Source organism: Bubalus kerabau, chromosome 7, assembly GCF_029407905.1.
Source record: "Bubalus kerabau isolate K-KA32 ecotype Philippines breed swamp buffalo chromosome 7, PCC_UOA_SB_1v2, whole genome shotgun sequence".
Taxonomy (NCBI): Eukaryota; Metazoa; Chordata; class Mammalia; order Artiodactyla; family Bovidae; genus Bubalus; species Bubalus kerabau.
Window position 1 is genome coordinate 89,104,037 of NC_073630.1, and position 126,257 is coordinate 89,230,293.

Consider the following 126,257-nt stretch of genomic DNA (forward strand, 5'->3'; position numbering starts at 1 on the left):
ACTGGTCTTAGACTTGGACTCCTTATCAACCTGCCTTAGTTAACTTTCTTAGTATCTACAATCTGGGGTTGGTTCTTCTATCTCTGTGCCTCCAGAGATTTTAGAAGCTGGTCACTCAACTCACTTTTCCTTTCTTAATGAGAAACTCATTATAGCTGCGAAGCTCTCTCTTGGTGCTGAGTAATGCTGACTTGGAAGGGCAATCATGCAAGTAAAATGAAGCTGTCTTCATTCTGTTCCTAAGTGCTTATTCTCAAGCTCTTTTGTTGTTGTTCTTGTTCCACAGTGTTGCTAAAATTCCTTAAGTGGACTTTAGAGCTCTCCTGGAGATGTTTTTATTTATGGATAGTGACTAATTGTTGATCTCTGTCAGGTGACAGGGAGGCTGGGTCTTCTCTGTCTCCATTTGGATCTCACTGTCTCACTCTCCTTACTTCACCAATTTTCTCTAATTTTTCAATTAAAATATACCAAAATAGGATGTTTTTAATTAACAAGTAAAATGATTCCATTTTTACTTTATTTTTTTCTTTTTTTAAATTAGCACAACTAAATATCTGAAATAATGCTTCTTTACTGAGAGTTGGTTATAGCTACCTGTGGAGAATGAAGTGATTTTTCTTTACTATTTCTCTATGCTTTTGCTATATTGTCTAAAGCAGAGGCCACAGAACTGGAAAAGGTCAATTTTCATTCCAATCCCAAAGAAAGGCAATGTCAAAGAATTTTCAAACTACAGGATGACTGCACTCATCTCACATGCTAGCAAAGTAATGCTCAAAATTCTCCAAGTCAGGCTTCAGCAATATGTGAACCATGAACTTCCAGATGTTCATGATGATGACAGGGAGGCCTGGCATGATTCATGGGGTCGCAAAGAGACACGGCTGAGCAACTGAACTGAACTGAACTAAGACATAAATAGGAAGCAAACAATCTTTAGCAAAGTATCTTGTGTTCTCTAAAAGATCATTTTATCTCCTCCTTATTTGTGGAAAAATTAAGCTGACATCTTTTTCAAGAGTAAAATTAAATATCTCAATGGATTGCAAATTGTTTGGGCTATCTATGGTAATTTTCACACTCTCCAAAGGCTGAAATAAGATTAGCAAAAATTCTGTGCTATCTAATCCTATACTTTGAAAATTTTCATCATTCTCATTTCAGGAAAGTGATGGTGTTAGTAGGAGAGGTTTGGAGAAAAGAGAGAATGACAAGGAAAAATGGATAGTAGCATAATCATAATAATTTGTAACTATAATAGTAGTAGCTATTTTTATTACATTGCAAAACAAGATCTGAATCCAAGTCAGTGGTGTGAAGATTTCATTATGTAAAGAAACCACTGTTTCAAACCATTAACTTTTCCATTAATTATTAGGTTCTCAGAAAATTTCAGTACTTTTTAAAGCATTAAGACATTTGACAAAATATGTCAGTATTTTTATATCGACTTCCCATTCAATATGTGATTTGCAAACTTGTCTCCCAATCTGTTGGTTGTGTTTTCATCTTGTTGAAGGCTTCTTTTGCTGTGCAGAAGCTCTAAAGTTTGATGTAGTCTTACTGTTGATGTTTCCCTTGTTGTGATTTTGGCGTTATAGTTAAGAAAATTGTTTTCAAGACAAATGTCAAGTAGCTTTTTCCCTTTTTTTTTTTTTTTTAAAGAGTGTTATCGTATCTATCTTATGTTTAAGTCTTTGATACATTTTGAATTAATTTTTGTGAAAGGTCTAAAATATGGGTCTTCACAATTTTTTTTCTTGTGTTTATCTAGTTTTCTTAGAAGAGAAAAAAACAGATGAATATTTCCCCATTGGTTGTTCTTGCCTTCATTGTCAGTTATTGACTTTAAATGCAAAGTTTTAATTCTGGACCCTGCATAGTCTTCTGCTATTCTATTTATTCATATTTAAGCCAATACCATATTGCTTTAAATATCACAACTTTGAAGTATAATTTGAAATTGGGAGGTGTGATGCTTTTGCTTTTGTTAGTGTGGATATTTTAGCAGTATTAATTCTTGTGATCCGTGAAAACAGGATATTTTCCCATTCATTTGTGTTTTCTTCTATTTCCTTCAACAAAGTTTTGCAGTTATAATATGCCAATTTTTCACTTCATTGGTTAAATTTATTTCTATTATTTTCTTACTTTTTATGCAATCATAAATGAATTTTTTTCAGATGTTTTATTATTAGTATAGTGAAATTCAACTCATTTCTGTATGTTGATTTTGGCATGGCATACATATATGCCTGGTGCTCAGTCACTCAGTTGTGTCCAACTCTTTGCAATCCCACAGACTGTATACCATGAGGATCCTCTGTCCATAGGATTTTCCAGGCAAGAATACTGGAGTGGGTTGCCATTTCCTACTCCAGGGGATCTTCCTGACCCAAGGTGCATCTCCTAAATCTTCTGCATTGGTAGGCAGATTCTTTACCACTGAGCCACCTGGGAAGCATGTTGATTTTATATCTTACTGAATTTACTTTACTTCATCAGGTTTGGGGTTGAATCTCTGGGATTTTGTTGTTGTTGCTCAGTCACTAAGTTGTGTCCGACTCTTTATGACCTCGTGAATTGCAGCGCACCAAGATCCTCTGTCTTTCACTATTTCTTGGAGTTTGTTCAAATTCATGCCCATTGAGTCGGTGATCAGATCAGATCAGATCAAATCAGATCAGTCCCTCAGTCGTGTCTGACTCTTTGCGACCCCATGAATCACAGCACGCCAGGCCTCCCTGTCCATCACCAACTCCCAGAGTTCACTCAGACTCACATCCATCGAGTCAGTGATGCCATCCAGCCATCTCATCCTCTGTCATCCCCTTCTATTCTTACCCCCAATCCATCCCAGCATCGGAGTCTTTTCCAATGAGTCAAGTCTTCGCATGAGGTGGCCAAAGGACTGGAGTTTCAGCTTTAGCATCATTCCTTCCAAAGAAATCCCAGGGCTGATCTCCTTCAGAATGGACTGGTTGGATCTCCTTGCAGTCCAAGGGACTCTCAAGAGTCTTCTCCAACACCACAGTTCAAAAGTATCAATTCTTCAGCGCTCAGCTTTCTTCACAGTCCAACTCTCACATCCATACATGACCACTGGAAAAACCATAGCCTTGACTAGACGGACCTTTGTTGGCAAAGTAATGTCTCTGCTACTATATAATTATTTCATCCTCTGCCACTCCCTTCTCCTTTGCCTTCAATCTTTACCAGCATCAGTGTCTTTTCCAATGAGTCAACTCTTCAGATCAGGTGGCCAAAGTATTGGAGCTTCAGCTTCAGCATCAGTCCTTTGAATAAATATTCAAGGTTGCACAAAAAATCATGTCATCTGCAAAAAAATGACAATTTTATTTCTTTCTTTCTGATTTGAAAGCCTTTTCTTTGTCTTGCCTAGTTGGTCTATCTAGGACATCTAGTACTATGTTGAAATGAATGTGAGAGTGAACATCCTTGTCTTTTTCTTGTTCTCAGAGAAAAAACTTTCAAATTTTTACTATTGAGCATTTTAAATTTGGATTTGTCATATATAATCTTTATTGTGCTGGAGTATGTTCCTTCTATATGCAATGTGTACAGGATTTTTATCAGGAAAGGATGTAACATCTTGTCAAATGTTATTCTACAACTATTGATTTGATCATGTTATTTTGTCTTTCATTCTATCAAAAGCCTACCTACCTAAATGGAGAAATGATATTTGCTCAGTCATGTCTGACTCTTTGTTACTACATGGATAGCAGTCCACCAGGCTCCTCTGACCATGGAATTCTCCAGGCAAGAACACTGGAGTAGGTAGCCATTCCCTTTTCCAGGGGATCTTCCCATTCCAGAGACTGAATCTGGGTCTCCTACATTGCAGGTGGATTCTTTACTGTCTTAGCTGCCAGGTAAACCAATGCACTGCATTTATTGATTTGGGTATGTTGCATCTCAAGGATAAATTCCACTTGGTCATTGTGTATAATTCTTTTAGCATGTTCTTGAATATGGCTTCTTGATATTTGGATGAGAATGTTTGCATCTATATTTATTCCGAATATTGGCTTATAGCTTTCTTTACTTTAGAGTGTCACTATCTATTTTGTGTCAAAGTAATATTGGTCTTGTAAATTGAGCTTGGAAGTGTTCCCTCTCTCCTCTTTAACTTTTTTGGAATTATGAAGGACTTGCATTAATTATTTTTAAATATTTCATAAAACTCATTAGTGAAGGCATCTAATCCTAGGGTTTTCTGTGTTGGCAAAATTTTGATTACTGAGTCAATCTCTGTACTCATTATGACTGTTCAGATTTCCTATTCCTCCTGATTCAGTTTGTTAGGTTGTGTGTTTCTTGGAATTTTTCCTTTTCTTCTTGGTGTGTAATTTGTTGGCATATAATTCTATACAGTAGTTTATTATGACACTATGTATTTCTATTCTATCAGTTGTAATGTCTCCTCTTTCATTTCTGATTTTATTTATATAAGTCCTCTTCTTTCCTTTGTTAGTCTAGCTATAGATTGCCATTTTTGTTTATCTTTGTGAAAAGAGAGAGAAACACAAATACTTATGATATTGTTTGTATGTGGAACCTAAAAAAGTCAGACTTGCAAAAATAAGAAGTAATATGGTAGTGACCAGAATCTGAGGACTGGGAGAATAAATGAGGTTTCTAAGGATACAAACTTGCATATCATTGTGATGAAATCGTAGAGAACTAAGGTATAATAAAATAGTGAGTATAGACAACAATATTATATTATAATTATCAAGGGTGCTATCAAACTAAATCTTGATTGTTCCATCCACAAAAAAAGAAATGATAATTATGTGACAGAATAGAGGTGAAAACTATCATTAAAATGGAAGGGCTTCCCTGGTGGTTCAGATGGTAAAGAATCTGCCTGCAATGCAGGGCACCTGGGTTTGATCCCTGGGTTGGGAAGATTCTTTGAAGAAGGGCATGGTAACCCATTCCAGTATTCTTGCCTATAGAATTCCATGGACAGGCCATGGGGTCACAAACAGTCAGACATGACTGAGAGACTAAACCAGCAAGAGCAACTACAATATTTAAATGTATCAAATCAATCCATTATACCACTTAAATAATGTTTTATGTCAAACATATATCATCCTTCAAAAAAAGTATATGAATTTTAAACTGAGAAGATCCCTAGATAGAGTATATCTTATTTTGTTTTTATAATTTTTCATACTTTGCATACTTTGTTGCCATGAGCTCAAATTATTTTCATAAAGATGTCAGTGAATGAGAATAACCAATCTATATCAGTGATTTTTTTAAACCTTTCTGTGGTGTATGAATAATTTTTTATCAGAAGATAATTGTTTTATAATGTTGTGTTTATTTCTGCCATACAACCAGTGTGAATCAGCCATAAGTATGCATATATTTCCTCTCCCTTGAACCTTTCTCCCCCCTCATCCCACCCCTCTAGGTCCTCACAGAGCACTAGGCTGAGCTCCCTGTGTTATACAGAAACTTCCCACTAGCTATCTATTTTATACATGTACTTGGTGCTCAGTCACTCAGTTGTGTTCAACTTTTTGCAACCCCATGGACTATATAGCCCACCAGGCTCCTCTGTTCATAGGATATTCCAGGAAAGAATACCAGAGTGAATTGCTGCCAGGAGCCACCACGGGAGATCCCACCCATGACAAAGGTCATGCGGAGAGAACCTGACAGGCAAAGGCAGATCAGGCCTCAAGGGATTCCCTGGATCTGCTCGAGCATGTACCCCCAAACCAGAATCTGTCTGTCTTACTATTTTGTGCCTTTCACCAACTCTTCTGACATTAACAGGGGGCTATCCCTGACCACCTTTCTCTGGAAAAAGTCAACTTACAGCTTTAGTTAATAAGTATCCTGGGCATGATAGGAGTGTTTCAATTCAAACCCCTCTGATGGCTTTCTAGCTTGCCTGACAGGTTTATCCAGACTCTTGCTTGCAGCTACGCATGTGATTGTTCACAGCCTCCCAACCGTGAGAGACATGGGAAGCCTAAAACATTCTAAAAATATAGAGCCTTTCTAAGAGTTAAAAACTATTAGAGTAGTGCTGGTGTAAGATTTCATTGTTGAGCCAATGCTTGCTGCCAAGTTCCCATATCCCTTATCCATTGTGCACCTGGGAGTGCAGTAGTAAATGTAGTTGGAATGTAAGAAAAACAAGTAGTAGCCTTGAAATTAACCACATCAGACCTTTGAGCTAATTGGTTCTTTCTTTGTTGTAACTCTCTGCACCTTTGCTCCATGAGAATGTAACTCTGTTTAGTACTTTCTGAGGCTGACATAGATTAGAAATATAAAGAAAAAACACTTTAAGGGAAAATAAGTTTTCTGGTTTAGTAGCCTTTATCAAAAAAGGGTCATAAAATGTCCACAGGCCTCCAAGGCCAGAAGATAATATACACAACATTGTTTTGGGGAAAGGTATGCAGAAAAAATCCTGGTTTTGATAAAGACAAAACAGATGTAATGTTTGTGCTGACTCTGTATGACTTTGCATCTTTCATTTCCCTCTATGTACAAGTCAAGGTATAAAAGTTCCTTTTGAAAATAAAGTTATGGGCCTTGCTCACCAAAGCTTGGTCTCCCCGTGTCATTCTTTTTTTCCTTTTCTCTTTTTCTCTCTCTGTTCTTCTTTCAGGATGACTCCTTGGGGCACAGGGGCTCTCTGAATTCACTTTTTTTCCTGGGCTTCTAAGACCCGATTGGGAAGGCGCCCTGCATCTTCACCAGGGAGGGGGCGTCCTGCGTCCTCACCCCACTGAGAGGGCACCTGCAGCCTCCGTGAACAGAGCAAGTTCCGTGCCAGGAGCTTTATTGGCTTTCTGTGTAAACCAAGGAAGATCAAGCCTCTTTCTCTCCCCTTTTTTTACTTTCCTTATCGCTGATGCCGTCATCCTGAGGATACCCCTGGATCCTGCTGTGGCTGGACCCCAGCAAATCGCCATTTCCTACTTCAGTAGGTCTTCCCAACCCAGGGATTGAACCCACATCTCCTGCGTCTCCTACACTGGCAGGTGGATTCTTTACTATTGCCACCTGGGAAGCCTATTTTACACATGGTAAGCTTATCTTTCCTTGCTACTCTCTCAATTCATCTTACCCTCTCTTTCCCCTGTATGTCCAAAATTTTTAAAGAAAGGATGTATTATCATAATATGATAAGGACGTGTCTTCCACAGTAGAGATGAAGTAGGTTTGAATAGCAAAATGATGAGACAAAATACTGAAGATAAGTAACTTTAAATGCTGCTACAGGTAACTGGAAATACATACAATATCTGGATGTACTATGTGAGTCATAGGAAAGTTCAGTAAATTTAATACTGAGATTGATATCATCAGGGTGAAATTATACTTTGAAGAATATGCTATATTGTGTAGTCTGCAAGGTTAAAATTTGAGAAAATTCCTCTTTTATTTTTTCTGTTAAAAAAAAAGTCCTCAAGATAGTTTCATGACAATAAGTAGGATCAGAAAAGTATACATTTTATGATGGAAGAGCAGGGTTATTATTTTCCAGAGAGAAAAGAATAATATATTTAAAACAAAAAAGAAATTTAAAAGGTAAGAACATAGTTTTGACTAGATAATCAGAAAAAATTTTCCTCTTTATTATTATTATTATTTTGGTAATAGAGTACACTGAGCAATGTTGAATTGTTATAGTTGTTGAATTAGTATGTTATTTAATTAATATTATAGTATGTTAAATTATTATAGTGTAATTATTATAATGTAACAAAAATGTTACATTAGAAAATGTGAAGGACTACAAGACACAATAATTCTGAAACAATCACTGGAAAACTATTTTTTGTAGGGGATTAAATTGAGCAATGTGGGCTTATTCTACTCTAGGAAGCAATAAAATTATTTTTAATTGGCAAGGATCTGGGACTACTGGATAGAATAATTCTGAAATAGTTTCAGGCAAACACAGCTTCACCAGGAGCTCTGATAAATTTGAAGTGAACTGCACGAAAGGTGACCAGATCCCTGCTGCAGAAAGCCCTGGGGCACCGCTCCCACTGTGGGGCAGGTGCTGTCTGGGAAACTCAGTGAGGTGATGATGATGGTTCCTCACAGCAGTTATAACACATATAACATCTTACTGTGAAATCAGTTATACAATATGAGGATAGGGCAAAGGGTGTCATATTTAAATAAACTCAATAATATGGTCATCACTGACTCAATGAACATGAGTTTGAGCAAATTCTGGGAGACAGTGAAGGACAGGGAAGCCTAGCATGCTGCAGTCCATGGGGTCAAAAAGAGTCAGACCTTACTGAAGTGAAGTAGCATGCATGCATACATTAAGAACAAAGTTAAAGTAGGAAACCACGAACCCTATGAACACTCATCTGCACACTTACAACTTTCTTTCAGTGTGTGAACTCCTCAAATGTTTTAAATTCTTTCTAAGTTGATTTATTTTTAGTAAGTCACCATGAAAAAAATCCATCTCAAATACTCATTACATTTAAAACTTCCCAAATTTTCTGTGCTAATATTTTAATCCAATTAGTGATAAAAATTAAACATCTAGAATTTTCTTATTTACCCAATTACAACTATGTAGATAATACTTACTAAGAATGTAGGGTACATTCTTAGTTCTTTAGGTGGTGCTTCTTTTTGTCTTATTTGGAAGAATTGTAAAATCAGAAAGTAATTTGAGTAGCATAGATATAAACCTAGAGATTGTCATACTAAGTAAAGCCAGACAGAGAAAGATGAATTTCATATGACATTGCTTATATGTGAGGTCTAAAAATAGAATATAAACGAGTTTATTTACAAAACAGAAATAGAGTAACAGATGTTATAGATGTACAAAGCAAACTTATAGTTATCAGGCAGTAGGGCGAGGAAGGATAAATTGGAAGATTGAGATTGACATATACACATCATTATATATAAAATAAATAACTAATAAGGACATACTGTATAGCACAGGGAAGTCTACTCAATATTCTTATACTCTTATAATAGATTATATGGAAAAGAATCTAAAAAAGAGTGAAAATATGTACATGTGATAACTGATTCGCTTTGCTCTACATCTGAAGCTAACACAGAATTCTTAAATCAACTACACTCCAACAAGTGCTTTTTTTTTTAAAGCAATTGACTTGAAGAGACATGTTGGGATATTCCTATACAAATGCTAAATTTTATGAAGCCAGAAACATTTTTTTCCAAATCACTTCATGATTTTATTTATTAATACTATTACTATGAATCAAGGCAAATTGGAAGTGGTCAAACAAGAGATGGCAAACTGAAATGGACTGAAATGGGTGAATTTAACTCAGATGACCATTATATCTACTACTGTGGGCAGGAATCCCTCAGAAGAAATGGAGTGGCCATCATGGTCAACAAAAGAGTCCAAAATGCAGTAATTGGATGCAATCTCAAAAACAACAGAATGATCTCTGTTCATTTCCAAGGCAAACCATTCAATATCACAGTAATCCAAGTCTATGTCCCAACCAGTAACGCTGAAGAAGCTGAAGTTGAACGGTTCTATGAAGACCTACAAGACCTTTTAGAACTAACACCAAAAAAGATGTGCTTTTCATTAGAGGGGACTGGAATGCAAAAGTAGGAAGTCAAGAAACACCTGGAGTAACAGGCAAATTTGGCCTTGGAATACGGAATGAAGCAGGGCAAAGACTAATAAAGTTTTGCCAAGAAAATGCACTGGTCATAACAAACAGCCTCTTCCAACAACACAAGAGAAGACTCTATACATGGACATCACCAGATGGTCAACACCGAAATCAGATTGATTATATTCTTTGCAGCCAGAGATGGAGAAGCTCTATACAGTCAGCAAAAACAAGACCAGGAGCTGACTGTGGCACAGACCATGAACTCCTTATTGCCAAATTCAGACTGAAATTGAAGAAAGTAGGGAAAACCACTAGACCATTCAGGTATGACCTAAATCAAATCCCTTATGATTATACAGTGGAAGTGAGAAATAGATTTAAGAGCCTAGATCTGATAGATAGAGTGCCTGATGAACTATGGAATGAGGTTCGTGACATTGTACAGGAGAAAGGGATCAAGACGATTCCCATAGAAAAGAAAAGCAAAATGGCTGTCTGGGGAGGCCTTACAAATAGCTGTGAAAAGAAGAGAAGCGAAAACCAAAGGAGAAAAGGAAAGATATAAGCTTCTGAATGCAGAGTTCCAAAGAATAGCAAGAAGAGATAAGAAAGCCTTCTTCAGTGATCAATGCAAAGAAATAGAGGAAAACAACAGAATGGGAAAGACTAGGGATCTCTTCAAGAAAATCAGAGATACCAAAGGAACATTTCATGCAAAGATGAGCTTGATAAAGGACAGAAATGGTATGGACCTAACAGAAGCAGAAGATATTAAGAAGAGATGGCAAGAATACACAGAAGAACTGTACAAAAAATATCTTCATGACCCAGATAATCACGATGGTGTGATCACTGACCTAGAGCCAGACATCCTGGAATGTGAAGTCAAGTGGGCCTTAGAAAGCATCACTACGAACAAAGCTAGTGGAGGTGATGGAATTCCAGTTGAGCTATTCCAAATCCTGAAAGATGATGCTGTGAAAGTGCTGCACTCAATATGCCAGCACATTTGGAAAACTCAGCAGTGGCCACAGGACTGGAAAAGGTCAGTTTTCATTCCAATCCCAAAGAAAGCCAATGCCAAAGAATGCTCAAACTACCGCACAATTGCACTCGTCTCACATGCTAGTAAAGTAATGCTCAAAATTCTCCAAGCCAGGCTTCAGCAATATGTGAACCATGAACTTCCAGATGTTCAAGCTGGTTTTAGAAAAGGCAGAGGAACCAGAGATCAAATTGCCAACATCCGCTGGATCATGGAAAAAGCAAGAGAGTTCCAGAAAAACATCTATTTCTGCTTTATTGACTATGCCAAAGCCTTTGATGTTTGGATCACAATAAACTGTGGAAAATTCTTCAAGAGATGGGAATACCAGACCACCTGATCTGCCTCTTGAGAAATTTGTATGCAGGTCAGGAAGCAACAGTTAGAACTGGATGTGGAACAACAGACTGGTTCCAAATAGGAATAGTAGTTTGTCAAGGCTGTATATTGTCACCCTGCTTATTTAACTTATATGCAGAGTACATCATGAGAAATGCTGGACTGGAAGAAACACAAGCTGGAATCAAGATTGCTGGGAGAAATATCAATAACCTCAGATATGCAGATGACACCACCCTTATGGCAGAAAGTGAAGAGGAACTCAAAAGCCTCTTGATGAAAGTGAAAGTGGAGAGTGAAAAAGTTGGCTTAAAGCTCAACATTCAGAAAACGAAGATCATGGCATCCGGTCCCACCACTTCATGGGAAATAGATAGTGAAACAGTGGAAACAGTGTCAGACTTTATTTTTCTGGGCTCCAAAATCACTACAGATGGTGACTGCAGCCATGAAATTAAAAGCCGCTTACTCCTTGGAAGGAAAGTTATGACCAACCTAGATAGCATATTCAAAAGCAGAGACATTACTTTGCCAACAAAGGTCCATCTAGTCAAGGCTATGGTTTTTCCTGTGGTCATGTATGTCTGTGAGAGTTGGACTGTGAAGAAGGCTGAGCGCCGAAGAGTCGATGCTTTTGAACTGTGGTGTTGGAGAAGACTCTTGAGAGTCCCTTGGACTGCAAGGAGATCCAACCAGTCCATTCTGAAGGAGATCAGCCCTGGGATTTCTTTGGAAGGAATGATGCTAAAGCTGAAACTCCAGTACTTTGGCCACCTCATACGAAGAGTTGACTCATTGGATAAGACTCTGATCCTGGGAGGGATTGGGGGCAGGAGGAGAAGGGGACGACAGAGGATGAGATGGCTGGATGGCATCACTGACTCGATGGACGTGAGTCTCAGTGAATTCTGGGAGTTAGTGATGGACAGGGAGGCCTGGCGTGTTGTGATTCATGGGGTCGCAAAGAGTCGGACACTACTGAGTGACTGGTCTGATCTGATTACTTTAAAGTAATAACTATTACTGTTTAATTAATTAGTTTCATTACTACTATTAGTGTTTGACTACACCAAAGCCTTTGATTGTGTGGATCACTATAAACTGTGGGAAATTCTTAAAGAGATGGGAATACCAGACCACTTGACCTGCCTCCTGAAAAATTTGTATGCAGGTCAACAAGCAACAGTTAGAACTGGGCATGGAACAATGGGCTGCTTCCAAATTGGGAAAAGTGTAGGTCAGGGCTGTATATTGTCACCCTGTTTATTTAACTTCTATGCAGAGTATATCATGTGAAATGTCAGGCTGGATGAAGCACATGCTGGAATCAAGAATGCCAGGAGAAATATCAATAACCTCAATTACATAGATGACACCAACCTAATGGTAGAAAGTGAAGAAGAATTAAAGAGTCCCTCGATGAAAGTGAAAGAAGAGAGTGAAAAAAATTGGCTTAAGACTCAACATTCAAAAAATGAAGATCATTGCATCCGGACCCATCACTTCATGGCAAATAGATAGGGAAACAATGGAAACAGTGACAGATTTTCTTTTCTTGAATTCCAAAATCACTACAGATGTTGACTGCAGCCAGGAAATTAAAAGATGTTTGCTTCTTGGAAGAAAAACTATGACCAGCTTAGACAGCATGTTAAAAAGCAGAGACATTAGTTTTCCAACAAAGATTCTTCTAGTCGAAGATATGGTTTTTCCAGTAGTCATGTATGGATGTGAGAGTTGGACCATAGAGAAAGCTGAGCATTGAAGAACTGATGTTTTTGAACTGTGGTGTTGGAGAAGACTCTTGAGAGTCCCTTGGACTGCAAGGAGATCCAACCAGTCCATCCTAAAGGAAATCAGTCCTGATTATTCATTGGAAGGACTGATGCTGATGCTGAAACTCCAATACATTGGATACCTGATGTGAAGGACTGACTCATTGGAAAAGCCCTTGATGCTGGGAAATATTGAAGGTAGGAGGAGAAGGGGACAACAGAGGTTGAAATGGTTGGATGGCATCACCGACTCAATGGACATGAATTTGAGCAAACTCTAGGAGTTGGTGATCGACAACCTGGTGATAGATAAGCTTGGCGTGCTGCAGTCTGTGAGGTTGCTATGTCAGACACAACTCACTGACTGAACTGATACTGTTAAGGGCTTCACTAGTGTTCCAGATAGTCAATAATCTGTCTGCAATGCAGGAGGCATGGATTACTAATAATATCATAGCTATGATGTATATATTTTCCCCCTTTTGTTTCATAATGACTTTGGAAAGAAAACATCTTGAAAATATATTGGTAATAATAGCATAGTCCCCATAAGTGGTTTTAAAAGTGGTGTTTTTAAATTTGCACAAATTTTACAGTAAATGAACACCATAAGAAGAATATTTTCTTACTTTTTAAACAAAATATGTTTCACTTGGTAGTTTTATATAAAAGTACATTTCTCTAATATCCTTTTATATTTTTTTAAATTTTTAATAATCTAAAGCTGATGCTGGGAAACATTGAAAGCAGGAGGAGAAGGGGATGACAGAGGATGAGGTTGGATGGCATCACGGACTCAATGGACATGAGTTTGAGCAGGCTTTGGGAATTGGTGACGGACAGGGAAGGCTTGTATGCTGCAGTCCATGGAGTTGCAGAGTTGAGCACAACTTAGCAACTGAACTGAACTAACTGAAAGCTGGTGTTAAAAAATGAAGATAAATTTTCCCAAAGCAATCTATAGATTCAATACAATCCTATCAAACTACCAATGGTATTTTTCCAGAGCTATAACAAGTAATTTCACAGTTTGTATGGAAATACAAAAAACCTCGAATAGCCAAAGCAATCTTGAGAAAGAAGAATGGAACTGGAGGAATCAACCTGCCTGACTTCAGGCTCTACTACAAAGCCACAGTCATCAAGACAGTATGGTACTGGCACAAAGACAGAAATATAGATCAATGGAACAAAATAGAAAGCCCAGAGATGAATCCACACACCTATGGACACCTTGTCTTTGACAAAGGAGGCAAGAATATACAATGGAGAAAAGACAATCTCTTTAACAAGTGGTGCTGGGAAAACTGGTCAACCACTTGTAAAAGAATGAAATTAGAACACTTTCTAACACCATACACAAAAATAAACTCAACATGAATTAAAGATCTAAACGTAACACCAGAAACTATAAAACTCCTATAGGAGAACATAGACAAAACACTTTCCAACATAAATCACAGCAGGATCCTCTATGACCCACCTCTAAGAATATTGGAAATAAAAGTAAAAATAAACAAATGGGACCCAATTAAACTTAAAAGCTTCTGCACAACAAAGGAAACTATAAGCAAGGTGAAAAGACAGCCTTCAGAATGGGAGAAAATATTAGCAAATGATTCAAATGACAAAGAATTAATCTCAAAAATATACAAGCAACTCCTGCACCTATATTCCAGTAAAATAAACGACCCAATCAAAAAGTGGGCCAAAGAACTAAACAGACCTTTCTCCAAAGAAGACATACAAATGGCTAACAAACACATGAAAAGATGCTCAACATCACTCATTATCAGAGAAATGCAAATCAAAACCACAATGAGGTACCATTTCATGTCTGTCAGAATGGCTGTGATCCAAAAGTCTACAAGCAATAAATGCTGGAGAGGGTGTGGAGAAAAGGGAACCCTTTTGCACTGTTGGTGGGGATGCAAACTAGTACAGCCACTATGGAGAACAGTGTGGAGATTCCTTAAAAAACTGGAAATAGAACTGCCATATGACCCAGCAATCCCACTGCTGGGCATACACACTGAGGAAACCAGAAGGGAAAGAGACACGTGTACCCCAATGTTCATCGCACCACTGTTTATAATAGCCAGGTCATGGAAGCAACCTAGATGTCCATCAGCAGATGAATAGATAAGAAAGCAGTGGTACATATACACAATGGAGTATTACTCAGCCATTAAAAAGAATACATTTGAATCAGTTCAAATGAGGTAGATGAAACTGGAGCTTATTATACAGAGTGAAGTAAGCCAGAAAGAAAAACACCAATACAGTATACTAATGCATATATATGGAATTTAGAAAGATGGTAACGATAACCCTGTATGCGAGACAGCAAAAGAGACACAGATGTATAGTACAGTCTTTTGGACTCTGTAGGAGAGGGCGAGGGTGGGTGATTTGGGAGAATGGCATTGAAACATGTATAATATCATATGTGAAACGAATCGCCAGTCCAGGTTTGATGCATGATACAGGATGCTCGGGGCTGGTGCCCTGGGATGACCCAGAAGGATGGTATGGGGTGGGAGGTTGGAGCGGGTTTCAGGATGGGGAACACATGTACACCCATGGTGGATTCATGTTGATGAATGGCAAAACCAATACAATATTGTAAAGTAATTAGTCTCCAATTAAAATAAATAAATTTATATTAAAAAAAGAAAAGGGAATTTGAACACAAAAAAGAGAAACCATAGATGTATGCACACAGAGAAAGGCCTATATGAGGATATAGCAAAGAGGTGGCCATCTGTAAGCCACAGAGAGAGGCCTCAGAAGAAATCAAATGATCTAACACCTTAATATTGGACTTCTAGCCTCCAGAACTGTAAGACAATTAATTTCCATTGTTTAAGCCATCCAGTCTGTGATATTTTTTATAGCAACTCTAGCAAACTATACAAGTGGAAATTAATATGAAAAGATAAAAATAAATCACATTATATGAAAATAGTCATATTTTATCTGAATTTATAATTACAATAAAATGTAGTGTGAATTGCAAAAAAAAAATGAAGATAAATTTTAAGTTAATACATATTGAATATTTGGGCTTCCCAGATCGTGCTAGCCATAAAGAACCCACCTGCCACTGCAGGCAACATAAGAAACATTTGGTTGATCCCTGGTTCAGGAAGATTCCCTAGAGGAGGGTATGGCAACCCATTTTTTACAGAACAGGAAAGTTACCTCCTTTGTTATCACTACAGTGTAACATTACTACACTTTTGTGAATCAGAATCCATGAATTATACATCTTTATTTATCTTCCTCTTGTCTGTTAGTCCATAATCATTTGGAAAGTAAAAACAGATGTAACTCCAAAGCCTGCAAGTGAAATTTTGAGTGCACTCTGTATTCTAATATGACTAACAAGAAAAACAATAACAATATATGGAAACATTTACCAATATATACTAGGAATGCATCTAAGAATCAATATATTATCCCTCTAGATAGTCATATAAGATACTATTGCTATACATTTCATTTAACAATGAAAATCTGAGGAAGGGAAAATAAAAAAGCAGGCAGCAAGATAAGTATCAGATTCAGGATTCAAACCAATGCAATTCACTTCCACACTTTAATCACTGCTTTGTCACCACAAAAATGATTTTTGTTTTTGTTGTTGCAGAAAATTTGCTAAAAATAGAAAGAAAGGGAATACAGAGTAACTGTATCTGGGTCCTGAAGCAGGTGTGGTCCATAGATGGAATTCTTCCAGTTTATTCCAATAGGAAGGAGTTATGTTAAGGCTTCCATCCTCCTGTGATAAAGCGATTTTTCAGAGTTTAGTGCCTCAGAACAAAATATGCTTTCAAGGAATATTCTAGCTGCCTAAGAGTTAGAAATATCTCATGCCAAGAGGAAAACCAGTGAAAATTAAATAAAGGTTATATGGATATACATACGTGTGTGTGTGTGTGTGTGTGCGCGTGTCTGATAGACAGAGTGCCCGAAAAGTTATGGATGGATATTCTTAACATTGTACAAGAGGTGGTGATCAAAACCATCCCTAAGAAAAAGAAATGCAAGAAAGTGAAATGGTTGTCTCAGGAGGCTGTAAAATAGCTGAGAAAAGAAGCAAAAGGCAAAGGAGAAAAGGAAAGATATACCCATCTGAATAGAGAGTTCCAAAGAAGAGCAAGGAAAAATAAGAAACCTTTCTTAAGTGAACAATGCAGAGAAACAGAGAAAAACAATAGAATGGAAAAGACTAGAGATGTCTTCAAGAAAATAAGAGATACCAAGGGAACATTTCATGTAAAGATGGGCACAATTGAGGACAGAAATTGTATAGACCTAATAGAAGCAGCAGATACTAAGAAGACATGGCAAGAATACACAGAAGAGCTGTAGTAAAAAAAAGGCCTAAAGACCCGGATAACCACAATGGTATGTTCACTTAGAGCCAGACATCCTAGAATGCAAAGACAAGTGGGCCTTAGGGAGCACTACCAGGAATAAAGGTAGTGGAAGTGATGGAATTTCAGCTGAGCTATTTCAAATCCTAAGAGATGACTCTTCTAAAGTGCTTCAGTAAATATGCCAGCAAATCTTGAAAGCTCAGCAGTGGCCACAGGACTGGAACAGGTCAGTTTTCATTCCAATCCCAAAGAAGGGCAATACCAAAGAATGTTCAAACTACCACACAGTTGCAATCATCTCACACAGTAGCAAAATAATACTCAAAATCCTTAAGGCAGGTTTCAACTGTATGTGAACCAAGAAATTTTAGATATACAAACTAGATTTAGAAAAGGCAGAGGAACCAGAGATCAAATTGCTAACATCTGTTGGGTCATAGAAAAAACACAAGAGAATTCCAGAAAAACATCTACTTCTACTTCATTGCTACACTAGAGCCTTTGACTGTGGATTAGAACAAACTGGAAAATTCTTAAAGAGATGGACATACCAGACCACCTTACCTGCCTCTGGAGAAATCTTTATGCAAGTCAAGAAGCAACAGTTAGAGCTAGACATGGAACAATGAGTTGGTTCAAAATTGAGAAAGGAGTATGTCAAGGCTATATATTGCCACCCTGCTTACTTTAACTTATATGCAGAGGACATATCATGTTGGATGAACGTGATGAATAGGCTGGATGAACACAAGCTGAAATCAAGTTTGTATGAGAAATATGAGTAACCTCAGATACGCAGATGACACCACCTTTATGGCGCAAAGTGAAAAGGAACTAAGGAGCCTCTTGATGAAAGTGAAAGAGGAGAGTGAAAAAGCTGACCTGAAAATCAACATCCAAAACACTAAGATCATGGCATCCAGTCCCATCACTTCACGGCAAATAGATGGGGAAACATTGGAAACAGTGGCAGATTTTCTTTTCTTGGGCTCCAGAATCACTGCAAATGGTGACTGCAGCCATGAAATTAAAAAATGCTTGCTCCTTAGAAGAAAAGCTGGGACAAACCTAGACAGTGTGTTAAAAAGCAGAGACATTACTTTGCCAATAAATGTCCATCTAGTAAAAATTATGGTTTTTCCAGTAGTCATGTATAGATGTGAAAGTTGGACCATTAAGAAAGCTGAGCACTGAAGAATTGATGCTGTAGTGTTGGAGAAGACTCTTGAGAATCCCTTGGACTGCAAATAAATCAACCAGTCCATCCTAAAGAAAACCAGTCCTAAATATTTATTGAAAGGACTGAAGCTGAAGCTGAAACTCCAATACTTTGGCCACCTGATGCAAAAAGCCAACTCATTGAAAAAGACCCTGATGCTGGGAAAGATTGAAGGTAGGGGCCGAAGGGGAGGACAAAGGATGAGATGGTTGGATGGCACCACCGAATCAATGGACATGAGTTTGAGCAAACTTAAAGAGATAGTGAAGGACAGGGAAGGGTGGTGTGCTGTGGTCCATGAGGTCTCAAAGAGTCAGGCATGACTGAGTGTCTGAACAACAGCAAATGTATAGCCTGCTTATTTCTCTGGCAGCTGACTGAGTGCTTACTAGAGACCAGATTGAGACATTGTGACATTGCATTGTGAACAATGCAAATTATTTATGTGGCATGTCCATATTTAATGTGAAAGATCATTATAATCTTTGGAAAACTATTTCTTATTCAACTCTTCACATAAACCATCAGGCATTTCTTCATTCTCCATGAGCAACAAAGTGGATTCTGAACTGGACACATTTTGTGTATGAAGCCCTTTCACCTGAGTCTTTCCTAGAGGGTGAGGTTCATCAATTAGTAAAGAAATAACATATTAAAAAGCCATAAATTGGAGTAAATATGTCAAAAATATCATAAAAGAGATACAAACCTAATAATATGAAGATGGAAAAAGAGAAAATGACCATTTAGAATGTAATATTCATCATATAATTAATCAATTATACAGAAATATTGGCCTAGAAATGTATGTTACTTTGAGTTTGTAATACGTGAAAAATGTGTTCATCTAATGAATAGCTGATGGTTGAGTGACTGCAGAGTAAGGTTATCTTAGTAGATAGGTAACCCTTGCACATACCTGGCTTTTTAATCTTTGGTTTTTTTGCATGTTTACTTAAATTTTAAAACTACTTGAATGTTTTGAACATCTTGAACTCCAGAATCCTGAAGCTTTATTTTCATATCCTCTGGAAAAATCTGTATACAGTGAATAATATTCATACAGTTACAAATTTTCTTTTTCTATTTTATTTTTCTGGAATATACACTACACAATGTGAGTTGATGGGGAAAGCTAGAATGTACCTGATAAGAAGCTATCAAAATTATGAATTTCCTCACTTATTCTTACCAACCTAAGATAATTTCATGACCCTGGTAGATTCATTGTAAAAGTAAATCAGCTTAACACTTGACCTGTATTAACTCCCACTTATCCTTTTGCACTAGAGTGGTGCTTGGTGTCTCCAGAGATTAATGCCAGTTCAAAATAATTTTAATTCCCAGGTGGCACCAGTGGTAGAGAATCTGCCTGGTAATGCATCAGATATAAGAGACCTGGGTTTGAGCCCTGGGTTGGGAAAAATCCCTTGGAGAGGGAAATGTCAACGTACTCCAGTATTCTTGCCTGGAAAAATCCCATGGACAGAGGAGCCTGGCATGCTACAGTCCATAGGGTTGCAAAGAGTTGGACACGACTGAGCACTTATCAGCAGAAGATATCTAAATACTTCATTCTGGATTATTTACACAATGGTAAATATATTCTGTGTAATTTACTCCAATAATGAGATCTTATTTGGAATTGCAATTGGAATCAATTTCTGATTTGTGGGAAAAGATTGCTTCAACACAAAGTGACTAATTAGAGAGGGATGTCCTAAGAAATGCTCATAGGAAGAACATGGAACAGCAGGTCAGATTGCATCATATTTTCCAGTAAGAAGAAAAAAAAATGAATATCATTTCATATAAAATTATGGTATGGACACAGAAATGATGGGTGTATCCATGAACAAGTTTGCATTCATGATTCTGAAATGAGCATAATCGGGTAATGGAGCCATTTCTTTGTAATAAACATTGGCAGATACTATTCTCCCATATATGAATTTCTAAGTATTTAAGAGTAAAAATTGTGGAAGAGCATTGTCTTTGTAAGTATGTAAAAATAAAGTGTGAATTAATATTTCTATTTTAGGATTCTCCAGAGAAATGGCATTTTGTTTTGTGAAGCCTGAAATGGAAGCTAGACACAATTGACAAAGTAATGGACAAGGAGTAATAGTAATGGAAGTGATTTCTTCTATCTCTCACACAGGTGATATGGTACCATTATGACACCTAGACAGTGAATCCTCCCGCAGTTACTAATAATTATTGATAAGATAGCAGCTTTATATTAGTAAAGGAAGGAAGATCTAGTGTGTGTTCCAAACTCTCCATGAGTTTGAAGATCATCCCTAACACTACCTACATGATGAGATTTTATGTCTAGGAGTCCTGGAAAGTAGACAAGATCTAAAATGAAGTATGTTAATCAGGCAAAAGATCTAAGATGTGAGTAAGATTCCCTCCATGGAAGAATCATAATTTACCAACTGACAATTGCTTTAAAGTGTGAAAGGTAGATGCCTGCATTGCATGGTGTCATACTGACTGCTGACATCATATATGAGGGGATTACATCTGAGGATATAAAAAGATCATCTCTGGGAATAATTATGGAGGAACTGAGAGTGAAACATTAAGATCTCCACATCTCTGGCCACATTTACAGCCAGAATCTAGAACCATGGCAAAATTGGGATGAGATTCAGAATCAAAGAACTGTGGAGGAAATGAAACTGAGAAGCAAAAAGTCAGTAGATATTCAAAGTGCATTGCAGAACTGAAGATTTTCTACTCCATAGGCAGCAGACTCTTCTAAGTCCCAACTGTATTGCTATTCAAAATATCACAGTTAATATTACCATAAATTTAAGGAGTATGGTAGATCTGAATCTGCAGGTGAAATCATTATTTTTAGTAAAGCAGGTAGAACATTACAGAAAAAAATATTTCCTTCACATAAAAAGGAAGCAAGTTTAAAAATAAAATCATGAAACCATACGAATCACTTTTTATTTATAATATATAGAACTTGACTTTATGTTCATACATATGTGCACGTGAGTGAGTGAAGTCTCTCAGTCGTGTCTGACTCTTTGCGACCCCATGGACTATAGCCCCCCAGGCCTCTGTCCATGGGATTCTCCAGGCAAGAATACTGGAGTGGGTTGCCATTTCCTCGTCCACATATGTGCATGTACACATGTATAAAAATACTTGTACCTACCTATTATTATTTTCAAATAAGTCATGATACAGGAAAAAAAAACTGAGCAGAATTTCCTAACATAGCCACATATAAATTATAAGTATTCATAGTTTCAAAAATAAGATATTTTTATACATACTGTTTTAAACTGACTAGGAAAGCCAGAGGCCATCAAACTCCAGAAAAAAGTTCTTCTTATTAAAACTTCAAGTGGAAAAATATAACATGTTACAAAGGTTTAGCCTTTGCATACCTAAAATTATTATCAGATTATGTATAGATTAGTTTGCCAACAAAGGTCTGTATAGACAAAGCTATGGTTTTTCCAGTAGTTGTGTATAGATGGATGTGAGAATTGGACTATAAAGAGAGCTGAGCACCAAAGAATTGATGCTTTTGAACTGTGGTGTTGGAGAAGACACTTGAGGGTCCCTTGGACTGCAAGGAGATCCAAGCAGTCCATCCTAAAGGAAATCAGTTCTGAGAATTCATTGGAAGGACTGATTTTGAAGCTGAAACTCCAATACTCTGGCCATCTGATGCGAAGAACTGACTCATTAGAAAAGACCCTGATGCTGGGAAAGATTGAAGGCAAAAGGCAAAGAGGGCAGACAGGATGTTATTTAGATAGCATCACTGACTCAGTGGACATGAACTTGAGCAAACTCTTGGAAACAGTGAAGGACAGGGAAGCCTGGCATGCTGCAGTCCATGGGATCGCAGAGTTAGACAGGACTTACCAACTGAATAGCAAAGATTATGACATCAAAAGACATTATCTTATTGCCAGAATAAATCATTTAACAGTATGGTAAGTCATCACTTTGATTACATGAATCAGATTTTAAGACAAAAGGCATTAGTGCTTTCATTTTTTACATTTTATATCTTAAAGTATAATAACTACTTAACTATTTCAAATTTCACAAAATTAATTTTTTTCTGCTAGATTTCTTTGTAATTAACATCTCATCTAAGGAAAAAATGTATATTTACCTTGTACTTACTTGTGCCACTACTCCTGCTTAAAAAAAAAAAAAAAATGCCCAAATGACTTACATTTGTCCTAAGATAGTTTTATATTTTTTCTAAAATAATTATATTTTTGATAGATTTATATTTGCTCTATGAAAGTAATTTTAGGTCTATCTTGCCTGAGTTATAAACATCAAAGTTCATAGTAAATTATTACTGACTTTGGTTAATATTGGAGAAGGGAATGGCAATCCACTCCAGTATTCTTGCCTGGAGACCTCATGGACAGAGGGGTTTGGCAGGCCACAGTCCATGGGGTTGCAAAGAGCTGGACATGACTGAGCAACTAACACTTTGTTAATATATATTACATTGAATAATTTTTTACCTAATTAGCAAATTATTGGCTAGCATACTGAAGATAGTCTTTTTGGAAATGAAAGAAAGATAATTTTTTTAATGGAGAATTTGGTGGAATTTCAAAACAAAAATCATTGTCAGACTCCCTAAAATTGACCTTGTATGGTAAGAGACGAAGGACTTAGATGCTTTTTTTTTTTTTTAAGATATATATTTTTATTAAAATTTAACATGTCTCTTCATGTTTACTGCAGATGTCAGAATGACACTAGTTAATAAGAAGCCTAGTACTTGTGCCTGGTATAAGGATCACAGCGCAGTTTATGAGAAGACCAGGGAAAGTGATGGGATTAAAGAAAAGGAAGAAATGTAAAATCATTTCTGATTAGATTGTATTTCTGATTAGACAGAGAAATTATTCCTATGGCAAATAGTATTTCAAAGAAACGCATTTTCCTCCAAAGAATCTGCAGTGTGGCTCTAAGAAATTTGCTTATTTCTGAATGTGTTTATTGTAAGCAAAATTAATGTAGAGCAGATTTTTTTAATTAAGCTGTTTTAAAAGAGTAGTTATTAAATTCCAGTCATTTACTTTTGCTTCATCATGGCATCAACCATGCTAACATAAGAGAGTCAACTAGTTCTCAGAAAACATGAAGTTTTGCAATACAGATTAAGTACTATCATTCAGTTCAGTCGCTCAGTCATGTCCGTCTCTTTGCAACCCCATGAATCACAACACGCCAGGCCTCCCTGTCCATCATCAACTCTCGGAGTTCACTCAGACTCACGTCCATTGAGTTAGTGATGCCATCCAGCCATCTCATCCTCTGTCGTCCCCTTCTCCTCCTGCCCCTAATCCCTCCAAGCATCAGAGTCTTTTCCAATCAATCAACTCTTCGCATGAGGTGGCCAAAGTACTGGAGTTTCAGCTTTAGCATCATTCCTTCCAAAGAAATCCCAGGGCTGATCTCCTTCAGAATGGACTGGTTGGATCTTCTTGCAGTCCAAGGGACTCTCAAGAGTCTTCTCCAACACCACAGTTCAAAAGCATCAATTCTTTGGTGCTCAGCCTTCTTCACAGTCCAACTCTCACATCCATACATGACCACAGGAAAAACCATAGCCTTGACTAGATGGACCTTTGTTGGCAAAGTAATGTCTCTGCTTTTCAATATGCTATCTAGGTTAGTCATAACTTTCCTTCCAAGGAGTAAGCGGCTTTTAATTTCATGGCTGCAATCACCATCTGCAGTGATTTTGGAGCCCAAAATAATAAAGTCTGACACTGTTTCCACTATTTACCCATCTATTTCCCATGAAGTGGTGGGACTGGATGCCATGATCTTTGTTTTCTGAATGTTGAGCTTTAAGCCAACTATTTCACTCTCCACTTTCACTTTTATCAAGAGGCTTTTGAGTTCTTCTTCACTTTCTGCCATAAGGGTGGTGTCATCTGCATATCTGAGGTTATTGATATTTCTCCCAGCAATCTTGATTCCAGCTTGTGTTTCTTCCAGTCCAGCGTTTCTCATGATGTACTCTGCATATAATTTAAATAAGCAGGGTGACAATATACAGCCTTGACGTACTCCTTTTCCTATTTGGAACCAGTCTGTTGTTCCATGTCCGGTTCTAACTGTTGCTTCCTGACCTGCATTCAGATTTCACAAGAGGCAGGTCAGGTGGTCTGGTATTCCTACCTCTTTCACACTTTTCCACAGTTTATTGTGATCCAAACAGTCAAAGGCTTTGGCATAGTCAATAAAGCAGAAATAGATGTTTTTCTGGAACTCTCTTGCTTTTTCCATGATCCAGCTGATGTTGGCAATTTGATCTCTGGTTCCTCTGCCTTTTCTAAAACCAGCTTGAACATCAGGAAGTTCACAGTTTACATATTGCTGAAGCCTGGCTTGGATAATTTTGAGCATTACTTTATTAGCGTGTGAGATGAGTGCAATTGTGCAGTAGTTTGAGCATTCTTTGACATTGCCTTTCTTTGGGATTGGAATGAAAACTGACTTTTTCCAGTCCTGTGGCCACTGCTGAGTTTTCCAAATGTGCTGGCATATTGAGTGCAGCACTTTCACAGCATCATCTTTCAGGATTTGAAATAGCTCAACTGGAATTCCATCACCTCTACTAGCTTTGTTCTTAGTGATGCTTTCTAAGGCCCACTTGACTTCACATTCCAGGATGTCTGGCTCTAGGTCAGTGATCACACCATCGTGATTATCTGGGTCATGAAGATATTTTTTGTACAGTTTTTCTGAGTATTCTTGCCATCTCTTCTTAATATCTTCTGCTTCTGTTAGGTCCATACCATTTCTGTCCTTTATCGAGCCCATTTTTGCATGAAATGTTCGCTTGGTATCTCTAATTTTCTTGAAGAGATCTCTAGTCTTTCCCATTCTGTTGTTTTCCTCTATTTCTTTGCATTGATTGCTGAAGAAGGCTTTCTTATCTCTTCTTGCTATTCTTTGGAACTCTGCATTCAGAAGCTTATATCTTTCGTTTTCCCTTTTGCTTTTCGCTTCTCTTCTTTTCACAGCTATTTGTAAGGCCTCCCCAGACAGCCATTTTGCTTTTTTGCATTTCTTTTCCATGGGGATGGTCTTGATCCCTGTCTCTTGTACAATGTCATGAATTTCATTCCATAGTTCTTCAGGCACTCTGTCTATCAGATCTAGACCCTTAAATCTTTTTCTCACTTCCACTGTATAATCATAAGGGATTTGATTTAGGTTATACCTGAATGGTCTAGTGGTTTTCCCTACTTTCTTCAATTTAAGTCTGAATTTGGCAATAAGGAGTTCATGACCTGAGCCACAGTCAGCTTCTGGTCTTGTTTTTGCTGACTGTATAGAGCTTCTCCATTAGTATCTAAATGAAAGGCAAATTTTAAATCAAAGACAAAAATTAGTGTTTTGTATTACAAGAGGGACAAAGTTTGATGTGTCATATTAAAAGAAATTGATAGTGAAAAATACGCTTTATGGCATCTGTGGCTCAGATGGTAAAGAATCTGCCTGCAACGCAGGAGACCCAGGTTTGATCCCTGGGTAGAGATGACCCTTGAGTAGGGAATGGCAACCCACTCCAGTAATCTTGCCTGGAGAATTCCATGAACTTGGCAGGCTATAGTCCATGTGGTCACAAAGAGTTAGACATGACTGAGCCACTAAACAAACCCAGAAACCCTAACAGTATCCTAATATTCTTGATTCAAAGGGAAGCTCTGACTAGAGTGCTCTGCACAACTCCTTATGTAGTTCCTTTAGAGAATAAGAAATAATGATTACCTACTGGACCCAAAATCATGTGAGATATTTAGGAAATATGCAATATGATTAGTACTGAAAATAGAGTTAATCACTATGTTCCCAAAGCCTCAAAAGGCCTCTCAAATCATTGAACTGAAAACAATGAATGAAAGTAAATGAAGTAAATGAATGAAGTAAAACAGTGTCTTTAATGATTACAACTTCCATGCATTTGTTTATCCTCTCTTTGTAAATTCATTATTTGAAATCTTAATTGTAAATCATGTGTCACATATTTGAGTGAAGCCTTTGATCTTTGACGTGATAAGTTAAGGAATGAATAAGAACCCAGGAGAGAAAGAAAGGGATAGATTCAAAACAGTGGCTGAATTAATTCAGATGAACCCTATCAGGGTTTCCCACTCAATTGTTAAAAAAAAAAAAAGACTACTCTCTTTCTACTTTGCAGTTTTACCAAACTTCCAGCAACAAAACAGGCAACATTTAGTGACCAGAAATATAATAGTTGCCACACATGCTAACAGGAAGACAATCGCATCCAAACAATGGTGCTGGTGCCAGGTGGGGTCATGGAACGCTGGCTGAAGGTGTTTGGCTCCTTTGTGATGCTTGATAAACTTAATCCAGAAGATTGCTCATTCCAAGGGCTTCATAGGCTAATCGTGGTGAATTCTTGATAACATCATAGCGTTTTCTTTATAGCTAAGGAATGAAAAATTTTCAAAATTTCAAGTGATTTGAAAAATCACTTGAAAAATTTCTTAAGAACACAATATATCCAAATATATATTTAGATATATCTAAATATATTATATATTTAGGTAGACATATCTAAAATTGTTGTATATTATTAAAAGTACATTACATAGTTCTTAATACATTATGTCATAAAAAATCATCAAGGATTGTGTGCTCAGGCATGTCTGACTCTTTGCAACCCCATGGACTGTAACCCACCAGATTCTTCTGTCCATGGTTTGCCAGGCAAGAATACTGGAGTGGGTTTCCATTTCCTTCTCCAGTGAATCTTCTGGACCCAGAGTTCAAACCCCTGCCTCCTGCATCTTTTGCATTGGCAGTCAGATTCTTTTACCCACTGTGCCACCTGGGAAGCCCAGAATGCAGAATGCATTTGAGAGTTTCTTTCCTCGTGAGGCATTTTAGATGTCATGGTCTATCAACTAGAATTTGTTGGATGTTTCATAGTCTTACTAATGATTGGAGGTAAGGGAGAAAATAATAATTTTTAAACAGAAATAGTATCTTGATAGTTCAGAAACAGGAATGTAGAATATGTAGTTTGAAAATACAGAACTTTGATCTTGTTCGCTGACGGTGGCATTGGGAACATGAGAGTAGCAGGAAGCCACATCAAGGGCAGGTCTATGAGAAAGAAATCTTTCCCCCTGCCACTCCATCCTTCTCTAGGTTCCATCTGGAGTGTTAGTGTTAAGAAGAAGCAAATCTTTAACAGTATCAGGAAATGGTTTCAGTCTGTGATCTTTGTAGCCCTGAATGCCAGATACTAAAAAACACCCTATGGGCAAGAAGTAGGGCCTGAGAGTGAGGTAGATGCTGGAATCTTGGCTTCAAGCAAGCAAGAGCTACAAGTGCAATGATGAGATGGAACAATGGTGAGAACACTAACCGGTTTAACTTTTGTCAAGAAACAGAAGACCAGAAGTTTGGGTTCAGGTTTTTTAATGGCTGACTTAGACAAACTATTTCCTTGGATCTGTGCAGGAGATGAAGAAGGGAAGCTATTCTCCCACACTGAAGTGCAGTCACTATTGATGGAGATTATAGAACATTAAAGTATAAAATATAGTGGAACAGCATGTAGAAAGTTCTGAGAATGAGACTTTTGAACCAAAAGAAAAATTATACAGAGTCCTGTTGCCCTTTGAACTGTGTTTTTGAACTGTGGTGTTGAAGAATACTCTTGAGAGTCCCTTGAACTTCAAGGAGTTCAAACCAGTCCATCCTAAAGGAAATCAGTCCTGAATATTCATTGGAAGGACTGATGCTGAAGCTGAAACTTTAATACTTTGGCCACCTGATGTGAAGAACAGACCCACTGGAAAAGACCCTGATGCTGGGAAAGATTGAAGGCAGGTGAAGAAGGTGACAACAGAGGATGAGATGGTGGGATGGCATCACCAACTTGATGGACATGAATTTGAGCAACCTCCAGGAGTTGGTGATGGATAGGGAAGCCTGGCATGCTGCAGCCCATGGGGTCTCAAAGACTCAGACACAACTGAGCAACTGAACTGAACTGTTGCCCTTTGATTTAAAAAAATATACATACAGACAAACCTTTCTTAATTCACAAGAATTTAAGGAATAAGTAACTTTGATATATCTCAGGAAAACAAGGAAACAACAGCAACAAAAGTTCCAAGACAAAGAAGCAAAATATTTGTCAGATTAAAAAGTAATAAAAACAGAATTTTTCAAGAATAGAAAGATACAAATTAATAAAAAAACATAAATTTCATCATTATAACCATATAAATACTAAACTAATGCTAATCAATATTAAATATGTGGTCATGGACAAGATGTGCATGTTGTAAACATTGATAATGTTGTATTGATAATATAGCTTGCAGAAATTAATATGTGGTGTTTAAGAAATACAAACTGGAAGTTGAGAATTGACCTCAAGTAAAAAGTCATTCTATACTGACCAAACTTTGGAAGCATTTGCAAGATAATTATTCTAATCCCTATTGTCAAAATTTGTTCATAGATTTATACTAAATTTTGAGTAATAATTTATCTGATATTCAAAAAATATTCTTCCAAAGCCTGTAAATTCTTTTAATTTTAATGTTTTCCCCACAGAATTTATTTATTTGATTTTTTGAAAAAGAATAACATAATAAATATAATTATTCATAGTTAAATTCCTAATTTATTTACTCACTTATGATCACAGCTAAACTTCTTGTTGTACAAAGTGCCCCACAAGTTATTCATTGAAGCAAGTTTCAATTTATTGAAAATTTGTAATTTCATCTAATATCTCTTCACCTGTCCAACTCCTAGTTTCTAGTAACCACCACACTAGTGTTTCTGTGTGTTAGACTTTTATACACAAATATAGTGATATCTTACAATATTTTTTCTTCTTTGATTTATTTCATTTAGCATGATGCCATGTGTTCACAAATGGTGAGACTTCCTATTTTTTTTGTTGCTAATAATATCCTTTTATGTACATAAACCACATATCCTTTATCCTTTTATTCACTGACAGATATTTAGGTTGTTTTCATATCCTGGCTATTGTGAACAATGTTCATGAACACAGGAGTGTGAATATCCCTTTCATATCTTTTTTGTTTCCTTTAGATAAAAATAGGCTTCCCAGGTGGTGCAGGGGTAAAGAATCCATCTTCCAGTGCAGGAGATGCAAGAGATGTGGGTTCAATCTCTGGGTCGGTAAGAGCCTCTGGAGTAGGAAATGGCAACCCATTCCAGTATTCTAGCATGGAAAATTCCATGGATGAGAAGCCTGGTGGGCTACAGTCCATGGGATTGTAAAGAGTCAGACATGAATAAGCATGCATCCTGGCTGGCTGGCTTAGACATATAGGCAGAAGTAGGCTTCCTGGATAGTATAGTAGTTCTGTTTTTAAGCAGAAGTTCTATTTTTAATTTTTGAGGAGAATCCATACTGTTTTCCATAGTCTACTGTGTTCCAATCAAGAATGAACTAGAGTTCCCCTTTCCTCACATTCTTATCAACACTTGTTCTATTTTGTCTTTTGATGCCAGCCATTCTAACAGGTGTGAGTCCATGCCTTATTAGAAACTTGATCTGCATTTCCTGATGCAACAACACAAGAGAAGACTCTACATATGGACATCACCAGATTGTCAATACTGAAAACAGATTGATCATATCCTTTGCAGCCAAAGATGGAGAAGCTCAAAACATCATCAAAAACAAGATTGGGAGCTGACTGTGGCTCAGATCATGAACTCCTTATTGCCAAATTCAGACTTAAATTGAAGAAAGTAGTGAAAACCACTAGACCATTTAGGTATGATCTAAACCAAATCCCTTGCGATTATACAGTGGAAGTAACAAATAGATTCAAGGGATTAGATCTGATAGACAGAGTACCTGAAGAACTATGGATGCAGGCTTGTGACACTGTACAGGAGGCAGTGATCAAGACCATCCCCATGGGGTGGCGGGGAGGCAAAAAGGCAAATTGGTTGTCTGAGGAGTCCTTACAAATAGCTATGAAAAGAAGAGAAGCAAAAGGCAAAGGACAAAAGGAAAGGACAAAAAAATATACCCATTTGAATGCCGAATTCCAAAGAATAGCAAGGAGAGATAAGAAAGCCTTCCTCAGGGATCAATGCAAGGAAATAGAGGAAAACAATAGAATGGGGAAGACTGGAGATCTCTTCAAGAAAATTAGAGATACTAAGAGAAATTTTCATGCAAAGATGGGCACAATGAAGGACAGAAATGGTATGGACCTAACAGAAACAAGATATTAAGAAGAGGTGGCAAGAATACACCAAAGACTAATCAAAAAAGATCTTCAGGACCTAGATAACCATGATGATGTGATCACTCATCTAGAGCCAGGCATCCTGGAATGTGAAGTCAAGTGGGCCTTAGAAAGCATCACTACAAACAAAGCTAGTGGAGGTGATGGAATTCCAGTTGAACTATTTCAAATCCTGAAAGATGATGCTGTGAAAGTACTGCACTCAATATGCCAGCAAATTTGAAAAAATCTGCCATGGCTATAGGACTGGAGAAGATCAGTTTTCGTTCCAATCCCAAAAAAGGCAATGCCAAAGAATGCTCAAACTACCACAAAATTGCACTCATCTCACACGCTAGCAAAGTAATGCTTGAAATTCTCCAAACTAGGTTTCAACAGTATGTGAACTGTGAACTTCCAGATGTTCAAACTGGATTTAGAAAAGTCAGAGGAACCAGAGATCAAATTGTAAACATCCATTGGATCATCAGAAAAGCAAGAGAGTTCCAGAAAAACATTCACTTCTGCTTTATTGACTATGCCAAAGCCTTTGACTGTGTGGATCACCACAAACTGTGGAAAATTCTTCAAGAAATGGGGATACCAGCCCACCTGACTTGCCTACTGAGAAATCTGCATGCAGGTCAGGGAGCAACAGTTAAAACTAGACATGGAACAACAGACCAGTTCCAAATTGGGAAAGGAGTATGTCAAGGCTGTATATTGTCACCCTGCTTATTTAACTTATATACATCATGAGAAATGCTGTACTGGATGAAGCACAAGCTGGAATCAAGATTTCTGGGAGAAATATCAATAACCTCAGATGCACAGATGACACCGCCCTTATGGCAGAAAGTGAAGAAGAACTAAAAAGCCTCTTGATGAAAGTGAAAGAGGAGAGAAAAAAGTTGGCTTAAAGCTCAACATTCAGAAAACTAAGATCATGGCATCCAGTCCCATCATTTGATGGCAAATAGATGGGGAAACAATGGAAACAGTGACAGGTGTTATTTTGGGGGGCTCCAAAATCACTGCAGATGGTGACTGCAGCCATGAAATTGAAAGATGCTTGTTCCTTGGAAGAAAAGTTATGACCAACATAGACAGCATATTAGAAAGCAGAGACATTACTTTGCCAACAAGGGTCCATCTAGTCAAGGCTATGGTTTTTCCTGTGGTCATGTATGGATGTGAGAGTTGGACTGTGAAGAAGGCTGAGCACCAAAGAATTGATGCTTTTGAACTGTGGTGTTGGAGAAGACTCTTGAGAGTCCCTTGGACTGCAAGGAGATCCAACCAGTCCATTCTGAAGGAGATCTGCCCTGGGATTTTTTTGGAAGGAATTATGCTACAGCTGAAACTCCAGTACTTTGGCCACCTCATGCGAAGAGTTGATTGATTGGAAAAGACTCTGATGCTGGGAAGGATTGGGGGCAGGAGGAGAAGGGGACGACAGAGAATGAGATGGCTGGATGGCATCACTGACTCGATGGACGTGAGTCTGAGTGAACTCCGGGAGTTGGTGATGGACAGGGAGGCCTGGCGTGCTACGATTCATGGGGTTGCAAAGAGTCGGACACGACTGAGCGACTGAACTGAACTAAATTGATGTGAGGGTTTATTTCTGTGCTCTCGTTCCTCTCCATTGGTAGATGTGTCTGTTTTTATGCTAGTACCATACTTTTGGAATCACTATAGCTTTGTAGAATAATTTGAAATAGGAAGTGAGATGCCTTCAGCTTCATTCTTCTTCCTCAGGACTTCTTTGGCTATTTGAGATCTTTTGTGGGTGTGTAACAATTTAAGTTTGTTTGTTTGTTTGTTTGTTTTCTATTTCTGTATCCCAAATGGCTTTAGAAGCTAGTCACTCAACTTACTCCTCCTTTCCCATAAGGAACTCTTTCTAGCTGGGAAGTTATCTTTTGGAGGTGAACAATCATGGCCTTGGAGAGGATCATGCAGGCATAATAAAGCTGTATTCATTGTTCCCCTGTGATTATTCTCAGGTCTTTCTGTTTGTTTGCTTGTTTCACCATGTTGCTCAAATTTCTTACATAGACTTTAGAGCTCTCACAGAGATATTTTTGTTTACAAACAGTGTCTAATTGTTTATCTTTACCAGGGGACAGGGAGGCTGGTTTATCTATGCCTCCTTTTGGATCTCTCAATTTTACTTCATTGACTTTCTCTTGAAATACTTTAAATTAAAAAGTAGCACCATCACATTTTTATAAAATTATTTTTATTTTCCTATTTATAAATTAGCACAAGGAAATAATAGAGGTATTATTTCTTCTGGTAGTTGGTTATAGCTACATGAGGAGAGTTAAGTGAATTTTCATTTTTATTTCTCTGTTTCTGTCATATCACCTAAATTCTTTATAGTGATAATATCTGCAATGTTAAAGAAACAAACAATAAATACTATTAATTGAAATAAGAATATTTAGTAATAGCTTAGTTTCTTTAAATATATTTAGTATTTGTTTTTCTGTTGGAATTTATTGCCCAGTAATCTATTGCCCAGGTGAATCTAATGCATTTACAGAATCTGAGATGTATAAGATAATCATATTTTATGTTAGCCACATCCTGGAAAAAAGTAATCGATTTAGTTGAATGAAACAACTTACTCATTTTAAAATACTGATGCTTCTCAGAAAAGTATATATTCTATACTCACAAAGGGTTGTTAACTGCTTTCAAAGCATTAAGCAGATCAGAACTCATCATTCTGTGCAAGTCTAATTCAACAACTGCCCCTTTGACTTTTACACAAGCAATATTATCATGTTGATCACCAAACACGGGAATTCCCACCATAGGGACCCCGTGGTGAATAGCTTCATAGATACCATTAATTTCACAGTAAGTAATAAAAGCTCTGGTTTGGGGATGACCTAAAAAAAAAAAAAATGCATTATTCTAAGTTGTAAGAGTTTCACAAACAGAAAATTGTGACACGTTTATAAATCATTATTTCAATTAGGTAACATCTGTATAATTCTGTGCCACGAGGTCATATATAAATTTCTATAGGCTCTAAGAAAGCAGCAATTAGTTATTCCAGCAATTAAGTCATTCCAAAAAGCTCTGAAAGGTTTGTGCAGAGTTAAATGATGTAGAGTACTTACATTGGACAAGTTGTTGGGGTGAAATGACTTCAATAAACAAGACTGAGGGATATAAGAAAAAAAAAGAAAAAACTGTGGATGGGGAAGGGAGGTGATATGTTCAGGGTTTCAATGTGAGAATGCTGGCATTACAGGCTAGAAAAATAGACCCAGGAAAGACTGTGAGATTTCTGTTTAAAAAAATGGAACTCTGCCCTTTATTTTAAGTAGTATGGAGCCACTTATATTATAGCTGGTGAAATGGTTTATCAGATTTTTTTTCAAATAATTGTAGTTAGGGGAAGAGAAGAGAGGTGGAAAAAATACATGCAGAGAGTCAGGAGGGTGCTGAAATATTTTATGCAAAAGTTAATAAGAGCCTGATCTAAAGGTACTTTCCCTGACTCTGATTCTGAAGGAGAGATTGTGTCATAAAAAGGAAAATTATAGATTCCATATTTATGTTATATTTTCACAAAGATTCTATCCTTGACCAAAGTCTAGTTAAGCTCCTCTAAAATCTTTCTCAACTAGGAGCTGATTAGAGGGTTTCTTTATTTCTGCATTGCCCAATTTTACCAAGCACCATATTAAGTAAGTTTAGCTAGACTCTTCCAACCTTGATATTTGATCACACTATGTAGCTGTTGCCTCCTACTTCATCATCCCTCATATGATGTCTGATGAACCTAGCCTACCTTTAGCAAGAATCCAATTAAGTCAGTTTGTCAGGGTTCTTCCATGCCCCTGATGCTTCCTCTTAGTAACTTTCCATTTACTATCTCCTCCCCCAGCCCCCACCCTGCACTCAGCAGTTCGGTTATAGATTTCCCACATTTCCTCTTTGCATTCACAGTTTAGCCCAATCTCTCTGTATTACTGTAAAAGTCCATTGCAGTAGTAACTATATTTATCATGATGGTCTTGAATAAAGTGTGCCTTATAATCTTATCAAGTGTCATGAATAATTTTCTCTTTAACAAGCTCCAGAAGAAATGTAAAGAGTAAATCAAGGTTTTTTTTTTGTTTGTTTGTTTGTTTTGAACTTACTTTGAATACAAATTTGTTGAATTTATTTGTTACTGAGTAATCCTTCAGGTTATCCCTTATTCAGTTCCACTTAATTTTGCTTCTCTGGTCTTACCAAGATCATTCTATTGAATCCATTCATACAGCCAGGTACTGGCTCCTAATGTTTCTGGTTTCTTTCCTGTGTATCTCCATAGAACCTATTAAGATTAAAAAAAAAAAAAAAAGTCACTCAGTCCTGTCCAACTCTTTGTGAACCCCTGGACTGCAGCCTGCCAGGCTCTTTTCTGTCCATCGGATTCTCCAGGCAAGAATACTGGAGTGAGTAGTCATTCCCTTCTACAAGGGATCTTCCTAACCTAGGGATCAAATCCAGGTCTCCCACATTGCAGGCAGATTTTTTACCATTTGAATCACCAGGGAAGCTCAGATAAATGCCTTTATATATTTGAAGATTTTAAAATCACATCTTGTCAGAAGGAGGCAATTGACTTGCAATTAATCTGGCTCAGTACCTCCTGGAAATACAGGGGAAAACTGAGTTTGTGAGTGATTAAGTAATTAATGTTTTAAACCATTGACACTGCAACCATATTTTCAAATGCTTGCAATAATCCCAGTCAATAGGCTATCATCTTCAGGATGATTCTCATTTAGGAGATGAAGAGAAAAAAATAGTCTGCACCAGAAACAATTTCATATTGGTGTTACTAGGCCATTCTGGCAAAGGAGATTTTTGAAACAAAGTTTTCAGAGGCAAAGGGAAGAGATACTAAGAAATTGGTGTTTCTTTGACTTTGTTATAAGCATACTTGGCAGTAACATAGAATAAAGAATTGCCTCTTTTATTATAGTAAAATATATATAATGATATTTATCACTTTGAAGTATTGCAAGTATAAAATTTGGTGGCATAACTACATCCACAGTATTGTGAAAAAATCATTGCTCTCTATACCCCAAGTGTTTTCCATACATAAACTGTATTTTTAAGCAGAAACTCCCTATTCCCTCCATTCTCTAGCCCCAGTAATGTATATTCCACTTCTGTCTTTATGAATTTGACTACTCTAGACATTTAAGTGGAATCATACTGTATTTGTCTATTTCTCTCTAGGCATTATGTCACTTAGCTTTATGTTTCCATGGTTCATACATGTTGTAACATGCCAGAATTTTCTTTCTTTTTAAGCCTGAATAATATTGCATTTTGTGTGTATATCACATTTTTTTATCCATTCATTTTGCTATTGTGTATAATGTTGCTGTGACCATTGGTGTGGAAGTATTTGTTTTAGTCCCTGATTTCAATCCCTTTGTCTACATAACTAGGATTAGAATTCCTGGGCTATATGATTGCTCCATCTTTAACTTTCAGTTCAGTTCAGTTCTACTGCTCAGTCGTGTCCAACTCTTTGTGACCCAATGGACTGCAGCACACCAGACCTCCCTGTCCATCACCAACTCTCGGAGATTACTCAAACTCATGTCCATTGAGGCGGTGATGCCATCCAACCATCTCATCCTCTATCGTCCACTTCTCCTTCCACCTTTAATCTTTCTCAGCATCAGGGTCTTTTTGAACGAGTCAGCTCTTCACATCAGGTGGCCTAAGAACTGGAGTTTCAGCTTCAGCATCAGTCCTTCCAATGAAAATTCAGGGCTGATTTCCTTTAGGATGGACTGGTTGGATCTCCTTGCAGTCCAAGGGATTCTCAAGAGTCTTCTCCAGCAGCACAGTTCAAAAGCATCAATTTTTCAGTGCTCAGCTTTCTTTATAGTCCAGGGTTGGGGGAACTGAGTGTAACAGTGCTTGCATGGGACCTTTTGAAGGCAGTCACCATTATCTTCATTATCTCCACCATAGTTTGGCCTTAGGTCAGATAATGGGAAAATACAGCCCCACCTTTCAACAGAAAATTGGATTAAAGATTTACTGAGTATGGCCCCTCCCATCAGAACAAGACTCTCCTTCCCCCTTAGTCAGTCTCTCCCATCATCAAGCTTCCATAAGCCTCTTATCCCTCTCCATCAGAGGGCAGATAGACTGAAAACCACAATCACAGGAAACTAACCAATCTGATCACATGATCCACAGCCTTGTCTAACTCAATGAAACTATGAGCCATGCCATGTAGGGCCACCCAAGATGGACAGGTCATGGTGGAGAGTTCTGACAAAACGTGGTCCACTGGAGAAGGGAATGGCAAATGACATCAGTATTCTTGTCTTGAGAACCCCATGAACAGTATGAAAAGGCAAAAAGATAGGACACTGAAAGATGAACTCCCCAGGTCAGTAGGTGCCCCATATGCTACTGAAGATAGTGGAGAACTAACTCCAGAAAGAACAAAGAGATGAAACCAAAGTAAAAACAATACCCAGTTGTGGATGTGACTGGTGATAGAAGCAAAGTCTGCTGCTGTAAATAGCAATAGAGCCTAGGAACATGAAATGTTAGGTCCATGAATCAAGGCAAATTGGATGTGGACAAATAGGAGGTGGCAAGAGTGAACATCAACATTTTAGGAATCAGCAAACTAAAATGGACTTGAATAGGTGAATTTAACTCAGATGACCATTATATCTACTACTGTGGGCAAGAATCCCTTAGAAGAATTGAAGTAGACCTCATAGTCAACAAAAGAATCTCAAATCCAGTCCTTGGATGCAATCTCAAAAATGACAGAATTATCTCTTTTTGTTTCCAAGGCAAACCATTCAATATCATAGAAATCCAAGCCTATGTCCCAACCAATAATGCTGAAGAAGCTGAAGTTGAATGGTTCTATGAAGACCTACAAGACCTTCTAGAACTAACACCCCAAAAAGATGCCCTTTTCATTTTAGGGGACTGGAATGCAAAAGTAGGAAGTCAAGAAATACCTGGAGTAACAGACAAATTTGGCCTTGGAGAACGGAATGAAACAGGGCAAAGGCTAACAGAGTTTTGCCAAGAGAACACACTGGTCATAACCTTCAGAGGAACCACAAAAAAGTTTTTCAGAGGAGATGCATAACTTTTCTCTCCTATCAGCAATGGAAGAGGTCTTCTTTCTCCATCAACATTTGTCTTTTCTTTCTTTCTTTCTTTCTTTCTTTAACAGCTGTTCTGTGTGAGGTGATATGTCTTTGTTCTTTAATTTGTATTTCTCTAATGATTAATAGGGCTTCCCTTGTGGTTCAGCTGGTAAAGAATCCCGCTGGTAATGATTAATGATGCTGAGCATCCTTTCATGTAATTTTTGACCATTCGATAATCTTCTTTGGAAAGATATGTTTTAATTACTCTCCCATTTTTCAATTGTGTTTTTGTTGCTGTTGTTGAGTTATAGATATTCTTATGTATCATGTATCTTAATTTCTTATCAGTGGTACTATTTGCAAAGATTTTCTCCCAATCTGTACATTGTATTTTATTTTCTTGGTACTATCTTTTGATGTAAAGAAGTTCTGCATTTGATGTAGTCCAATTTATTTTTAACTTTTATTGATGTGCTTTTGGTGTCATACCTATGAACAAAATTTTCTTATACAAGTGTTATAGTTTTACTTCTAAAGTTTAGGTCTCTGATCCATTTTGAGTTAATGTTTGTATATGCTGTAAGAAAAGGATCTATCTTTAGTAGTTTGCACACAGATATCAAGACTTTTCCAGCACTATTTGTTGAGAAGAGACTGTTCTTTCTCTTAGTGAATGGTATTGCATCCTTGTTGAAAATCAACTGACCATATATGTGAGGATAAATTTCTACTTTTTCTTTATTCCATTGGGTAGTATGTCTGCCTTTCCTCCAGCACCACAGTGTTAATTTCCTATAGGTTTTATAGCATATTTCTAATTACAGTATTTGAAAATATAAGTCCTTTTGTTTTGTTGTTTTTCAAATTTTTTTGTCTCTTTGTAATTCTTGCTGTCACATATGGAGTTGAGGACTGGATTTTTCATTTCTACAAAAAGGCTGTTAGAGTTTTGATAGGTATTGCATTAAACCTGTAAAATGCATTGAATATGTAAATTGCTTTGAATTGCTCTAATAATGAAAGCCATATGCTCTAGGGGAGCCCCATTTCAGGCTGCATGGGACTTTCTGTGTTTGTGTGTTGACTACCATGAGTCCTGATTCTTCTGAAAGTCACTGGCCTTCAAATCCAGTGCTCTGGAACTTGACTTCCCAGTGCAGGATCCCTGGGCTGGGCAACCCAATACTGGTCTCAAACTTTTCACATCTAGGGGACCATCTCTGCTAATTGACTCAGTTGGGATTATGAGTCTTGATTGTACCACTTCTCCATCCCTCCTATCTGTCTCACTGAGGTTCTTTTTTATTTAGGTGTAGAAAATCTTTATTGCTGTTATTCTATTTGTCCTCATCAATAGTTGCTCTGCAAATAGGAGCTATTTTGTTTTGCCTAAGGGAAAAAGCTGAGCTGAGGGTCTTTCTACAGTTCCATCTTGGCCGTACCTCCAATCATATCCTCTTATAATTTTTATCTCTGTAAGCCATTAAGTTCATTTCTGATTTAAATTATTTGCATACAATTTTTTGTTTTCCTTTTTACTAATCTAGTTAAAGCTTTGATAATTTTGCTAACCTTTTCGAAGAACTCAATTTTGGTTTTATTGATTTTCTGTTTTCTTTTTTTAATTTTATCTCTGCTCTAATCTTCATCATTTTTCTCCTTCTGCCAGCTTTTGGTTTGGTTTGTCTTCTTTTCATAGTTCTTTAAAGTATAAGATTTGGTAATTGATTTTAGATCATTCTTCTTTTTCAATGTAGGCACTTTACCAGCTGAGCCACAAGGGAAGCCCCATTACTCATTAGGGAAATGCAAATCAAAGAACAAAGACATACCACCTCACACAGGACAGCTATTATTATTTATCTGTAACCTCTGCTTTCTCTGCATCTCTTGTTTGGTCTCTCATGTTTCATTCATTTAAACAAATATTTTCAAATTACTTGTATGACTTATTCTTTGACCTATTGATTGTTAGCTTCAAACACATAAAAATTGTGCTCCTTTACAGATCCATCCAACTCTCTCTGTATTGATGACACAAATTAATATTTATACATTATGTTAATAATTACATAGATCAATAATTCATTTTTATTATTTTTATTTTAATCATTGAGAAATTTTTTAGTGGATTTACAAGCAAAAAATTGCAGTAATTGATTTTTATAATTTTTATAGCTTTTATAATTTCCTTTACTGTAATTTTGCCTTATTGCAGATCTTTATTTCTTTACATGGTTTTACTGTTTAGAAGCATTTCCTTTCAACAAGGATTACCTTTTGCTTTTTTTTTACAGGAAAGTCTAGTGTTAATGATATCCTTCAACTTGTGTTTACCTGGAAATGTCTTATTTTCTATTCATTTTTGAAGGGCATTTTGCCTGATATAAAATTCTCAGTTAACAATTTTGTCTTTCATCACTTTTAATTTATCAATCCACTGCCTTTGGCCTCCAAGGTTTCTGATGAGAAATTTGCTGATCACTTTATTGAAGATATCTTTTAAATGATGAATTTCTTACCTTATTTCTTTCGTTAGCCACTCATTATCTTTAGTTTTTCATGAGTACAGTGTGTCTTGGTGTAGGTCTCTTTGAATTTATCCTACTTGAAATTCACTAAGATACTTGGATTTGTAGATTTATGTGTTTTATTAAATTAGGGATATGTTAAGCTATTATTTCTTTAAATATTCTTTCTGCCCATTTCTCCCTTCTGGGACCTGCACAATGTGTATGCACATTTACAAGATGGTGTTTCACAAGTTTCTTAAGCTTTATTCATTTTTCTTCATTTATTTTTCTTTCTGTTCCTTGAAGTTGATAATTTCAAATACTTTCTTTAAGTTTGTTGATGCTTTTGCCTGCTCATGTCTGATTTTAAACTCCTGTGGTGAGCTTTTCATTTCAGTTACTGCAATTTTTATATCCAGAATTCTTTTTTGGTTTCTTTTAAAAATAATTCCTTTCTCATTATCCATATTTCATTTTCTTCCTACATCATTTTCTTCTCTTTACCATTGTCTTCCTTTAGTTCTTTGTGCATCTTTAAGACTGTGGTTTTAAAGGATTTTTTTTCTAGTAATTCCAAAATCCAGGCTCCCTCAGGAATGGCTTCTCTAAGTTTATTTAGTTTCTTTGACTTGACCATACTTTCATCTACCTTTGTATAGTTCATATTTGTGGACCACTGTACATATGATTTTTGTAGTGTTCTAACTTCGGAAATCATACTTGCTGCTTTGTTAACAGTTTGATTTTTGTTATTGCTATTGTTGAAGTGTTTCTCTTTGCCAGAAATCAGGCTGCGGGTAAAGCTTTGGGTCTTCTTGGATATTTTTATGAGCCACTCTCTTTCCCTGGGACATGCACATAACTTTCTAAATTTCACTATGAGTTTTTTTTTTTTTTTTTAATAGCCTGATTCATTAATGCCTGGCTCCCAAACAGAGGAAAAAGGAAAAAGAAAAAACAATAGACCTATCCTTTTAAACCTGTGCTTCTTATAGCGATCAATTCAATTCAGTTCCATCCCTCAATAATGTCCGACTCTTTGCGATCCCATGAACCACAGCATGCCAGGCCTCCCTGTCCATGTGGTTGAAACAAATGTGGTCAACTTCTATACCTACACCTCAATGATAATGGGCAGTAATCGGCAATCAGAATGCAGAACCACAGTACTTTGAGGATAAGGTCTTTATTGCCCAGCATGGTTTCACCAAATTCCATCAGAAATACAGGTATGTGGGTTGTCATAGTACAGAGTGATAAAGACTTTAAAGCTGCTGCTATTCTTAAGGGCTGAAATTGACTAAAATTAGCCATAGTTTCTACTCAGTCTTTCCACTGTGAGTTATAAGTGCTCAGTTAGATTCCAGAGTTCCAATACAGTTACTTCAGACAGTTTTTGCTAGAACAATTTTGTTTAGGTAGAGAGACAGGTCTTGGTGCTTCCTAGTGTGCCCTGATTTCACCCTTAAGCATTGTATTTTAATGCAATTGAAAATTCAGTATTTTTATGAAGATGGTATTTAGATTAAATATTTAAATGGGTACTGTTCCCACAAAACATTTTTTGAGAGTAATTTGGTTATGGTTACAATAATTATTGTAAGTATTTATAACTTAAAATTATATTTTATTCTCTATTTTAACTAAAAGTAGTGGGGGGGTATTCATGGTAGTTTAAAAATGACATGATTCAGTTATAATTTAGAAGGGTATCAGTAAAAAATTATAATTTGGGGAAACATCAGAGAGTGAACTTAAATCTTACACTGTATTATTAAAGATCTTAACTGTTTAAAATGAAGAGTCACTATTTAGAAGTACTCCAGGAATCCAAGTTGTCAGTTTCAGGCTAAACCATAGCCTGATCCAAATTCATTAACTATAAGGAAATAGAATCCAAGGTATCCTATGAATCAATGCTGTATTTTTGAATATCTATTCCCTTATGGAGACATCATGGTATTTGTAACTTGTGTATATGCCAAAAATTCAAAACAAAACACAACAAACAATAAACACCAAAAAACAAGGCTAGATTACATGGAAGCCTTAAACCCAGGCACAAAGCTGACCGTTTCTTCAATAGCAATGAATTATAATTTTTACCTCATTATTTAAAGAAAATTTTGCAATGTATTTTCCTGTAAGTGATGCCAGGCTTAAAGCAAGAAAAGAATCAAATACCCTTAATATTTTTTTCTCTACAGTTCACTTAAATTGATATTAATAGTACCAATAAATTTTCCTACATTTTTTAAGCACAATTTAAGGAGATCTTCATGAATTTTAAAATAGCTGCCCCTCAAAAAATAAAATTATCTGACCTTCTGTGGAATCTGGGCAAAGACTGATGCAACCATATTAAACTTTTCTTCTGAGAGGTTTTTGACCATTGACTCCAGAGTAAACACCATTACTCCATCTTTTCCAGAACTTTGTATAAACTCTTTGAACTCCTGTGAGGAGAAGAGTCTTTGTAATATGAAAGTTGACATTTACAAGAATAAGATAGTTGCACACTTTTCTTAATGTTTCTGAATTATTAGAACAATTATGTCTCTCCATATGTTAACCATTTCAGAGTGTAAAGTTTGACCTGAAATCATTGGTTATTAAACAAATTAAAAATTATTTAAATTGGAGGTTCCCTCTCCAATTTATAGTGTGTGTGTGTGTGTTTACCAATTACTGATTATGTGTTTTCTGCCATGTGTTGAGCTCTTTACATGTATCATTTAAATCTAAGAGAAATGTATATATTTATAGATGAGTAATCTATTTCAATAAGGTTAAATAATTTCTCTAAGTTTATATAGCTCTAGCTGACTGAGCCAAATTTCTAAGTAAGCTTGTTAATTGTAAAGACAATTATTATATTTAGTATTCTCTATTCTCTTCCAGCACCCTCTCCACAATGCTCCAAATGAAGAGTGTTTGATTCCTGCTTTAAGTTAAATAGTTTTGGTGCTTCACTTTATATTTAGCCTTGGATGCTAATACCATTTTCATTCATTTTTCTGCTGAAACAGTCAGCAAAATGACATTATTTTGGTACATTCATCTTGCTTTGTTTGTTTGTTTTAATTAGCAGTTTTCTTTTAGCTGTATTTTCTTTGTATAAGCTTCCAAGAATACATTTAGAAATGAGGTAGTCATATAAACTTCCTGACCAGATGCAGAGATGTAGAAATACCTGTGATGCATACTCTGAGGATAACAATAATATAACAGAAATATATGACTTTACATTCAAAATAGAAATAGCATATATCTAGTGACTTCACTTTCACTTTTCACTTTCATGCATTGGAGAAGGAAATGGCAACCCACCCCAGTATTCTTGCCTGGAGAATCCCAGGGACGGGGGAGCCTGATGGGCTGCCATCTATGGGGTCGCACAGAGTTGGACACGACTGAAGTGACTTAGCAGCAGCAGCAGCAGCATATATGCAGATGACACCACCCTTATGCCAGAAAGCGAAGAAGAGCTAACGAGCCTCTTGATGAAAGTGATAGAGGGGAGTGAAAAAGTTGGCTTAAAGTTCGGCATTCAAAATCTAAGATCATGGCATCCGGTCCCATCACTTCATGGGAAATAGATGGGGAAACAATGGAAACAGTAGCAGACTTTACTTTGGGGGGCTCCCAAATCACTGCAGACGGTGATTGCAGCCATGAAATTAAACCATGAAATTAAAAGACGTTTGCTCCCTGGAAGGAAAGTTATGACCAACCTAGACAGCGACTTAGAAGCAGCAGCAGCAGCAGCAGCAGCAGTCATGCTGAAGTAAAAAGAAATCTTTCTATCCTTTGTTGAACTACTAACAAAACTAATTCAATCAATTAAGAGAAGGAAGAAAATGTGCAAAACTTGAAATGGAAAGACAGGGAAGATATTTATTTCAAGGGGGTGACTCACATGACTGTGGAGGCTAGCAAATTTAATCTGCAGAACAGCCCATCACGGCAGGAGACTCAAAGAAGCGCCACTGCTGCAGTTCGGGTCTGAAGGCTGCCTACTGGCAGAATTCTTTTTTGCTTGGGGGAGTTCAGTCTTTCATTCCATTCAGGTCTTCAACTAATTGGATGAACCTCAGGCCATATAATGTAGGGCAATTTGTTACTCAAGGTCCGCATATTTAAATGTTATTGTCATCCAAAAATACCCTTACGGAAACTTCCAAAGTCATGTTTGGCTGAATACCTGGGGACCTGGCCCAGGCAAGTTGACACATAAAATTAACCATTACACTATATTTATAGATGGATTGCCAACAAAGGTCCGTCTAGTCAAGGCTATGGTTTTTCCAATGGCCATGTATGAATGTGAGAGTTGGACTGTGAAGAAAGCTGAGCGCCAAAGAATTGATGCTTTTGAACTGTTGTGTTGGAGAAGACTCTTGAGAGTCCCTTGGACTGCAAGGAGATCCAACCAGTCCTTTCTGAAGGAGATCAGCCCTGGGCTTTCTTTGGAAGGAATGATACTAAAGCTGAAACTCCAGTACTTTGGCCACCTCATGCGAAGAGTTGACTCATTGGAAAGACTGATGCTGGGAGGGATTGGGGGCAGGAGGAGAAAGGGACGACAGAGGATGAGATGGCTGGATGGCATCACTGATGTGATGGACGTGAGTCTGAGTGAACTCCGGGAGTTGGTGATGGACAGGGAGGCCTGGTGTGTTGCAAATCGTGGGGTCGCAAAGAGTCGGATAGGACTGAGCAACTGAACTGAGCTGAACTGACATAATCTGTAAATTCAGCAATGTAATATCACTTTACCTCTATGTACCTGACCTGTATTAGAAAATAGAATAATAGTCAAGGTTTAGAAAAGATCTGGAAGATGTAGTCCCCTAAGTACTCCTGATGAAAAAATAAATTTTTATAGATATCCAGTGAAGTTAAATGCACAACAAAATGAAGTATGCCTGTGACCCATGACACTACCATTTCACTATTGGATATAAATCTCAGATATATGCATAGGTTTGCGATTTTTCCTCCCAATATTCCTTGCTGTATCATAGAGATGGGGACACCTAATTGTCCTTTGTGGGGAATAAATAAAATATGGTAAATATATATATCAAGTATCTCTGCAACAGTCAGAAATAATGAAATAGATTTACAAATAGAAACTTGGATACACATGAAAAAAATTCCATAGACTAATAACGTTGAGAAAATGTGAATTATAGCTACCTTGTGGCTCAGCTGGTAAAAAATCTGCCTGCAATGTGGGAGACATGGGTTCAATCCCTGGGTTGGGAAGATCCCCTGAAGAAGGGAAAGGCTACCCACTCCAGTATTCAGGCCTGGAGAATTCCATGGACTGGATAGTCCATGGGGTCACAAAGAGTAGGACACGACTGAGGGACTTTCACTTCACTATCATTTATATAATTTAAAAATTCAAAAAATTTCTACAGATAGTTTGAGGATCCACAGTTATCTATATAAATTGCAGTGATATAAGTATTAACTACATTTGACTGGGTGCTCACTGATTGTAGGGTAATGGAAGAAAAGAAGATAAAGAACAAAATACAAGAAATGTAAATCAAAAGAGATGCCTCCCATGGGCTTAATTATGGAGTAGAATGACTTGAGAGTATGATTAATACATCCTATTGCCCTGAGAACCATGAAAAGCAAAGAAAAACAAATTCTCTAATTCCACAAACTTCTGTTTTGGCATCCAAAATCAAATTGACATCTTATATGAGGGCTTTCCTGGTGGTTCAAATGGTAAAGAATCTGCCTGCAATGCAGGAGACCTGGGTTTGATCCCTGGGTTGGGAAGATCCCCTGGAGAAGGGGATGACTACCCACTCCAATATTCTTGCCTGGAGAATCCCATGGACAGAGAAGCCTGGTGGGCTACAGTCCATGGGTGGCAAAGAGCTGGGCACAACTGAGTGACTAACACACATGATGTTGTTGTGCGAGGGATATTTTTCAGTACTCTCTCCAATCTTTCCATATGTCTTTCTTACCAGAAAGAGATGAGCTTTGCTGTGGATCCCTAGTTGGGTCACCTTCCCTAGAGGATTGTTGTAGTGCTTTAAGAACACACGTATTTGGATAAGTGTGGCTGTCCCTCTACTTCTTCAATAGATGGACCCAAAAGTTAAGAAGAAAAGATCCTGGGTCTTAGTTTATTTCTTTCTTTCTTTCTTTATTTTTTCCTTTTACTGTTTACAGAGATCTCATTAATAGCTTCCCTGCTGGCTCAATGATAAAGAATTTGCCTCCCAAGCAGGTGACGCTGGTTCAGTTGAAGAGAATGGCAACCCACTCCAGCATTCTCGCCTGGAGAATCCCAGGGACAGAGGAAACTGGTGGGGTACAGTCCATAGGTAATAAAGAGTCAGACACCACTGAGACTCTGAGCATGAAGGAGCATTAATATGACATAGCCGCCTGCCTATTGGTAAGATTTTGGCTCAAGGGAAGCGTTGTATACAGTTGAATTTAACCAAATATTCCAGGCTAATTTACCAAAGAACACTGCATAGGGATTAAGGCACAAATGTACAGACATTACTTTGCCAACAAAGGTCCATCTAGTCAAGGCTATGGTTTTTCCAGTAGTCATGTATGGGTGTGAGAGTTGGACTGTAAAGAAAGCTGAGCACCAAAGAATTGATGCATTTTAACTGTGGTGTTGGAGAAGACTCTTGAGAGTCCCTTGGACTGCAAGGAGATCCAACCAGTCCATCCTAAAGGAGATCAGTCCTGTGTTTTCACTGGAAGGACTGATATTGAAGCTGAAACTCCATTACTTTGGCCACCTGATGTGAAGAACTGACTCATTGGAAAAGACCCTGATGCTGGGAGGGATTGAAGGCAGGAGGAGAAGGGGACGACAGAGGATGAAGTGGTTGAATGGCATCACCAACTCTATCCCCCTTCTCCAGGGGATCTTCCCAACCCAGGGATCAAACCCAGGTCTCCTGCATTGCAGGCAGATTCTCTACCATATGAACCACCAACACTACGGAGTTTCGAGTAAATTCTGGGAGTTGGTGATGGACAGGGAAGCCTGGCAAGCTGCAGTCCATGGGATCGCAAAGAGTCAGACACTACTGAGTGAACTCAACTGAACTGATTCTCAGCTCAGATCAGATCAGATCAGTCGTTCAGTCATGTCCGACTCTTTGTGACCCCATGAATCGCAGCATGCCAGGCTTCCCTGTCCATCACCAACTCCCGGAGTTCACTCAGACTCATATCCATTGAGTCAGTGATGCCATCCAGCCATCTCATCCTCTGTCGTCCCCTTCTCCTCCTGCCCCCAATCCCTCCCAGAATCAGAGTCTTTTCCAATGAGTCAACTCTTCACAAGAGATGGCCAAAGTACTGGAGTTTCAGCTTTAGCATCATTCCTTCCAAAGAAATCCCAGGGCTGATCTCCTTCAGAATGGACTGGTTGGATCTCCTTGCAGTCCAAGGGACTCTCAAGAGTCTTCTCCAACACCACAGTTCAAAAGCATCGACTCTTCAGCACTCAGCCTTCTTCACAGTCCAACTCTCACATCCATACATGACCACAGGAAAAACCATAGCCTTGACTAGACGAACCTTTGTTGGCAAAGTAATGTCTCTGCTTTTGAATATGCTATCTAGGTTGGTCAGAACTTTCCTTCCAAGGAGTAAGCGTCTTTTAATTTCATGGCTGCAGTCACCATCTGCAGTGATTTTGGAGCCCCCAAAAATAAAGTCTGACACTGTTTCCACTGTTTCCCCATCTATGTGCCATGAAGTGATGGGGCCAGATGCCATGATCTTCATTTTCTGAATGTTGAGCTTTAAACCAACTTTTTCACTCTCCACTTTCACTTTCATCAAGAGGCTTTTTAGTTCCTCTTCACTTTCTGCCATAAGGGTGGTGTCATCTGCATATCTGAGGTTATTGATACTTCTCCTGGCAATCTTGATTCCAGTTTATGTTTCTTCCAGTCCTGCGTTTCTCATGATGTACTCTACATAGAAGTTAAATAAGCAGGGTGACAATCTACAGCCTTGATTCTCAGCTCATCTCCCTGATTTAAATCTTGCTCCATTCCAAATAATTCAGTAGGCCATATTTATGCAAGGGTAAGTTGTATCATCTTGCTGCTTAAAAATTATATATTGATCCTTCACTGACCTTAGATTTAAGTAAAGAATACTTAATATTGCTCATTTGATTTTTTTTATAACCTATCCTCTAATCACCTCTCCAGGCTAATTTCTCTCTGTTCAAACCCAACAAGTCATCATTACTGAATTTCTACCAGGATTTTGAGTGAACCATTGCATCTCTATTTGCTCTTTTCTATAATTATTATACTATCCCTATTATGTCCATTTTTAGACTAAGTTATGCAAAATAACTTTCAACTTCAAAATCTCAGTAGCCTAAAACAACACATTGTTTCTTTCTCATGTCATATGTCCATCTATTGAGCTGCACCTGTTGCTATATTCTTTAATCAGGACTTAGGTCGACAGAGTAGCCACTCGGGAACACACCCCTTTGACATTAGAGAGGAAAAGAGAACCCTGGGGTAAGTGCTCCTGACAACTGAGTGCTGGACCTGGAAGTGATTCATGCAACTTCAGTTCACTGTCATTGCCCAGAGAGTATTGGGCAATTCCACTAAACTCAGAGGCTAGGACCATTATTGTTGGCAAATATCTGGTATATTTGATAAGCATCAGTAAGGATTACCATGATAACATGGCAAATACTTAATTGTAGCATAATATTAATGGTCTAAGGTGGATAATTCCCATTAATTCTTGTGTCTAGTTTTTCAGTTTGAGAGTCAAAATACTAAAAATGATAGACTTGAAATCATTCCAGGAGGTAAGTACTCAGAGAAGTATAAAGAAGCACCTTTAATTTACCTTAGGCAGGGGATTTGCAGGCTTGCAATGCAGTCCTGCAACAAATTCAACATTAGGTTAGTAAGGGTATGGAAATTCACAATCCCAGTAAGTTCGAATCAACCACATTTCAGCTTTTCCCATAATCTTACATAATGTGGTAGGTTTTCCTGGACAAAATGAAAGAGAAAAAGCAGTCTCATATGTTAAGTGGGGCATGTTTTGCCAAAGACTTTTCTAAGAAAAATATTTAAAGAACCAATATTAATTCTATGCAACCCATGAGAAATCAATAAGCCTTCCCCCCTCAAGAGTACACAATACTGAGATTATGATAACTAAACATGGATTTAGGTGTGGAATAAAGCCAAAAACCTGTTTCTTTCTCTCTGCCAACAGAGTGTTTCTGTTTGAGCTAAGCCTGAGCCCAGCTGCATGCTCAGAATCAGCATGTGCTCCTAACAATGAACAAAAACTCAGCCAGAGGTCCTCAACCTACTATGGTAGTCTCCTCCTCTTCTGAAATTCTAATTTATCTCATCCTCACTGCTCCAAAAGTGGCTGATATCTTTTAAAAACAACATTTGTAATTTATACATCTTTTTTTCTGGTGTTTGGTACTGTTCTTCCATAACTAAATACATCCTATCAGGAATGAAAATCCTTTAATAAAAATTTGAAAGTAGGAGGAGGAGCCAAGATGGCGGAGGAGTAGGACGGGGAGAACACTTTCTCCCCCACAAATTCATCAAAAGAGCATTTAAACGTCGAGTAAATTCCACAAAACAACTTCTGAATGCCGGCAGAGGACATCAGGCACCCAGAAAAGCAGCCCAACTCTTCGAAAGGAGGTAGGAAAAAATATAAAAGACAAAAAAAGAGACAAAAGAGGGAGGGACGGAGCTCCGTCCCGGGAAGGGAGTCTTAAAAAGAGAGAAGTTTCCAAACACCAGGAAACCCTCTCACTGCCGAATCTGTGCTGAGCTTTGGAAGCACAGAGGGCAACATAAAAGGGAGGGGAAAAAAAATAAACAATTAAAAATCGCGGATTGTGAGCCCTACGGTAACTCCCCCAGCAGAGAAGCAGCGCAGACGCCTGCACACGGCATTAGCAAGCGGGGGCTGGGCAGGGAAGTGCAGCGCGGGCTGTGTCCCTTAGAGTAAGAATCGGGCCGAATGTCCTGAGCGCTATCTGAGCGAAATAATTTGAGCTAGCAAACCAGACTGTGGGATATCTACCACGCGAAAAGCCAGCCCTAACCTAAGACACCGCCAGGCCTGCGCACAGAACAAAGGACTGAACAGAGATAGCCGGTTGCAGACCTTCCCCCTCTGGTGACAGGCAGCCAGAGCCGGAAGGGGGCAATCGCAGCCCCAGAGAGACACTATCTATAAAACTGTAAGCAGGCTTCTTTGCTAACTAAAACTTATTGGGGGTCTGGACGGTCAACATCTGCCTGAGAAGGTGCGCCGGTTTTACACCCAGATAACCGAGTGGCGGGGAGGCGATAAGTCGCAGCATTGGCGCCCGCCAAACACCTCATCACCTGAGCTGCTCGACCTGGGAAGAACACAAAACGCAGGCCCAACCGAGTCTGCGCCTCTGAGGACTACCCGAGTGCCTGAACCTGAGCGGCTTGGACCTGGGAGCTCAGTCCAGGGCCGGCCTCTGATTGTTCCCGGCGGAACAACGTAGAGCCCAAGCAGTGTGGGCAGGGAGGCTACACGCGCCGTGAGCGGGGGCAGACCCAGTGTGGCTGAGGCACTGCGAGCGCACGCCAGTGTTATCTGTTTGCAGCATCCCTCCCTCCCTCCCCACAGCGCGGCTGAACAAGTGAGCCTAAATTAAAAAAAAAAAAAAAAAAATAGTGTCCTCCACCGTCCCCTTTGTGTCAGGGCGGGAACCAGACACTGAAGAGACCAGCAAACAGAAGAAGCTATAACAGAGGGAAACGCCTTGGAAGCTACAGGCCATAGATTAAAACCCTGTGGTTACTACGGATTACATAGGAAGGGGCCTATAGATCTTGAGAAATATAAGTCGGACTAAGGAACTGCCAAAAATGAACTGAACCCACAATACTCACAACAAAACCAGAGAAAGACCTAGATATATTTTTACTATTTTTACGATCAATCTTTCTTTCTTTCTTTTTTTTTTAATTAAAAAAAAATTTTTTTAAAGTCCTCTATTGTCCTTTAATTTTCACTTTTATAACTATTACTTTGCAAAAAAAAAAAAAAAAAGACCCTATTTTTTCTTTTCTTTTTCTTCTTCAGCAAACTTCATATATATATTTTATAATTTTTTGACCGTGGTTTTTTTGGTTTTTTTTTTTGTTTTTTTTTCTCTTTTTTCTTTTTCTTCTTTTCCTTAACATTGTATTTTTGAAATTCCAAACTCTACTCTAGATTTTTAATTTTAGCCTTTTGATATATGTTATCAATTTTGTACCTATAGTTTTTTTCATAATTGCTGTGACTTTTTTTTTCCTCTGTTTCTTTCTCTTCTTCTTTTATATAACATCGTATATCTGCAATTCCAAACTCTACTCAAGATTTTTAATTTATGCTTTTTGGTATTTGATATCAATTTTGTACCTATATTTTCTTTATAATTTTTGCGACATTGTTTTTGTTGGTTTGTTTGTTTTCTCTCTTTATTTTTCTTCTTCTTTTTTTTTTTAACGTTGTATTTTTGAAATTCCAAACTCTACTCTAGATTTTTAATTTTTGCTGTTTGGTATTAGTTATCAATTTTGTACCTGTAGTTTCTTTATTACTTTCACCACCTTGTTTGTTTTTCTTTGTTCGTTTTTTCTCTCTTTCTTTTCCTTCTCCTTTTCATTAACATCGCATTTTTGAAATTCCAAACTCTACTCTAGATTTCTAATTTTTGTTTTTATGTATTTGTTACCAATTTTGTACCTTTAAGAACCCAATCTTCAGGACCCATTTTTCACTAGTGTACGAGATTACTGGCTTGACTGCTCTCTCTCCCTTTGGACTCTCCATTTTCTCCACCAGGTCACCTGTATCTCCTCCCTAACCCCTCTCTACTCTACCCAACTCTGTGAATTTCTGTGTGTTCCAGACGGTGGAGAACACTTAAGGAACTGATTACTGGCTGGATCTGTCTCCCTCCTTTTCATTTCCCCCTTTTATCCTTCTGGCCACCTCTGTCTCCTGCCTCCTTCTTCTCTTCCCTGTATAACTCTGTGAACATCTTTGAGTGGTCCAGTTGTGGAGTGCACATAAGGAAGTGACTACTGGCTAGCCCACTCTCTCCACTATTGATTCCACCTCATCTCATTTGGGTCACCTCTAACTCCCTCCTCCCTCTTCTCTTCTCCATGTAACGCTGTGAACCTCTCTGAGTGACCCTCACAATAGAGAAACTTTTCATCTTTAACGTAGATGTTTTATCAGTGGTGCTGTATAGAAGGAGAAGTTTTGAAACTACTGTAAAATTAAGACCAATAACTGGAAGTAGGAGGCTTAAGTCCAATCCCTGACTCCAGGGAACTCCTGACTCCAAGGAACATTAATTGACAGGAGCTCATCAAACGCCTCCATACCGACACTGAAACCAAGCACCGCACAGGGGCCAACAAGTTCCAGGGAAAGACACAAGAAGCAAATTCTCCAGCAACAAAGGAACACAGCCCTGAGCTTCAAGATACAGGCTGCCCAAAGTCACCCCAAAACCATAGACATCTCATAACTCATTACTGGACATTTCATTACACTCCAGAGAGAAGAAATACAGCTCCATCCACCAGAACATCGACACAAGCTTCCCTAACCAGGAAACCTTGACAAGCCACCTGTACAAACCCACACACAGCGAGGAAACGCCACAATAAAGAGAACTCCACAAACTGCCAGAATACAGAAAGGACACCCCAAACTCAGCAATTTAAACAAGATGAAGAGACAGAGGAATAGCCAGCAGATAAAGGAACAGGATAAATGCCCACCAAACCAAACAAAAGAGGAAGAGATAGGGAATCTACCTGATAAAGAATTCCGAATAATGATAGTGAAGTTGATCCAAAATCTTGAAATTAAAATGGAATCACAGATAAATAGCCTGGAGGCAAGGATTGAGAAGATGCAAGAAAGGTTTAACAAGGACTTAGAAGAAATAAAAAAGAGTCAATATATAATGAATAATGCAGTAAGTGAAATTAAAAACACTCTGGAGGCAACAAATAGTAGAATAACAGAGGCAGAAGATAGGATTAGTGAATTAGAAGATAGAATGGTAGAAATAAATAAATCAGAGAGGATAAAAGAAAAACAAATTAAAAGAAATGAGGACAATCTCAGAGACCTCCAGGACAATATTAAACGCTACAACATTCGAATCATAGGGGTCCCAGAAGAAGAAGACAAAAAGAAAGACCATGAGAAAATACTTGAGGAGATAATAGTTGAAAACTTCCCTAAAATGGGGAAGGAAATAATCACCCAAGTCCAAGAAACCCAGAGAGTCCCAAACAGGATAAACCCAAGGCGAAACACCCCAAGACACATAGTAATCAAATTAACAAAGATCAAACACAAAGAACAAATATTAAAAGCAGCAAGGGAAAAACAACAACACACAAGGGAATTCCCATAAGGATAACAGCTGATCTTTCAATAGAAACTCTTCAAGCCAGGAGGGAATGGCAAGACATACTTAAAATGATGAAAGAAAATAACCTACAGCCCAGATTATTGTACCCAGCAAGGATCTCATTCAAGTATGAAGGAGAAATCAAAAGCTTTTCAGACAAGCAAAAGCTGAGAGAATTCTGCACCACCAAACCAGCTTTCCAACAAATACTAAAGGATATTCTCTAGACAGGAAACACAAAAATTGTGTATAAATTCGAACCCAAAACAATAAAGTAAATGGCAACGGGGTCATACTTATCAGTAATTACCTTAAACGTAAATGGGTTGAATGCCCCAACCAAAAGACAAAGACTGGCTGAATGGATACAAAAACAAGACCCCTGCATATGTTGTCTACAAGAGACCCACCTCAAAACAGGGGACACATACAGACTGAAAGTGAAGGGCTGGAAAAAGATTTTCCATGAGAATAGGGACCAAAAGAAAGCAGGAGTAGCAATACTCATATCAGATAAAATAGACTTTAAAACAAAGACTGTGAAAAGAGACAAAGATGGTCACTACATAATGATCAAAGGATCAATCCAAGAAGAAGATATAACAATTATAAATATATATGCACCCAACACGGGAGCACCGCAGTATGTAAGACAAATGCTAACAAGTATGAAAGAAGAAATTAACAATAACACAATAATAGTGGGAGACTTTAATACCCCACTCACACCTATGGATAGATCAACTAAACAGAAAATTAACAAGGAAACACAAACTTTAAATGATACAATAGACCAGTTAGACCTAATTGATATCTATAGGACATTTCATCCCAAAACAATGAATTTCACCTTCTTCTCAAGCGCACATGGAACCTTCTCCAGGATAGATCACATCCTGGGCCATAAAGCTAGCCTTGGTAAATTCAAAAAAATAGAAATCATTCCAAGCATCTTTTCTGACCACAATGCAGTAAGATTAGATCTCAATTACAGGAGAAAAACTATTAAAAAATCCAACATATGGAGGCTGAACAACACGCTGCTGAATAACCAACAAATCACAGAAGAAATCAAAAAAGAAATCAAAATTTGCATAGAAACGAATGAAAATGAAAACACAACAACCCAAAACCTGTGGGACTAGGTAAAAGCAGTCCTAAGGGGAAAGTTCATAGCAATACAGGCACACCTCAAGAAACAAGAAAAAAGTCAAATAAATAACCTAACTCTACACGTAAAGCAACTAGAAAAGGAAGAAATGAAGAACCCCAGGGTTAGTAGAAGGAAAGAAATCTTAAAAATTAGAGCAGAAATAAATGCAAAAGAAACAAAAGAGACCATAGCAAAAATCAACAAAACCAAAAGCTGCTTCTTTGAAAGGATAAATAAAATTGACAAACCATTAGCCAGACTCATCAAGAAACAAAGGGAGAAAAATCAAATCAATAAAATTAGAAATGAAAATGGAGAGATCACAACAGACAACACAGAAATACAAAGGATCATAAGAGACTACTATCAACAATTATATGCCAATAAAATGGACAACGAGGAAGAAATGGACAAATTCTTAGAAAAGTACAACTTTCCAAAACTCGATCAGGAAGAAATAGAAAATCTTAACAGACCCATCACAAGCACGGAAATTGAAACTGTAATAAAAAAATCTTCCAGCAAACAAAAGCCCAGGTCCAGACGGCTTCACAGCTGAATTCTACCAAAAATTTAGAGAAGAGCTAACACCTATCCTGCTCAAACTCTTCCAGAAAATTGCAGAGGATGGTAAACTTCCAAACTCATTCTATGAGGCCACCATCACCCTAATACCAAAACCTGACAAAGATCCCACAAAAAAAGAAAACTACAGGCCAATATCACTGATGAACATAGATGGAAAAATCCTTAACAAAATTCTAGCAATCAGAATCCAACAATACATTAAACAGATCATACACCATGACCAAGTGGGCTTTATCCCAGGGATGCAAGGATTCTTCAATATCCGCAAATCAATCAATGTAATACACCACATTAACAAATTGAAAAATAAAAACCATATGATTATCTCAATAGATGCAGAGAAAGCCTTTGACAAAATTCAACATCCATTTATGATCAAACTCTCCAGAAAGCAGGAATAGAAGGAACATACCTCAACATAATAAAAGCTATATATGACAAACCCACAGCAAACATTATCCTCAATGGTGAAAAATTGAAAGCATTTCCTCTAAAGTCAGGAACAAGACAAGGGTGCCCACTTTCACCATTACTATTCAACATAGTTTTGGAAGTTTTGGCCACAGCAATCAGAACAGAAAAAGAAATAAAAGGAATCCAAATTGGAAAAGAAGAAGTAAAGCTCTCACTGTTTGCAGATGACATGATCCTCTACATAGAAAACCCTAAAGACTCCACCAGAAAATTACTAGAACTAATCAATGACTATAGTAAAGTTGCAGGATATAAAATCAACACACAGAAATCCCTTGCATTCCTATACACTAATAATGAGAAAACAGAAACAGAAATTAAGGAAACAATTCCATTCACCATTGCAACGGAAAGAATAAAATACTTAGGAATATATCTACCTAAAGAATCTAAAGACCTATATATAGAAAACTATAAAACACTGGTGAAAGAAATCAAAGAGGACACTAACAGATGGAGAAATATACCATGTTCATGGATTGGAAGAATCAATGTAGTGAAAATGAGTATACTACCCAAAGCAATCTATAGATTCAATGCAATCCCTATCAAGCTACCAACAGCATTCTTCACAGAGCTAGAACAAATAATTTCACAATTTGTATGGAAAAACAAAAAACCTCGAATAGCCAAAGCTATCTTGAGAAAGAAGAATGGAACTGGAGGAATCAACCTACCTGACTTCAGGCTCTACTACAAAGCCACAGTTATCAAGACAGTATGGTACTGGCACAAAGACAGAAATATAGATCAATGGAACAGAATAGAAAGCCCAGAGATAAATCCACGCACATATGGACACCTTATCTTCGACAAAGGAGGCAAGAATATACAATGGATTAAAGACAATCTCTTTAACAAGTGGTGCTGGGAACTCTGGTCAACCACTTGTAAAAGAATGAAACTAGAACACTTTCTAACACCATACACAAAAATAAACTCAAAATGGATTAAAGATCTAAACGTAAGACCAGAAACTATAAAACTCCTAGAGGAGAACATAGGCAAAACACTCTCTGACATACATCACAGCAGGATCCTCTATGACCCACCTCCCAGAATATTGGAAATAAAAGCAAAAATAAACAAATGGGACCTAATTAACCTTAAAAGCTTCTGCACATCAAAGGAAACTATTAGCAAGGTGAAAAGACAGCCTTCAGAATGGGAGAAGATAATAGCAAATGAAGCAACTGACAAACAACTAATCTCGAGAATATACAAGCAACTCCTACAGCTCAACTCCAGAAAAATAAATGACCCAATCAAAAAATGGGCCAAAGAACTAAATAGACATTTCTCCAAAGAAGACATACAGATGGCTAACAAACACATGAAAAGATGCTCAACATCACTCATTATCAGAGAAATGCAAATCAAAACCACTATGAGGTACCATTTCACACCAGTCAGAATGGCTGCGATCCAAAAGTCTACAAGTAATAAATGCTGGAGAGCGTGTGGAGAAAAGGGAACCATCTTACACTGTTGGTGGGAATGCAAACTAGTACAGCCACTATGGAGAACAGTGTGGAGATTCCTTAAAAAACTGGAAATAGACATGCCTTATGATCCAGCAATCCCACTGCTGGGCATACACACTGAGAAAACCAGAAGGGAAAGAGACACGAGTACCCCAATGTTCATCGCAGCACTGTTTATAATAGCCAGGACATGGAAGCAACCTAGATGTCCATCAGCAGATGAATGGATAAGAAAGCAGTGGTACATATACACAATGGAGTATTATTCAGCCATTAAAAAGAATACATTTGAAGCAGTTCTAATGAGGTGGATGAAACTGGAGCCTATTATACAGAGTGAAGTAAGCCAGAAAGAAAAACACCAATACAGTATACTAACGCATATATATGGAATTTAGAAAGATGGTAACAATAACCCTGTGTACGAGACAGCAAAAGAGACACTGATGTATAGAACAGTCTTATGGACTCTGTGGGAGAGGGAGAGGGTGGGAAGATTTGGGAGAATGGCATTGAAACATGTAAAATATCATGTATGAAATGAGTTGCCAGTCCAGGTTCGATGCACGATACTGGATGCTTGGGGCTGGTGCACTGGGACGACCCAGAGGGATGGAATGGGGAGGGAGGAGGGAAGAGGGTTCAGGATGGGGAACACATGTATACCTGTGGCGGATTCATTTTGATATTTGGCAAATCTAATACAGTTATGTAAAGTTTAAAAATAAAATAAAATTTAAAAAAAAAAAATTTGAAAGTAAAGACCTTCTTTTCTATACATAATTATAATTCCTGTCTCACAAGACTTTGTTCTCCTTGGTGAAGATAGAGCACTGCATAATAATTTTATGGTGTAATATTTGCCATTTTGACATATTTAGCTCATAAGCATTACCAAAGGGTGACTTTTGAACTGAAGTGGAGACCAAGTGAACATGAACAGAATAAGAACTCAGATTAGTGACTCTGCATTGAGTTATCTTCCTTAGTTTGGAAACGGAGCTTTATTTCTGAATTATATTTAATTACTGTGGCATAAGAACCTTACCCCGGAGAAGGCAATGGCAAGCCACTCCAGTACTCTTGCCTGGAAAATCCCATGGACAGAGGAGCCTGGTAGGCTGCAGTCCATGTGGTTGCTAAGAGTCGGCACAACTGAGCAGCTTCACTTTCACTTTTCACTTTCATGCATTGTAGAAGGAAATGGCAACCCACTCCAGTGTTCTTGCCTGGAGAATCCCAGGGATGGGGGACCCTGGTGGGCTGCCATCTATGGGGTCACACAGAGTCGGACACAACTGAAGTGACTTAGCAGCAGCAGCAAAAACCTTACCCAGAGTTTGGTGTCCTTTTGAAATATGTGCTCCATATCACTGATAGGAGGAACCCATATCTATCTATTTTCTCACCACATGGCTTTTTGAATATTTTCTTGATGTTCTAAGTGTGATGAAGTTTTGATCAGAAAATATAAGGATTTTTTATCTGACCAGGACAATCTTTTTATGTAAAAGATCACAAACAAATCTCAGTAATTTAGGGGCTGACTCTGTTAATGACACAGGTATTAAAAATCCAGTTTCAGATCCAAGACAGACCCCATACTGGAGCCTTACTGGTGTTAACCAGGAGTATAATCTTATTCACTTTGTGTGAAGTTTCTCTCCCATGCTTTATTCTAATGACAGTTTTACTGAGATGTATTTTATATGCCATACAATTCTTCTTTTTAAATAAACAATTGAGTAGTTTTTAGTACATTTATAACATTATGAAAACATCACCACTGGCTCAGTGATAAAGAATCTGGCTGCCAATGCAAGAGACTCAAGAGATATGGGTTCCATCCCTGAGTCAGGAAGATCCCCTGGAGTAGGAAAGGGCAACCCACTCCAGTATTTTTGACTGGAAAATTCCATAGACAGAGAAGCCTTGTAGTCTAGTCCATGGGGTCACAAAGAGTGGGACATGACTGAGCACACATGTGCATGCATATACACCATTATTAAATTCAAAAGCAAATTTATTACTCGCAAAAGAAATCCTGTATCCATTGGCCATCATTCTCCATTTTTAAACCTGTAACCTATTTTTTTCTTTACTTGCCTGTTCCAAAATAATTTTATTTCCCTTAATATAAATGAATTCATACATTATTGTATCTCTTTCATTGCCTTCTTTCGCTTAGCATAATGTTTTTCAAGGTTCATCTGCATGGTAGTATATATTGGTACTTCATTACTTTTTGTTGCTGAAAGATTTTTGTTGAGATATACTTCATTTTGTTTATTCATTCATTGGTTGATGAACTTTTGGGCTTGTTTTCATGTTTGTCTATTATGAATAATGCTGATATGAGCATTCATGTATATGTTTTCTGTATACATATGTCATCATTTTTTGTGATTTTAAACCTAGTAGTAGAATTGCAGGGTCATATGACTGCTTCACTAACCTTCATATTATCAGATGACATCTTTTTCCTGTTAATTCTCCACTCCTGATTTAGTAATCTAGAGTGGTAAAGAACCCACCTGCCAATACAGGTTAGATGTTTACAGACGCGGGTTCAATCCCTGGGTCAGGAAGATCCCCTGGAGGAAAGCACTGGAAACTCACTCCAGTATTCTTGCCTGGTGAATGCCATGGACAGAGCAGCCTAGCAGGCTGCATTCCTTATGGTCCCACAGAGTCAGACACGACTGAAGCAACTTAGAATGCATGCACACACTTAATGCATCTTATTGAAATGAATCTGATATTGTAGGAGAAATAAAAAAGCAGTTTATCTGAATAAGAAGATTGTGAGACAATATCTCAAATTTGGAAAAGCATTTCCGAATTTCCAAAAGCAATGCTACATTTGATATAATGCTGGGGCATTCTGAATTTTTAATGATTAAAGAATTATTTATATCCTTTAAGAACAGCATAGGAAAGTGAGCCTATGCTTTGTTGTGTTATTTATTATTGATTTGTTGTGTACTTTTGTGTTCTGATACTGTGAAGTTAAAAACTTGAGTTATATATTTCTGAAAAAATCATCCATTAAATTATGATTCTGTTACCCTTTTAGACATTGACCATTTTTTTGTCTAACCTAACAGTTCTTTTCCTCCAAAAATGTTTATAAATATTTCCTTAATATACATTTTGACACAGATACCATTTACTCATTTCCTTGTCAATTATTTGAACATATCTATGACATGATTCAGTTTATAATTGTATAATTTATGTTATCCTTTTACAATCTGAAAAACATGCTTGAAATATATTTTATAATGAAGATCCTCAATGGATCCTGAATAGCAATCTATATGTAATAACATTTTAAAATTTATGAGAGTCAAAGAAATGTTTTTCTTCTATTGACCAAGCCTTTATTATTCTTTCTTAGATTATCGATATATTCCCCAAAAGAATATTCTAGCGTGCCAAGAGTTAGGAATAAATCAGAGACAGAGTTATAACCTATCACTATTCCTTACTATAAAAGAGTTTTCAAAACTGAGTACAAAGTTGCTGGAACCAGAAGTAAACAAATAGCTTCAGTCCAGCTGTAGATCAGTCACTGCTTGATCCGTGACTCAGAAAATGTCACCAAAATATTTTGTTTTCTTTTCTCACTTTTGCCTTTTGCAGCTTGGACTCTCACTTTGCAGCAGTTTTGTCCACATTTTTTAGGGTTGATTCTAGAGATATACAGAATGGCAACCCACTCCAGTATTCTTGCCTGGAGAATCCCATGGATGGAGGAGCTTGGTGGGCTACAGTCCACGGGTCACAAAGAGTCAGACACGACTGAAGCGACTTAGCAGCAGCAGTAGGTCATATACCTTTTGTGAATCTGTGGCATATTTCTGGGCAGCATACTTCAGTAGAAGCACTCATATGGTTTGTGAGTTGTAGAAGAAATAATTTCTCAGAGGAAATTTTGAACAGATATCTTGAGAAAAATGAAGTGGCTACATAAAACAAGAGATCAAAAGTGTAAAGAAAACTGTTAATTATTTAGGAATAAGCTTAATTTTTAGTAATGATAGGGTTTTAGAGATATTGATACTTCTGTTTAAAAAATAGCGACAAAGAAAACACTTTTAAAATTCATGTGGAACTAACTACAAGACTTCAAATAGTCAAAGCAATCATGATAAAGAAGAACAAAGATGGAGGCATCATAGTTTTTGATTTTAAGCAATACTTCAAAGCTGTACTAATCAAAATGATATGATACTGGCATAAAAGCAGACCCACTGATCAATGGAACAAACTCAAGAGCCCATAAATAAGCCCATGCATATATAGCCAACTAACATTTCACAAAACAGCCAGAAATATTCAGAGGAGGAAGACAGTCTTAAATAATTCTTGCTGAAAAAACTGGATATTTACATGCAAAAGAATGAAACTAGACCCCAATTTTACTTCACTACAAAAATTAACTTGCAATGGATTAAGAAGAATATAAATGGAAGTCCTGAAGCCATAAAATTCTTAGGAGGAAATATAGAGGAAAACCTTCTAACATGGATCTTGGCAATGATTTTTTAAATACAACAACAAAATCATAAGTGATAAAATTAAAAAGTACAGACTAATTCACATTATAAAGCTTTTGAACAGCAAAAGAAATGATTAACAAGATGAAAAAGCAACCTATGAAATGAGAGAAAATATTTGCAAACCATGTATCTCATTTGTTGTTACTATATAAAATGTCTAAGGAAGACAAAGAATTCAACAATGGAAAAACCAAATAATTCAATTAAAAAATGAACAAAGGACATGAATAGACATCTTTCCAAAGAGAATACTCAAATAATCAACAACTACATGAAAATGTTCTCAACATCACTAATTACCAGAGAAATGTAGCTCAAAACCACAATGAGATATCAACTTTCACCTATTAGGATAGCTATCATTGAAAAGAGAACAGATAAAAAATACTGCTGGGGATGTGGAGAAAAAAGAACCCTTGTGCTCTGTTAGTGGGAATGTAAATTGGTAAAGCTACAATGGAAAACAGTGTGGTTGTTCCTCAAAAACTTCTAAATAAAACAACTACGGCACTCCTATGTCAGTTGCATCATTATTGACAATACCCATAACATGGAAACAATCTGTTTTTCAGTGAGTGAATGGACAAAGAAAATATGGTTATATATATAAAAAAAAAAGAATATTATTAAGTCATGAGAAAAAGAAACAATCTGCCACTTGCTTAAACAAGAATGGAACTTGAAAGAAATATGGTAAGTGAAGTAACTCAGAGAAAGACAAATATTGTTTGATATTATTTAAATATGAAATCTAAAAAGAAAGTGAAACAAAAAAGAAAACAAAGTCACAGAGAACAGACTGGTGGTTTCCATATCCTAGGGATAAAGGATAGACACAAAGGTGAAGGTGGACAAAAGATAAGCAAGTTCTGGGGATCTGATGTACAGTTTGGTGACTATAGTTAATAATTGTGGTTGTTTTTTTAATCACTAAGTACTGTCTGACTCTTTTGCCACCCATGGAGTGTATCCTGTTAGTCTCCTCTCTTTATGGGATTTTCTAGGCAAGAATACTGAAGTGGGTTGCCATTTCCTTTTCCAGAGGATCTTTCTGACCTAGGGATCAAATGTACTGGCAGGTAGATTCTTTACTACTGAGCCAACAGGGAAGCCCATCGTTGTTAATACTGTATTGTATATTTGAAACGTGCTAAGAGAATAAGTCTAAAGTTCTCGTCTCAAAGGAGAAGAGAATTTTAACTATGTGTGGTGATGAATGTTAACTAAAGTTACCTTAGTGATCGTTTCACAATATGTACAAATATAAAATCATCATGTTGTATACCTGTGATGAAACAATATGGTTTTAAATCAGGACAAGAAAAATTTAACATAACAAGTTCTCTGCCATTTGAGCCAACACCCTGCTTCCCTTTAATATACATTTTTCATCTCCATTGTACATTATCAAGATCTCCTTAGAAGATACAGGAATGTCTACTCACAATGAAACAAAAACAAACAAAAATTACGATTTCCTCCTGGCACCAGCAAAGTAACTCCTTAGGAGATAACATTCCTTACTTAATCTTTCAAGAGGTCACAGTGACCCACCACTTGCTTTATTGGCCTCTATAAACTTTCAGTATATTACTCTGATGTAAAACCCTTTATCTCAAAAACGTATAAACTGTTCTTTGACTTCTAATTGGTGAAATATTCTCCAGAGCTTTCTGAAAGACTCTCTCCTGGGTTATAATCCTCACATTGGCTCAAATAAAATTTTCCACTTCTTTCTTAGGCTAACTATTGGCTAATTTCTTCATCCACACCTGAAACTAATACAATATTATATGTTAATTATATTTTTTTAAAATCTAACTAAATAATGCAAGTAGGGTACTGCCCTCTCTAAGATAATTAGTATATTGTGCAAAATCATCCTTAGCACAATTAAATAAATTAAATAAATGCTATTTTAAAAAATTAGTTATGAAAAATTAAAAACAAAGGGGCACACAGACTTACTGAAATAGAGAAAATCTTTTTGTTGGAGTCAAAGCTCATTAATTGACTTTAATGTAGTTATGAACAGAACAATAACAACAGGATGACAATGAGATAAGTTTAAACATCTAGAAACATGGTCCTTTAGAGAAAAATCTTCCATGTTTCTCCTTTGGGAGACAAGAGTAGAGAAACCAAGATTTATATATTTCTTTTCCAGTTTCATGCTCACCACATTCCAAGCCCGGGAATCAGCCAACCAAGTGTTGATAGGATGCAAATATAAAGCTTGAAAAAAGAGAAGATTAATCAGAAAGAAAACAGAGTATATAAAAAGAGAGGTAAAAAAGAGAGAAATACTCCAGGGTTATAGAACTTACACTGTCAGATTTGAGTTTTCCAGATACTTGAAAAAATTAGTAACATCAAACAAGATATATGGAGAAATAAAGAGAATATTTCTTCTGTGATATATATTTTCAATACACAATGATCTGAAACAAAACAAAAAACCAAAAGCTTAAAAAAAAAGGAAAAATTAAAGAAAAGGTTATTATTTTCACTCAAAACAGTTAAGCAACAGAATCTTGTATCTCACTTAAAAGAAAACTTTTCAAAGGCTTTATACAGTCAGATAGACACTCACATTATACATATGAAATAAGAATCATTATGGCATGCAAATTTCTCTTACCTAAAAACTTGCTGTAATACTCATTCCATTCTGGAAATGAATAATGTGCAGATATCACATCACTCATGGTATACAATAACCATTTCTCCAGCCTCTGTATAAAAGTCATACTATCTGTCAGTCTTGATGTAACATCAGGAATATATGAAGAAAGCATAAGAAGCCCAGCACACAATCTCTCAATGACTTTTTCATAGGAAAATTGTAAAGAATATATAAATGGAATATTGATGAGTTCAACCACTAATTCTCCACAAAGGCTTAAAGGGTCAGCATACAGATACCAAACTTAGCTGTCTGTATCCTGCTAAGTAACTCCTTCTTTGTGACAGCACTATCACATACTCTTTTGGCTGTTGCTAAAAAAAATTTGATTATTTTTATCAGTTTTACTTGCCGGTCCCATCATGAAAGTTTTGGCAGTTCAAAAGAAAATGTGTAGAGACCAGCACTGAATTCTTCCATGAAACTTTCTTTATTTATTGGAAGTTGAAGAATCTCCACATTAAAGGGACTCTTGGATGATCAAACAGAAAACTTGTTGAAGGTACCAGGATGGTTATCTCATGTCAATGAAAATGGAGTTCATCCAGAATAACTTTTAAATTAATCCAGTGACTAAAATCCATGGGCCATACAAGTACCTTCCCAGTAGTCCTTCCTTTCAGGGTCAAAGAACGATAAATGTAGCATGAAAAGGACACAGAAGCCTTTTGCAGTTTTCATGACGTTAACTGTGCTCAAACAAATTCTGGGTTTAAACCAAGTTCATGAAACTCACAATCCAAAGGTCTCTCTGAGCTTCACAGTCACTTTATAGATGGTTGGACTAAACTTTGAGTTATGTACTTTGCATTAAAGATTAAAAGGAAATGCAACTGTTTTGATGGAATGAAAAATATCAATAAAGTCAATAAAATGAGTTAAGAAACCCCTCAGAATGAGAGTTTCCAAACTTATTTCAGTTCAGTTCAGTTCAGTCGCTCAGTCGTGTCCGACCCTTTGTGACCCCATGGATCGCAGCACGCCAAGCCTTCCTGTCCATCACCAACTCCCGGAATCCACCCAAACCCATGTCCATCCAGTCGATGATGCCATCCAACCATCTCATCCGCTGTCGTCCCCTTCTCCTCCTGCCCTCAATCTTTCCCAGCATCAAGGTCTTTTCCAATGAGTCTTTAGTTGATATAAAAAAAAAAAAAGGCATATGAATTTAAACATAAATTCATAATAATTTCTAAATAATGTTAAGAAAATCCATCATCTCATGTGTATTCAATGAAGACTAGATTTTTTTTGGCAAATAAATAAATAAATGGTGACTAGATGGGGAAATAATGGAAATAGGAAGAGACTTTATTTTGGGGGGCTCCAAAATTACGGAAGATGGTGACTGCTGCCATGAAATTAAAAGACACTTGCTCCTTGGAAGAAAAGCTATGACAATATAGACAGCATATTAAAAAGCAGAGACAATACTTTAGTCAACATTACTTTAGACAACAAAGGTCCATCTAATCAAAGCTATGGTTTTTCCAGTAGTCATGTATGGATGTGAGAGTTGAACTATAAAGAAGGCTGAGTGCTGAAGAATTGATGCTTTTGAACTGTGGTGTTGAAGAATACTCTTGAGAGTCCCTTGAACTGCAAGAAGATCCAACCAGTCCATCCTAAAGGAAATCAGTCCTGAATGTTTATTGAAAGGACTGATGCTCAAGCTGAAACTCCAATACTTTGGCTACCAGATGCAAAGAGCTGACTCATTGGAAAAGACCCTGATCCTAGGAAAGACTGAAGGCAAGGGGAGAAGGGGATGACAAAGGATGAGATGATTGGATAGCATCACCGACTCACTGGACATGAGTTTGAGCAAGCTCCAGGAGTTGGTGATGGACAGGGAAGCCTGGCATGCTGCAGTCCATGGGGCCACTAAGAGTTGGACACAACTGAGCAGCTGAACTGAACTGAGATTTTTTTTTTTAATATTTTGGATATTTTTCTCTGCTTTTATTTGAATGTTTGTTTGAACAGGACAGTCTCTGTAGTGTTTTTCTTACTGATAAATCTGCTAAATATTCAGATAAGAATGAGGCCATCAGTTACTGCCAGATGGAGTGATTATGCATACTTTGAGATGTTAAGGCAGAGAGATTTAGATCCAAATGTTCTGATGCTGAATTCAGTACTCTTCCTGCTAAATCACATCTATCTTTAAGAGAAACAGAGAAATATATATTTTCACTATTAGTGCAGCTTATTCAAGCTCTGGTTCTCATCAGACTAATGTTATGTTGAGAAGAGATACTTTATTAATAGAGTGAAGAAAGGAAGTCATGAAGAACATAACTTGATAATATTATCCTTCTTTCCAGCAAATCTAATTGTATTATCTTTGCCTTCTTGTTCTAAAATAATTTTTATAATGTAAAATTCCATTTTTTTTTGCTTGAATTTTTCCAACTTGAATTCACTACACTCTGTAGAAATGAATCCAATGATATTTAGGGACATTTGCTTAAAAAGTTTATTTTCCTCAAACAATTAAACAATAGAAATATATAATGATAGCATTGTCATAAGAATAATTGTTTCTTAACAAAAATATAATTGTGTAATTATCCAATTGTTTACTATTTCTACACATTCTACTCCAAAATTATAAGTCAATCTATTTACATTAGTATACTTCACCATTATAGTCATTTATATATCTAATCTGGAATTACTACAGAACCCTTATGGTCTCACCGCTTCAAATTCTGCACACATGCAACTCACATTCATAGAGAAATTTTGCTGCAGTTTAAGTTGTATCTGACTCTCTGGGACCTCATGGACTGTAGCCTGCAAGATTCCTCTATCCATGGGATTATTCCAGCAAGAATATTAGAATGGGTTGCCATTTCCTCCCCCAGAGAATCTTCTTGACCCAGGATCGAACCAGCGTCTAATGAATCTCTTGCTTAGCAGTCAAATTCTTTACCACTGAATCACCTGGGAAGCTAGAGAAACTTCACTGATTTTTTTTTTTAATTCTCTTTCACAAATTATCTTACTTGAGCCAAATGTTTAAATAACTATGTCTTATATAGATATTAAAATCTATACTCTCTGAAATGGCCCACAAAATGCTGACTTTATTTCTAATCTTATGTTGTTCCACATTCCTTCTCCATTGATATCAGCTTTCTTTGAGGTTTTCATGGTAAGAATTTCTTCTCTGGAATGACATCAGCAAGACTGCAGAATAGGAGATCTCTACTGTCATCCCCACAGAACAATGATTTTGGTAGTTACCTTAGGATGAGCATAACTTTATGGGAATCTGAAAGCCCAATGGAGAAGTTTCAGCCCACCATGGGAGCAAATAATCCTAAGAATGTATGCATTGAAGAACGTAAGATGAACAGTTTTGCTTTTTCTGTCACTTCTTCCCAATTATCATGGTTCAGTGCCACAAAAGATCCATGTAAAATGTAATTTCTCCAACATGGGGAAAGTGAAATTGTATGAGTCAGTGCATGGTGTCCCAGCAATAAGGAATGCCTTTTTTTTTTTTTTTTTTTTTTTTTTACTTTGCCAAGATTACTGAGTGATCTGCAAAGCTAAGGGGTTACAAGAGGCTGGTATCACTGCTGAGTCTTAGAACTCCTCAAAGCAATGCCACTAACCACTTTGTGGTTCTTCCTACTAAACAATTTGCAGACTCCATCAGGTGGACTTCCCACCATCTCCTTGGACACCTCATCTGCAGACCAGTCTGAGTGGCCACAGGCTTCCCCAGTGCTTCATCTGTCTCACCCACACCACTCTGCTCCTCCTCCCTGACCCACACAACCATCTCCTCTGTGCACTGCCATGGACAGCAAGAGTTAGCAAATGCAGAAATCTGACCCATATCTGTAGTACTGGAAGAATACTCACAACCTTGAACATTTCAGGACTCTATACTTGAGAAGACAAATGGGAAACTCTCAACATGGGGCTGGTATTGTGGGATCAAAAGGAGATACACAACCTAAATAAATCCCCCACAAGAGGGAGAAATCAATGTGGAAGAGACATTGGGAGGTCGTCTGTGGGGGTCACAAAGACTTGGACATAACTAAGCATCTAACACTACACTGCTACTACTATTTCATACAGTTAATATAAACTTTTCAAGGCATCTTCACAAAAATAGGAAAAACATTACTAATATTTGTATGGAGCCATAAAACACCCTGAATCACCAAAACAATCCCCAAAAGAAAGACAAAGCTGAAGATATTACACTTCCTGATTTCAAATTATGTTTTAAAGAAATAGCAATCATGAACTGAAATGACACTGGCATAAAATATGGGCAAAGACCACTGGAACAGAGTTGAGAGTAAAAAAATTGTAAGAAATATGGGCAACTAATATTCAACATGAGTTCCATAACAATAGATGGAGAATGGACAATCCTTTCAATATACAATATAGGAAAACCAGATTACCATGTCCAGAAGAATGAAACTGGACCTCTATCAAATGCCACTCACAAACTTAGCATGAAATGGATAAAGAATTAGACATAAAAACAAAAACCTAAAGCATTCCTAGAAGAATAAATAGGGAACATGTTCCTTGATATGGTCTTGGCAACAGTTTTTTGGATTGACCCCAAAAGCACAGCAGTAAGAACAAAAGTAAACAAGTGGGACAACATCAAAATAATAAGTTGTGCACAGCAAAAAAAAAAGAAAAGAAAGAAAGAAAGAAAAGGCAACTGACAGATGATATCAGCAAGCCACATACCTGATAAGGCATTAATATCCCCAAAATATAAAGAACTCATATGTCAAACCCAGTCTCCCAATTTACTTTGCTGTACCACAGAAATGGTGGCTCAGTGGTAAAGAATCCGCTTGCCAAGCAGGAGACAAAGTTTCAGTTCCTGGATTGGGATAAACCCCTGGAGAAGAACATGGCAACCCACTCCAGTATTCTTGCCTGGAGAATTCCAAGGACAGAGGAGCCTGGCAAGCTACAGTTCATTGGGTCGCAAAGAGTCAGACATGACTGAGCAACTAAACAACAATGACAGCAGAAATTAACACAACATTGTAAGTCAACTATACTCCAATAAAATTTAATTTAAAAAAAAAAGCTCATACAATTAATAGTAAAATAATCTGATTTAAAACTGATCAGACACATTGAATAATTTTTCCAAAGAAAACATACATATGCCCAACAAAAAAATTGAAATGTATTTCTAACCCTCACAGAAATGCAAATCATAGCCACTCTTTGATATATCATCTAACACTGTTAGAACCAGTTCAGTTCAACCACTCTGTCATGTCCAACTCTTTGCGACCTGCTGGAATGCAGCATGCCAGGCTTCCCTGTCCATCACCAACTCCCAGAGCTTACTCCAAGTCATGTCCAGCAAGTCAGTGATGCCATCCAACCATCTCATTCTCTGTCATCCCCTTCTCCTCCCACCTTCAATCTTGCCCAGTATCAGGGTCTTTTCAAATGAGTCAAATGAGTCAGCTCTTTGCATCAGGTGGCCAAAGTATTGGAGTTTCAGCTTCAGCATCAGTCCTTCCAATGAATGTTCAGGACTGATTTCCTCTGGGAAGGACTGGTTGGATCTCCTTGCTGTCCACAGGACTCTCAAGAGTTTTCTCCAACACCGCAGTTCAAAAGCATCAATTCTTCAGCACTAAGCCTTCTTTATAGTCCAACTCTCACATCCATACATACTGGAAAAATCATAGCTTTGACTAGATGGACCTTTGTTGGTAAAGTAATGTCTCTGCTTTCTAATATGCTGTCTAGGTTGGTCATAACTTTTCTTCCAAGGAGCAAGCGTCTTTCAATTTCATGGCTGCAGTCACCATCTCAGTGATTTTTGGAGCCCCCCAAAATAAAATCTGTCATTGTTTCCATTGTTTCCCCATCTATTTGCCATGAAGTGATGGATCAGATGCCATGATCTTAGTTTTCTGAATGTTGAGTTTTAAAAGTATGAAAAGGGTGAAAGATAGGTACTTGTATTTCATCATGTCATATGATTTGCTGATATTATACACCAGAGAATTGTATGTAAGGGTATAAAAAGGACATCTCTTAGGGAAATAAATGCCAGGAAGTGAGAATGTGATTTTAGGATCTCAGTCTACTCAGCCAAGTTTAGAGCCAGAATCTAGAACATTAGTAGAAATGGAGTGGGATTCAGAAACAAAGAACCTAGGGAGGAAACAAAATTGAGAAACAAAAGGTCAGTAGCAATCCAATGTGAACTGCAGAACTGATGTTTCTCTGCTCCATAGACTGCATATTATTCTAAGCCCCAACTGTACTGCTTTTTAAAATATTACAGTTGATATCCTCATAAATATATGGATAATGTTAGATCTGAGATTACAGATGAATCATTATTTTTGGTAAAATATGTTGAATATAGCCAAAACAAATACCTCCCTCACCATAAAAGACAGCCACGTTTAGAAATCAAAGCATAGAATTTCATGGATCATTTTTTATTTATGACACATAGAACTTGACATTGTGATCATATATATATGCACATATGTATAAAATATTTGTGTACACCTGTGATAATTTAAAAATTTTATTTTAAATTAAGTCTTGATATGGAAGAAATTTGAGCAGGATTTTCTAACATAATGATGTATAAGATGTAACTAGTTTAAATATAAAGTATTTTAGAACATGTTATTATAACAGACTAGGAAAGTCAGACATCATAAAAATCCAGTAAAAAAAAATTGCCTATTAAAAGTAAACTGGAAAAATAAAGCATGTTACAAAGGTTTAGCCACTGCATACTTAAAATTATTAGCAAATTGTTTATTTAATACAATGATGTATAGATGATTTAAATAGGCAAATATTAGTGTTTAAGAGAAGTTCCGGTTTCTGTAAAATAGAATAGATTCACTTATTTATCAGAGTAGTTCTTTTGAAAAAAACAGAAATTTCAGAAATAAGGTATATAAACCTTGAATTACTTAAGCTCCTTATGTTAACATAATTTTATATTATGCAAGACATCTTGATTTTGGCATAAAATGGTACAAGATTCAATTACGGTTTTTAAAGAGTATTATTGGTCATAACTTTCCTTCCAAGGAGCAAACTTCTTTTAATTTCATGGCTGCAATCACCATCTGCAGTAATTTTAGAGACCCAAAAAATAAAGTCTGGCACTGTTTCCACTGTTTGCTCATCTATTTCCCATAAACTGATGGGACCAGATGCCATGATCTTAGCTTTCTGAATGTTGAGCTTTAAGCCAACTTTTTCACTCTCCTCTTTCACTTTCATCAAGAGACTTTTTAGTTCCTCTTCACTTTCTGCCATAAGGGTGGTGTCATCTGCGTATCTGAGGTTATTGATATTTCTCCCAGCAATCTTGATTCCAGCCTGTGCTTTATCCAGCCCAGCGTTTCTCATGATGTACTCTGCATAGAAGTTAAATAAACAGGGTGACAATATACAGCCTTGACATACTCCTTTTCCTATTTGGAACCAGTCTGTTGTTCCATGTCCAGTTCTAACTGTTGCTTCCTGACCTGCATATAGGTTTCTCAAGAGGCAGGTCAGGTGGTCTGGTATTCCCATCTCTTTCAGAATTTTCCACAGTTTATTGTGATCCACACAGTCAAAGGCTTTGGCATAGTCAATAAAGCAGAAATACATGTTTTTTCTGGAACTCTCTTGCTTTTTCCTATGATCCAGCAGATGTTGGCAATTTGATCTCTGGTTCCTCTGACTTATTTAAAACCAGCTTGAACATCTGGAAGTTCACGGTTCATGTATTGTCGAAGCCTGGATTGGAGAATTTGGAGCATTGCTTTACTAGCATGTGAAATGAGTACAATTGTGCAGTAGTTCAAGAATTCTTTGGCATTGCCTTTCTTTGTTATTGGAATGGAAACTGATCTTTTCCAGTCCTGTGACCACTGCTGAGTTTCCAAATGTGCTGGCATATTGAGTGCAGTACTTTCACAGCATCATCTTTCAAGATTTGAATTAGCTCAACTGGAATTCCATCACCTCCACTAGTTGTGTTCATAGTGATGCTTCCTAAGTCCCACTTGACTTTACATTCCAGGATGTCTGGCTCTAGGTGAGTGATCGACCATCGTGATTATCTGGGTCGTGAAGATCTTTTTTGTACAGTTCTTCTGTGTATTCATGCCACCTCTTCTTAATATCTTCTGCTTCTGTTAGATCCATACATTTCTGTCCTTTATAGAGCCCGTCTTTGCATGAAATGTAACCTTGGTATCTCTAATTTTCTTGAAGAGATCACTAGTCTTTCCCATTCTGTTGTTTTCCTCTATTTCTTTACATTGATCACTGAGGAAGGCTTTCTTATCTCCTCTTGCTATTCTTTGGAACTCTGCATTCAGATGCTTATATCTTTCCTTTTCTCCTTTGCTTTTCACTTCTCTTCTTTTCACAGCTATTTGTAAGGCCTCCTCAGACAGCCATTTTGCTTTTTTTGCATTTTTTTCCCATGGGGATAGTCTTAATCCCTGTCTCCTGTACAATGTCACAAACCTCTGTCCATATTCATCAGGCACTCTGTCTATCAGATCTAGTCCCTAAAATCTATTTCTCACTTCCACAGTATAATCATAAGGGTTAGGGTTAGGTCATACCTGAATGGTATGGGTTGATTTAGGTCATACCTGAATGGTCTAGTGGTTTTCCCTACTTTCTTCAATTTCAGTCCGAATTTGGCAATAAGGAGTTCATGGTCTGAGCCACAGTCAGCTCTTGGTCTTGTTTTTGCTGACCATATAGAGCTTCTCCATCTTTGGCTGCAAATAATATAATCAGTCTGATTTTGGTGTGGACCATCTGGTGAAGTCCATGTGTAGAGTCTTCTCTTGTGTTGTTGGAAGAGGGTGTTTGCTATGACCAGTGCATTTTCTTGGCAAAACTCTATTAGCCTTTGCCCTGCTTCATTCTGAACTCCAAGGCCAAATTTGCCTGCTATTCCAGTTGTTTCCTGACTTTCTACTTTTGCATTCCAGTCCCCTATAATGAAAAGGACATCTTTTTTGGGTGTTAGCTCTAAAAGGTCTTGTAGGTCTTCGTAGAACCATTCAACTTCAGCTTCTTCAGCATTACTGGTTGGGGGATAGACTTGGATTACCGTAATATTGAATGGTTTGCCTTGGAAACGAACAGAGATCATTCGGTTGTTTTTGAGATTGCATCCAAGTACTGCATTTTGGATTCTTTTGTTGACCATGATGGCTACTCCATTTCTTCTAAGGAATTCCTGCCCACAGTAGTAGATATAATGGTCGTCTGAGTTAAATTTACCCATTCCAGTCCATCTTAGTTTGGTGATTCCTAGAATGTCGACATTCACTCTTGCCATCTCCTGTTTGACCACTTCCAATTTGCCCTGATTCATGGACCTGACATACCAGGTTCCTATGCAATATTGCTCTTTACAGCATCAGACCTTGCTTCTATCACCAGTCCCATCCACAACTGGGTAATGTTTTTGCTCTGGCTCCATCCCTTCATTCTTTTGAAGTTATTTCTCCACTGATCTCCAGTAGCATATTGGGCACCTACCCACCTGGGGAGTTCATCTTTCTGTGTCCTATCTTTTTGCCTTTTCATACTGTTCATGGGGTTCTCAAGGCAAGAATACTGAAGTGGTTTGCCATTCCCTTCTCCAGTGGACGACATTCCGTCAGACCTCTCCACCATGACCCGTCCGTTTTGGGTGGCCCCATATTTAAAAGCAGAGGCATTACTTTGCCAACAAAGGTCCGTCTAGTCAAGGCTATGGTTTTTCCAGTAGTTGTGTATGGATTTGAGAGTTGCACGGTGAAGAAAGCTGAGCGCCAAAGAATTGATGCTTTTGAACTGTGATGTTGGAGAAGACTCTTGAGAGTCCCTTGGACTGCAAGAAGATCCAACCAGTCCATCCTAAACAAGATCAGTCCTGAGTGTTCATTGGAAGGACTGATGTTGAAACTGAAACTCCAATACTTTGGCCACCTCATGCAAAGAGCTGACTCTTTGGAAAGACCCTAATGCTGGGAAGGATTGGGGGGGGGGGGAGGTGGAAAAGGGGATGACAGAGGATGAGATGGTTGAATGACATCACCGACTTGATGGACATGGGTTTGGGTAGACTCCAGGAGTTGATGATGGACTGGGAGGCCTGGTGTGCTGCAATTCATGGGGTCACAAACAGTTGGACATGACTGAGCCTCTGAACTGAACTGAACTGAAAGAGTATTATAGAAAAGGACATTATCTTAGTGTCAGAAAAAATGCTGCTTTGGTTACATGAATTAGGTCTTAAAACTTGCAGCATTAGTGTTTATGTTTTTTAAACTCTATATCTTAAAGTATAATAATTATTTAAAACTCATAAAATTAAGAAAACATAATTTTTAGATGTATTTTTATAGTTAATTCCCCATTGAAGAATAAATTTATGTTTACCTTGTTCTTATTTGTGCCGCTATTCCTGTAATAAAACTGAAAAATGCCCAAATCATTCATATTTGTCCTACTTCCCTGGTGGTTCAGACAGTAAGGCGTCTGACGCCTGCACTGCATGAGATCCAAGTTCAATCCCTGCATTGGGAAGATCCCCTAGAGGAGGAAATGGCAATCCTCCCCAGTATTCTTGCCTGGAAAATCCCATGGATGGAGGAGCCTGGCAGGCTACAGTCCACAGGGTCCAAAGTGTTGGACATGACTTTCTTTAAGATAATTCTATATTCGTTCTAATATATTTTTATGTTGTTAGACTAATCTGATAAACTAATATTTATTCTGAGATTGTAATTTAAGGTCTATTTTGCCTGGGATATAAATATCAAAGTCTATGATAAATCATTACTAAATCTGGTTGATACCAGTTCAGTTCAGTTGCATCTGACTCTTCGTGACACCATGGACTGCAGCACACCAGGCCTCCCTATCCATCACCAACTCCCAGAGTTTACTCAAACTCATGTCCATTGAGTCGGTGATGCCATCCAGCCGTGTATTATGTTAAATAACTTTTTGGAGATAGACTTTAGAAAAGAATGTTAGAGACATCTTTTTTAAAGGGGAGAATTGGGTAATTCAAAATCATTGTCCAGACCCCCCAAAACTGATCCTGTATGATTAGAGAAGAAAGAAAGGGAATGTTCTTTTTTTTTTTTTTAAGATACCTTTTTTTATTAAAATTCAAGCTGTGTTTTCAAGCTTACTGCAGATTTCCAGCAGATGCTAGTTAGTAAGAAGCCTAAGTACTTGTGCTTGTAATAGTGATCAAAGGACCATTTATGAGAAGACCAGGGGAAGTGATGGAAGTGAAGGAGGAAATGAGAAAACCCACTGTGTTTCTCTTTAGATGGAGAAATCATTCCCCATAGCAAATAGCATTTCTGAGAAATGCATTTTCCCCAATGAATATGCAGTGTAGCTCTAAGAAGTTTGCTTCTCTCTCCAAATGTATATGTTCTAAGTAAAATTAATATAGGAAAAAAATTTTTTAATTAAGTTAGTTTAGGGCTTGCCTGTTGGTCCAGTAGTTAAGAACCCACCTGCCACTGAAGGAGACACGAGTTCAATCCCTGGTCCAGAAAGATCTCACCTGCCACGAGGCAACTAAGCCTGTTCAGTAAAACTACTGAACTCCCACTCTACAGCCCCCAGGCTACAACTACTGACACTCACGTATCCTAGAGCCTGTGCTCTGCAATAAAAGAAACCACCTCAATGAAAAGCCCACGGACTGCAACTAGAGAAGCCCCTGCTCACTGCACCTAGAGAAGGCCCATGTGCAGCAATGAAGACATAACACAGTGAAAGATAAATAAATAAATTAAGATAAATGTTTAAAAAATTGTTACTTTGAAAGGATGGGTATTAAATTCCAGTCATTTACTTTTGCTCCATCGTACCAACAATCATGCTAATATATGAAAATCACTAGTTCTCTGAAGCTATGAAGTGTTACAATACAAATTAAGTACTATTATTATTATCAAATGAGTATTATCATTACTAATATCCAAATGAAGGGCAGTCTTCAAATACAAAGCAAAGCTTTGTATTTTAAGAGGGACAACATCTAATGTATGATATGAAAGAAAATTGATGGTGTAAAATGTGCTTTACAGATGAGTAGAAACCCTACAAGTTCCTGATCATCCTGACTGGAAGGAAAGCTCTGACTAGAGTGTGCTCTACATCACTCCTTGTCTAGTTCCTTTAGAATATGGAACCCAAAATCATGTCAGATATTAAGGAAGTATTCAATACGGTTAGTACTGAAAATAGAATTACTTGTTATGTTTGTAAGGCCTCAAACAGCATCTCAACTTATTGAACTGAAGGCAATGAATGAAGTAAACCACTACATCATTAATGGTAGCAACTTTTACATTGTTTATTTGTTTATCCTCTCTTTTTAAAGAAAGGATTCTTTTAAACCATAATTATAAATCATATGGCATATTTTTGGAGTGAGAGTTTGAACTTTGACTCGATAAGCTGAGGAATGGACAAGAACCCAAGAGAGTAGAAATCTGTTCAAATCAGTGCCTGGGATAATTCAGATGGATTTCATCAAGATTTCTAGTCCAACTGTTAAAAAAAAAACAAAAACTACTCTCTCTTTTTCTTCTTGGAAATTTTACCAAACTTCCCACAACAAAACAGGCAACATTTAGTGACCAGGAATATAATAGTTGCCACACAAGCTAGCAGGAAGCCAATCACATCCAAAGAGTGGTGCTGGTACCAGGTGAGGTCGTGAAAGGCTGGTCGAAGATGTTTGGCTCCTTTGTGACGCATGATAAACTCAATCCAGAAGACTGCTCGTTTGAGGGGCTTCACCGGTGTATCATGGTGAATTCTTGAAAACTCCATAGCATTCTCTTTATAGCTAAGGATTGAATATATAGATAGCCACTTGAAAATTTTGTTAACGACATGATATACCTAAAATTGTTATATACTATTAAAAGTATATTACATAATTATAAATATATTATGTCATAAATGATATCACCAAGAGCACAGAATATACATGAAAGGTTTTTTTTTACTCTTGAGATATTTCTAGATATGGTAGTTTATTAACTGAAATTTGTTGGATATTTCACAGTCTATAATAATTGGAGGTAGGGGAGAATTTCTAACTGGAAGTAGCATTTTAAAGATTCATAAAGAGGAATGTAGAATATGTAATTTGAGAATACAGAATTTTTATCTCTTTTGCTGAATGTGGTGCTGGGAACATAATAGTGACAGAAGCAGCATTTAAGGGGCAGAGCTATGAGAAAATAACTCTTCCTGTACTCCTCTTCCCTCTCCCCGGTTCAGTATTAGTGCTAAAAGAAGCTAGTTTTCAACAGCAGCAGGGAAGATTTCAGTCTGAGATTTTCATGGCCCTGACATTCCAGATGAAAACAAGAAGCTTGATCCTCTGGGCAAGAAGTAGGAGCTGAGAGTAAGTTGATGGTATGTCAATGCTACTCTTCTCAATTTGTCCCACCCTCTTCTTCCCCTGCTGAGTCCACAATACCATCCTCTCCACATCTGTGTCTCTATTCCTCCCCTGTAAACAGGTTCATCAGTACCATTTTTCTAGATTCTGTATATATGAATTAATACATTTGTTTTTCTCTTTCTGAGTTCTTTCTCTCTGTAAAATAGGCTCTAGGTTTAGGATTTTTAATGGCTCACTTAGAGGAAGTATTCCTTTGAGTTTGTGAAGGAGATGGAGGAAGAAGGTTATTCTCCCACACTGAAGTGCAATTATCATTGATAGAGAGTACAGAACATTAAACTGTAGAAAAAATAATGAAATATATGTAGAAAGTTCTGAGAAACAGAATTGTGAGCCAAAATAAAAAAGTATGCAAAACCCTGTAACCATTTGGTAAAAAAAAAAAAGACAGGTCTTTCTTAATATACAAGGATTTAATGAATAAGTACCTCTAGATATATCTCAGGAAAACAAGGAAAAAACAATAGCTCTGAGACACAGAAAAAAAAAAAATTTGTCAGATAAAAAATTAATAAAAACAAATCATTCAGGAATAGATATACCAAACATGCTGTGCAAAGTGGCTTCAGTTGTGTCTAACTCTTGCAACCCCATGGACTGTAGGTCTCCAGGCTCCTCTGTCCATGGAATTCTCTAGGTAAGAATACTGAAGTAGGTGGCCATTTTCTTCTCCAGGAGATCTTCCTAACCTAAGGATCGAACCTCTCCTGCATTGCAGGCAGATTCTTTACCATCTGAGCCACCAGAGAAGTCCCAAAATGTAGCCTGGTCCCATTTTTATACATTTTTTCTTTTCTATTTATAAATTAGCACAAAGAAATATCTGAAGTAATATTTCTATACTGGTAATAGGTTATAGATGCCTGAAGAGAGCTATATGATCTTTTTCAACTTTATTTCTCTATATTTCTGTCACATTGCCTAAATTCTTTATAGTAGTAATATCTGTAATTTTAAAGACATAATAAATGGCTTCCCAGGTGGCTCAGTGGTAAAGAATATGCCTGCCAATGCAGGAGATGTGGGTTGGATCCCTGCGTCAGGAAGATCCCCTGGATTATATAGGTTTTTATATATAAAAACCTTCATTTCCCCTGGAGAAGGAAATGGCAACTCACTCCAGTATTCTTGCCTGTAGAATCCCACGGACAGAGGAGACTGGTGGACTAAAGTCAATGAGGTTGCAAAAGAGCCGACATGACTTAGCACTGAGCATGCACATGACCGAAAAATAATATTAGCAAAAGTATGTGTGACTCTTTAAAAATAGTTTGCTGCTGCAGCTGCTAATTTGCTTCAGTCATGTCCGACTCTGTGTGACCCCATAGACAGCAGCCCACCAGGCTCCCCTGTCCCTGGGATTCTCCAGGCAAGAACACTGGAGTGGGTTGCCATTTCCTTCTCCAATGCATGAAAGTGAAAAGTGAAAGTGAAGTCGCTCAGTGGGGTCCAACTCCTAGCGACCCCATGGACTGCAGCCTACCAGGCTCCTCTGTCCATGGGATTTTCCAGGCAAGAGTACTGGAGTGGGGTGCCATTTAAATAAATTTAGCATTTCTTTGAGGATGAAATCTATTCTCCAGTAACAATAGGTAAATATTTTCATAGAATTTGAGAAGTATATGACAATAATTTATTTGATGTTAGATATGTCCTGGTGATTATATAAAAGTATTGAATTAAACTGAATGAAACAATTACTCCTTTTAAAATACCAATGTTTCTCAGAAAACTGTATACTTTATACTCACCTAGGGTTGTTAATAACTGCCTTCAAAGCGTTAAGCAGATCAGAACTCGTCATTCTCTGCAAGTCTAATTCAATAGCCGCTCCTTTGGCTTTAACACGAGCAACATTGCCATACTGATCACCAAACAGGGGGATTCCCACCATAGGGACCCCATGGTAGATAGCTTCATAGACACCATTGGTTCCACAGTGAGTGATAAAAGCTCTGGTTTTGGGATGACCTAAAAAAAAATAAATAAATCAGTATTCTAAATTGAAAGAGTTTTAGAAACAGAAAGCCATAACATCTTTATAAATAATTAATTCAGTTAGATGGCATCTTCTATATGATTGTGTACAATGAAGCCATATATAGATTCCTATAGGTGCTAAAGAAAGTAGCAATTGATTATTCCAGGCTAAGCAGCAATTAGTGATTCCAGCAAGTGAATCATTCCATAAACCTCTGAAAAATTTGTGCAGAGTTAAATGATAGAGAGTACCTGCCATTGGACAAGTAATTGGGATGATGATGCTTTAATAAACAGGATCGAGGGATTTAAGAAAAAATGCTTCTGTGAATGGAACATGGGAGAAGAGATATGCAGGGTTTCAATTTGAGAATGTTGGCAGCTCAGGATAGAAAGATAGACCAAGGAAAGTTCATTAAGTACCTGTTTAAGAAAACAGAATTGTGCATGTAATTTTATAGTAATCTGGAGCCATTTGTAATATGCTAGATGATGAAATGGTTTACCAGATTTTCTTCCCCCTAAATAGTTACTGCAGGGAAAGTGCAGAGAGGCGGATGGATACAGAGGAGAAAATGCATACAGAGTCAGGAAGGTGTTGCCATATTCTATACAAAAAGTAATGAGAACAGCAAAAGAGACACTGATGTATAGAACAGTCTTATGGACTCTGTGAGAGAGGGAGAGGGTGGGAAGATTTGGGAGAATGGCATTGAAACATGTAAAATATCATGTGTGAAACGAGTTGCCAGTCCAGGTTCGATGCACGATACTGGATGATTGGGGCTGGTGCACTGGGACGACCCAGAGGGATGGAATGGGGAGGGAGGAGGGAGGAGGGTTCAGGATGGGGAACACATGTATACCTGTGGCGGATTCATTTTGATATTTGGCAAAACTAATACAATTATGTAAAGTTTAAAAATAAAAAAAAAATAAAAAAAAAGGTAATGAGAGCCTTATCTAAAAGTACTTTCCTTTACCCTGATTCTGAAGAGGCAGAGATTATATCATAAGTGGAAGAATTATAAAATCCATATTTATGTTAGAGCTTGAAAAATATTCTATCCTTGACCAAAGTCTAGTCAGGCTCCTCTGAACTCTCTTCTCAACTAGGTCCTGGTTTGGGGGTTTCTTTTTTATCTCTGCGTTACCTAATTTTAGCAAGCATCCTATGAAGTCAGTTTCCCTAGACTCTTGAAGCCTTGATATTTGATCACCTCTCTGATTGTTGATTCATCCTTCACCATCCCCCTATTTGATACTTGATCACTCTGGCCTGCCTTCAGCAAGAATCTGATTCAGTTGTTTTTGCCAGAATGCCCCCCTTGTCTGAGATGCTTACTCTTATTAATTTTTCATCTAATGACCATCCACTCTGTACTTTGTCTATAAATTTTCCACTTTTCCTTTTTGACTCAGATTGAGTCCAATCTCTGATTTGCTGTGAAAGTCTATTGCAGTAGTATTCATTCTGATGGTCTTGGATAAAGTGTTCTTTACAGTCTTTTGGGGCTTCCAGTCTTTTGGGGCTTTTTTTGATAGCTCAATTCTTGGTAAAGAATCTACTTGCAATGCAGGAGACCCTAGTGCAATCCCTGGGTTGAGAAGATCCCCTGGAGAAGGGAAAGGCTACCTACTCCAGTATTCTGGCCAGGAGAATTCCGTGGACTGTATAGTCCACGGGGTAGTAAAGAGTCGGACACAACTGAGCAACTTGCACTGCACTTCACTTCAGTTTAGTCTTTAACAAGTGTCATGGATAGTTTTTTCTTTAACAAACTCTAGAAGAAATGTAAAGAAGCCATCAAGGTTTTTATTTCTTATTTTGAATACAAATTTTTTGGATTTATTTGTTATTGAGTAATTATTCAGATTATCCCTTATTTATTTCTGTTTAATTTTCTTCTCTTTGGTCTTACCAAGAAGATCATTCTGTGGAATCCATTCATATATCCGGGTATTGGCTCCTAAATTTTCTGGTTTCTTTCCTCCATATTTCCACAGAACCTGTTAAGGCAAGTGTCTTTACTTCATCTGAAGATTTTTAGAACCATATCTTGTCAGAAGGAGGCAGTTAACTTAGAATTAATCAGGTTTAATGCCTCCAGGTATTACACAAGCAATGAGGCCTTAGTGATTAAGTAATGAATGTTTTTAAACCATTGCCATTACAATCATATTTTCAAATGCTTACAATAATCCTGATCTATATACTAACAGGTTAATTCTCCCTTAAAAGATGAAGGAAAAAAGGACAATCTTTACCTGAAACAATTATGTATTGGCATTACTAGGTTATTCTGGTAAAAGGGATTTCGCAACAAAATTTTCAGAGGTAAAGGGGATGGATGTTATTTACCTAAGAGCTTGTTAGCACTCAGACCTTTGTTATATACTTGGTGGTGATATAGAATCGAGTATTGTCTTTATTATAATAAAATACACATACTGATATTTATATTTTAAGGTATTATATGATTAAAACTTACATTAGGCATTACAATCCACAATGTTATGAAACCATCAGCACTACCAATATCCCAAATGTCTTCATCATCCCTACATAACTCTGTATCATTCAGCAGTAACTCCCTATTCCCTTCACTTCATAACCCCTGGTGACCTCTATTCTATTTTCTGTCTCTACAGATTTAACTACTCTGGGAATCTAAGTGGAATCATACAGTACTTTCTGATTTAACATTATTTCACTTAATGTTATGTCTCAAAGTTCATACATATTGTAACATATCAGGATTTCCTTCTTTTAAAAGGTGAATAATATTTCTTTGTGTGTATATGTCACATTTTATCCAGTCATTTCATGATTGTGAATAATGATGCTGTGACCACTGGTGTGCAAGTAGCTGTTTGAGCCCATGATTTCAATTCTTTTGGATATATAGCTAGAATTAGAATGACTGGTTTGTATGATATACCCATGTTAACTTTCTGAGAAAACACAAAATGTTTTCCGCAGCCCATGGGATTCCCTGGTAGCTCAGATGATAAAGAATCTGCCTGCAATGTGGGAAACCCAGGATAGATCCCTGGATTGCGAAGATCCCCTGGAGAAGGGAATGAAAACTCACTCCAGGATTCTTGCCTGGAGAATTCCATGGAAAGAGGAGCCTGGTGGGTTACAGTCCATGAGGCCACAAAGAGTCAAACAAGACCCTTTCCCTTTCGCATGCATCATTTTGGGCTTCTCAAGTGGCTCAACTGTTAAAGAATCCACCTGCAGTGCAGGGATGCAGATTCGATCCCTGGGTCAGGAAGATTCCCTGGAGGAGGAAATAGGAACCCACTCCAGTATTCTTCTGATATCAGTGCGCTTCCCTGAGAGCTCAGCTGGTAAAGAATCCACCTGCAATGCAGGAGACCTGGGTTCGATACCTGGTTGGGAAGATCCCCTGGAGGAGGGAAAGGCTACCCACTCCAGTGTTGTGCCCTGGAGAATTCTTTGATGAAATCTGATTTTCTTTTCTTTTATTACCTATTCCTTTTGCCTCATACCTAGGAAATCATAACATAATTTATGTGATGAAGTTTTCCCTTAGGATTTTCTTATAAATTGCTGTAATTTTACTTCTAAATTTTCATACTTTGATCCATTTTGAGGTAATTTATATATATATATATATATATATATGATATGTCTTCATTCTTTTACATGTGGATATCAGAGTTTTATTAGTACAATGTGTCAAGAAGTGACTGTCCTTTTCCAATTGAATGGTCTTTCACACTTGTTGAAAATCAGTTAGCCATATATATGAAGGTTAATTCCAATTTGTCTTCTATTCCATTGGCTTATATATCTACCCTTCTAGTACCACACTGTTAATTTACTGTCGGTTTATAATGTTTCTAATTTCAATGTTTGAAAATGTGAGTCCTTTCACTTTTTTGTTTTTCAATATTGTTTGTCTATTTGTGGTTCTTGAAATTCCATATGAGGTTGTTAATTGGATATTTCATTTCTACAAAAAAGGCTGTTAAAGAGTTTTGATAGGCATTTAATAAAACTATTGATTACTTTGGATAGTGTTGACATTTTAACATGCTAAATGTTCCTATCCATGGACACAGGATGACTTTCCATGTATTTAGGCATTCTTTAATTCCTTACAATGATAATGTTTTGTAGTTTTCCACATGTAAATATGTAACTTCCTTGGTCAGATTCATTCTTAAGTATTTAAATTGTTTCATTGTTCTTGTAAAGGAAGTTTTAAAATTTCACAGTCAGTTTGTTCATTGATACTGTGTGCATAATAAGCAAAACTGATTTTTGTGTGTGAATCTTGTATTCTACACTTTTGTTAAATTTGGTTTTTAGCCCTAGTAGGTACTCTTGCCTGGAAAATCCCATGGACGGAGGAGCCTGGTAGGCTGCAGTCCATGGGGTTGCTAAGAGTCAGACACAACTGAGTGACTTCACTTTCACTTTTCACCTTCACACATTGGAGAAGGAAATGGCAACCCACTCCAGTGTTCTTGCCTGGAGAATCCCAGGGACGGGGGAGCCTGGTGGGCTGCCATCTATGGGGTGGCACAGAGTTGGACATGACTGAAGCAATTTAGCAGCAGCAGCAGCAGCTTTTTGTGAATTCTTGGAGATTTTCTATGTATAGGATCATATCATCTGCAAATACACATTGTTTTACCTCTCATTCTAATGTGCATGAATGCCTTTCATTTATTTTTCTTGTGTCATTTCCATGCCGAACTTCTAGTAAAAGTTAAATAGCAGCAGTGAAAGTAGCCTTTCTTGTATTTTTCCTGATCTTAGGAGGAAAGCTTTCAGGTTCCATCATTGAGCTTGATACTAGATTTTTTTTTTTTTTAATACTCTGTATCATGCTGAAGGCTTTTTTCACGCTTCCTAGTTTCTTAAGAATTTTTACCATGAAAGAAATTGGATTTTGTCAGCTTTATTTAATGTGTAGCTTGTAATGATTGTTTTGTTTTGTTTTGTTTTCCCTTGTTATTAAATGTCACTTAACTCTTTAACTGTCGCTTGCATCTTCTGAAAAATGTGTTACTATAAAAATCACACATTTCCAGTCATGCATAACATGTCTACAACCCAAATAACATTAAATTAATTAACTTTTTAAAAATTGTACAAATTTTAAGGGTTATTTTCCATTTATAGTTGTCAGAAAGTATTGGCTATATTTCTCATGTTGTACAATACATCCCTGAGCCTATCTTATAGCCAATATTTTGTGCTTCCTACTCCCCTATGCATATATTACCCTTCTGCCCTTTCCCACTGGTAGCCACTATTTTCTTCTCTATAACTGTGAGTCTGATCAGTACACTCATATCAAGTTATTATACTGATTGATTTACTTTTGCTTAACCATCCTCATATAAGGAAATTAAACACCATTTCATTATGGTGAATACTCTTTTTCAATATTCTACTGGATTTGATCTGCAAATATTTTCTTGAGTATTTTAATATTTATGTTTAAAACTGATCATGGTCTATAATTTTATGTTTTGTGATGTGTCTATGTGGCTTTTGTATCAGGGTGAATCTGGTCTCATAGAATTATTTAGTGTTCCCTTAAAATTTTTTGAAAATTTGGAAATGATTAGTTTATTTTATTGTTTACAAGTCTGGTAAACTTTACTAGTGATATGATCTCTCCTGGATTTTTCCTCTAGGAGAGATTTTTTTATTATAATTGATAATTCAATCTCTTAATTTGATATGTCTGTTGAAATAATCTATTTCTTTTTTTTTTTTGTCAGACTCACAGATATATTGAAGAAACTAGTGGTTACCAGTGGGGAAGGGAAGAAGGGTAATATAAGCCTAGGGGAGTAGGAAGCACAAAATATTGAGTATAAGAGAAGCTCAAGGATGTATTGTACATGAGGAACATAGCCAATAGTTTGTGGTAACTATAAATAGAAATTAACCCTTAAAATTTGTATAATTTTTAAAAAATTAATTAATTTAATGATTCTTGGGTCATAGACATGCAATTATAGATGACTGGAAATGCGTGATTTTTATACAACACATTTTTCAGAAGGTACAAAAGATAGTTAAAGAGTTAAATAACATTCAATAAAAATGGAAGAGAAATTTTTAAATTCTTATAATAAAAACATTGCTAAAGTCTTTTTAAAAAGAAGTGTATAATTTGACATTTATAGATTTTTATGGTGCAAATTTGCATAACACATTTCACTGGGAATATTTTAGGTGTATTTCAGGTGTAATTGAATAGGACATGTTCAATTGTCACATTCTGATTCAACCATTTTGTCAGATTTCTACTAAGACAGTAAAAGCAGATGTGGTAATAAAAACATAATATTGAGAGTTAGTACTATTATGTAAATGAATAATCAAAGTAATTCAATATTTGCTGTAAAAAATAAATTATTATAAATAAGACCAAAAAATCACCTTAAGTAAATTGAGTTTTTTAAGATATTTATCCATGACCTCTAGTTCGTCTAATTTTGTTGTGCAATTTTTATATCACTTTTTTCCTCGAGTTTTGTTGTGATATAACTGACATAACTGCACTGTGTAAGTTAAGTTGCATAATGATTCAACTTACATATATTAGGAAATGACTGTCACAATAAGCTTAGTGAACATCTATCAGCTTATATATGCATAAAATTAAATAGAAAAAAAATCCTGAGATGAGAAATCAGGAAGTTATTCTCCTGAAAATTTCTGTGTATAACATACAGCAGCATTAGCTAAATTTATGATGTATATTGCATCCTGGTGTTTATCTTATAACTGGAAGTTTGAACCTACTAACTACCTTCCTTCTATTGCCCCTTCCCCAATCGCATGCTTCTGGTAACCAAAAATCTGATCTGTTTTTCTATGAATTTCTTTAATTTTTTTTTGTTTTGAAGTATAATTGATCTACAACACTATATTAGTTTCTGTTAGACCACATAGTGATTTGATATTTCTATACATTTCAAAGTAATCATCATGATAGATGTAGTTACAACATGTAAAGATATCACATAGTCATTCCCCACACTGTACTTGGCAAAATACATACAAATATATGTAAAATATATGATTATCTTAAGTTGCGGATCTCTTAAGTGCAAATGCATTTTAAGAACCTTGTGTTTTTACTCCTCCCACCACACTTAGTGTTTTTGATATCATATTTTAAGCCTTCTTATTTTATATATCCCTTAACTACTTATTATGAGTATACTTGATTGTACTACTTTTGTCTTTTAACCTTCCTTCTAGCCTTATACCTTGCTGATTTACTAGCACTGTGGTATATTTCTCTTCACCAATGAAATTTTTCCTTTTGTAATTTTCGTATTTCCAGTTTTGACCTTTTCTTTCTCACTTAAAGAAGTTCCCTTAACATTTCTGTAAACCTGGTTTGGTGGCTCCAATCTCCTTTAGTTTCTGCTTGCTTGCAAAGTTTTGGTCTCACCATCGAATCTGAATGTGAACCTTTCTATATAGATTATTCTTGGTAGTAGGCTTTTCCTTTTATCATTTTAAATATGTCAAGTTACTCCATTCTGGCCTTTACAGTTTCTTCTGAAATATCAGCTGTTGTCTTAAGGGAGTTTCCTTGTACATAACTTGTTTCTTTTCCCTTGCTGCTTTAAATTTTTTTTTCTTTATATTTATTTTCTTTTCCATTTTAATTGCAATGTGTCTTAATGTGGTCCTTTTTGAATTGGTCCTGTTTGAGATTGTCTGTGCTTCCAACAATTGGATGCTTATTTCCTTTTGCAGGTTAGTTATTATATCTTCAAATATGTTCTTTGCCCCTTTCTCCCTCTTCTTCAGGTCCCTTATAATACTAATGCAGTGTACTTGATGCTGTCATGCAGGTCTCTTAAGCTGCCCTCATTTCTTTTTATTCTTTTTTATTTCTTTTCAGCTTCAGTGTTTTCTAGTACTTTATCTTTTTGCTCACTGACCTGTTTCTCTACATTATCTAATATACTGTTTTTTCCTTCTAGTGTATTTTTCATGTCAATTTTTATATTCTTCATCTCTATTTGATGGTGCTTCATATTTTCTCTTTGTTAAAAATTTTTAACTTCTCACTCTGTTCATCCAATCTTCCCCCAGTAATTTGAAAATCTTTACAACCATAATAATTGAACTCTCCATCAGGTAGATTGCCTGCTTCCATTCACTTAGTTCTTTTTTCTGGAGTTTTATATTGTTGTTCCACTTGATCATATTCTATCACCTCATGACACCTTACTTTCTGTTTTATTTTATATATCTTATAGTTTGGTTACACTGCTTGATCTTGGAGAAGAGACCTTTTGTAAGAGACATCCTGTGCATCCAAGCAGTGTACCCTCCTCTGGTTACCTCTTCATTTTTACAAAGCAGACAAGACAGGGTCTTGTCATTAGCTACTGGGATGCCCCTATTTGGGCTGCATGCATCCTTCTGTTATGGGTTTGAGGCAGCAGAGAGAGGGGCCCCGGGCTGAGCAGTTGAAGTCTGTCCCCTGTGGAACAATAATCCAAGATAAAGTTGATACAGGGGCAGAGAGGAGCTTAGTTCTGCTCAGGTAAAGAGTCCACATATTTTTCATTCTTGAGGTCAAGGAGACCTTTTCAATTACACATGTGCAGAAAGTCTTCTTAGGGGTCAAAAAGGGAGGGAGTGCCACCCCAGAATAGGTAGTATAAACCTTCCCACAGGCCTCTGAGATGGAATCCATCCTAGTTAAGAGATGCATGCATACACAGGGGAAGACTCTGAGTTATACCAATAAAGACTCAGAGCCAGGCAGAGCAATATCAGCCAGATGAAATTTGGAAAGAAATGATCCACAGAGTGATTTAAGCTACCACGAATCACAACTCTCTCTCTGAACCTGCCCATGTGTGTCTGTTCACATGTACTTTTCTTTTTTCTCCCAATAAACATTTCACTAGTTTCACTAATTTCTGTCTTTTTGTTGAAATTCATTTTTACAAAGCTAACAAGCCAGGGCCTTTTCACTTGCTACTGGCCCTCGCGGTCTAATGGCCTGGATTCAGTACTCTCACTGCCTAGACCTGGTTTCAATATCTGGTTAGGGAATTGACATCCTGCTTCAAGCCACTGCCTGCTAAATTTCCCTGAGATCAGATTGACTACTATGAGCCATGGGCTCCTCTGAAAGTAATACCTACTTGCCTTCGAAGTCAATGCTCTGAGTGATTGACTTCTGAGCACAGAATACCTAGGCCAAGGAGTCCAGGATTGGGCTCAACCCTTTCAGTCTTTGGGAAACACCTCTGCTAATTAGCCTACTTGGGGATATGATACTTAACAGTATTGCTTCTCCATCCTTCCTATCTATCTAATTGTAGTTCCTTCTTTATATCTTCAGGTGTAGATCTTTACAACCTGTCTTCTGCTTGTTCTCATCAATAATTGCTCTGTAAATAGGATCTATTTTAGTGTGCCTAAGGGAAAAGGTGAGCTACGGTCTTTCTACTCTTCCGTCTGTGCCACACTGCCATTATATTCTCTTATAATCTTTTTATCTCTATAAATCCATTAGTAATCTCCCTAGGATCATTTCTAATTTTAATTTTTTGCATCAACTCTCTTTTTTCTCTTTTCCGGTTTAGCTAAATGTTTGATAATTTTGCCGACTTTTTTAAAGTACTGGCTTTTTATTTTATTGATTTTCCCTGTTTTATTTTTAACCTATTTTTGTTTGTTTATCTCTGATCTAATAATCATTACTTCTTTGCTTTGGCTATACATTGGTTCAGCTAGCCTTCTTTTTAGAGTTCTTTAAAGTATAATCTTAGATTGCTTGTTTTAGATCTTTCCTCTGTTTCAGTGTAGTCACATAAAGCTATAAGAGCTTCCCCGATGGCTCAATGGTAAAGAATCTGCCTGTCAATGCAGTAGACATGGGTTCAGTCCTTGAGTTGGGAAGATACCCTGGAGTAGGAAACAGTAACCCACTCCAGTATTCTTGCCTGAAAAATCCCATAAACAGAGGAGCTTAGTGAGCTATAGTCCATGGGGTTCCAAAAGAGTCAAACACTACTTAATTACTAAAATTCAAAGTCAATAATTAAAAATTTTTCTATGGCCCTGCTTTCTCACCACATATTTTTTGTCTCTTTTGTTTTCATTCATTTAAAAAGATATTTTCCAATTACTCTCATGCCTTATTCCTTGACATATTGATCCAATAGCAGAAAATAGCTCCACTTCTTTATAGATTCATCCTCTTTCTTTTACTGTTGTCATAATTTATATACTTATGCATTGTGTTCCTAATTACATAATTGTTTTTAAGCATTTATATATTAAATTTTTGAGATTTTTAAAAGTTAGATATATAGCCAGAACTACAAAAATACTAACTTTTATAATTGAATTTACTCCAATTTCACATCACTGCAGATCTTTATTTCTTCGTATAGTTTTGTGTTACTGTTTAGCAGACTTTTATTACAACCAGAAAGTTTTCCTTTTGCATTTTTTATAGGGAAAATCTAGTGTTAATGATGTTCCACAACTTTTGCTTTTCTGGGAATGTCTTAATTTGTACTTCAGTTTTGAGGACATTTTCATCATATAAAATTCTGTTAACAATTTTGTTTTTCAACGCTTTGAATTTAACAACTTACTGTCTTTCCAAGGTTTCTGATGAGAAATTGGCTGATCACTGTATTAAAGATACCATATATGTAATGAATTCTTTCTTCCTAGCTACTTTCAATATTTACTCATTATCTTTGGCTTTCAAGAAGTTGATTATAATATGTCTTAACGTAGGTTGCCTTGAGTTTATCCTACTGGAAATTCATTAAGCATCTTGGAGGTATCAATTCATTCACGCTAAGCTCTTCAGTAATGTCTGAATCTTTGCAACCTGATAGACTATAGCCTGCCAAGCTCTTCTGTCCATGGGATTCTCTAGGCAAGAATACTGGAGTGGGCTTTGTGCCCTCCTCCAGGAGATCTTCCTGATCCAGGGATCGAGCTCACAGCTCTTAAGTCTCCTGCATTGGCAGGCAGGTTCTTTACCACTAGCGCCATCTGGGAAGCTCCGTATAGATTCAAACCTTTATTAAATTGGGGCTATTTTAAGCCATTATTTATTTTAGTATGCTATCTGCTGATTTCTCTCTTTCTGGAACTCTCACAGTATATATGTTAATTCACAGGATGGATCCTCACAACTTTTATGCTTTGTTCATTTTTCTTCTTTTCTTTTTTTTTTTTTTTTTCTGTTCCTCAAACTTGATAATTTCAATTATTGTTTATTAACATTTGTCACCTTTTCTTAATATCCTTCACTTCTGTTAGGTCCATACCATTTCTGGCCTTTATTGAGCCCATCTTTGCATGAAATGTTCCCTTGGTATCTCTAATTTTTTTGAAGAGATCTCTAGTCTTTCCTATTCTGTTGTTTTCCTCTATTTCTTTGCATTGATCACTGAGGAAGGCTTTCTTATCTCTTCTTGCTATTCTTTGGAACTCTGAATTCAAATGGGTATATCTCTCCTTTTCTTCTTTACTTTTGGCTTCTCTTCTTTTCACAGCTATTTATAAGGCCTCCTCAGACAGCCATTTTGCTTTTTTGCTTTTATTTTTCTTGGGGATGGCCTTGCTCCCAGTCTCCTGTACAATGTCACAAACCTCCATGCATTTTTCATCAGGTAGTCTGTCTATCAGATCTAGCCCCTTAAATCTATTTCACACTTCAAATGTATCAGTTCAGTTCAGTTCAGTCACTCACTCGTGTCTGACTTTTTGCGACCCCATGAATTGCAGCATGCCAGGCTTCCCTGTCTATCACCAACTCCCAGAGTTCACTCAGACTTACATCCATCGAGTCAGTGATGCCATCAAATGTATAATCATTAGGAATTTGATTTAGGTCATACCTGAATGGTCTAGTGGTTTTCCCTACTTCAAATTAAGTCTGAATTTGGCAATAAAGAGTTCATGATCTGAGCCACAATCAACTCTCAGTCTTGTTTTTGCTGACTATATAGAGCTTCTCATTGGAGAAGGAGATGCAAACCCACTCCAGTATTCTTGCCTGGAGAATCCCAGGGACGGGGGAGCCTGGTGGGCTGCCATCCATGGGGTTGCACAGAGTTGGACACAACTGAAGCAACTTAGCAGAAACAGCATAGAGCTTCTCCATCTTTGGCTGCAAAGAATATAATCAATCTGATTTCAGTGTTGACCATCTGGTGATGTCCATGTGTAGAGACTTCTCTTGTGTTGTTGGAAGAAGGTGTTTGCTATGACCAGTGTGTTATCTTGGCAGAACTCTATTAGCTTTTGCCCTGCTTCATTCTGTACTCCAAGGCCAAATTTGCCTGTTAGTCCAGGCATTTCTTGACTTCCTACTTTTGCATTCCAGTCCCCAGTTAACATTTGCATTCCAGACATCCTGGAATGTGAAGTCAAGTGGGCCTTAGGAAGCATCACTACTAACAAAGCTAGTGGAGGTGATGGAATTCCAGGTGAGCTATTTCAAATCCTGAAAGATGATGCTGTGAAAGTGCTGCACTCAATATGCCAGCACATTTGGAAAACTCAGCAGTGGCCACAGGACTAGAAAAGGTCAGTTTTCATTCCAATCCCTAAGAAAGGCAATGCCAACGAATGCTCAAACTACTGCCCAATTGCACTCATCTCACACGCTAGTAAAGTAATGCTCAAGATTCTCCAAGCCAGGCTTCAACAATACGTGGACCATGAACTTCCACATGTTCAAGCTGGTTTTAGAAAAGGCAGAGGAACCAGAGATCAAATTGCCAACATCTGCTGGATCATGGAAAAAGGAAGAGTTCCAGAAAAATATCTATTTCTGCTTTGTTGACTATGCCAAAGCCTCTGACTGTGTGGATCACAATAAAAATGTGGAAAATTCTTCAAGAGGTGGGAATACCAGACCACCTGACCTGTCTCTTGAGAAAACTGTATGCAGGGCAGGAAGCAACAGTTGGAACTGGACTTGGAACAGATTGGTTCCAAATAGGAAAAGGAGTATGTCAAGGCTGTATATTGTTACCCTGCTTATTTAACTTATACGCAGAGTACATCATGAGAAATGCTCGGCTGTATGAAGCCCAAGCTGGAGTCAAGATTCCTGGGAGAAATATCAATAATCTCAGATATGTAGATGACACCACGCTTATGGCAGAAAGTGAAGAAGAACTAAAAAGCCTCTTGATGAAAGTGAAAAAGGAGAGTGAAAAAGTTGGCTTAAAGCTCAACATTCAGAAAGCTAAGACCATGGCATCCAGTCCCATCACTTCATGGTAAATAGATGGAGAAACAGTGGAAACTGTGGCAGACTTTATTTTGGGGGGCTCCAAAATTACTTCAGATGGTGACTGCAGCCATGAAATTAAAAGATGCTTGCTCCCTGGAAGGAAAGTTATGACAAACCTAGACAGCAGATTAAAAAGCAGAGACATTACATTGCCAACAAAGGTCCATCTAGTCAAAGCTATAGTTTTTCCAGTGGTCATGTATGGATGTGAGAGTTGGACTATAAAGAAAGCTGAACACCAAAGAATTGATGCTTTTGAACTGTGGTGTTGGAGAAGACTCTTGCAAGTCCCTTGGACTGCAAGGAGATCCAACCAGTCCATCCTAAAGGAAATCAGTCCTGAGTGTTCATTGGAAGGACTGATGTCGAAGCTGAAACTCCAATACTTTGGCTACCTGATGTGAAGAGCAAACTCATTTGATAAGACCCTGATGCTGGGAAAGAAGAAGGCAGGAGGGGAAGGGAATAACAGAGGATGAGATGGTTGGATGGCATCACCAACTCAATGGACATGAGTTTGAGTAAACCCTGGGAGTTGGTGATGGACAGGGAGGCCTGGCATGCTGCAGTCCATGGGGTCACAAAGAGTCAGACACAATTGAGCAACTGAACTGAACTGAGCTGAACATTTGCTGATGCTTTTGACTCATGTCTGATTTAGAACCCCTTCCGTGGATTTTTCACTTTAGTTATTGTAACTGTGAGCTCTATAATTTCTTTTTGAAATTATATGAGAAAAAAATAATTTCTTTCTCATTGCCAGTATTTCCTTTTGTCTCTGTATCATTTTCTTCTCTTTATCATTGTCTTCCTTTGTTTCTTTGTCCATCTTTAGGACAGAGTTTTTAAAGTATTTGTTTCTAGTAATTCCAAAATCTAGCATCCCTCAGAAATTGTTTTTCTCAATTTATTTTATTCCTTTTTTTTCCCCCTTCATTCCTTTGATTGGGCTATACTTTCATCTAACTTTCTATGTATTGTGATATTGGTTGAGATGTGTGCATTGGATTTTTAAACACGATTCTAACTCTGGAAATCTGATTTGCCCCTTTGATAGGGTTTGCTTTGTGTATTTGTTTGTTTGACTGTTGAAGCATTTTTCTTTGCCAGGAAACAGCTTGAAGTTAAAGGTTTAGGCCTTCTAGATATTTTATGAATCATTATCTTTTCATGGACCTGCACATAGCTTTCTAAATTCCACTGTGAGGTTGTTTTTCGATGGCCTAATTCAATGACTTGCTCCAAAGTGGACAAAAATGGGAAATTGAAAAAAATAAGCTTATCCTTTAAAGTTCCTGGAAATTGCATCTTATAATGAAGGTTGAAATGACTGTGGTCAACTTTTGTGCCTCACCTCAATTATCACAGGCAGTAGTCAGCAATTAAATTGCAAACACACAGTATTTGGAGGTTAAAGTCTATTGCCTCTCATGGTGCCACAAATTACACCAGGAATACAGGCATGTTGGCTAATGTGAGGCTGGGTGATTTCCACCCAGTCTTTCCACTGTGAGTTGCAAGTACTTAGAGTCCAGAGTTCAAATATGATTACTTCAGATAGCTTTTGCTGGAACAATTTTGTTTATGCAGAGAGAGAGGTCTTGGTGCTTCAGATTCTGCCCTGGTTTAACCCCTAAACATTGTATATTTTAATACAATTCAATATTCTTGCGAAGATCCTTTTTTACATTAAATATTTAGAAGGTATTGCTTCCACAAAACAATTTTTGAAAGTAGTTTGGCTATGAATACAATAATTATTGTGAGCATTTGTAACTTAACATTGCAGGTAATTGTTTTCACTAAAGCTAGGGGGAAAAATGTCTTTGGGAGTTTAAGAAGAACATTATTCAGTTATAACCTAGAATAGTATCAATAAAAAGTATAATTTAGGGTAACATCATAGAGTGAACTATATAAATCTTTATTGTTTTAATATTATTAAAGTCTTCAATTATGTAAATAGAAGAATCATTGCTTAGGAGTATTCCAAGAATCTATGCTGTTACTTCAAGGGTCAACCAGGTCCTGACTGACCCAAATCCATTAATTATAAGGAAATATAGTCCCAAGGCATCCTGTGAATCAAGACTATAATTTAAAATATTATTTTAAAATATTCAAAATAAATATTTAAAATAAATATTATTTTATTCTCAATCATGGCAGTTGTAACTTGTGTATATGCCTCATATTAAGATAAAACAATACAAACAACAAAACAATGTTAGATTACATGGAAAGTTTAAAATCTAGGCACAAAGTTTACTGGTTAACAGTAGTGAATGATTCAGTATTAGCTCATTGTTTAAAGAAAATTCTGCAATATGTTTTCCTGTTAGCAATGCCAGGATAGCAATTACATATGTTGCTTTCACAGTTAATACTTTTTTAATATCTCAGTTAAATTGACAATAACAGTACCAATAACTTCTACATTTTAAAGCACACTTTTTAATTAAAGAGTTTTTCCTAGATTCTAAAATAGCTGCCCCTCCCTCAAAAAATATAAATATTTGACCTTTTGTGGAATTTGGGCAAGGGCTGATGCAATCATTTTAGAGTTTTCTTCTGTGAGGTTTTTGACCATTGATCCCAGAGTAAACACCACGACTCCATTTTTTCCAGAACTTTGAACAAACTCTTCAAACTCCTGTGAAGAAAACAGTCTTTGTTATGTGAGAGTTTAGAGTTATGAGTCACACACTTTTCTCAATGTGCCCGAACTAAGAATGATTCTATTTTTTAATGTTAACTATTTCAGAGTACAGAATATGACCTGAAATCATTGGTTAATAGGCAAATTAAGAATTATTTAAATTGGAGGTTTTCTTTTAGCACATTAGAGATGTATGTGTGTATGTCTTTACAAATTATTGACTATATGTATCTTTTGCCATTGCTGAGCTCTTTACTTGTATCATTTGATTCTGATACATGGTAACTGAAGGAATATGTATACATTTGCAGATGAGAAAGCTATCTCAGAAAGGTTAAGCAATTTGTCCAAGGCTATAGAGCTTCCCTGGAGCTCAGCTGGTAAAGAATCCACCTCCATTGCAGGAGACCCCAGTTCCACTCCTGGGTGGGAAGATATGCTGGAGAAGGGATAGGCTACCCACTCCTGTATTCTTGAGCTTCTCTGGTGGCTCAGACTTTAAAGAATCCGCCTGCAATGTGGGAGGGCTGAGTTTGGTCCCTGAGTTGGTAAGATCCTCTGGAGAAGGTAACAGTTACTCACTCCAGTATTCTGGCCTGGAGAATTCCATGGACAGAGGAGCCTGGCAGGCTACAGTCCGTGGGGTCCCAAAGAGTTAGACACAACTGAGTGACTTTCACTTTCACACAGCTGTAGGTATTACAGCCAAATTTCTAGGTTACTTCAGCATGATCAAATATGCCATTTTACTTTGAATGTGATGCTGTATGTGTCTATTATATTACTGTCATTCTCAGAGTATGCTTTATAAGAACTTCTGCATTACTTGTCCAGTCAGGAAGTTATATAGCTACCTCATTTCTAAATGTGCTGTGGAACCTTCTACCAAGAGAAAAAATAGGCAATATAAAACAAAACTGAAATTTAGAAAACAGAACAGAGTAACTGTACCAAAGTATGTCATTATATTGACTGTGCTTCAGTAGAAAATGAAAGATAAATCTTATTAGCATCCATGGCTAAATATGAGGTGAAGCACTTGAACTACTTAAGAATCAGATGTAATTCATTTGGAGCATTGTGGAGAGGGTGCTAAAAGGTAATAAAGAGAACTGAATATAGTCATTGGCTTACTCATCATTTACCATTGTACATGCACTAACTCTGAAACAGCCACAAAAGTTATTGTTCATGAAAAGGTTCAAATTTCACCAGATTCTCCATCATATTCCTTTCTATAAGAGCCTCAAACCTCATGATTACTTTACTCTTCACCCTCTTTATGCCTTACTTTGCACATTTGCATTGACTCTTGTAGCTGTATATAATATGTTGATTTAGCGTCCTTTGTTGTCTAATTATTTTAATTAGGGATATTACGGAACCAACATTAGCAATACAAATTAGTCAAATAATTCAATGTTATGAACGAAGAATCCTACTGATATCATAGATTTAAGAATATTTTTTTTTTCATATGTGTATGAGCATGTCATTATGTGACTGCAGAGATGTGATTGTGCTTTTGTAGTGTCCCCAGGGCCCTAGTGTTCTCTGGTGGGTGGAGATGGGGAAATAGATTCACTGGAAAATCTACAAAGCTCTTACACTTTCTGGACACCCTGCAAAAATAACAGATTGATCCTTGATACCACATTATTGATAAATAAATACTTAAATACACACATTACACATACATATACGTACACATTAAACATTACACATACATATGTGTTATTGGTCAATACTAAGACAATAGAAGAATTCCTCATATTTTTGAGCTATTAAATATATCTAATATGTTTATAAGCAAGCCTCACACTATTCCAACATTTGATTTCTAGGATTTTAGAACTGAATGTTTACAAGGCATAGATCTTTTATTAAAAATTATGGAGAAAAAAACAAACAAACTCAGAATACTTAAAGGATTACTTTCTAAGCTGAAAAAATGGCTTATGACAATGTAGAATGCATATCCAACATCATCTATCTTTTCAAAATATTGAACATCGTGCTTTAAGATTTTGCTGTGAATGTAAATGTCTCTAAAAATAGTTTATTAATTTAAAAAACTTCATAAATACTTAATTGACCTGTCTCCTGTGATTAAAACAGTGTGTTTAATAGCTGCTTGCTAGATACTGCATTGTACCTCATTCAGCATATACAAACATGAATTGACCATTTTCCCTCAAAATTGCTCCTTTCTCCTTCTTCACTTAGTAAATGACAATATTCTCTACTAAATTCCCACACAAAATAGTAAATATAAAGGATGACATATACAAGAAATAAAAAGCTAAGGATTAATTCTGAAATTGTCACTCTTAACTGCCACCTCCAGCCTATCTTAAAATCTTACCAACTTTCTTTGTAAATATTCTCCAAATCTTTCCACTTATGCTCAAAATTATTATCATATAGCAGTTTGCATTTCTATAAAGTCTTTCTGAAACTACTGCACCTATTTCTCAGCCCATTCCATCTCAGCCCATTTAAATAGTACTCCATTCCAAATAATTCAATAACCAAACTATATGAAGTGGTAAACTGTATCACCTTATTGCTTAAAACTTATACATTGATTTGTCATTGATATTAAATTTGAGGTGAAGAATACTTATACTGTGCTGTGCTTAGCTGCTCAGTCATGTCTGATTCTTTGCCACCCCATGAACTGTAGCCCACCAGGTTCCTCTAATCCATGGGGATTTTCCAGACAATAATTGAGATGGGTTGCCATGCCCTCCTCCAGGGGATCTTCCCTACCTGGGGATCGAACCCAGGTCTCCTCCACTCCAGGCAGATTCTTTACCTTCTGAGCCATCAGGGAAGCCCAAAGACTACTTAGTATTTCTCATTTGCTTTTTTCATAACTTATCCTATGGTCATCTTTCCAGGCTAATTTCTTTCCTCTATTTAAACCAAACAAATGATTACTGTATGTTCTGCCAGGATTTTGGGTGAGCCATCACACCTCTATTTGATCTTTTCTCAAAGTATCGTAATTTCTCTACTATGTCCATTTCTTAGACTAGGTTATGCTGAATAACTTGCAACTCAAAAATCTGAGTGTCTTGGGGTTTCCCTGCTGTCCCAGTGATGAAGACTCTGCTTTCCAAGGCAGGGGGCACCTGTGCAATCTTGGTCAGAGAACTAAGATCCTACATATTGCAGCAGCATGGCCAAAAGTAAATACGTAAATAAAAGGCTCAAGTATCTTAGTATCCTAAACCAACGGCTTCTTTCTTTTACCATATATCCATCTATTATTCCTTGTATTTTTAATCAGGATTCAGATTGACACATGCCATTCACATCACAAAGGGAAAGAGAACTCTGGAGTAAGTGCATCTGATAATTAAGAGTTGGACATGGAAGTTATACATGCCTCTTCAGCTTATACTCATTTCCCAGAGAATATTGGATAATTTCACTAAACTCAGGGGCTGGGAATTTTATTTTAGTTAAACATCTGGCATATTTGATTAGCATCAGTAATGATTACTATGATAATGTAGAAAATATGGTAGCATAAAAGTCTAATGTGGACAAGTCCCATTAATTCTTGTGTCTAGGTTTTCAGTTTGAATATCAAATACTAGAAATAATAAACTACAAATCATTTCAGGAGGTAAATACTGAGAGAGGCAAAAAGAAACACATTTAATTACCTTAGGCAAGGGTTTTGCAGGCTTGCAGTGCAGTCCTCCAACAAATTCAAAGTTAGGTAAGAAAGGGTGAGGAAATTCAAAATCCCAGTTAGTTCGAATCAACCACATTTCAGCTTTTCCCATAATCTCACATAATTTGGTAGATTTTCCTGAACAAAAATGAAAGATGATAGAGGGAAAAACATTTGATATGCTAGGTGGGACATGTTTTACCATCAAATTTCCTGTGAAGAATCTTTAAAGAACCAATATTAGTTCTATGCAACCCAAGAGAAATCAATAGGCTTTTCCTCCTCCAAGAGTACAAAATACTGAGACTAGGAAGAACCAAACACAGAATTAAGTATGGAATAACCAAAGATCTTCTGCTTTATCTCTACCAACAAAATATTTCCGCTTGAGCTACACCTGAGCCCTACTCCATGCTCAGAATCAGCAGGTGCTCTTAGCAATAAACAAGAAAACTCAGCCAGTTATCCTCAGCCTACTGTGGTACAGTCTCCTCCTCTTCTGGAATTCCAATTTATCTCATTTTCATTGCTCCAAAAGTTTCTGATAGCTTTAAAAATAAGCAGCTTTTTAAATTGAACCATTGTTTTCTTTTCTGGTATTGGAAATGTCCTGTTACTACTAAGTACATCCTATCCAGAATGGAAATCTTATAATAAAAATCTTAAAGTAATTATCTCCTTTACAAAATTAGTTTCACAAAACTTTGTCCTCTTTGGTGAAGATAGAGCACTGCATCATAATCTGGTGGCAAAATATTTGCTATTTTGACCTACTTCCTTACAAAAGTGTCCCCTTTCAAAACAAGTGGAAAGCATGTGAATATTAACATAATAGCAGCTCAAATTAGTGACTCTGAATTAAATCATGTTCCTTAGTTTGGCGCAAAAGTTTCATTTCTGAATTTATATAATTACTGTGGTATAAGGAACCTTATTCAGAGTGTAAGTGTTCTTTTGAAAGATGTACTCCACATCACCAATAAAAAGAAACTATAGCTATCTGGATTCTAACCACATGATTTTTTAAAAAAATATTTTCCTTGATATTCTAAGAGTGCTGAAGTTTTGATTAAAAAATATGAGGGATTTTTGAATTGTCAGGGAAACCTATCTGCTTAAAAGATCACAAGCAAATCTCAGTAATTTAGGGGTCTGATTCTGATAATGTCCAAGGTATTCAAATTCCAGTTTCAGGTCTAGTATAGACTTCATATTTGAGCCTTAGGTGTCAGCTATGGGTATAATTTTATTTTCTTTCTGAAATGCTTTGCTCCTCTACTCTTTTAATGACAATTTTATTGACATACAATTTACGCCATACAGTTCTTCCTTTTAAATACACTGTGTGGTCTTTTATGCTACCTTCTTTTATTTAACAAGTTTTCAAGATTGATTCCTAAGGTCATATGTATCAGTACTTGAAGATTTTTTATTTCTGAATAATACTTTTGTACAGATACACTTCATTTTTTTAATCCATTCAGTAATTGTCAAATATTTGTGTTGTTTTCATATTTGGCTCTATGAATAATGTGGTTATGAGCATTAAGGTATGTAGTTTGTGTGGATAAATGCATTCATTTTTTTTTTGTTATAAGCCTATGAGTAGAATTATGGGGTCATATCGTTGATTCACCTTCTTTTGTTATCCAAATAATATCTTTTTTAGTTAAAATCTGCACTCTTTTGTTATTAATCCAATGCGCTTCAAGCATCTTATTGAAAGGAAGACAATATTGTACAAAAACTATAATTGATCTGAATAAAGACTGTGAGCCAATATCTGAAATTTGGAAAACCATTTCCCAAAGTTCCAAAGCAATACCACTTTTTGTATTATGATGAGGCATTTGTTGGATACTGGACAATTCAAAGATTATTTATATCTTTAGAAAAATGTATCTACATTCTATACTGCTATTTTTTAGTGATTTACTGCAGATTTTTGTTTTTAGATACTGTGAAGTTAAATGTTAACTTGCATATTTCCATTTAGTAGAAAAAATCATCTCCTAAATTATGAACTTATTGCCTTATTAGACATTGACCATTTTTGTATTTAACCTAATAGTATTATCCTAACATTCTTTTTCCTCAAGAACTGTTTATAAATAGTTCCTCAAAATATTTTGAAGCAGATGCCATCTTACCTGTTTCCTCATCAATTATTAGAACATATTCATACATAATAAAGTTAATAATTACATAAATTATGTTATATTTTAAATTTGAAAAAATATATTTGGAATTCATTATACAATGGAGATTATAAATTGATCCTGAATGGCAGGCTATATCTAATAGTATTTTTAAACTTATAAGTAAAAGAAATGTTTTCCTTTTATTTTATGATTTTATTCTTTTTTCTCAGATTATTGATATATTCCTCAAAGAGTATTTCAGGTGCCAAGAGCTAGGAAAGAATCAGAGACAAGAGTTATGTCCTATACTAACTTCACACTAAAATATGTTCCTAAGCTGAGTATCAAACTGCTGGAACTAGGAGTAAACAAAAATCTTAGATGCAGCTGTAGGTCAGTCACTTCTTGATCCACAGTTCAGAAAATGTCACCAGGATGAGATGTCAATGACCTTTTCTCAGTTTTGCCTTTTGTACCTTGTACTTTGGACATTGGTGAGTGATGGGTGCAACAGTTTCTGCCTATTTTTAGGGTTAAGTCTAGAGAAATAAACACCTGTTTCTGTCACAAAATGCCTAGAAACTGTCTCAATGTTACATGTCCACCTGGATTAAGTCTTATGCCTTGTTGAACACACAGCATATTCCTGGGCAGAATACTTCATTAGAAACACTCACATTGTTTCTGAATTGTTGAAGAAATGATTTCTCATAGAAACTTAAATGTGCTAAAAATAAGGAAAATGAAAAGAGCTATATAAAACAAAAGATTACAACTATAAAGGAAAATTTTTAAATTTAGTAATAAACTAATCTTTAGTAATGACACATTATTAGAGATATTTCTGTCCAAAATAGTAAAAAAAAAAAAAAAAAAAGCAACTTTAAAATGTATATAAAACTAAAACTGACTCCTAAAAGCCAAAGCAACCTGCAGACATAACATTTCTGATTTCAGGCAATATTGTAAGCTATAGTGATCACAGCCACATGGTATAGGCATAAAAACAGGCACATGAACCAGTGGAACAGAATCAAAAGCCACAAAATAAGCCCATACATATATGATCAACTAATATTTCACAAGGGAGCCAAAAATATTCAAAGAGAAAAGATCATCTTTTAAATAATCCTTACTGCAAAAAAAAAAAGAAAAGAAAAAGAGTATTCAAATGAAAAGAATAAAACTAGACTCCAATCTTACTCTACTACAAAAGTAACTGTAAATGGATTAAAGATTTCAATGTAAGATCTGAAACCATAGAGTTCCTAGAAGAAAATAGGCAGAAAATTTTCTTGATATGAGTCTTGGCAGTGATTTTTTAAACATGATACCAAAAGCATAAACAACAAAATTTTAAAAAAAAGCAAATGGGACTGCTTCAAACTAGAAGACTATGAACAGCAAAATAAATGATCAACAAAATGGAAAGGCAACCTATAAAATTAGGGACAATATTTTCAAACCATGTATCTGATACAGGATTGGCATTCAAAATGTCTAAAGAACTTATAAAACTCAGTACAAAAATAAAAAAATAATAATTTAATGTAAAAATGAGCATGTGTGCATGCATGCTAAGTCACTTCAGTTGTGTCCGACTCTTTGTGATCCCATGGACTGTGTAGCCCACCAGGTTCCTCTGTCCATGGGATTCTCCAGGCAAGAATACTGGAGTGGGTTGCCAGGCCCTTCTCTAGTAAAAATGAACAAAGGACCTGAATAGACATTTTTCCAAAGAAGATATCAAATAGCTAACAAGTACATAAATGGGTGCTCCCCATTGCTAATCAGGGAAATGTAGATTAAAATCACAATGAGATATCACCTCATGCCTGTTAATATGGCTATCATGAAAAGACAGGAGATAACTAATGCTGGTGAGGATATGGAGAGAAGGGAGCCCTGGTGCACTGTTGATAGGAATGTAAACTGGTGCAATACTCTGGAAAACATTATGTAGGTCCATCAAAAAATAACATTGTAAAACTACTACCACCTCCCATGTTCACTGCAGTGCTGTAGCATTGTTTAAGGTAGCCAAAATATGGAAAAACTCTAAATGTTTTTCTATGAGTGAATGGATAAAGAAAATATAACTATATATACCATGAAATAGTATTAAGTTATAAGAAAAAAAAAGACAACCTGTCATTTGCCTCAATATGAATGGAACTTGAGGAAATCATGGTAAGAGAAGTCAGAGAGGTAGACAAAAACTATGTGAAATCACTTAAATGTGGAATATTAAAACACACACACACACACAAAACAAAAAAGAAAATGAACTCATAGAAGCCGAGAACAGATTGTTGGTTGCCAAATGCCAGGATTGGAAAGTGGGTACAATAGGTAGGTGAAGGTGGTGAAAGCGCACAAGCTTTCACTTGTAAAATAAGTAAGTCCTGGGGATATGATGTACAACATGCTGACTATATTTAGCAATACTGTATTGTATATATGAAATGAGTTAAGGGAGATCTTAAAAGTTCTCATCTCAAAATTAAAAAGTTGTAACTATGTGAGGTGATGACCATTAACTAGAGATCTTGTGGTGATCACTTCACAATATGTATAAATACAAAATTATTACATTGTATGCCTGTGATTAAAAGAAGTCAATTTAAAGCAGGGCAAAAAAAAAAGCAACATAAATTTTTCTCTGCCATTTGAGCCACTCACCACCCTCCTCTTGAGTGTATATTGCATATCTATATGCAAGGGCTGCGTGGAACCCTGCCGCAGAGTCCAGGTGGGAGGGCAGGTGGGCCTGGGATGGGGGCAGTTGGTGGCCTCAGAGTGGAGAGGGGAGAGCGGTGGAGAGTACTGGAAGCAGAGACCTTGGCCACTGATTGAGGTGTGGGCTGCTTGAGAGGGCTCAGGGGTCCGGGGAAGACGGTGGTGCCTTGCGCACAGGCTGGGGAGGCTGGGAGACTGGCTCCCGCTCCCGGGGCGAGTGCTTTGTGGACCCCGTACACACAGCGCTGAGTGCCCTGCTGCTCCTTGGCAGGCCGTCAGTCAGGACTTGCATGTTTGATGGCACGCTTAGGCTTATTATTATCAGTCATCAAGCTCTCAGATCTACCTCACCTATTGAGATTAGACAAGTTAGACTTACAAACTGCCCAAAGGACAGCAACCACAATTCCTGTTTTTATTCTGATCCTACATATTCTTTTCCCCCAACTTTTTAAATCTGGAAACTTTCAAACTACAGAAGAGTTGAAAAAATATTAGAGGGAGCACCAGCCTTCACCCCCATACATCAACTGTTAAAACTGTACCTGTGCTTTGCCTCTATCTCATCTCCATATACGGAGAAGGCAATTGCACCCCACTCCAGTACTCTTGCCTGGAAAATCCCATGGACAGAGGAGCCTGGTAGGCTGCAGTCCATGGGGTCGCTGAGGGGCGGACATGACTGAGCAACTTCACTTTCACTTTTCACTTTCATGCATTGGAGAAGGAAAAGGCAACCCACTCCAGTGTTCTTGCCTGGAGAATCCCAGGGATGGGGGAGCCTGGTGGGCTGCCGTCTATGGGGTCGCAGAGAGTCGGACACGACTGAAGCGACTTAGCAGCAGCAGGAGCAGCATATCTATATTCCACATTAACTAGGTCTCCTTAGAAGACACAGTAATACCAACTCATCAAACAAACAAACAAACAAACAAAACAATTTCCTTTTGCTAGCAAGGTAACTCTTTAGGAGAAAACATTTCTTCCTTAATCCTATAAGGTGTCACAATGACCCACCACTAGCTTTGGCCTATGTAAGTTGCTGGCATTACTCTGATACATTAACTTTTGATGTATAACCCTCTATCTCAAAAACTCATATAACTGTGCTTTGACTTCTAATGGGAGGACTTTTTTCAGAACTTTCTAAAAAACTGCCTCCCAGGTTATAATCTTAAGATTGGTTCAATTACAATTTTCAATTTTTTCTACAGATTCACAATATTTTGTTGACACCTAAAATTAATACAAAGTAACATGTCAATTATATCTTAAAAAATCTAACTTAATATTGCAAGCAGAACATGGCTGATAGGGCCCACATGGAGTCTCATTGATAAGATGGCTCGTTATTTGTGGTGTAGCTGTTAAACCGTCAACACCCATAACAGAGACCTGAGAGACCTTGGTTTTTCCAGAGTAGGCAGGCATAGCAGAGTAAGTGGCCCGTGTCAATGAGAAAGGAGATCAGCTTACCTGCCACTGTAAGAGTTACCCTGGGCTCCGTAGAGGCAATGAGAGTTGGGGCCTGGGGCCCTGGGCACCTTCAGACTTCAGTGGCAAGTCTGAGGAGCCTGGGCAGAGCTGGGTCAGAGGACTCCTGCTCTGGACCAAGAGGGAATGTCCGGATCCCTGAAGGGGGATTTGGGCAGTCGACCTTCCAATGTCCCTTTATGCCACAGCTGGGACATGGACCTGGGAGGGGGCCTTGGCTTTAGGCATGACCGGGCCCAGTGGCCTTCTTTGCCACATTTGAAGCAGGGACCAGTTGGCTTCCTTTCTTTGTTGCTTGATGGAGGCTTGGAGCCATGTAGGGCAGTGGCTAAAAGGTGGTATTTGGCCTGATCTGGTTGGGCCTTCTCTAGCTTTGCGTATTCTTCCCGATTTTTGAAAATCTTTAAGGCTAAATTTAAATGGTCTCGTTGAGGAGTTTGAAGGCCTTCTTCTGTCTGTTTTAGTTTCTTTCAGATATCTGGGGATGACTGGGAGATAAAATGGGTGTTAAGGACAATGATGCCCTCTGCTGAAGTGGGATCTAATTTAGCATATTTTTGTAGTGCTTCTGTTAACCTGGATGGAAATTGTGCCAGGTTTTCATCTAGTCTTTGAATTATTTCCCACAGCTTATCAAAGTTGATGACTTTATGCCCTGCCTTTTGAAGGCCCACAGTGAGGCAAGCAGTCATATGATTATGGGCTGCTCATCCAGGTCTCCCTGCCTGATAACCCCAGTTGGGATCATCTCGGGGGACAGCCTTTGCCCCTACGGGCTTAGTGTCCTGTGTATCTCATCAGCATGCACCTGAGAAGCTTGCCAAACTCCATACTCCTTCCTTCTCTTCTGGAAGAAGAGTGGAGGAAAGTGTGATGTAAATATCATGCTAGGTTAAGTCATAAGACTGGGTAAGATCCTTGAATTCTTTTAGTAATTATCTGGGTCTGAGGAGAAGGAGCCAAGATGGCTTTCAATCTGAGATAGATAAGTGAGGGAGAATGGGACATGAACCTGAACAATGCCTTCTGCTCCAGCTACCTCAGGTGAAGGGAGGAGTGGAGCAGGGGAAGGAGCAGGGTCCTCTGGTGAAGTTTCTTGTTTTAAAGTTGTTTGGAGAGGGGACCGTGAACTTCCAGATGTTCAAGCTGGTTTTAGAAAAGGCAGAGGAACCAGAGATCAAATTGTCAACATCCGCTGGATCATCAAAAAAGCAAAAGAGTTCCAGAAAAACATCTATTTCTGCTTTATTGACTATGCCAAAGCCTTTGACTGTGTGGATCACAATAAACTGCGGAAAACTCTGAAAGAGATGGGAATACCAGACCACCTGACCTGCCTCTTGAGAAACCTATATGCAGGTCAGGAAGCAATAGTTAGAACTGGACATGGAACAACAGACTGGTTCCAAATCAGAAGGAGTACATCAAGGCTGTATATTGTCACCCTGCTTATTTAACTTCTATGCAGAGTACATCATGAGAAACGCTGGGCTGGAAGAAGCACAAGCTGGAATCAAGATTGCCAGGAGAAATATCAATAACCTCAGATATGCAGAGGACACAACCCTTATGGCAGAAAGTGAAAAGGAACTCAAAAGCCTCTTGATGAAAGTGAAAGAGGAGAGTGAAAAAGTTGGCTTAAAGCTCAACATTCAGAAAACAAAGATCATGGCATCCGGTCCCACCACTTCATGGGAAATAGATGGGGAAACAGTGGAAACAGTGTCAGACTTCAAAATCACTGCAGATGGTGACTGCAGCCATGAAATTAAAAGACACTTACTCCTTGGAAGGAAAGTTATGACCAACCTAGATAGCATATTCAAAAGCAGAGACATTACTTTGCCAACAAAGGTCCATCTAGTTAAGGCTATGGTTTTTCTGGTGGTCATGTATGGATGTGAGAGTTGGACCGTGAAGAAAGCTGAGAGCCAAAGAATTGATGCTTTTGAACTGTGGTGTTGGAGAAGACTCTTGAGAGTCCCTTGGACTACAAGGAGATCCAACCAGTCCATTCTGAAGGAGATCAGCCCTGGGATTTCTTTGGAAGGAATGATGCTAAAGCTGAAACTACAGTACTTTGGCCACCTCATACGAAGAGTTGACTCATTGGAAAAGTCTCTGATGCTGGGAGGGATTGGGGGCAGAAGAAGAAGATGACAGAGGATGAGATGGCTGGATGTCATCACTGACTCGATGGGCCTGAGTCTGAGTGAACTCCGGGGGATGGTGACGGACAGGGAGGCCCGGTATGCTGCGATTCATGGGGTCTCAAAGAGTCGAACAGGACTGAGAGACTGAACTGAACTGAACTGAACTGGAGAGGGATCTAGGGAGGTCGGGGTAAAGCTTTGGAACTCTCAGGGCAGAGGATTGGGCTGAGGTCTCAGGGTTTATCTCAAGCACAAGCAGGGGAGAGGTGCTGGGAGCAGCGGTGGCCTCGGCCTGCCCTTGAGAGGGAGGGAGGGAGGGAGGAGGGGACATAAGGGGGAGGTTGTGGAACTGGATCTGGAGCGGCTACAAGGGGATTGGGAGTGATAGAGGGTGGGCTGTGGTCAGAAAGGTGGAAGGAAGAAGAAGAAAAGTCTGAACAAGGATTGGGAGACATTGTATTAGAAGGATGTGGCTTAGAGTGGGCTACGAGTATTTGAGAAGTAGAAGGGGATTCACAGAAAGAGGGTCGAGAGCGAAGAGCAAAGAAAGCCTGAAGATAAGGAATTTCTAACCACTTGCCATTGCGGCAGCAGAAGTTATCGAGCTCCCGTAGAGTATAGTAATCCAGAGTTCCGTTTTCTGGCCAATGGGACCTGTTATCAAGTCGGTTTTGCAGCCAGACAGTGTTAGAATAGTAAGTAAGTCTGTTTGGTCTTATCTCCCCTTGGAAGCCCAAAGCTTTTAGGTTTCGGAGAAATCATCCCAGAGGAGTAGATTTTGAAGGCTGGGATAGAGAATTTCCCATTGCGGCCGAATAGGGAAGTTAAACAAGGGCGAGAGAAAGAGAGGAGAAAGGTCCGAGAGACTCCGTTCTCTCGGACCTGAGAGCGTCCCCGTTCTCAGGACTTCCTTGGAGAGTAATGATAGTCTGCTTTGAAATGGGCTTCCCCTATTTCAAAGTCAGACGGGGCACAAGACCGAGGGGCTGAGGGCCGTGGGGATCCTCCCCGCCCGCTTATCGCTAGGACTTGGAAACGAGGAGAGAGAGAGAAAGGATCCAAGGGAATGGGATTTCACTCACCCTTGTAACCGATGGATGAAATGTGGACTTGTATGTGGATGTCGGAGAAGGCAATGGCACCCCATTCCAGTGCTCTTGCCTGGAAAATCCCATGGACAGAGGAGCCTGGTAGGCTGCAGTCCATGGGGTCGCTAAGAGTCAGGCACAACTGAGCGACTTCACTTTCACTTTTCACTTTCATGCATTGGAAAAGGAAATGGCAACCCACTCCAGTATTCTTGCCTGGAGAATCCCAGGGACAGAGGAGCCTAGAGGGCTGCCGTTTATGGGGTCGCACAGAGTCGGACACGACTGAAGCGACTTAGCAGCAGCAGCAGTGTGAATGTCAGTCCAGCAAGGCGAGCGGAGAGTGCCATCCCAGAGCTCATCTCAGTTTCTCGGCAAGGGCCAAGACAGGGGACCACCGGGGGTGGGCTTGTGAGAGGAGCCCACCCAGTTGCGGTGGATCTTCCCTCCCGGGTTTCGGCACCAAAATGTAAGGCAAGTGCAGAGAAAAAGAGAGCGAGCCGGGCAGACAAGAAAAGGGAAATTTATTAGAGGGAAAAGAGAGGGTGACTGGCTCTTAAGGAGAACCAGCGTTCTCCCTTTTTGATGGAATCCTTCTTATACCTAACCAAAGAAAAATTCTCTGAAGGGATGGTCACATAGCTGGAGGTCTGGAATCTGGTGGTCTCACAGCTTTGAGAAGATAGGCGCCAGTGAGATAACCGGATGTCATTTGGGCAATTTGGTCAGTCTCACAGATCACTGCGCTTTATTCTTTGTTTGTGAGGTTGACATAAGGAGCCATCTTATCAATGAGACCCCATGTGGGCCCTATCAATGGCTTTTTCAAAATATCTTCTGCAAAATCCTCAACACAATTATATAAACTTTATTAAAAAATAAGCATATCAGTTATGCAAAAGGAAAAATGAAAGCATAAAAGGACTTGCTGAAACGGATAAAATCTTTGCGCTCAGGATCAAAGCTCAATAGTTCACTTCTAATCCAATTATGAATGGAACAGCAACAGTAAAATACATTTAAAAGTCTAGTTAGAGAAAAACATTTCTTGTTTCTTTCTCTTTTGGAATGCAAAGAGCAGATGAAACTCATGTATGTTTATTTATTTTCCAGTTTCTTACTCACATTACAAGCCTGGGAATCAGCAAACCAAGCCTTCAGAGGATGTAAACAGAAGGCCTGAGAAACAGCAGATTAATCAAAAAGAAAATGGAAGGTATAGTGCCCTATTCTAGGGGATCTTCCTGATCCAGGAATCATCAAACCCCTGTCTCATATGTTTCCTGCATTGGCAGACAGGTTCTTTACTGCTAGCACCACCTGGGAAACCTGCATATAAAAGGAGAAGTAAACAAGAGAGAAGTAGCCCAAGGTTATGGAACTTAAACACTGTCAGATTTGGGTTTTGTAGATATCCTGAAAAAATAAAAAAATTAGCAGCATTGAATAGGATTTATGGATAAATATAGAGAATATTTGTTCTCTGATAAATTTTTAGTACTCAATAATCTAAAACAAAACAAAAAAGGAAAAGTTTAAGAAAAGAATAAAGAAAGATAAAGAATTGTTATTATGTTGTTACTCAAAACAGTTAAGAAACATGAGCTTGGGTATCACTCAAAGAAAAGCTTTTTTAAGTTTTCATACAGTCAGATAAACATTTACATTTTCCATATGAAATAAGAATCATTATTACATGCAAATATCTCTTACCTAAAACCTTGCTGTAATATTCATCCCATTCTGGAAATACAAAATATGAATACATCACGTCATTCACTGTATACGATAACCAGTTCTCCAGCCTCTGTATAAAAGTCATGCTGTCTGTCAGTCCTGATACGGTGCCAGGAACATATGAAGAAGGCATAGGAAGCCCAGCACACAATCTCTCAATGACATTCCCATAGGAAAACCGAAAGGAGTATATAAATGGAATGTTGAGAAGCTCAGCCACTAACTCCCCACAGAAGCTTAAAGGGTCAGCAATACAGATATCAAACTTAGCTGCCTGAAGCCTGGTGAGCAACTCCTTGTTCATGACAACACTGTCACAAATGCTTCTGATTGTTGCTAAAAACGTTTTCAACATTTTTGTCAATCGTACTTGCCTCTCCCACCATGAAACTTTCGGCAGTTCAAAAGAAAGTGTGTAGAGATTAGCAGTGAATTCTTCCATGAAACTTTCTTTACTTATTGGAATTTCAAGGATCTCCACGTTAAAGGGAATCTGGGTATGATCAAGCAGAGAACTTGTTGAAGGTATGAGGACAGTTATCTCATGCCCACCAAGGTAGAGTTCATCCAGAATAATCTTTAAATTAATCCAGTGACTGAAATCCATGGGCCATACAAGTATCTTTCCGGTCCTTCCAGAGTCAAAGAACCATAGATGCAGCATGAAAAGGACATAGAAGCCTTTCACAGTCTTCATAATCAACTCGCTGAAACTAAATCTGGGCTTGGACCAAGTGCATGAAACTCAAAATCCAAACATCTCTCCTTGACTCTCCCAATCAATTTATACTAGATAGGATTGAACTTTGATTTATGTACTTTATATTAAAGATTAAAACAAAATGAAGCTGCCTTGATGGAAAAAAAAAGAAACAGTCGATAATGTCAATAAAATAATTAAAGGAAAAAGAGGAACACCTCAGAATGAGTTTCCAAACTTCTTTTATGAGCTTCCCTGATGGTTCATATGGTAGAGAATCTGCACTCAATGCAGGAGACCTGGATTCAATCCCAGGGTCAGGAAGAAATAGCTACAGAAAAAACAAAACAAACAAAAAACTTCAGAATGAGATTTTCAAAACTTCTTTTCATGGATATCAAAAACAGAGGACATGAAGTTAGACATCAATTCATAGTAATTTCTAAATAATGTTAAGAAAGTTCATCATCATTTGATGAATATTCAATTAAGACTAGATTTTTTGGATCTTTTCCTCTGATTTGATTTGAATGTTCATTGAACAGAATGGTCTCTCTAATATTTCTTTTACTGATAGCAGATCCTTTATCCACTGAACCACCGATATTTGTCTATAATTTTATATACACTCATATTTTGATTGGGAACTAATTATCTCTTATTATTTAAGAAGGAATTCATTTTCAAGTAAAATATTTTAGGTCACATATTTTCTCTTTCAGAACTTTGAACAAACCAAACAACTCTTTCCTGGCCTGCCAAGTCTCCACTGTTGGACACTCAGTTGTGTCCAACTCTTTGCAACCCCATGGACTACAGCACGCCAAGCTTCACCATCCTTCACCATCTCCCAGAGCTTGCTCAAACCCATTTCCATAGAGTCGGTGATTCCATCCAACTATCTCATCCTCTGTTATTCCCTTCTCCTGCTGCACTCAATCTTTCCCAGCATCAGGGTCTTTTCAAATGAGTCAGCTCCTTGTATCAGGTGGCCAAAGTACTTGAGTTTCAGCTTCAACAGAAGTCCATCCAATGAACATATAGAATTGATTTCCATTAGGATGAACTGATTGGATCTCCTTGCAGTCCAAGGGACTCTCAAGAGTCTTCTACGACACCACAATTCAAAAGCATCAATTCCAGGGCTCAGCTTTCTTTATAGTCCAACTCTAACATCCACACATGACTACTGGAAAAACTATAGCTTTGACTATATGGACATTTGTTAGCAAGGTAATATCTCTGCTTTTTAATATGCTGTCTAGGTTGGTCATAACTTTCCTTCCAGGGAGCAAACGTCTTTTAATTTCATGGCTGCAATCACCGTCTGCAGTGATTTGGGAGCCCCCCCAAAGTAAAGTCTGCTACTGCTTCCATTGTTTCCCCATCTATTTCCCATGAAGTGATGGGACCGGATGCCATGATCTTAGATTTTGAGTGCCGAGCTTTAAGCCAACTTTTTCACTCCCCTCTATCACTTTCATCAAGAGGCTCTTTAGCTCTTCTTCGCTTTCTGGCATAAGGGTGGTGTCATCTGCATATCTGCTGCTGCTGCTGCCGCTAAGTCACTTCAGTCGTGTCCAACTCTGTGCAACCCCATAGATGGCAGCCCACCAGGATCCCCGTCCCTGGGACTCTCCAGGCAAGAACACTTGAGTGGGTTGCCATTTCCTTCTCCAATGAATGAAAGTGAAAAGTGAACATGAAGTCTCTCAGTGGTGTCCGACTCTTTGCGACTCCATGAACTGCAGCCCACCAGGCTCCTCCGTCCATGGGATTTTCCAGTCAAGAGTACTGGAGTGGGTTGCCATTGCCTTCTCTGCTGCATATCTGAGGTTACTAATATTTCTTCCAGCAATCTTGATTCCAGCTTGGGCTTCTAAAAACCCAGCGTTTCTCATGATGTACTCTGCATATAAGTTAAATAAGCAGGGTGACAATATACAGCCTTGATGTACTCCTTTTCTGTTTGGAACCAGTCTGTTGTTCCATGTCCAGTTCTAACTGTTGCTTCCTGATCTGCATATAGGTTTCTCAAGAGGCAGGTCAGGTGGTCTGGTATTCCCATCTCTTTCAGAATTTTCCGCAGTTTATTGTGATCCACACAGTCAAAGGCTTTGGCATAGTCAATAGGGCAGAAATAGATGTTTTTCTGGAACTTTCTTGCTTTTCTGATGATCCAGCAGATGTTGGCAATTTGATCTCTGGTTCCTCTGCCTTTTCTAAGACCAGCTTGAACATCTGAAAGTTCACAGTTCATGTATTGCTGAAGCCTGGCTTCGAAAATTTTGAGCATTACTTTATTAGCATGTGAGATGAGTGCAGTTGTGTGGTAGTTTGAGCATTCTTTGGCATTGCTTTTCTTAGGGATTGGAATGAAAACTGACCTTTTCCAGTCCTGTGACCACTGCTGAGTTTTCCAAATGAGCTGGCATATTGAGTGCAAAACTTTCACAGCATCATCTCTCAGGATTTGAAAAAGCTCAACTGGAATTCTATCACCTCCACTAGCTTTGTTCATAGTGATGCTTCCTAAGGCCTACTTGACTTCACATTCCAGGATGTCTGACTCTAGGTGAGTGATCACACCATCATGATTATCTGGATCATGAAGATCTTTTTTGTACAGTTCTTCTGTGTATTCTTGCCACCTCTTCTTAATATCTTATGCTTCTGTTAGGTCCCTACAATTTCTGTCCTTTATTGAGCCCATCTTTGAATGAAATGTTCCCTTGGTATTTCTAATTTTCTTGAAAAGATCTCTAGTGTTTCCCATTCTGTTGTTTTCCTCTATTTATTTGCATTGATTGCTGAGGAAGGCTTTCTTATCTCTCCTTGCTATTCTTTGGAACTTCATACTGCGTGTTGTGATTCTGTCTTTAAGGTTGGCAGATTCCACATAGTGTTTTCTCTCATTGAAGATGTATTTAATACTATGCATGTGTGCATGCTTAGTCACTTCAATCGTATCTGACTCTTGGCAACCTTGTGGACTGTAGCCCGCCAGGCTTCTCTGTCCATGGGATTCTCCATGCAAGGTCTACCTAATACTATAGTCTGTCACAAGTTAGACCTACTGCAGAATTCCATCCTGTTCTGGGCCCACTCACAACGGGTATTTTTTTGTGTTACTTGGCAAATGTGTCACAGGATGGAATACATATACTTCCTCTAATTCCTAAAAATGCCTTCAAATAACTGTGTTTTTTTTCTCTCTGTAGAAAGGTAAAATGCAAAAATCTGTTCTCCTTCTGAAATGATGACCTCAAATACCCCCGATCACGGGATTTCAATTAATTTCATTGACATGGCAGATTACATATTTATAGGGTTATCATCTACTCTCCTACACTGATGTATCTTACACGAGTGCCCAATGTACTAGGCATTTCTTGCTTATCCTGTCTGACTAGCACGATGTTAACAACACAGTCAGTTAACACTTTTTTGAAGTATATGCAGATAATTCATATCTCATTGGTCTATATTATGAGGGAAGAGAATAAAGTTTATTTTATAAAATTCTCAGTAAAAATTGTAAATGTCTGCTGTTTCTGTTTCAAGTGAATGAGAACTCTACCTGGTCTTTTCAGATAGCAATAGCAGAGAACACAATCACCAAAGCAATGACCTCCTGCCATGTACCTGAAGATGTGTTCATATGCTCTAGCAGAAATATCACATCTGAAACAGAGACTAAGAGTAGAGTGAATTATTGGATGAGTTTGCAGGAGTCCATTACCAGATATGAGGGCCTTAGATATGATGGAGCTAATCATCCTGCATTTTTTAACTTTAAGATCTTTAATTTGCACCATTCACAGAATTGTGATCTTATTTTCTGTTTGTGTTTGGTTTGGATAAGGATGGTGATGAGGGGGCCTCTTTCAAAGATATAGTAGGTTGAAGAGTGGACATCCCAAAGTATGCCCATGGTGTAACTCCCAGAAACTGTGAAATTGATTTTCTATGGAGAAAGGGTCTTTGAAATGCAAAGGCTTACCTGGTTTCATTGTGTTTTGCTTTATTGTACATCACAGATATTGGCTTCTTACAAAGTGAATATTTGTGACAACCCTGAGTGAATTAAGTCGGTCCATGCCATTTACTAATAGCCTTTACTTATATGCTTGTGTTACATTTGAGCAATTCCTGCAATATTTGAAACTGTTTCATTATTATTATATTTGATATGGTGATCTATGATCAGTGATCTTTGATGTTACTGTTTTACTTTGTGGGAAGGTGCACTAGAAAACCTTACCCATATCAGATAATGAAATTAATCAATAAATATATGTGTTCTAATTGGTTCATCAACTGGCTGTTCCTCTATGTCCTTCTCATCAGATTTCCCTCTTCCCTAAGATACAACAATATCTATTTTATTTTATTTTAAAATTTCTTGAATAGCTGCTTCTTTTCTGTTAGTTAATTTTATTGGAGCAGAGTCACTTTACAGTCATGCATTAGTTTCTACTGTACAGCAAAGTAAATCAGCTATTTATATATATATATATATCCCCTCTATTTTGGATTTCCTTCCTGTTTAGGTTACCACTATGCAATGAGTAGAATTTCCTATACTATATAATGAAGTGAAGTGAAGTCACTCAGTCATGTCTGACTCTTTGCCTCATGGACTGTAGCCTACCAGGCTCCTCCGTCCATGGGATTTTCCAGGCAAGAATACTGGAGTGGGTTGCCATTTCCTTCTCCAGGGGAACTTTCCGACCCAGGGATCGAACCCGGGTCTCCTGCATTGTAGGCAGATGCTTTACCGTCTGAGCCACAAGGGAAGCCTTATACTATATAATAGGTTCTCATTAATTATCTATTTTATACATAGTATCAACAATGTATATATGTCAATGCCAATATTCCACCTCCCCTTCCCCGTTGGTATCTATACATTTGTTCTCTACATCTGTGTTTCTATTTCTGTTTTGCCAATAAAATCATCTATATCATTTTTCTGGATTCCACATATATGCATTAACATACAAAATTATGTTTCTACTTCTATTTTATTTCATTCCATTTTACAGTCTCTAGGTCAACCACATCTCTGCAAATGACCCAATTTTGTTCCTCTTTATGGCTGAGTAATATTTCATTGTTTTTATATACCACATCTTTTTTTTTGAAAATTTTTTTTTTGATTTTTTAACTTTTCAATATTGTATTGGTTTTGCCATATATCAACATGAATCCGCCACAGGTATACACGTGTTCCCCATCCTGAACTTTCCTCCCTCCTCCCTCCCCATACCATCCCTCTGGGTCGTCCCAGTGCACCAGCCCCAAGCATCCAGTATCATGCATAAGCCAGAAATAAAAACACCAATACAGTATACTAACGCATATATATGGAATTTAGAAAGATGGTAACAATAACCACATCTTCTTATTTATTCTTCTGTTGATGGGAGTTAGGTTGCTTTCTCATCCTGGCTATAGTAAATAATGCTGTAATGAACACAGAGATACAAAAATATTTAAATTAATCTATTAATAACCCTACAATGGTCTCTAAGTGTCAAGTGAAAGGAAGAGTTAAATGTCTCTCATTTTAAATCCAAAGATAGAAATAATAAAACTTAATGATGAAGGCATATTGAAAGCTAAACTAGGCCAAAACTAGGTTTCTTGCACAAAATGAATGAATATTTTCACTAAGAAAAAGTTCCAGGAGGAAGCAAAAAGTGCTACTCCAGTGAGCACACAAATGGTAAGAAAGTGAAATAACTTTATTGTTGATATGAAGAAAGTTTCTGTGGTATGGATAGGATAGCAAATCAGCTACAACATTCTCTTAAACAAAGGCCTAATCCAAAGCAAGGCCCTAACTGTTTTCAATTCTAATAAGAATAAGAGTCATGAGGATCCTGCAGAAGAAAAGTTGGAACTAGCAGAATTTGGTTCATTTGGATGAAGGAAAGAAGCAACCTTTATAACATAAAAGTGCAAGGTGAAGCAGCAAGTGCTGATGTAGAAACTGCAGCAAGTTATCCAGAAGATCTAGCTAATATAATTTATGAAACTGGCTACACTAAACAACAGATTTGCAATGTAGACAAAAGATCCTTATGTTGGAAGATGAAGCCATTTAGGACTTTCATTGCTAGAGAGGAGAAGTTAGTGACTGACTTTTAAAGTTTCAGAGGACACGCCAACTCTCTGGTTAGGGACCAAAGTAGCTGATTACTTAAATGCTGAAGCCAATGTTCTTAAAATTCATCATTAGAAAAGCCCTGGTTCCTTAAGAATTACACAAAATCTACTTTTCCTGAGTTTTATAACAACAAAACCAAGACGACAGTGCATCTCTTTACAAGGTGGTTTACTAAATATTTTCAGCCCAGTGCTGAGAACTTCTGTTCAGAAAAACAAAGAATTCTTAAAAATACTGTTCATTGACAATACAGCTGGTCTTCCAAGAGCTCTAATGGAGATGTTATAATGAGATTAATGTCATTTTATGCCTGCTAATACAACAATCATTTTGCATCACATGGATCAAAGAATAACAACATTCAAGTCTTATTATTTAAGGAATACATTTTGTAAGGCTATCACTGCCTCAGATAGTGATCCCTCTGATGGAGTGGGGTAAAGTCTACTGAAAAGTTATGGGAAAGGATTGACCTTTACAGGTGCCATTGAGAACATTTGTGATTCATGAGAAAAGTTCAAAATATAACATTTGGAAGAAGTTGATTCCAGTCCTCAGGGATGATTTTGAGGGGTTTAAGATTTCAGTAGAGGAAGAAACTGCAGATGCCATGGAAATAGCTAAAGAACTTGAATTAGATGTGGACCTGAACGTGTGAATTCATTGTAGCAATTTCCTGATAGAACTAGTAGGTAAGGAGTTGCTTCTTATGGATGAGCAAAGAAAGTGATTTCTTAAGATGGAAAGTAATTTTGGGCAGATGCTGTGAAAACTGCATTGAATGAAATGAATTGAAATGAAAATAATGCCTGTGATTACGTTAGGGAAATCAAGGTAAGTTATTTCTGGAATTAGGATAGGCTCTAAATTCAGTAACAAATATTGACTCAGGCAGTAAAGAATCTGCCTGCAATGCAGGAGATCTGGGTTTGATCCCTGGGTTAGGAAGATCCTCTGGAGAAGGAAATGGCAACCCACTCTTGCCTGGAGAATCTTGCCTGGAGAATCTCATGGACAGAGGAGTCTGGCGGGCTGCAGTCCATGGGGTCGCAAAAAGTTGGACACAACTGAGAGACTAACAATTCACTTTCATTCCTATGAGAAGAAAAATGGAAGGATTTTAGAGACACACAAAGGAAAAGGGGATACATAAAGAGAGACAAGAGTTGAAAGAAACCACAGTCAAAGAGCATTGTCAGTAAATAACAGAATCTAGTAGAGAGCCACAGAATGGAAAAACTCTCAAAAAGTAATGGATTTGACAACACTTTGATTTCAAACTTCTGGCTTCCAAGACTGTGAAAGAATATATTTCTGCCATAAACTACAAAGTTTGCAGTAATTTGTTATAACAGTCCTAGGAACCTAATACAGATTGTTTCTAATCAACTGTTTCCAGTATTACAACTCTTATCACACAGGTCAAGGGTGCAATTTGGATTTGTGCCACTGGCAACCTATATCTATTCAATAGCATATGTGAGGGATCTATTCAATAATATATGTGAGGGATTGAGGAAAACATCAGTTGTCTCAGGATGTGGTCCTCCTCTGGGGAAAGAATTGAGGTTATTATTAACATTTACATTTACTGTGATGTTACAGCATTCTTCTTCTAAAAGACCCAATCTCTTCATTATCAATTAATCAGGTTTGAAAAATCTCAGGTCTAAAAATGTGGCAAGTGAGTATGATTTGAGGGGAGCAATGGTCCTCATCTTTCTGATACCTATCCATTGACTGTTCTGGAAGTATAGACAGGAAAATGCCTTTTTGTTTTATCTATATCACCATGCTAACATGCTAAGTTGCTTCAGTCGTGTCCAGCTTTTTGTGATGTCATGGACTATTGCCTGCCAGGCTCCTTTGTCAAAGGCATTTTCCAGGCAAGAGTATTGAAGTGGGTTGCCATTTCCTTTTCCAGAGAATCTTCCCAACCTAGGGATCCAATACTTATCTTTTATGTCTCCTGCATTGGCAAGTGGGTTCTTTACCACAAGAGCCACCTAGGAAACCCTGTATCACCATATTGATAACTTTTAATAGGGTAAGCCTCCCCGGCTGCCACTCTAACCTTATTGTTCACTGTCATCATTGTGACTGCCTGACTATTGATGACTGAGTGCCATCACCTACTCTCTATTATTTTTTGATTTGATTATAACTAGCATCATGGACGGAGAAGGCAATGGCACCCCACTCCAGTACTCTTGCCTGGGAAATCCCATGGACGGAGGAGCCTGGTAGGCTGCAGTCCATGGGGTCGCTAAGAGTCGGACACGACTAAGCGACTTCACTTTCACTTTTCACTCTCATGAATTGGAGAAGGAAATGACAGCCCACTCCAGTGTTCTTGTCTGGAGAATCCTAGGGATGGGGGAGCTGGTGGGCTGCCGTCTCTGGGGTCGCACAGAGTCGGACACAACTGACGTGACTTAGCAGCAGCAGCAGCATCATGGAGCTCAGTTTTGTAACTACCAGCAAAACACCCCCTCAAAGGACAGCCACACTACACATTATATAACTTCAATAAGCAATCATGTGGTAGATTTTCCAAATGTAAATAGCATTTCTATCTTAATATATCCATTATTCTAAGCCTTTGGATTTCTTTCATTGTTTCCCATGGCACTGACTTCCAGTCAATTTTATTTCCTAAGGGCCATCACTTTTTTCAAGTTTCTACAGACATCCTAGTAGTCTGTTATCAATATCTCCTGGAGTCTGAATCCAGTTATTAAATCCTATGTCCCAAGACAGTGCTCCAAAAAACATGCTTCTTTGTACAACATTATGTTCTACTTTCCTTAATTTTATTCCCCAGTGTATAATTCTATGTAAAATTTCTCAGTTCCTGTTGGTAAATATTGGATATAGTCTTCAATTTTCTGAGTTATACTATCATTCATTCCCTAGTAGGTCCAGCATATGCCTGACTATGCAATGGGGCTTAACCCTGGTTATTGGCCTGTGACCAGGAGGGAAGATATGATCAAACCTGAGAGAGATACACAGTATCCTGTGGGGTAGAGGACACTATATCCTCCTCAAACAATGGAGAAGTGCTACCCCTTAACAGAGAAGAGTGGGCCAATACTGGGGACTCACAGGGTTTAGGGAATCTAGGAATTAAAGATTTTCACAAACATTATTTCTCTGATGTCTTGAGATTATGTTCTTTTTCAACTACTGTCCTGATCTTGGAAAAAATTCAAACCAGTTTGGGAATTTAAGTAGAACTGGAAATGTCTTATTTTAAAATTATACTTTTTTTTTTTCCTTCTGGAAGAGATTAGAATTTTTTTATATGATGCCAAGGGGGCTCCTCTAGCTTTCTCATTTAGCCTTAATAAATGGTTTGAAGTTCTCATTCTGTCATGATATTTTCTAAAGAACTAATGCTATAGAAACAAGCATGAACCTTCATTTTCTTAATAATATCTACTTTTCCACAGTTATCAACTACTTGATATATCACAAACACTAGTAACTTTTCTTCCACCATCATATGGTCCCAACTCACCTTGACTGAAAATAGTAAAAATTTCACAGTTACCACAGTCCTGGGGTATCTGTGTGTCATCTTAATCTAGTGGAACACTAGATAGGTCAATTTTTTATTTAATGTATTTTCCTGTAGTATTTGAAAAGCAATATTACTTTCTTTGTGTTTGTTAAAATACATTTAGATATAGGTATCACTAGATCTGATAGAGGGAGTGCCTGATGAACTATGGATGGAGGCTTGTGACATTGTACAAAAGACAGGGATCAAGACCAACCCCATGGAAAAGAAATGAAAAAAAGCAAAATGGCTGTCTGGGGAGGCCTTACAAATAGCTGTGAAAAGAAGAAAAGTGAAAAGTAAAGGAGAAAAGGAAAGATATAAACATCTGAATGCAGAGTTCCAAAGAATAGCAAAGAGAGATAAGAAAGCCTTCCTCAGAGATCAATGCAAAGAAATAGAGGAAAACAACAGAATGGGAAAGACTAGAGATCTCTTCAAAAAAATTAGAGATACCAAGGGAACATTTCATGCAAAGATGGGCTTGATAAAGGACAAAATGGTATGGACCTAACAGAAGCAGAAGATATTAAGAAGAGGTGGCAAGAATACATAGAAGAACTGTACAAAAAAGATCTTCATGTCCAAGATAATCACGATGGTATGATCACTCATCTAGAGCCAGCCATCCTGAAATGTGAAGTCAAGTGAGCCTTAGAAAGCATCACTATGAACAAAGCTAGTGGAGGTGATGGAATTCCAGTTGACCTATTTCAAATCCTGGAAGATGATGCTGTGAAAGTGCTGCACTCAATATGCCAGCTCATTTGGAAAACTCAGCAGTGGTCACAGGACTGGAAAAGGTCAGTTTCCATTCCAATCCCAAAGAAAGGCAATGCCAAAGAATGCTCAAACTACCGCACAATTGCACTCATCTCACACACTAGTAAAGTAATGCTCAAACTTCTCCAAGCCAGGCTTCAGCAATACGTGAACTGTGAACTTCCAGATGTTCAAGCTGGTTTTAGAAAAGACAGAGGAACCAGAATTGCCAACATCCTCTGGATCATCGAAAAAGAAAGAGAGTTCCAGAAAAAAATGTATTTCTGCTTTATTGACTATGCCAAAGCCTTTGACTGTCTGGATCACCATAAACTGGAAAATTCTGAAAGAGATGGGAATACCAGACCACCTGACCTGCCTCTTGAGAAACCTATATGCAGGTCAGAAAGTGACAGTTAGAACTGGAAATGGAACAACAGACTGGTTCGAAATAGGAAAAGGAGTATGTCAAGGCTGTATATTGTCACCCTGCTTATTTAACTTCTATGCAGAGTATATCATGAGAAACGCTGAGCTGGAAGAAGCACAAGCTGGAATCAAGATTGCCAGGAGAAGTATCAGTAACCTCAGATATGCAGATGACACCACCCTTTGGCAGAAAGTGAAGAGGAACTAAAAAGCCTCTTCATGAAAGTGAAAGAGGAGAGTGAAAAAGTTGGCTTAAAGTTCAACATTCAGAAAACGAAGACCACGGCATCTGGTCCCATCACTTCATGGGAAATAGATGAGGAAACAGTAGAAACAGTGTCAGACATTATTTTTCTGCGCTTCAAAATCACTGCAGATGGTGATTGCAGCCATGAAATTTAAAGACGCTTACTTCTTGGAAAGAAAGTTATGAACAACCTAGATAGCATATTCAAAAGCAGAGACATTACTTTGCCAACAAAGGTCTGTCTAGTCAAGGTGATGATTTTTACAGTGGTCATGTATGGATGTGAGAGTTGGACTGTGAAGAAAGCTGAGTGCAGAAGAATTGATGCTTTTGAACTGTGGTGTTGGAGAAGACTCTTGAGAGTCCCTTGGACTGCAAGGAGATCCAACCAGTCCATTCTAAAGGAGATCAGCCCTGGGTGTTCTTTGGAAGGAATGATGCTAAAGCTGAAATTCCAATACTTTGGCCACCTCATGCAAGAGTTGACTCATTGGCAAAGACTCTGATGCTGGGAGGGATTTGGGGCAGGAGGAGAAGGGGACAACAGAGGATGAGATGGTGGGATGGCATCACCAACTCGATGGACATGGGTTTGGGTGAACTCCGGGAGTTGGTGATGGCCAGGGAAGCCTGGCATGCTGCAATTCATGGAGTCGCAAAGAGTTGGACACAACTGAGCGACTGAACTGAACTAAACTGATCAATATATGCATAATATATGAATTTTAAAAGATTTTGTTAAGAATAGAGAGAAATAGAAATGTAATAGGCTCTCAGTGAACATCTATCAACCATTATAGAGAGTTTGTACAAGTAACATAGAGGTCTTTGACGCTTTGGACCTTGCTCTATAGTGGAGTGACATTAATCCACTATATTAATATCCTTTGCACTTTTTGTTTAATGAGCTGTATATGCCCTTCATTTTTCATAAATCATAATGGCTCTGTTATTTATTGCTATATAATCAACCATTATTAAACTTGTGGTTAAAACAGCACCATATCATTTGCTCATGATACTCTGGACCAGCAATTTGGGCTGGTTTCAGGGAAATATATCCTCCCTGCAGATTTCCTGGGCTTACTCTTGAAGCTCCAGTTAGTTATCAGCTTGGCTGGGGCAGAATGATCCAAGACAGCATCAGTCACATGGCTGCAGTTTGGCAAATTAGTAGGAAGCTTTTATTCCTGTCTTCCAACCAACAAACTTGGGTTTTTCAAATGATAGCAGAATCCCAGACCAGCTTGTTTGCAAGTTCTAGGACTAGGTTTGGAAGTCATGCAGTGTTAACTTCTGCCAGCTTCTATTGTGTTTAAAGGCAAGTCATGAAGGAAGTCCAAACTCAGGGGTGGAAAATTAGCTTTCACCATTTGGTGAGAGGAATTACAAAATAAATATAGACATTTTTAATTTACTACAGTAGGAAACTTCATTAAATATAAAATCAAATGAAGGGCACAATGAAGTAGTACATCTTTCAAACAAGGTACTAATAAAAAACAATCTACTTTATGTATAAGAAAAGTATGACTAATTTTTGTAAAGTTTATTTTTGCTTGCCTTAAAAACTAAACATTTCTATGTATTCACACCCAAGGATCCTTTCAGATTCAAAGTTTTTATATCTCTTTACTAAATTCAAATTTTTGTATTATTGTAACTGTTGTATTTCTTTGATATAACCATCTAATACCTCCATCAGAAAAGAAAACCCCTTAGTTGTGGATGAGCAGTCTCTGGGAATTGTCTGATATGACCTCCTCCTTCTCAATGGATTAAATTTTATTGGCTAAAGAAAACTAAAACTTTGTGGATTAACATTATAATTATTATTATCAATTTTCTGTTTTCTGAGTCTACAATTATTGCAAAGAGGCTTTTGCAAACAAGACCATTTTCTAGCCTTACTTCCAGATGTTTTATGTTATTCCTTGAACAGGCAGGCACCCATCACTTATTTCCTGACTTGTTAAGAACAGAAATTTATAAAGGAGTTCTCTCGGCTGAATTATAATACATCAAAGGGATAATTTTTAGCTTTATGCTGACACATGTCCCCTTTTATGAATAAACTCAGAAAATTCAGGAACAAGGTATCTAAACCTTGAGTTTAATTGAACTCCTTTATGTTAACATCATTTTACATTATGAAAAAGTGAAGGGATAGCTTTAATTTGGCATAAAATGGCCAAAGATTAAATTATGATTTTAAAAGACTATTATAGGAACGATTATTTTATCATGAGAATAACTGATTAAACACTAGGGTAAGTTATTGCTTTGATTACATGAATTAGATCTTAAAACAAGGAGCATTCGTGCTTCAGTTCAGTTCAGTTCAGTCACTCAGTCATATCCGACCCCTTGTGACCCCATGAACCGCAGCACCCCAGGCCTCCCTGTCCATCACCAACTCCCGGAGTTTACCCAAATTCATGTGCATCTAGTTGGTGATGCCATCCAGCCGTTTCATCCTCTGTTGTCCCCTTCTCCTCCTGCCCTCAATCTTGTCCAGCATCAGGGTCTTTTCCAATGAGTCAGCTCTTCATATCAGGTGGCCAAAGTATTGGAGTTTCAGCTTCAACATCAGTCCTTTCAATGAACACCCAGGACTGATCTCCTTAAGAATGGACTGGTTGGATCTCCTTGCAGTCCAAGGGACTCTCAAGAGCCTTCTCCAACACCACAGTTCAAAAGCATCAATTCTTAAGCGCTCAGCATTCTTTATAGTCCAACTCTCACATCCATACCTGACCACTGGAAAAACCATAGCCTTGACTAGACAGACCTTTGTGGGCAAAGTAATGTCTCTGCTTTTTAATATGCTGCCTAGGTTGGTCATAACTTTCCTTCCAAGGAGTAAGCATCTTTTAATTTCATGGCTGCAATCACCATCTGCAGTGATTTTGGAGCCCAGAAAAATAAAGTCAGCCACCGTTTCCCCATCTATTTGCCATGAAGTGATGGGACCGGATGCCATGATCTTAGTTTTCTGAATGTGGAGCTTTAAGCCAACATTTTCACTC

At 37.5% G+C, this 126,257-nt stretch overlaps 1 protein-coding gene and 1 pseudogene across 1 annotated transcript; both read right to left on the reverse strand.

Annotated features, from left to right (window-relative positions):
- Positions 1-26,569: 26,569 nt before the first annotated feature.
- On the reverse strand, positions 26,570-65,523 carry LOC129657104 (UDP-glucuronosyltransferase 2C1-like; annotated as a pseudogene).
- Positions 65,524-77,448: 11,925 nt separating this feature from the next.
- On the reverse strand, positions 77,449-112,047 carry LOC129657255 (UDP-glucuronosyltransferase 2C1-like). Its single transcript, XM_055587473.1, has 6 exons — positions 111,327-112,047; positions 99,988-100,136; positions 96,173-96,304; positions 82,258-82,345; positions 80,107-80,326; positions 77,449-77,728 (listed from the first exon to the last, which is right to left on the reverse strand). The coding sequence occupies exons 1-6, from the start codon at positions 112,045-112,047 to the stop codon at positions 77,449-77,451; spliced, it is 1,590 nt and encodes a 529-aa protein (XP_055443448.1).
- Between the last annotated feature and the right edge of the window lie 14,210 nt (positions 112,048-126,257).

Coding starts and splice junctions, on each gene's coding strand:
- LOC129657255 (XM_055587473.1), bottom strand. CDS start 112,047: ATGAAGACTGTGAAAGGCTTCTATGTCCTTTTCATGCTGCATCTATGG. Junction 82,346..96,172: donor TTGCCCAAATTCCACAAAAG/GTCAAATATTTA, acceptor TTGCCTTAACAG/GTTCTGTGGAAATATGGAGG. Junction 80,327..82,257: donor TCCACAGAATGATCTTCTTG/GTAAGACCAAAG, acceptor ATTTTTTTTTAG/GTCATCCCAAAACCAGAGCT.